Source organism: Callorhinchus milii, unplaced genomic scaffold (assembly GCF_018977255.1).
Source record: "Callorhinchus milii isolate IMCB2004 unplaced genomic scaffold, IMCB_Cmil_1.0 Scaffold1, whole genome shotgun sequence".
NCBI lineage: Eukaryota > Metazoa > Chordata > Chondrichthyes > Chimaeriformes > Callorhinchidae > Callorhinchus > Callorhinchus milii.
The window spans coordinates 84,036,641-84,180,819 of NW_024704742.1; the positions used below are offsets into that span (position 1 = coordinate 84,036,641).

The 144,179-nt window shown below is 42.7% G+C and overlaps 2 protein-coding genes across 6 annotated transcripts in view; one reads left to right on the plus strand and one right to left on the minus strand.

Annotated features, from left to right (window-relative positions):
- Positions 1–14,822: 14,822 nt before the first annotated feature.
- Positions 14,823–95,159, plus strand: lpar1 (lysophosphatidic acid receptor 1). Of its 5 annotated transcripts, XM_042332602.1 has the most exons (4): positions 14,823–14,944; positions 15,553–15,678; positions 48,523–49,270; positions 93,416–95,159. In XM_042332602.1, exons 3-4 carry the CDS (start codon positions 48,532–48,534, stop codon positions 93,712–93,714), a joined length of 1,038 nt encoding a protein of 345 aa, XP_042188536.1. In that variant the 5' UTR covers positions 14,823–14,944; positions 15,553–15,678; positions 48,523–48,531; the 3' UTR covers positions 93,715–95,159. The 5 variants fall into 5 exon arrangements, with proteins under 5 accessions (XP_042188536.1, XP_042188532.1, XP_007904722.1 ...); XM_042332598.1 differs by lacking the exon at positions 15,553–15,678; XM_007906531.1 differs by lacking the exons at positions 14,823–14,944; positions 15,553–15,678 and adding an exon at positions 29,218–29,283.
- A 27,357-nt stretch (positions 95,160–122,516) lies between these two features.
- The window catches only part of LOC121851997 (muscle, skeletal receptor tyrosine protein kinase-like), a 26,234-nt gene continuing 4,571 nt past the window's right edge, over positions 122,517–144,179 (minus strand). The window contains exons 5-6 of the mRNA XM_042346129.1: positions 132,372–132,520; positions 122,517–124,216 (exon numbers count right to left, since the gene is read on the minus strand). Coding sequence (XP_042202063.1) covers positions 123,534–124,216; positions 132,372–132,520 — 832 coding nt within the window. The 3' untranslated portion in view covers positions 122,517–123,533. The remainder of the gene's footprint in view (positions 124,217–132,371; positions 132,521–144,179) is intronic.

Here is a 144,179-nt window from a genome sequence, read left to right on the forward strand (position 1 = left end):
GACACCACACAGAATACAAGACAAAAGAGAAAACAGATATCAACTTTGTGCTGGGATTAGGCATTCCTGGTACTGTGGTTTTGTTCAGCCTTACTGACATCATATAAAAATTGTCCAATATATAATTTGAAATGAATGGGTGGGTTTTGACTGTACGTCAAATAGGAACAAATTATTTATTGAGCATTGGCTCCCTTCCCATACATAAAATAAGTCTTGTCGCGATTTGTTTTGACTTTGACAATCTGAAGGTTACTTCTGCAACCTCTGGAATGGAGTACACAAAGGGTTTCAATACAGTACCAAATCCATGAGGACTGCAACATTTTAACAGAAACAACATGTTTCTGAGTTGGAAAAATGGAAAGAGAGCAAGTAAAATCAACAATAAAAGTCTATTTCCCACTGTTTCTCCCCAGTTCCACAGTAGCTCCTTCATATTTCCAGAATCAACAACCACTAAAATAACATCACAGTCCGATTAATATTTCAAAGCACAATTAATAGCTTCAATTGCTTTATTATTTATCAAAATATCTCGGAAATCTCATTGTCTTTGAAATTATATCTCTGTATACAGAAAAACACACAGGACATTTATCAATGGGGAATTCTACTGAAGAGGTAAATATTAACATCAAGAGTAAGCGTTTCAAACAAAAGTAGATCATTGGTCTATCTTCTTTGCCTAGCGAATCTGCCAAAAGCTTCTGCTACTTGAAACAAAAGACCGTTTACTTAATAGTTATTTCAAGATTTCTGTCATCAGAGAATGTCTTGAATGTAATCTCCGCTGAAATTAGGAAAACTTTTCAGCTCATGTCAGTCAGTCACGGGTCTGCCAGTCTATGGTGCGACATCCTTCTGCATTTTGGATATCATTTGGGACCTGTCAGCAATTGTAGAGCACATTACAGTACAAACTGAGAGGCAATACCCAAAAAATTAAAATTGCTCATGTTTTCCAATTGAAGGATATGATGACCTGATCCAATGCTTCAAGAGTCATACACTGACAGAACCACTGCTGGATTCAGTGGAAAGTCTCTTTGAGTCTGAAACCTGAAATGGCAGATCGGTGTGAGCTATGGGCAGAAAGATTTTTCCTAATAGAAAAAACCTGAATGTTTTTTTCTGCTCAATAAATTGGGAGAGAGAATCGGGGAATGTATTTTTTAAGTATATCCTCCAAACTGTAGATTTCCCTTTAAACTTTCCGGTTGGGTAGTGCACTTTACTTCAATTTATCTGTTATTCACCAAATCAAAAAGCATCAGCAGAACAGATATAGAGAGAATGGTTGGATACCAGTGTCCGCTTGAGAAAAGGCTTGGAGGATATAGGGGTAGTTGTAGTCTGAGATAAATAACGATGATGCTTATATTTGAAATAGTACTTAAAAAGTTAAAATGCCTTAAAGCAGTCACAGGAATTCCTGTCAAGTGTAATGTGTGTATTAGGCAAACACATCACCAATTTGTGCACAGCAAGATCTCACAAACAGCCATGTAAATGACCAATTAATCTGGGTGATTGCTGGCCATGACAACACCAACATCCACTTACATATCACCTTTCACATAGAATAACATCTTGAAGCACTCCACAGAGATGGAATGTAAACTAAAGCAAGGTGAGAAATGGGGGTGGGGGGAAGGGTGGTAGGAAGATGACCGAAGGTGCAGTTAAAGGGATAGGTTTTGAAAGCAGAGAGGAGGGTGTGAGGCAGAAGAATTTGGGGAGTGAGTTCCAAAGAAGAGCCATAGTGATTGAAAGCTTGTCCACATGTTGGGGTGGGGGAGGCCTTAGTTAGTGTAATCGGTGGGTGGGGGAGAAGTCTGAGTTAGTGGAATGGAGGGAGTGTGTATGCTGGAGATCACAGAAGTAGGATGGGGCAAAGGTATGAAGGTACTTTGAAAGTTGGAGCAAGGATCTTGAAATAATCCGCTGTGGAATAGGAAGCCATTTGGGGATGGAAGTGATAGGATTGTAGAAACTACTGTGGAAAACATATGGGCTGCAGAATTCTGGATAAAATGGAGTTTACGGAGAGTTGAACTAGGAAAGGCTGGTGAGGATAGTATTGAGAAATCAAGTCTGAATGTGATTGAGGGTTTTGACTGTCTTCAGATGAGTTTGAGTTGGAGGAAAGTGATATTACAGAAGTGGAGCAGAGCAGACATGATGCAGAATCATACGAAAAGTTTAAAGAAGAGCTGAGAGTCAGACAATCCACCAAGATTGCTCACTGGTTGTGTGAGCTGGAGTGTTCAGGAGAGATGTTGCTAATGTCAGAGTCAGGCCAGGAGGAGCTTGTGAAAGGCAGGCAGAACAGCAGCAGAACATCCCTTCTCTTTTTAAATTATGGTGTGGGATATGTGTGCCTAATAACCTGGGCCTAATACTTTCTGGAATTAGGTAAGCAGGTTGTGTACCTCGAGGGAGAGAGTGCACATTCCATTCCAACAATCTATCTCTGGGATTTCCATGTGTAGGTGGGATGCATGGAATTCTCAATTTGCTTTGGATACTCTTAAGCATGGTGATGGGTTTCCACATGTGTCAGACACCCGGCTTACCACCCAAAAAAATGTGGGATATCTAACACCCACCTTAAAAGGTAGACAGAGTCTTTGTTTAAAGTGTTGGATTGCAATTTAATGTAATCATAATTCTTCCATTTTGCAATATTGTATTTGTAGATTATGCAGTAGTTCACTATTTGTAATAATGATGATAATAACCCTTACATTGGATCCTGACTGTTTTGTGGGCGAATATGGCAGCCAATTGCGCAAATCAATGTCCCACAAACAGCCATGACCATATTATTTGGGGTATTTGAAACAAAGCAGAAGTCACTGGGAACACTCAGCAGGTCAGGAAACATCTATGGAGAAGGGAAAGTGAGTCAATCTTTCGGGTCGTGGACTTCTACTTTTGTTTCAGATTTCCAGCATCTGCAGTATTTTGCGTTTTGTCCATAGACTATGTTGCTTTAAGACGAGGACAGTCTAGTGTGTTGAGAAAATGCTGCTGCTATTATCTTGCTGATCAGTATGGTAATATGATCTTGAAAGACAGTGTGTGGTCAAGAACTTTGAGTCAATACTGTCAAGATTAGTGTTAATCACTGAGGGGCCTTCTTTAGCAAGACATTGTAATGAGCCCAATAAAATGAATGCTGTTTGGTTTCTGGTTAAACTAAGCAAATTTTTGATAAAGTCACTGAGAGACAGAGTCATACTCTTATTTATTTTCAACTGTGTTAGGAGATTACTAAACGCAAATTGTGTTTTCATCAAACAAAAAGGCTCTGGAGTGTGAACACACCTCAGGGAGCTCATTATTGTAACAAAGGAATACTAATGGTTCTAAAAAGAGACAGCCTGAGGTTACACCACTTCCAAATGGGATAACTGGGATTAAAATCAGATAACTGTTTCCAAATGCAGTACTTTCCTGTCTGTTGTCTGGAACTTCAATGTAACCAAAGTATGACCTGATCAGATAAACCAAACTCTTTACATTCACAGATGCTTAGAATTTCATATCAACAACCATACTATGCTTAAAGCAGGGGCCTGCCTATATTAGGAATTTCAGCAATTATTAACTCCTACTTATCATCCGCTTAAAATCCATGTGTGGCTGAGGCTACTTTAAGCAGTTTGAATGCCTGTACACACATTCCAATTTACGCTTTATTTAGTTTACAGTTTTGCCTCTGATGCTACTGGTTGTGATGTAAAGGAATTGAGATTGCAAAAGGAGCGCTTTCTCACTGTGTACTACAGTGGTGTCAGCTGAGATACCAAAGACTTTATCTAGTACACATGAGGCAGACTTTATCAAGTACACATGAGGCAGACTTTATCTAGTACACATGAGGCAAAAGCTTCAATGTCAGTACACACATTCCAATTTACACTTTATTTATGCTTTATTTAGTGTACAGTTTTGCCTCTGATGCTACTGGTTGTGATGTAAAGTAATTGAGATTAAAAATGGAGCACTTTCTCACAACAGTGGTGTCAGTGGAGATACTAACAAACTTTATCTAGTACACATGAGGCAGAAGGGAATAGAAAGTTTTGGAAGGGAGTAATAAATGGATGGACACTCATATGGAGTATAAACACCAGCACAAACTTGTTGGGTTAAATGCCCTGTTTCCGTGCTGTACAATCTATGTATCTAGCTTGCATGCGCTTGAATCTGGTGAAATATATTTGATGCCATCTCACATAGTGCATGTATACTAGACAAACATCATCTTTTGTTGGTGTCAAGTGTCATCACCAATTGTTGGATTTAACATGTAACGTCAAAATGAATGTAATGCTCAACTGAGGTTATGTTTTATAAGGAAGAGAAGGCTTCTCTTCTCAATTACCAACCAGCTCCTCTGTCCACCCTCTCATGCCTCTCCCATCCTCTCCTCCAACACCAACTAAGAAAAGATGTTGGATTTCCTTGAGACCAAAATCGAGGGGATCCAATCAGCTGCCTCCGTCCTCCCAACCGGCACGCCCTCTCTATATCTCCCTCACATTCCGGCCTCGACTCATCCCTCCCTCCACACATTTGAACCTATCTCTCCTCCTCTCTCACCACGACTATAACCCTCATGAAACCCACTACCTTCTCCCACGACCCCATCCCTACCCCTCTCCTCACCTCCCTGCTCCCCCTTCTCTCCCCTTTACTCTCAGACCTCGTCAACCTCTCCCTGTCAATTGGCACCGTTCCCACCCCCCTAAAAATAGCTGTCATCACCCCTATCCTAAAACAAACCTTCCCTGGACCCATTCCTGCTCACTAAATGCCACCCCATCCCCAATCTCCCTTTCCTTTCCAAGGTTCTTGAAAGAGTTATAGCTTCCCAGCTTCACTCCTTCCTATCCTGCCACTCCCTTTATGAACTCCTCCAATCGGGTTTCTGTACAGCCCCAGGCAAGGTGACAAATGACATTCTGTCCATCTGCGACCAGGTCTCCTCGTCCTCCTCGACCTCTCTGCTGCCTTCGACATTGTGGACCACTCTATTCTCCTCTTCAAGGTTCTATCCTTGAATGATTCCGATCCTATCTGTCACACCGGCTCCACTTTGTATCCACAAACTGCTTCTCCTCCAGCCCGCCACTACCTCACCCCTTAGTGCTGTCAAAATCATTATAAATGCCTTCATTACATCCAGGCTCAACTATGCCAATGCCCTGCTTGTCGGCCTTCCCAACTCTTCCCTCCACAAGCTGCAGGTCATCCAGAACTCTGCAGCTTGTATCCTCTCATGCACCAGGCTCCGTGACCCCATCACCCCCACCCTTGCCCGGCTCCACTGGCTCTCCATCTCTCAGAGGATCGAGTTCAGAATCCTCACCCTCACCTTCAAGGCCCTCCACAGCCTTGATCCCTCCTATCTCTCCGACCTGCTAACCCCCTATTAAACTGTCCGCTCCCTCCTCTCAGCAGGCTCTGGCTTGCTCCATGTACTCCGCCCAGCCCACCTCATCATGCCGGTGGTCGGGCCTTCAGCTTCTCTGCCCCCACCCTCTAGGACTCCATCCCACGTTCCTTCACCTCGCTCCCTCCCTTGCCTCCTTCAAGGCATGTCACAAGACCCTCTTCTTCAACTGTGCCTTCGGTCACCCTCGAACCCCCATTCTCCCCGTCATCCACTCTCCCTGATCCCAACCCCCCATTCCCAGCTTGTGTCCTAATCCCTGACTGTTCAGGACCTTGGGACGTGTTCCTGACGTGAAGGGCTTTACGAATGTAATTTTGTATTTTAGATGTTGTTACTTGTTACGATAGTGCTAAAACGATAACCATAAAACCTTACATTGAAGCTATTATTTTCCTCTGTTGCATTTGTTGTGAGAATAGGCAGCTCACCCCTGTTTGCTATGATACTACTGCTATACCTCTAACTGGCCAAACCAAATATGGAAATCAGTAAGTTTCTGTCCATTATAAAAAATAACATACTCGGAAGTATCTTTCAAGACAGCAACACATTGGCCTACAAATATGCAGTCACTGCACTTGACCCCAATTATTTGACAAGTGCTTTGAAATGTTTTTACCTTATCGGAGTCATATCAAAGACTATTAAATTTCATCTTGGTGTTGAGATAAACAACAAGACCTTTACTCTAACAAAAGTCGCTGGGAACACTCAGCAGGTCAGGCAGCTTCTATGGGGAAAGGAAAGTGAGTCAACGTTTAGGGTCCATGACCCTTCATCGGGACTCTTCATGGACCCAAAATGTTGACTCACTTTCCTTTCTCCATAGATGCTGCCTGAGCTGCGGAGTGTTCCCAGTGACTTCTGTTTTTGTTTCAGATTTCTCGCATATGCAGTGTTTTGAAGACCTTTACTCTTGCAGTTTTTATGCCACCTCAACTCCAGAATGTGGTACTGTTTTATCTCACAACCCATTGCAGATTGTATATTTTTGGACTCAGAATTTCCAGGTAAGAGCGATTTCTCATAGACCTATAGGGGTAAATTAATTGTCTTGCACAAATGTTATCATGCATCAAGGATAGGATGTAACTCTATTGTTAAATAAAACCTCTGTATAAAATGAAACAATATAGAGTATAAACACATTGTATCATGATTTTCAAGGTTGTAATTCAATCTTGAAGTTCAAATTACTGCTAAAACTGCTTGATTTCTCACACATCATTCCATTTGATTGGATTATTGCTTTGTAATCACCCGCCTCCATTTGTTTCCACTCTTCTTTGTTCCTCCTCTAATTTTCATTATTTACCTTCTCTTTCAAACTGGAGTAAAGTTCCACAGTAGCCGTAGTCTTCAACACTTTCCCAATGGTCTTTTGTTATGTGGCAATCAGGAATGTGAGTGTCAATTGGTTACTTCTCTGTAGGGCTGGAGCCCATCCTCAACCAAAATCCACAGAAGATCATTTTCCAGCAGAAATCACCATAAAGAAACTTGCAGTGGGAATCTTGACTGATTTGTTTCCTCCCTCACCTGGAGACACCTAATGCACTTGTAGGTACCACTGCCAAGGCTAATATTGGCCAATTTAGCATAGACCATGGATTGAACATTTGTATCCATGGGTCACACGAAGAATGAAATACTGTAAGTGAATAATAAATTACACCACGAGAGGGTACACAGGCACTACTGTTCACAGGTTCCTCCTTTAAAAATGATGATAACAACAACAACAAGATTACATTTGTATTACATTTCACGTCGGGAGGATGTCCCAAGGTGCTGGATAGAGTATAGCATTTTAGACCTGAGCTGGGGTTGTGGGGGGAAGGGAGGAGAGGGGAAGAGGGGTGGCTGATGGCATGGTCGAAGAGGAGGGTCTTGAGGCGGGACTTGAAGATGGCTAAGGAGGGGGTGAGGCGGAGTGACTGGGAGATGGAATTCCAGAGATTGGGGGCAGAATAGCTGAAGGCTCTCCGGCCAATGGTGGGGCGAGTGGGTCGGGGGACGTGGAGCAGGCCAGAGCCGGCTGAGCGGAGGGAACGGGTGGGTTGGTAGGTGGTTAGGAGGTCGCAGAGGTAGGGTGGGGCGAAATCATAGAGGGCTTTGTATGTGAGGATCAGGATCTTGAACTGGATCTTCTGAAGGATAGGGAGTCAATGGAGTCGGGCGAGAGTGGGGCAGATGGGGTCACGAAGTTTGGTGCAGGAGGATAGGACGAGAGGATAAACAGCAGTATTAAGAAAACCATCTTCATTAAATTGTTTCCCCTGCGCTTTTCTCAATTAATGCTGAGGATTGGAATCAAGTTCAGCTCTGCCCTTATTCCCTCCAATGGATCAGATGCAATTCACACTGTCAATAACTCTTCCCAACTGATTTAATTTACTCAGTGAAGTGAATAACCATGTTGGAAAGGCTTTTTTTAAAAAAATATTTAGAAACTGTGCCCAAAGGCAACTGAGGAAAATGCAAATATATAATTTTAATATTATAGCCTGTATTATTCAACTCTTAGCAGCATAATTGCATAGACAAAATTCCCATGGTTCCAAAATGATGGGTCAAAGTGGATTGTAGAACAATTGAGTTATTTGGATTAAACTTCTAGTACAGAACAAATTAAAACTTGATTTTTACCATTTTCCCCAGTGAGGTTTCACTTTTCGCCAGGCAGTATTAAGCAATGGGTGCTACTTTTCCATATTTAATATAAGATATACACTATTTTTCATAGGCTCAAATCCAACTGCTCTGTTTTTCAGTAAAGGATAAACAATACAATACCTACGCTTTATAAACTATAGTATTCTTTTGCTAAATTTCTCTGTCATCTGCATTTCTCTCAAGGGCATTAACCAACTCTTGCTAGCGCAACTGGCACCAGTAGGTTTGCAGAATTGCACAAGCACCCATTCTTCAGACACAACCTCAAACAATAAGTGTAGCCCAATGGGTTTAGCTGTAGAAATAAATCTGTTCCAGATTTTATGTGACATACAAACATGTGTACTTTCCAGCAGGGGTTCAATGAATACTGAATGGGAAGCCTTGACTTAGTTTTCTTCTCCCTAGGATAGGGATGCTGAGATCAGTTGTACTAGCCTCACTGTTACTCTAGCTGGGATCTGCTAACTCAGCAAAGACCAAGAACCAAACCTACAATTTTCTGGTCCACAAGACGTAATGCAACACACAACAGCGCCTTTAGCCACTAGGCCATTGGAATAGGAGCCCAGATTTGGTCAATTCAACACAGATTATTTTTGGTTAGCCGGGTGTCTGACACATGCGGAAACCCATCACCATGCTTAAGAGTATCCTAACCTAACTGATATTTCCATGCATTCCACCTATACATGGAAATTCCAGACGTAGATTGTTGGAATGGAATACGCACTCTCTCTCTCTGGAGGGACACTTCCTACTTACCCAATTTCAGAAAGTATTCATTATGTGGATTCTCTCGTGTTAAAAATCTCCATTGTAATTTTGTCCCCAAATGTGAACTACACTTTTCAAATACAAGACCAAATTCCACCACTCTGATACTGAAAAAGCCTCTGCCTGTTTCAATGCATTTTACATCTACCAATGTATCCCCCTCACATTGTTTACCAGGTGTACAAGATACAATTTTATGTGTGCTTGCTTGCACTGGAAGATACACAGTGCTACTTGAATATCAATTCAACCAAATATTATCTCATAATAATAATCTTTGCATTTGATATGTCTTTGCCTCATTTCATTGAGAAGTCTCAAAGTGCTTCATAGGATATACTGTAAAGGGATTTTGGACTGTAATTTTTGTAGCTGAAGCACGACAGCCATGAGATGAGTGACCAATTTTAATTGGGGCATAGTTGGCCGTAACAACGGGAGAAACTCCCTTCTCTTTTCAAATAGTGCCATGAAATCTTTAAAGTCCTCCAGAACAGGCAGGCGAGACCTTGGTTTAACATCTCGTCTGAAGAACAACACCTTCAACACTGCAACGCACACCCAGTATTGCATTGAAGTGACAGCTTGGACTATATGATTCCAAGTCCTGACATGGGGCTTGAACCTCCTGACTCAGAGGCAAGAGTTCTACCACTGAGCCAGGTTGACACAAGTATTATCATACTAGAGATACAATAACAACTTGCATTAAATAGCAACCATCAAGTGGGGTAGCATCTCAGAGCACTGAACAATGGCAAAGTTTGACACCAAATTAGGGAGAAAGGTGAGGTGACCATAGGTCAAACAGAAAAGCCTTTAAGTGCTATTTGAAAATCGGCAAAGAAGGGGCAAGATGGAGATAAGTAAAAAGTTTAGCAACAGAACTATAATAGTTATTCGTCCATGGCAATAACAGCACACATTTACATTTTTGGGTAATATTCCTCTCCACCTCCTTCATAAGGCATTTTTAATCCATTTCCTTTCTATTGGGATACAGTTTGTATTAGTGCCAGTTCCCCTCTGTTTCTTTGTGCAAGTGGTTGTTCATCATACATGAGGCATAACAATATGTATCAGCAAGTGATTTGCAGTCAAGCCCAATCCTTTCCTTATCCAACATTCATGCATATGCACCTCCAGCAGAGATCGCTGGAGAGTGATCAGGTTTTCCATTCCCTACTCAATATCCTCCTGGTTTTGGGATCTCCTTGGGGGCTCAGCTGACTCCAAAGTGATGTATTTTTCAATAGAATGTCAACTCTCTATGTTGGTCTTAATAATCTGGTTCTTGAGTCAAGTGAATCTGTGATACTCCAAGGCACTGCTGATAACAGAACAGCCAGCCTGACTCATCTGTAGGACTTGGAAGAGCAGACCAGTCACTGGGGGCAGGAGTTCTTCCCACCCAGCTCCAATTAACCCTGAAGGCCTAAGCCCTAACAGGAAGGGTGATCTTAGCTAGACAAGCAGTGGGAAGCTTCTCAGACAATGCTGACAGTACGGTTTTAGCTGTACCAGCAATACCCCAAATCACACTATAGTGGCCTCAAGCCTTGTCTCTTCCCATCCTCAGTGGTTAGAGCACTCGCCTCACAAGCGAGAGACGTGGGTTCGATTCCCGGCAGGGCGAAACCTAGGACAAGTTTCCTTACTCCACATGCCTGATAATAATCCTTCAAAAAAAAAGAATAATAAATTGGTCATTTCAATCCAAAACTGCTGTGCGCAATTAGCTGTCTCGTTTCACCCACAAATATATAGTCAATTCACTTTACAGTCTATTCTGTGAAGCGCCTTGAGACGTCTAGAAGATGTGAAAAAGTGCTATATTAAATACAAGGATTATTATTATTGTTATTATTATCCTCCACCTAATACTTTCTGGAATGATTTAAGCAGATGCATCTCTCCGGGGAGATTGTGCACATTCCATTCTAGACAGAGGCAATCCCATGCTGTTAGGAAATTTAGGTGGCATGTATATCTGATTTCTCCATGCGTCAGACACCCAGCTGACATTAAAAAAATCCTGTCAATCCAGCTGCCCCTTCTTGTTCCCCCAGTTAGCTAATGTCATGAATCTCTCCTTTTCCCCTGCTATGGCATTCCCTATTTTCCAAACTGTCTCTCAAGAAACCCACATTGGATTCTTCCAAACTCTCCATTATCACCTCAACTTTAGTAGTCCTGTAACTCATTGGTTAGAGCACTCGCCTTGCAAGCGAGAGACCTGGGTTCGATTCCCAGCGGGGCAAAACCTTGGGCTCGTTTCCTTACTCCACTCCTTACCTGATAATAATCCCACAAGAGCAATAAAATTGCTCACTTCAATCCACAACTGTTTCTGGGAAACTGCTGTACGCAATTGACTGCCACGTTTCGCCCAAAATATACAGTCAATTCACTTTACAGTATATTTTGTGAAACACTTTGAGACGTCTAGAAGACATGAAAAGTGCTATATCAAATGCAAGGATTATTATCATTATTATCTACCCATCCAACCTGCCCTCACTCTCCAAAGTGCTAGAATGCTTTGTTATCTCCTATATTCATTCTTCCCTTTCCGACCACTATTTGTATGAGCCCCTCACATCTGACATCTGCTTTGACCACAATTCTGGTGAAAGTCATGAATGACATCCTCTCTGAGCTGCTTGTACCCCCTTGATCTCTCAACCACTGCATCTTTCACTGACTTCTTCTTGGTACATATGCACAGCTCTATACTTTGCTGATTTCTCTTTTCTGTCCCAGATTCTTCACTTCATTTCTTCTAAGGATTTCTTCGCCTGCGGCTCTACCCTCATCCCTTTTCCTGTTCCTCTTCTACATTCTCCTAATTTCTGCACAAGTTCAAGATCATCCTGAACTCTACAGCTTACATTTTCTTCCATACTAGGATTTGCAAGCTCATCGGCCCCATCCTTGTCTGGCTCCATTAGCTTCCCATCCCTGAGTCGATCAACTTTAAGGTCTTCATCCTTAATTTCAAATGCGTTCACACCCCCTTGCCCCACTCTATGATCTCTTGTGCGCGTACTTTCAAGGCTTCTCCACCAATCCACCAGTACCAGCCTGATTAATTTGAGGGTGAGGTTTCATCCATTTTGCCCACAACCTCTGGAACTCTCTTCCCAAATACCTCCACCTTGCCCCCACCCATTTTTGCTATCTAAAAAAAACTCTTTAATTGCCCCTTTGGCCATGCCCCCACCATCTCTTTAAAGAACTCTCAGATGTTCTTCCTACATGAAGAGCGCTATATAACAACAAAATTACGATTATAAAGTGACTTTCACATTGGGAGGATGTCCCAAGGCACTGGACAGACAGAGTTATAGACCCGAGCTGGGGTCGGGGAAGGTGGAGGGCAGGGAAGAAGCAGGGAGATCAACAACAAGGTTGAAGAAGACGGTCTTGAGATCAACTTGAAGGAGGCAAGGGAGGGGATGAGGCAAAGGGACTGTGGAATGGAGTTCCAGAGGGTGGGGGCAGAGTGGCAGAAGGCCCGCCCACCAATAGTGGGGCAAGCAAGGCGGGGGACATGAAGCAGGCCGGAGCCCGCTGAGTGGAGGGAGTGAGCAGGATGATAGGGGTTAGGAGGTCGCAGAGGTAGGGGAGGAGCAAGGCCATGGAGGGCTTTGAAGGTGAGGACCAGGATCTTGAATTGTATCCTCTGTGTGATGGGAAGCCAGTGGAGTCGGGCAAGGATGGGGGCGATAGGGTCACAGAGCCAAGTGTGGGAAAGGACACGGGCTGCAGAGTTCTGGATGATCTGCAGCCTATGGAAGGAGGAGTTGGGGAGGCCAACAGCAATGAGTTTGCATAGTCGAACCTCGATGTAATGAAAGCATGTATGAGGGTTTCGGTGGTCTGCAGTGTGAGACAGTGGCGGAGCCGGGCGATGCTGTGGAGGTGGGGGAAGGCAGAGCGGGTCATGGCACAGATGTGGGGTAGAAAGATATAAGTATAAATTGTTGTTGTTGAAAGAGGATGACCTAAATTACAGGGCCACCCTCATATTAAACTTGTCTTTCTCTTTCAAAAGCTGATCGACATGCTGTGCATTTCCATCAGTTTCTTGAATGCAATAACAAATTACCTTTATACAGCATCTATCACATCAGGAGGACATCTCAAGTCACTTCACACAGCTGAGTGGGAGCCCGAGGCTTTGGGGGGGTGGGGTTGGTGGGGGGGCAGGTGAAGAAGAGGAAATGGAAGGTGACCAAAATATCTACCATCTGAAGATATACTTTATTTTCTATGATGTACTGCTGGAGGGGGGTGCGGGAGAGCGAGGAAAGGAAGAAACTGCAAACTGTTCGAAATCTATTTTCCTTTACTTATTCATCAGGAAACGAATACAAACTGTCCATTTGTCCTGGCACTCTGACCTACTCATACACCACTCCACGTTTGGTTAGCCATCTCAGGCCTTCTGTAGAGCCCTCAACCTCTCCGCTCCACCATCGGCAGATGTGCTTTCAGCCACTACACCCTGAACCTCTGGAACTTTCTGTCGCAATCCCTCCACCTTGCCCCCTCTTTGCCCATCTTCGGATTGCACCTAAAGACTTTCCTGTTTGATGTGCTTACAGTCACCTGGCCTTTCTCCCCAGTCTGAATTCAAACAATGCCGTTGTTCAGCGCTCCGAGACGCTAGCCTGTATAAAGGACGCAATACGAAATGCAAGTTATTTGCTTTTGAGTGGTGAACTGAATGGTGGAACTTGCAGGGGTAGAATCGAAATAACACGCGTTTCGCTTAGCTTTGTTAGTCGAACAGTTACAATTCCATCTGGTAGTCATATGTGTCGAGGTGGAATGCTTGTTGTACAACCCCAGAATTACCCACATCTACTTCTTCTCAAGCAGTTTTCATGAATACATTTTGTTTAATTCTTTAGAAAAAAAATTCCCCGATGACTTTTGCTGTTGTCGTTGTTACAAAGTGACAAACAAGTTAACAATTCACCTGGCTTTATTCCCTCCAGGCGCATTTAGCCTGAGAATTGTAAAACTACATGTATAAAAACACATGTCACCCCGCCCGCACACACACACGCACACACATTCTCCCTCTCCCCCCCCCTCTCCCCTCCTCTTCACTCCCCCTCTCACCCCCATCTCTCCCCTCTCACCCCCTCCACCCCCCTCTCCCCCTCCCCCTCTCACCCCTCCCCCTCTCCTCTCCCCCCTCACCCCCTCTCACCCCCTCTCCCCCTCTCACCCCCTCTCACCCCCATCTCCCCCTCTCCCCCTCTCACCCCCCTCTCACCCCCCCCCCTCTCCCCCCCCTCTCCCCCTCTCACCCCATCTCTCCCTCTCACCCCCTCTCCCCCTCTCCCTCCCCCCTCTCACCCCCATCTCCCCCTCACCCCCATCTCTCCCTCTCACCCCCATCTCCCCCTCTCACCCCCATCTCTCCCTCTCCCCCCCCTCCCCCTCTCACCCCCTCTCCCCCTCTCCCCTCTCACCCCATCTCCCCCTCTCACCCCATCTCTCCCTCTCACCCCTCTCCCCCTCTCACCCCCATCTTCTCCCTCTCACCCCATCTCTCCCTCTCACCCCCATCTCTCCCTCTCACCCCCATCTCTCCCCCTCTCCCTCTCACCCCCTCTCCCCTCTCACCCCCATCTCTCCCTCTCACCCCCTCTCCCCCTCTCACCCCCATCTCTCCCTCTCACCCCCTCTCCCCCTCTCACCCCATCTCCCCCTCTCACCCCCTCTCCCCCTCTCACCCCCTCTCACCCCATCTCTCCCTCTCACCCCCTCTCCCCCTCTCACCCCATCTCCTCCTCTCACCCCCCTCTCCCCCTCTCACCCCCCTCTCCCCCTCTCCCCCTCTCACCCCCCTCTCCCCTCTCACCCCCTCTCCCCCTCTCACCCCCCTCTCCCTGCCCCTCGCTGTGCCCTGGTCTGGCTGCCAGTGAGTTGGAAGTCAGAGCGGCTGTGGACTGGACTGGACGGGACGGCACTGGACTGGAGGGACGGCAGCAGTGTGAGCAGGTACCTGAGCGGGCAGGCACGGCACTTTGACAGCTTCTCTCAGGCACTGACACCTCGGCTGGGCAGGGCAGGGCAGGGCAGGGCTGGGCAGGGCAGGGCTGGGCAGGGCTGGGCAGGGCTGGGCAAGGCTGGGCAAGGCTGGGCTGGGCAGGGCAGGGCTGGGCTGGGCAGGGCAGGGCAGGGCTGGGCAAGGCTGGGCTGGGCAGGGCTGGGCTGGGCAGGGCAGGGCTGGGCTGGGCAAGGCTGGGCAGGGCAGGGCTGGGCAGGGCAGGGCTGGGCAGGGCAGGGCTGGGCAGGGCAGGGCAAGGCTGGGCAGGGCAGGGCAAGGCTGGGCAGGGCAGGGCTGGGCTGGGCAGGGCAAGGCTGGGCTGGGCAGGGCAGGGCAGGGCAGGGCTGGGCTGGGCAGGGCAGGCTGGGCTGGGCAGGGCAGGGTGGGTGGGGTGGGGTGGGGGTCGCTCACCCTCTCATGTCATTCTGCCTTTAAAGAGCCCTCCGGCTCACAGATTGACTTCGGGAGCAGTGACTCCTCTTTTCCGTGTGGCTCAGCTCTGTGTCTGATTTTGCTCAGTATGTCTTGCAACTTATTTCGTGTATGTTATCACTTTTAGATACGGTATATTCCAAAAAAAATGCAGCTCAAGGAAGTGTTGGTCGAGCTGTGACCTGGTTTGATCGATTTCACTGCTGTGTTAAGAGTTTCAAGTTAAGAGTTAAGTTAAGAGTTAAGAGTGAAGGTAAGAGTTAAGACTTAAGTTAAAAGTTAAGAGTTAAGAGTTGAGTTCAGAGTTAAAAGTTAAGACTTAAGTTAAAAGTTAAGAGTTAAGAGTTGAGTTCAGAGTTAAGAGTTAAGAGTTAAGACTTAAGTTAAAAGTTAAGAGTTAAGAGTTGAGTTAAGAGTTAAGAGTTAAGTTAAGAGTTAAGACTTAAGTTAAAAGTTAAGAGTTAAGAGTTAAGAGTTGAGTTAAGCTAAAAGTTAAGAGTTCCGAGGAACTTTGAGGTGTTTTTTTTGGGGGTGGGAGATATTCCTGGTGCTTGAGTGTGGGAGAAAGCTTTGCTCCCCCCGGGTTTGTGTGTGTGTGTGTGTGTGTAAAACTCCCTGTCTCTGTAAACCTGGAATAGTTTCAACTGTGATGGAAGTGAGGGTCTGTCTGACTGACACAGAGAGTATGGCCACTGGGGGTTAAGTGTGAAAAGTCTGTGCTTGCGGCTGGAGTTGGGATGAGTGGGGATGGTCCATGGCTGTTAGAGAGAGACACACACAGAGAGAGAGAGAGGGGGGGGACCAGTGGGCAGCACTGCCTCCCAGTCTCTCCACAGCCTCTCTTCCTCACAGCCATGGTGGGGGCTCTCGCTGTTGCCTTCGACAGAGAAGCCGCAGACTTTTGGACTAAACCTATAATGGCAAGAGATGGAGGGCTGGGGTGGGTTGGGGTGGGCTGGGGAGGGGTGGGGAGGGTTGGGTTGGGCTGGGGTGGGGTGGGGTGGGCTGGGGAGGGGTGGGTTGGGCTGGGGTGGGGTGGGGAGGGTTGGGGAGGGTTGGGGTGGGGTGGGGTGGGGGAGTGGGAGACAGTCAGCCACAGTTTGTACGTATGCTTGTGAGAGACTGGTACTGGAGCCACAACGCATTCCCTCTCTTGGGATGTGCATTTCAGACCAACATACGTTTCAAATTTATTTAACAAACCCTGTTTTTTTTTTCTCTCTCTCTTTCTTTCTGTCTTTCTCTCTCTCTCTCTTGCTCCAGAAGCCATACTAAGCTTCGAAATACTTCCCTCACCTGTGAAGGAAGCCATGGCGTTACAAAGAGAAGACAGACAGACAGACAGACAGACGTCTGTCTGGTCATTTGAGTGTCTCTTCTCAGATTTGGGTCTGTGACTGGTCGGGTGTTTCCCAGGTTTACATTTTGGGGGGAAAAACCTGGATCGCTTTCAGTTCAGTTTGGGAGATGACTTCCACACAAAAAAAAACCACAGGGCACTTACACCAGGCACTGCCTGGAGGGAATCGTCACGATTCCAGCAGCAACTATCCAGTTGATCTGAACGCCCTCCACCTCTCCTGATCCCAACTCCCTGCTTGTGTCCAAATCCCTGCATGTCCAACTCCTTGGGACATCCCTCCCAACGTGAAAGGCGCTCTGCAAATGTAACACGTTGCTGTTGATCTGTTGGCTTGGGCTGTAATACGTGGTTATGGAGTTTATGGAGCCAATGACTCAATCCTTGGAGTGTGTGTGGAGCTTCATTCAGTTGCACTGCTGCAGCCCAGGAGCGAATACTGCTCCTTCTCTGTGTTCCGCCACCCCAGGGACTAAACACTTTGATTCCCCAAGTGGTTGATATTTTCTTAATAAATATGTAACCGTTTTAGAAAGATGCCAAAAAGCGGCATCTCGCTCCACGGGTGAGCTTGATGGTTGGCCGCAGCATGGATTGCATTATGCTTCCCAAAGACTTCTTTTTTTTTGGAAAAAAAGTACTGAATGGAAGTAATTGCACTCAGCTTAATTTAATTCTTAAAGGGCTATTACCACCTAGAGGTAATGTTTGGTTCTTTGTCTTATCTACTGTAGTTTTTGATATGGTCTATACAAATGAAGTGATAATGAATTTTGACATGATGTAGGTTGGTACACTTCATGTTTATTTACAAACCAAAACTTTGCCAAATATCTTGAAATACCTTGATGATTTTGTTTCTGAGTGTACGGTTTGCTAGAAGCTTTATTGTCTTCAGGAAAAAAATTGAAAGCTCAAGGTAGTAACCGGGAGGAAAACAAATCACAGTTTGCATTATTATTTGCTTTTTTTTCACTTTCTTACAATAGAAATTAGAAATGTAAGGCTGGCTGGCGAGCCAAGATGGCAGCTTACCATAATGATCTCATTCTGTCTTGTGTCCTGAGTGTATCCACAGAGGGATGAAGTCATGACAAATGTTCTATAATATGAATGATAACCAGTTTTACTTGAGCTTTTTTTTTAAAAAAAATGAATTCAGCGACCACAACATTTTGAGTAGTGTTTGTTGTAATTTGAGGAGTGTATCTTTCATTCTTGGCAATGGTCATTGGGCAAACTACCAATATGAAGCACTGGTTTGTTTCATTAGAATGCTCCAGCTAGAATTGCCCTACCTATCGGGGCTTTGGTTCAGATGAAAGGGGACATGCCTATACCTCCATGTCCCTGTGAGGCAGGTCCACAAGTATTTGGATTATTGCAGGCCTGTTTGGTTTTGGCAAGTATATTTTTTCAAAGCATTTCTCTTCTCCTCTCTACTATTACCTCTTCCCCCTCCCTCAGGGTATTTGTTTTTTAGATCTTGTTAGTTTTAAGGATCAATTGATACAGGGGCACTTGAACCTTAATTGTTTAATAAAGAAACAACAACTTGGATTTATATAGTGCCCTTCATGTGGGGTAGCATCTTGGAGTGTTTTATCCTCTCCCTTGGAAACTTATCATTGGTTGTACAAATTGGAACAATGTGTCTTACAAAAACATAGTGGTATAAATTTGCCTTTAGACACAAACACATTAGTAATTATGTATTGTTTAACCCACCACTTCATTGCGCTTGGGCTGGCAAGAGATTGGTTTGCACTTATAATAATAATATAATAATTCTTGCATTTGATGTAGCGCTTTTCATGTCTTCTAGACGTCGCAAAGCGCTTCACAGAATATACTGTAAAGTGAATTGACTGTAGATTTGTGGCAGCCAATTGCACACAGCAGCATCCCACAAACAGTCGTGGATTGAGTGACCAAATTCTTACTGTTTTTTTTGAAGGATTATTATCCCCCGAAAAGCGATCCGCCAATCGACTAACAACCGGGTTCCTACTTGCTGCTAGGTAAACAGATGTGTGTGGAGTAAGGAAACTTGCCCAACATTTCGCCCTACCGGGAATCAAACCCAGGTCTTTCACTTGCAAGGGTTTCTGATATCATCTGGGCTGCCAGGGCAGATTGCAGAATGCAAGGCAAAATCATTTTTAAGTAATATTCTCAAATCAATGGTTTCTATTTACTGGGAATTTTATTGTTTCTATCTTTCCCAAGATCATTTGGAACAATAAAAGCCTTTAATTCCACAAAACCACTTCCCCTCAATCTGAATGTATTGTGAGGCAAACAAAAATACGGCATTTGAAATGCATTAGACATCACATATTCAGAAGGGGAGTTTTTCTTCAGTGTCCTAGCTAATAACCCTCTAAATAAAATGAATCATTCATCTCAGGTCTATTTGTTGGACATTGCTGTGTTCAACAAACAGACGTGTGCCCGTGAGACAATGCCCCGCATGAAGTGAGCGATTTTAATGCAAGTTGTTTTTGTTGCTATGTACAAATTAGCTGTTGTTTGCCTTCAAATCAAAAGTTACAACACTTTAGGGTAAATCCAGTGCAGTGCTTTGAGAGATGTTTCAATGGCATGATAAGATGCTGTATCAAATGCAAGGATTATTTTATTATTTGTTTAAAAATTATATAAAGTTTCCATAAAATAGACACTAGGTAGTGTAAAATGTGAAGTTAGTAATCAAATGATGCAGCATGAAATGCCTTTATTGTTATTGGTTCATGATTTATGACATTGTAACTTTGGACCTGTTGGTGAGATAAATGGTATAGTGTTTGTGGAGAGAGAATGGACAGGTTTGAATATGGAGTTTGTCTGATTTGATTTTGGGATTTGGGTAGTCTATGCAGAATTTTCCCCTATAAATGGAATAAGTCGAAGTCCTTATTATTGTTATTCACTTATTGTTTATTTATTATTATTTATTAATAAAAATAATAATCCTTGCATTTGATATAGTGAATTAAGACATGAAAGGCGCTTTACAAATGTAATTTTGTATTGTATTAGTCCTTCATTGAAACATGTCAAATCGGGAATTATAGACTGTGTATTGTAGGCTGACTGGCAATCAATTTGCACACAGCGATGTTCCACAAACAACCATGAAGTGAAGAACCAATTTTATCTGTGGATTGTTGTCCATGGGGAGAAACCTCCTTCTCCTTTTGAACAGTGCCATGAGATCTTTAACTTCCATCTGAACAGGCAGACAGTATTTTGGTTTATCTGAAATACGTCATCTTTAGCAGTGCAGTGCTCTCCCAGCACATCGCAGACAATGAGCTCAAAGTCCTCAACTTTGTCATTGTACCTTTGACTCAGAGGTGAGAGTTCTACTGATTCAGTAATGCCTATGGTTTATTATTGGTTGAGGAGGGAGTGGCCTTGTGACGTAAAAGACTTGTGTTCTAGTTTGCCTTATCAGCTGTAACAACTGTTGTTTGATACCTGTTGTTTGTGTTATTGCTTCTTGTTTGTGTATCTCAGTTGAGCGTGACTGCTCATGATCAAGCCTGAATATGTGATTGAGTCATCTCGAAAACTGCACTTTTGATTGCTTGATGATGTATCCAGGCTGGTTGAACTCTGGGGAGAATAAATGATCTAGTAGAATTAAAATTGGACCACAAGGGCGGTTCTTAGTACTCTTGACCGTAAGCTGCGGGAACCAGAATTTATAGATTTTTTTTACAAAATTTCCATGATATAATTTCCAAATTGTTATAGGAAAGTTTATTTTGTATTGGGGTATGAGCTTGTAACTCTCTAGTGCCAGTGACCTTGGCATCCAATGTATGAATGTGGCCTGTAGCTTGTGTTTGGTGGATTCAGTTCTGATGTCAATGGATAATGGCTGTAATTCAGAAGGGTGGGGGAAATGATAGCCAATTGAAAATTAACACCAAAAGTTTTTATTTTCTTCCTGACTGAATCATTTTAATTCTGGCTTTTGGTATCTGGCAGTTGTAATTTTGCTCTAAAAGTGGTACTTTATAACAAGGTTCTAGGAAATGGGTTAAATTTTGTATTAACTAAAATTACAGGATTGTCCTGAAATACCATCATGGTGTTGATGATTCTTATGATAGTGATGATATGTTGACAACAATAACTTTTATTTATAAAGCATCCCTCATGCGTAGAGTCTCGGAACACTGAACTATGATAGTTTGACACCGAGCCAAGGAGAAAAGGGGAGGTGACCATAAGCATGGTCGAAGAGGAAAGTTTTCAGGTATGATCTGAATATGGGAAAAGAAGGGGCAAAACAACAGATTCAGTTTCAAAGTAACTTGTAAAATAAAGAATGGATGTTTTAATTTCTTCCCCATTTAACAGTTAAAATTGTATAATTTTGTATTTGTTGTAACTCAAGTGTTCAGGATTGTTTTCACTTAACATGGTGTTGTCCAAAATTAAACTTAAACTTGACATAGGCTTGCCTTTAAGGATAAGTGTACCTGTTTTTGAGATTGTGGTGAAAACCAATTCAAACAATTTCTGTCTCTGGTTGTGAAGATGAGACACTAGGTTTTATATTTCTGCCTTGTGCTACAAATCTAAATGCAAGTCATATTATATTGTGCAATTCAAATAGGAACAGAAATAACCTGTTTAAATACAGATCTGTTTTTTTCAGTGTAACGGCAAAATAACTGTGCAGCCATTTTCTTACATGTATGCAGCGAAGATAATACAAAAATAACTTGCTAATATTAGCACATGTTGCACTTTAATGGGTTGGGGGAAAGCATCTGTGATTAATGCAATTAACTGAGTAAAAAATGCATGTGTACGTGTAAACAGGCTGCGATCTTCCCTTCCCTCTTGTCAATACTCGATAAGATTCACAAGTAAATAATGGCCACTTGGATAAGGTACAGAGGCTGCATTGATGCTTTGATAGACGGAAAAAGGGATCAAAGGCCCAGTGAAGAGTGTGAGGAGAATTATGTACAAATACGTTTTATTTGTATTGTAAAACTATCTTGATTATCCTCTGTGTGTGTGTGTGGGGGGGGAGGGGAGTGTGGGGGTGGGGGGCAGGAGAGAAGTGAGCAGGGTCTCCTTGGAGTTGAACTGGCTGCAAGGTGGCGTATCTGTCAACGGAATGTCGGAATCGATTCAGCCCTCTGTGGCGGTCTCGGTAGTCTGGTTCCTGAGACAGGTGGGTCTACAGTATTCCAGGGCACTGCTAATGACAGCACAGCCAGTCTGGCTCATTGGCAGGACCTGGAAAGGCAGGCAGTCACTGGGGGCAGGGAATCATCCACTCAGCTACTGTTAACCCTGCAAACCAAAGCCCTAACTAGTAGGGTGGTCCTAGCTGGACAAGTAGCGGGAAAGCTTGCTGGACAGCGATATCAATGGCAAGCTATGCAGTTTCAGCTGGTTATACTCCAGCAGTACCAACACACACTCCGGGGTCCCCAAGCCTTGGCTCTTGCCAACCTGTGCCTAATACTTTCCGGAATTATGTAAGCAGAATGGGTTCCTGCAGAGAGAGAGTAGAGTGCACATTCCATTTCAACAATCTCTCTCTGGGATTTCCACATGTAAGTAGGATGCATGGAAGTCTCAGTTTGGGTTGGATACTCTTAGGCATGGTGATGGGTTTCCACATGTGTCAGACACCCAGCTAATCCACCCCCCTCCCCCAAAATAATTGTATTGTAAAATATTTTGATTGCATCTGAGATAATCTCAGTAAATCAATCACACCAAAAGCCCCCTAATCAAAATCCAGCCTTGTTGAGACTCTCTAAAGTGCATACTTTTTTGCTCCTGGAAATCATGGCCATCAAATAGCTACACTTTACAGTAAAAATCCTCGGAAGTACTTTGAGGTGTTGACAAAATAAAGTGCTAAGACAAATGTTGGGATTAATGTCTTAGTTTACAGTGAGTTAATGTAAATCGTAAATGGAATTCAGGCACAATAAATGCAGTGTCAACCTGGAAGGATGTAACGCTAACTGTAGTTTGAAGTGTTAAATGAGATTAAAGGTGGAGATTTCACTCAATCTCTAGTGGCAGGCCGTTGTAAGCACTTTTGTTTCGTGGGAACAATGGCCTTTTGATGAACATGATCCCATTTTGCAAAACAGTGTGACAACAAATGTCAGTGTGTATAATGACCTATATAGGCCCCACTAATTATTGAGTCAACAAAGTTAATTGTATAGTTTCCCTATTTATAGTTGAAATGGTAGTCTGGTGATGTTTCCTGATACTCATTCTCTCAGCCCCCTCCCCTTAGAGGGTATTTCTCACCTTTATTAATTTTGTGCACATGTTCTCCACCCTTTGAAAATTTACTTCATGATTTTGCAGCTGTCTGACAAGAAATCAGGATCACTAGGTAAGAAGAAAAAGGAAGGGAATTTTTTTTGGTGTATTGGCCAGTAATCCCCCCAGATAAAAAAATTACTCAATGGATGTTTGGGGGACATTGCTGTGTGCAGATTGTCTGCCTCTTTTGCCCACATAACACACAGTCACCTCACTTTACAGTAAATGCCATGAAGTGCTTAGGGACATACCCTGATGTGAAAGGTGCTATAGCAAATGTAAAAATTGTGAACTAAGATACAGACAATAATGGGGCTGTAGGCTGACTACTAGTATTGCCAGTTAAACATGCATTCTGTATTTGCAACACTGAACAAAGTGCCGTGACACTGGTTTGCAAAGACATTCTTATAAACCGTCAGAAAATGTAACACGTGATATTTAATGCTGAGAATAACTGGTACAATTTTTTATTTTTTTTAATGGATAACAGTACAGACTGCATGATGGTTTGGTACACCAGTCTGAAATAGAACATTTTTGGGGGGTCAACTGGGTATCTGTCTGATGTATGGTGAAACCCATTATCATCCTTCAGAGTATCCAAACCAAACTGAGTTCCATATATGCCACCTAAGTGTTTGGAATGAAATCTGCACTTCTCTTCCTGGAGGTAAGCTTCATGCTTACCTAATTCGAGAGAGTCGAAGTGCCGGTTGGCAAGAGCCATGGCTTGGGTGCCCCAGAGTGAGTTGGAGTACTGTTCGAGTTCAACCAGCTAATACAGCATAGCTTGCTATTGAAAGCATGTCTGGCAAGCTTCTCACTAATTGTCCAGCTAGGACCACTCTATCCGTTGGGGTTTTGGCTTGTAGAGTTAACAGGAGCTGAGTGAGAAAGAGTCCCTGCCCACAATTACCAGTCTGCTGCTCCAAGTCCAACTAATGACCCGCCTGGCTCAGGAACTGAACTATTGAAACCGCAGCAGAGGGGTAACTCGATTCTAACTTTCTGTTGCGAAGCATGTCACCCTGAACCAGCTTAGCTCCAAGGAGGCCCTGCTTACCTCCCCCCATCCATCCCTGGAGGATAAGGTAGAACATAACCGTAAATGTTTGCCTTTTATATAGTGCCTACAATCCTGAACCTCCCCTTAAAGTGCTTCACACATAATTGCTGTTTAAGGTATTGCCAGTATATTTATAAGCAAATGCAACAGACAATTTGCGCACAGCAATGTGTTGCAAACAGTCAAGTGAATTAGGATTCAGAGTTTTATTCTTTCTTCTCTTGTCAGTCGACGAGGCTGATTTTGAGTGAAAACTAAGCTCTCTTCCACAGGAAATGGGGGGGGGGAGAGGGAGAGGAGAAAGTCAGGGCAATAAATACAGATGTCCTTGTGGGTGGTTGCTGAGCAGCCGGGCATGAGGACCTCTGCCTGCCCTTTATATCGAAGAACAAGGCATAGCATGCGGTGACCCAAAGGAAGAAAGAGGCTGCAAATGTGAAGATGTTAAATATTTTCTGTCTACAATACTACTGCTTGGCCGAAAAAATTCAGAAAATTTCAACAATTGCATTGATCCCGGGCAGGGTAGATCCCGCGGGAACAGTTACTGTGAGTTTTCCGCCCTGCTCTTTCCTCGTTTCAAACCTTCAGTGTGCCACAGCCGTCTGTCCAGATGCTACTCATTTAAAAGTTTTAACAGCACTGTGTGTGCTGGGAATTTTTCTGTTCTATAAATTTGAAATAAATGGAGGTTTACACTGTGCAACAATAGTAACAATAATAATCCTTGCATTTAATATAGCACCTTATTACGTCGTCGAGACATCTCAATGTGCTTCACAGGATTTTTACTCCAAAATGTGGTGTAGACGAACACGTGATGATGAATATTCATTTCAGTTGATGGAGGAGTAAGTGAACGGGGAAGAAACTAGTCTGTGAAGGTGACACTGAATCATGTGGATCTGTTTTATGGATCAAATAAAAGTTTTACGTTTGTACCTCAGAGGCCTGCAATGCAGATTGTTGCATTTTCTTTCCAGCGTCCCCTTATTTTACAAATCTTTTATCTAGTTAGTCTTGCAGGGCACAGAGGTCACCAGGACCAGCAGTTGGGATGCTACAATTGGTGGGAAAAGGTTAGATTCCCACTCCTGATCACTATCTGGTGACTTGCTGTCAGAAAATGTTTGTGCATGTTGTTGAGTGAGGACAGGACTGAACGCGGCTGTGATACATTTCTGTGTTTCCTCTCTCCCCCGCCCCCCCGCCCCACCCCATCATCAAATAGCTTGGCAATACTGACTGTTCAGGCTTATGTATGAAGAATGGCTACTGATTAAGGATTGTATTGTGCTGGGGGGAGGGGAAAGAAAGAGGAAAGGAACACTGTCCTTAAAGTGATTCATTCAGACTGAAGGATTTTGATGTAGATGAATGAGTGGAATGGATTTTAAAACTTTTGTAGGAAATTACATTGCAATTAGTAAGTTGGTTCGGTTTCAGTTGACATATGGCTGTTTGCTGGACATTGCTGTGCCCACATTGGCTGCCCCGTTAGCCTAAAAAAACCAGTCACTCTAATTTTAGTGTCAAGCGCTTTGAGAATCCTGATGTGAAAGACGCTGTGTTGAATGTAGGGTTTATTTGGGGCTCGCCATTAAAAGAAAGATGGCATAGAGATGTAAATGGTGTAATACAACAACAAAATTATATATATATAACGCCTTTCACGTCGGGAGGACGTCCCATGGTGCTGGACTGATAGAGTTATGGACCCGAGCTGAGGGTCGGGTGGGGGAGAGGGGGGGACGATATCCAGTATAAAACCATTTACAATTTATTTAAAGAATTAAATTGGGGCTTCTTCTGCTGAGCAGAGGAGATTGAGAGGGAAATTATAGAAATGATAGAATGTTTAAGATACTGAAGAGTCATGAGACGGTAAATGGAGGGGGATTATTTCACCTCTCCTCCAACTGCGAGGTGATGTTGGACTTCCTCGAAACCAAAGTCGAGGGGATCTAGTCAGCTGCTGCTGCCCTTCCGTCTACTACCCCCTCCCCATCTCCCTCTCACACAGTGACCCCTACCCATCCCTCCCTCCACACCTTCGATCCTGTCTCCCCCACCTCTCTCACTATAACCCACATGAAACTGACCACCTGCTCCCTCGACCCTATCCCTACCCCTCTCCTTACCTTCCAGCTCTATCTCCTTGTCCCTCTACTCACAGACATCATAAACCTCTTCCTTTCCACTGGCATCGTTCGCACCCCTTTAAAAACAGCCGCCATCTCTCCTATCCTTAAAAAGCCCTCCCTGGACTCATCCCTGCTCTCAAATTACTGCTCCATCTCCAACATCCCTTTCCTTTCCAAGGTCCTGGAACGAGTTGTTGCTTCCCAGCTTCGCTCCTTCCTCTCGGGCCACTCCCTTCACAAACCCCTCCAATTGGGTTTCCGTGCCGCCCACAGCACAGAAGCAGCTTTGGTCAAAGTAACAAATGACATTCTGTCCATCTGTGACCAGGGCTTCCTCTGCCTCCTCGTCCTCCTTGACCTCACTGATGCCTTCGATAGCGTTGACGACTTGACCACTCTATTCTCATCCACCATCTTCCCTCTCACCTCAACCTTCATGTTTCTGTCATTGAATGGCTCAGATCATACCTCTCACACCATCTCTACTTCATCGCCACAAACCGTTTCTCCTCTAGCCCCTGCACCATCTCGTGTGGCATTCCTCAGGCCTGTGTCCATGGTCCCCCATCTTCAATATTTATATGCCCCCTCTTGGTGACATCATCCGCAGACATGGGGTCAACTTCCACATGTGTGCGGAGGCTCTCCTGATTGGCTCCCATCAGTGCATCCACACCTCAAGCGCTGACAGCATCACCATCCAAGGATGCACACTCCACCTCGTTGAGACACTCAGGAACCTTGGTGTCTTCTTTGACCCTCAACTATCCTTTCTACCCCACATCCGTGCCATGATCCACACTGCCTTCCCCACATCCGCAACATTGCCTAGCTCCGCCACTGTCTCACACCGCAGGCTGCCGAAATTCATAACATTCAGGCTTGACTATGCAAATTCCCTGCTTTCGGCCTCCCCAAAGCTTCCCTCCATAGGCTGCAGATCATCCAGAATTCTGCAGCCTGTGTCTCCCGAACCAGGCTCAGTGACCCTATCACCCCCATTCTTGCCCGACTCCACTGGCTTCCCATCACACAGAGGATACAGTTCAAGATCCTAGTCCGCAGCTTCAAAGCCCTCCATGGCCTTGCTCCCCCCTACCTCTGTGACCTCCTAACCCCCTACCAACCTGTCTGCTCCCTCCGCTTAGCGGGCTCTGGCCTGCTTCACATTCCCCACCTTCAGCCACTCTGCCCCCACCCTCTGGAACTCCATCCCGCAGTGGCTCTGCCTCCCCCCTCCCTTATCTCCTTCAAGACCCATCTCAAGACCCTCCTCTTCGACCGTACCTTTGGTCACCCTCCTTCCCCACCTGCCCTCCACCCTCCCTGATCTCGACCCTCAGCTCGGGTCTGAAACACTGATTGTCCAGCCCCTTGGGATATCCTCCTGATGTGAAAGGTGCTATGCAAATATAATTTTCTTATTGTTATTGTTAGTTGAGGAACTTGTGACAAGACAGACATAGTTTTATGATTATCAGCAAAATATTCGAGGGAGAGTTTAAAAGGAATTTCTTTGCTTGAACGGTTGTCAGTGTGTCAGGCTGAATCAGTAATATTGAAAAAGGAATTACTGTATATGCACATTCAAGCAGTAAAAATATTAAGAGATATGGAAAAGAGTGGAATGTAATAAAGGGTGAAAAAAAGTAGATTTGTTCTGCTCTTGCCACAACTCTGGTGAGATCCCTTAATTGAGCATAAGATAATCAGCTGATAGTAGCTTGAATCATCAAGAATCTAATAGAGTATTGCGCTTTAAGACATACATTAGTGCTTTCAGCCCATGTTCAAAGATGCCACACCATCTATCTGAGGCAGCTATCAGCATTGAATACATATCAGAATTGTCAAAGGTGAGATTGGACTCGACACTTGCCCAAAGCCAGCCTGTAATTCTAATATCAATTTGCCATTTCACGTCCTCCCAAAATCAGTGTAAGGTAGATTGAGTTCTGGGTTGGTTTCCATACCAAGTCCATTTTGGGAACAGCAGAATGTAAAATGCTAGTCTTTGGTTTAGGATCTGTCAAGTCCTCAATTATAATGTGGTACAGTAGTTTTCCATTTCTGCAAGTTTGTGAATTGACCTTAAAGTCAATTAAAGGAACATTTAGAATTTTGTCGATTCAAGTTGTACAGGTCTATTTACTGAGAATGAAGATGTTTAAGAAAGTTTTGACTTTGAAAAGAGTTACCATGTGAATTGAAGGTAGAAAAAGTTGCTGGAATAAACCTCTGGGAATGTTGTACAATATTTGGATTGTGAAAATAACTTCTCAATCCAAGGAATAAATTGATGTGTACCAAGCTAATACCAGTGGTTCATTTTGAATGGAGCATGGCTTTTCATTAGTACATGTACATCTTTTCATAATTTGGGGTAATCCCAGTAATTGTGGGATCATGCCAGTCACTATTGTATGTAGAAGTGGGTAGTGCAGTTTTCATTCCCTGAATTATTTTTGTAATATTCTTAGATTAGCTCAATTGGTAAAGCACTGAGCAGTGTTAAAGTGGATCACACAAACAAAGAGGGTCCCAAGTTCAAGTGGGCCAGTAGTTATAATAATAATAATCTTTGCATTTGGTATCCCCTTATCACATCTTCAAGATATCTCAAAGCACTTCACAGAATGTACGGTAAAGCAAATTTATTTTGTGGGTGAAACGTGGCAGTCAATTGCACATAGCAGTATCCCACAAACAGTCATGGATTGAGTGACCAATTTTATTATTTTTTTTTGAAGGAATTATTACCACCGGAAAAGTGATCCGCCAATCTATTAACAACCAGGTTCCTGCTTACTGCTTGATAAACAGAAGGTTGTGGAATAAGGAAACTTGCCCTGCCGGGAATTAAACCCAAGTGCCTCACTTGGGAGGTGAGTGCTCTAACCACTGAGCTTCTGGACTCCACGCTACAGGACTCCTCCTACTTTCTAGTTCACTGAAAAAGTATGTTTCATTTTTAAAAAATTGGTTCCTGAAACAATAATGCAATTTAAATGCCAGTTTTTCTACTTTTTTGCTCTTTCTCGTCTCTGTGTCCTGAAGGCACTTGGATTCCTTTCATCTTTCTGAAGCGTGCAACTCCATGGATGCACGACTCCCACTGAAACTTTGCTCTCTTAAGTGACAATATGTGAAACCTGACTGAGAGTGTTAGGTTTTTCAATCCCTGTCCTACTCTTGCCCAGTGCATGCCCTACATTCACAATTTTGCAAAATTGTCCCTCAATGGGGATCAGGAAGGGAAACTGGCTTGTTTTCTTCCCTCTAGCCTAGGATTGTTGAGACCAATTGCATTCCTTGACTGATAAGAATGCTGTTTACTATGTTGTCTTTTACCGACTGCAACTTCAAGGATGTTTGTTGTACAGTGTACGTCAGTGTACACAATAATTCAGTGTACTGGAGTTTACATTCAGAGGTGCGTGAGGAAGAATTTTTCTTGAAGCCAATCTTTTGCAGGAGAAACTGTTTGCCATTTTCATCTGCAACTGCAAGTAGCTCTTTCTATTTGGCTCTTTGGCTCGTATCCGTATGTCTGAAAGGTAGTGTGAGCTGTGTGCCACTGTTGTCCATTCTGTCTGCTGGCATACATCTTTCACCGACTGAGATTTCCAGGATGGAACTTGGCACATTCCCTCTGTATTTCTTCACATCCTGACCTCTGTTCATTTATTAGGGTGTAGATTGGCGGAGTGTGGTGGTAACAGTTTCTGAAGTAACCTTGTGAAACTGTTTCTCACAGCAGATGTTCTAGAAGTAACTGTTTTTGCAACTTGTTACACCGAAGGCCTGATTTCTTCATGAACTAAAGACACTAAAAGTTACATTTTGAACAGCAGGTTGTTTTGAGATTGTATGCATTTATACAAAAAGTCGTGATACCATTACAGTGTCTAATAAGTCTTAAAATAAATTAGGATTTTTTTTGGATAATAGGGAAACGGCAAAATAAGACTCTTTTAGTCAATCTGCATCAAAAAGCTGGGCAACGGATTTTCACCTAATGATCGCTGGTGAGTCATATTCACCTTCAATAACGCAGCTATACTTGATGTTTGCTTTGCACCAGTTTGTTTCGCACCAATCTTTTGGCTTCAGTTGATATTTTGAATGTAAGGATTATTGTTAAGGACATCTTCAAATTTTTTCAACCCTTAACTCAATTTAAAACCTGAGCCCAGTGAGGTTTTCGGCAGTTGTAGCATTTAAATAATGTTTGCTGAGAGCTACATAAGACCTCAAAAGATAAGAATCCTTACACTTGATATAACGCCTTTCACATTGTGAGGACATCTCAAAGTGCTTCTCAGGATGTACTATAAAGTGTAGTGACTGTGTGTTTTATACGCAAGCATGGCAGCCAATATGCGTACAATAATGTTCCACAAAAAGGTATGAATTGCCAAATTGAGAATGACAGGGACAAGACAATAATAATCCTTGCATTTGATAGGGTGCCTTGTCACATTGTTGAGCCATCTCAAATTACTTCATAGGAAATTGTGTAGTGACTGTGTGTTTTATGGGCAAAATGTGCTGTGTAACAAGATTATTTTTTTCCTTTTATAATATATTATATTCAAGTTTCACAGCTACTATTTAGATTTAACGGTACTCCTTTGTGCCAAATGGTAAAGTGTTTGTTTTTTAAGTGGTCACATTAAGGACCCTGGAGAGACTTGTATTTTGTCACTCTGCTGGTTGAACTGATGGGTTAGAATGACAACCTTTTACATGCGCAAAATGCTGTTTCATTTGGTGAGTGTGATTAACATCACCTTTCTCTGAATATTCACTCGCATCCTTTTGGTTTATTAGAGAGAGGTTGCCAAAGGCGACTCTTTCCATTTCCTTGAAGTAGAAACGAGACTTATGCTCTAAACACTCTGAGACACTACCCTGCGTGGAGGGCGCAATATAAGTGCAAGTTGTTGTTGTTGTGTTGTGTAAGGAACCATTATCGTTAGTGGTAGATCCTGTTCGATTGTTGTGATGTTAAGTGGTTGCATCTAATAATAATTCTTGCATTTGATATAGCGCTTTTCACATCTTCTAGACATCTTAAAGCGCTTCACAGACTATACTGTAAAGTGAATTGACTGTATATTTATGGGCGAACGCGGCAGCCAATTGCGCACAGCAGTGTCCCACGAACAGTCATGGATTGAAATGGCCAATTTTTTTTTTTTTTTTTGAGGGATTATTATCAGGCGTGTGGAGTAAGGAAACTTGCCCAAGGATTCACCCTGCCGGGAATTGAAGCCAGGTCTCTCACTTGCAAAGCGAGTGGTCTAACCACTGAGCTACAGGACTCCGCAGAAGTAATCTATTCTGCATCTCATGAGCAACATTTTTTGTTTAATCCTGAAGTAGGTGGTAAGTAGTTAATCTCGGATTGTGAGTTTACCTGTGGAGACCTAGTAGGTCTGAAATCTTGCAAGCACTGACTTCTGAATATTTTTGGGGGTCAGCTAGGTGTCTGACACTTGCAGAAACCCATCACCGTGCCTAAGAGTATCCAAACCAAGCTGAGATTTCCATGCATCCCACCTACACATGGAGATCCCAGAGAGAGATTGTTGGAATAGAATGCGCACTCCCTCCCTGGAGGATGCATCCTACTTTCCTAATTCTGGAAAGTATTAGGCGCAGGTTGGCAAGGGCCAAGGCCGCGGGTGTGCGTTGGGGTACTGCTGGAATCTAACCAGCTAACCTTCTGACTAATTGAGTTCCTTAGTGAAATAAGCAGGGGAAGATCTAGCTGGAAATCCACATTGAGTGCGTCATGTAAAGATGCCGAAATTCAGAACAGATGTGAAGCATGGGTGAAATTAAGATTGTTTTAACCTGATATGATCAAGGGAATTCCTTCTGGGGTGCAGAACGAGAATGTGCCGCTAAACCTACTTAGTACTGGCCCACAGACAGGAACGTTTAAGCAACAGATCAGTGGTGGTTAGACTGAGGCTGGTCTGTGGAACCAGTAACATGTGTTCATGCTCACTTTATTGTACTTCCACAGGCAGTGTGTGCAAAGCTCTCCTCAACCCCCATGAGAAGGAAATATAAATCCGTTCCTAACTGCTTGAAGAGTTGCATGACTTCAGCAGTATAAAAAGCACATGATTTTTTGGCGGTACATTCCACCTGATGATCACTTGCAGCTGTGTCCATGTTCAAACTCACACTGATGCAGCGTGAGTGTCGTTTTCCTTCCTGCTGCCTGCGACATTTACCTGGTAAAGAGACGATGCCTTCCTTGCTTTATTCCACACATTGATTCTTCTAAGTGCTGTGCTGGTGTTATTAACGATGGGTCGAGCTGGTGTTTGCTGCTGCCTTTGATCTGCATTAAGTTTCAGCCCTTTAGCCAGACCCCACAGAGAAGCAAATGGAGACAGGTCTCCTCTATTGCTGATTCCAGACTCTGTAGCACTGGAGCTTTTCTTTGCTCCCAAGGGTCAGATTGTGACAAAAGCCTCATTACTTTGTCTCCAAACTACAGTTGCTACACTACACAGGAAATCCCGTGAAGCACTTCGAGAGATTCCAAAGACGTGATAAGGTGCTATAACAAATGCAACGATTATTATTAGCTCTACTCCCAGCAGCATACAACTAAGGGAAGTTGCGTATCACTGTTGTGGGTTTTGTAGGTGAATGTAGCTGACTATAAAATATATAATAATATTCCTTGCATTTGATATAGCACCTTATCATCTCTTTGAGACATCTCAAAATGCTTCACAGAATATACTGTACTGAATTGATTGCATATTTTGTGGGCAAAATGCAGCAGCCAATTGCGCACAGCAGTGTCCCACAAACAGTCATGGATTGAGTGACCAATTTATTATCATTTTTTTNGAAGGAATTATTACCCCCAGAAAAGCGATCCCCAATCGACTGACAAGCGGGTTCCTACTTACTGCTAGGTAAACAGAGGCATGTGGAGTAAGGAAACTTGCCCATAAATTCGCCCTGGGCAGGAATTGAGCCCAGGTCTCTCGCTTGCAAGGTGAGTGCTCTAACCACTGAGTGACAGGACTCCACAAAATGAAGCGCTTTGGGATGTGCTCCTGATCTGAAAGGCACTATACCAAATGTAAGGATGTTTATTATATCAAATTTGTCTCAAGTTAATGTAGATTCGTGTTCGCTCAGATCATTGCCTTGCAAGAGTAGCAGAGGGTCAGCTTTTGGATGCAAGCAAACTTAATGCTCTGTCTCTCAATTTCACTCCCATCTATCGGACTAAGGGCAAATTGGCCAGGTCATTGTAGACTCCTATGTATTCTTCACCTTGACGAGCAACATTTACAAAACTAATTGTTAAAAAGCCCCACTCTGTGAAAAAGATGTGATCTTAGCTTGGTATTTACTATTTCGTGCCCCCCCCTTCCCCCCACAATGTTTGATAGTGTGAACTCCATAACCTGCTGAAGCATTGCACTATAGCAGATGCTTTTTTTCCACTGGAGTCTAGTGACCTTTGTCTGTCTTCTGGCCCTCAGCCTTATTTATGAGTCTTGCTGTGTTTTCAGACCAGCGCCTAATGGTGCAGCATTGCTGTCGGTCAGTAGCATGCCTGACCTTGGAACTATTAGTACAGAAAAAGAGAGTGGGAGGGAAAGGGGGAGGAGAAGAAGTAAAACTGCACTTGGCAGCTGCAGTAATAGTTTTTGAGATAAAAATATGCTTAGGAATTGATGAAATAGCTGGAATATTTCAGCTGCTACACAAGGTCAGCTGTTAGCATCCAGAACCAATGCCTTTTATGCTGCATCAGATGTCTTACACCCTTTTGGTTTTAAAGTAAAACAAAACCCTGCCATCAGGTTGAATAATGAGGAATAATGGGGCAATTAAGGATTTTCTTATATAAAATGCAATATAGTTAAAATGTTAATGTAGTAAACTGGAGGGTAATAAACTGTGACAACCCTCCCCTCGCAAACGAAAGATAACACCATAGAAGGGATGGGTAGCGCTTGATTTATCAGCAGCATTGGTTGGTATGTGGTTGAGAAAAATAGTGTATTAGTGTGTTATAGTGGGATGAAGAGGATGGGATGGGGGAAGAAAGATGACCGAAAATACAGTCAAAGAGGTAAGTCTTGAAGTGGGCTTTGAAAATGGGGAGAGAGGGGCGAGTCGGAGGGACTCTGCGATAGTACTATAGAGTGGGGCAAGAATGTCCGGGGACATGAAACAACATGCCAAATGATGCTGTCTTGAGTCTCTCGGCCAACTTACAATCCACTTCATGCCAAACTGTTAAGATTCTGTCTGCTTACAGATTCTCTCATCGGCATTGTGTTAAATAGTTAATAATAACAACAACTTGCACTTATATAGCGCCCTCCACACCAGCGGTGTCTCAGAGCGCTTAACAGTGGTGGAGCCCAAGGCCGAGCCTGGGGGAGGGGAAGGTGATGGTAGGATCGGTCAAAAATGAAGGTCTTCAGATGCGACCTGAAGATGGGGAAGGAGGGGGCGAGGTGATGAGGTTGAGGGAGGGAGTTCCTAAGTTTCGGGGTAGTGGCTGAAGGCACAGCCGCCAATGGTGGAGCGGAGGATTCGGGGTACACGGAGGAGGCCGGACCCAGTAGAGTGGAGGCAGTGGGTACTGCTGTGGGGAGAGAGGAGGTTAGAGAGTTAGAGGCGTATCAAGGAATGGAGGGATTTAAACACTAGAGTGAGGATCTGGAAGTCGATCTGCTCTGTGACAGCGAGCCAGTGGAGTTTGGCAAGGACTGGAGTAATCGGTAATTTAATATATAATTTATAAAGGTTTGCACTGCTGTGTATTTTGTTTAACATTGACTCTCCCATCAGCCTGTGTCACACAAGGTTGATGATCTGCGTAATTGGAAATGACATGCTGCGTTTGGTGGCCCAAAATAAATATCCTCTGTAGGTGCTCGTATGTTACAGACCACAATCAGGGCATGTGGTTGGCAGCCTTGCTGGATTTGATCTCCGGAGGCTGAAACAAGTTGCATTTGAAGGGAGCTTGTCCCAGTGTCCTGGCCAACAACCCCCCTCCCTACCCCGGTAGAATTGGTCATTCACTTCATTGCTGTTGGTTGGATGTTTCTGTACACAAGTTGGCTGCTGTGTTTGCTTACAAAATACATGGGCACTGCATTTTACAGTAAATCCCTTGAAGCGCTTTAAGAGATCCTTCTGGCATAAACGATGCTGTACCAAATGCAAGTAGGATTAGTAGTATTGTTCAAGCCAATATTCTTTTTTTTCTATAGAAAAAAATATTTGGCAGACTGCTAACCAGTTAGCATGAAACACACCTCATATAAAGGCAGTAGCTGTTGCTCCTGCATTGACTGGTGCAGCTTCTACCGCATGCCGTACTGTGCTAGACTATCTCACAGTTATGGTTCAGGCTGAGGCATGGAGAGTACCTGTGAGTTTGTGCCCTTGCAATGATTGCAATCGTGGGGGTGGCGAAGAGATGAACTATAGATATCACTGTACACAGCCATTGTTCTTTGTTATGCGCACATAGCTTTTTAAAAGGATAAGACTGTTGCATCACTCTTATGCAATACAACATCTGCGATCCTGTAAGCACAATACTTATAATATCTCAGCCCTCAGTCATACTGGAAGTGAATTTTCCAGATGGAATGAGGCAGATGAATGCAGGAAAAGAGGGTGGAGATTGATTGTTTGTGCAGAACATTGTACTGTGGCACTGTGAGGCAATAGCAACGCTTGTTTTCCTGCCGATAACATCAAAATGTCTCCAAGCGCTTCACAGGCAATTACTGATAAGCGTAATGATTTGTGTGTAGGTAGATGAGAGTAGCGGCCAATTATAGTGTTTCACTGCTAGCATCAAACAGTGCAGCTGCTTTTCAATAAAATATCTGTACAATACAGACCATGCTATCTGAGAGACGTCTGAGAACTGTAGATAGTGGTGCTATCTGGGTGCCATCAAAACTGTTACCTGAATGTCTCATTTGTACGTTTGTCATATTTTTGCACTGATGGCGAGTCTCTGGAGGCCTTCCTGTCTGCTGAGTCGACCAATAACGTACAACGAACAATCTCGCTGGTTCTGGCAAGACCCAACTCAGATCAGCTATTCACGTTGGAGTGATATTATTTCTTCATTCGAAGAAAAGCCATCTCTCTTGAGGTGACCAGTTGATCGCAGGCTTCCCCAATTCATTAACAAGTCTCAAGGCCTTTGGAAAAACATTCCAAAAGAAGGTTAAAAAGTCCCAGAGTTCTAAAATGTGGCACACTTATGGTCTGTATTCCTGGTCTATGGACTGCTAGAAGAGGAAGAGGTTTCAATAATCTTGTGGAGGAGAAGCAAATGCATCGTGGAATTGCTCTTTCTCCATGCCGTTTTGCTAAACCACGGGTTTCACTGTTGTTAAACATAAGAGCCCCAAAATTTCACTGAATCAGAACCTGTGAGACCATTTGTCTTTAAACTTAAGATTGTGTAGAATTGTAAGACAATTCTGAAACTTAGTCCTAATTTGGATCCTGTTTTCCCACCGTGGTTAATTTTCCACAATCCTGCACCACCTTTTTCAGCGAAAATGGTCATCCAGGTTAAGATGAGATGGAATTTCAGGCCGAAGATTAAACCAGATGTGTTGAGATATTTTCCCCAAATGGCTTAACAATCCAAAAGGCCAAGCAGGACAAACAGGAGGAGGTCAAAGGTAATTTGCTGGGTTGGTCTGTCTGTTATTTTTCTTTTCAGTGGTTTCGGTTTACCATATAATTTTTTTAAAAAAGTGCTGCAGGATAGGAGGAGTGGTGAGAACAAAGAAAGCTCAGCTCTTGAGAGGGCGAAGTGGCATCTGGAAGGAGTTTCTCAGTCACTCAGTGAGCTGGGGAACCCACCTTGTAAAGCAGGGCTGACGTTATGCATCCATGGTGGTCTCTGGAATGCGACGGATATTATCATGCTGCATGGCATGTGAAAATATCCAAAGTACAAAGGAGTTTTTCAGAGTGAAAGGAAACTTTAGGAGGATAGGATCTGTTGAAGATGACATCTGTTTAGTCGAAGAGCTCATGTGACTACTCTTTAGTCCCAGCTTGTAAGTTTCTGCTACAAGGTCCAGAACTAAGTATTGTGGCTCTTTCTGCTTGCTGAAAGGTTGTGCCTTCTGTTTTGGTAATTTAATATGTTGTAGATTGTTTGAAACAACTAATTGAATTGAAATGGTGTATTTCGGTGTGTTAGCAACAAGGGGTAAATGTCAGATTTTTCTGATTTTTTTTTCTTTTCTTTCATGTATATAATCCATATAATTAGCCCGAAGGTGAGTAAATCTCAGCATTCAATGATGTTTTCTCACCTGTTGTCACCTTCTCTCTCTCTCTCTCTCTTTCTTCTGCTCCAAACCATTGGTAGTTTCTTAAGGGGGTGGGGGGAATTTACATTGTTTCAGAGTTTTTTTTTCGGTTGGGGGAAGACAGTTCACTAACACACATGCTACACAGAAACCCATCACTATATTTAAAAGTATCCAAGCCAAATTACTGAGTTCCACATATCCATGGAAATTTACGCAGCATTGTGTCGCGATATATGAATGATAATAATAATAATCCTTGCATTTGATATAGTACCTTATCACATCTTCGAGACATCTCAAAGCGCTTCACAGAATATACTGTAAAGTGAATTGACTGTATTTTGTGGGCGAAGTACATCACCAGCTCTGCTCCAAGAAGACCCTACTTATCTTTATCTCCCCCTCTCCCTCCAAAGGATAGTCACAACTTGGTCATTTGACATCTGACAATTGCAAGTTTGAGCCCTCTCTTGGTAGATAGTGGTACCGTAACTGATTGGGAGCTTTGATGTAACCTCATTAATTACCAAGGATGTAAGTAACCTTAATCAATAGGCTTGTTTCTAAATGTTAATTCTAGTTGGCCAATTATTCCTTACCTTACAGTTTTTTTAAAACCTGGCTTAAAAACAATACAAGCCTCTTGGTAAGCAGCACAGCTCAGCCTGAAATGCATGAGAGCACCACACTCCTGCCCACAGCTCAGACACACCCCTACCCCTTGAGGGATGGCTCTATCAGTTGGAGGTACAGATCTTCAACAGCAGCTCTGTGTTCGCCCACATTTGCTACGCATTACAGTAAATCCTGTGAAGCACTTTTAAACATCCTCCTGACGTGAAAGCCTTTTTACCAGATGTATGTTTTTTTAAAAAAATTCAGTGATTCACCAAAGTTTCTTTCAATGTTTAAGATGATCCATTCCTCTTGCATACTGTTGGCCGTTCCAGTGTAATGTTAAACTCATCAGTTACGCATCCCCAACTGTGCTATGTTGGAGATCTGTAGGTATTCATCCATAACTGTTTGTAAATGCACTCAAATCGCAGCTCCAGAATTCTTTTATGTTTTCATGTCAATTTTGCCAAATTGTCTTGTTAACAGTCTTCAATGTTTTTCTTTTGTGGTTTATTTTCCTCCTTCCTCTATTAATTTCAGTGAATTTCCTTAGGCAGTTTTGCATAAGCACCATGAGAACATTTTTATTTTGACTGGCTTTTTTTAAAAAGAAAAATTAAGAAAAATTCTCTCCAGAAGCCTCATCTAATCCAAAACTGTTCTGCTGAAGTTCTCTCAAGTACAGACTTGCCCTCATCTCTTTCAGTTCTAGGTTTGAAATGTGTCGTGATCTTACCCTTAAGACCGTTGTCCTCAAATTTATGATTATTCAGAATTTTGGAAAGGCCCAAATTTGGAAGCTGATCATTTTAAGAATAAATTTCACAAATACAATAAACTCCTAATAACTGGGCCCTGGCTTGGCTTGTCACGACAACTCAAGTCATCATGCTGTCAATATTCCCAACTGCATTTATTTATGTACTTATACATATGCCTAACTCACCACTTTGGTTAACTCGTCAGTAAGCCTTTTTCCCATGGAGTGACGAGTTATCAGGCGCTTATTATGTTCTAAAATTCTGCACAAAATTTTCAAATTGACCCTGTGAAATTTTGGTCCCCTGCTCAATCTCCCCTTTTTTTATCCCACCATTGATGGCTGAATCTTCGGTGGTGGAGGGGGATGGTCATCACCAGTCTAGCAGCAGGTTAATACAGACTGGTAGGGTAAACATTGAAATCTAAGTCTTGAGCCTCAATTGGTCTCAATTCCCCAGAGGTTAGAGAGAGGCATGTTAGTTTTGCTGCTCATGATCACTCTCTGGAGATCCTTGCTGCAAGAAAAGAAATGTTTGAGGAATGTTTGAGGCTCTTGTACTCCGCAGTTCGGTTATACACTACATAGTCACTATACTTTATAGCGAAACCTGTGAAGTACTATGTGACATCCTCCTGAGTGAAAGGCAACAAAACAATCCTTGTATTTGCATCACACTTAAGAAAACACACCTCTTTTCGACCATGCCTTCAATCACCTTTTCTCCCCTCTGCCCCTGGGAGGCCAATCTCCCAGTCAGCTGTGTGACATGCTTCGAGATGTCCTTCAGACACAAAAAGCACTATAGAGGAAGGAATGTAAATTATTGTTGTCTTAATTAGTTTGGAAATACTTTTGTACTTTGCTTGTCATTGTTAAAGCTCTCTCTAATGCTAACAACAAATTGTATTCATGTAACCCAACAATATGCCTTAAATCCCATCTCAGAAAAGCATTACCTGGTACGGCAGTGTGACATTTCATTGCCAGCACAGGATGTCTTTATGTCCTCTTTGAGCAGGGTTTCCAAGGTAATATAATTTAGTGTTTTGAGTTCAGGCCAATTTTATGCTGTAGATGCTTTGCCTACCAAGCAATAGATTAAGACTGACATAGAGAGACGTTCGTCCCATCCATGCACCCTGATCCATCCATTAACCAGTTTGCCAACCGGCGCCTAATATTTTCCAGAATTAGGTAAGCAGGATGCACCCCTCCAGAGAGAGAGTGCCTATTCCATTCCAACAATCTATCTCTGGGATTTCCATGTGTAGGTGAGATGCTTGGTTACTCTTAAGCATAGTGATGGTTTCCACATGTGTCAGACACCCAGCTGATCAAAAAAACAAAGCAAACTTATAAACTTGTTAGGTTAGTATCATGCTTTCCAGGCATCTTTATAGTGCTGGCCTTGCTTCCAATTAACCCTTTCATGGCTGCAGACAAGTATGATGTGATGAATCGATAATATGGGTTTCCACAGGAACAATATGGGCATGTACAATTTGGCTTGAGAATTCAGATTACAAGTGCCTCAAAAGTATTCTATTTAACAAAAGTTACTCCTGATTTTCTAAGGAAATGTGTATTAATTTATAATGCACAAACAATGTTGTTTATTCTTTCATCATCCTCCTCCAATAGACAACAGTGATGAGTAAGGGGCGCAGGCAATACAGTAAAGTATATTGAGTGGATTCGGACTGAAGTGAGAGAGCAATGGGTATTTGACTTTTATTTGTTTCTTGCTCTACCTCAACCATTGGGGTTTCCTTGTTGTTGGCTTTATACAAGTGTGTAACTAGCAGTTGTGCGGTTGAAGGACTGGCTGTCATCTTGTGTCATATTGGTCCATTTGAATCTGTGGAGTTGCTGTTATCAAAATGCTTTCTGGAATTGCGCAATGCTGCTGGTGACGGCATTGACTATAAGTGTTTTGGAAGGTAGTGGAGATAAGTCTAACTTTGACACTAGCTCCACACTAAAGGAACGTAGGTTATTAGGAACAGAAAGCCATTTGACCTATTGAACCCACTCCACCACAGACCATTCCTTTGAATCCACCTATGACAAACATTCCCAATTCCAACCTCTCTACTTTCTCGCTATATCCATTCATCATTTTACACCCCAAGTAGGTATCCATCTCTTGTAGATCGTAAAGCTTTTAGAGTATTTATATTAATTATGATCCTTGCAGGGCGAAACCTTGGGCAAGTTTCCTTACTCCACACAGAGCCTAATAATAATCCCTCCAAAACCAAAAAACAATAATAAATTGGTCATTTTCAATCCATATGACTGTTTGTGGGACATTGCTGTGCGCAATTGGCTGCCGCGTTCGCCCACAAATATACAGTCAATTCACTTTACAGTGTGTTCTGTGAAGCGCTTTGGGACGTCCTCCCAACGTAAAAAGCGCTATATCAAATGCAAGGATTATTATTATTATTCTGTGAAGCGCTTTGAGATGTCGAGAAGACATGAAAAGCACTATATCAAATGCAAGGATTATTATTATTATGCATTGTGCATAGCATAGCACTGCTTAGCAGGATTTTACTGCAAAGTTTCATGACTTATAGATAAATGCAGCAACTAATTTGCACACAGCAATGCAATAATAATAATCCTTGTATTTGATATAGCACCTTATTACGTCTTCGAGACATCTCAAAGCGCTTCACAGAATACACTGGAAAGTGAATTTACTGTGTGTGAAACACGGCAGCCAATTGCACACAGCAGTGTCCCACAAACAGCTGGGAATGTGAATGACCAATTCCATCTGATGGACTGTTTTTCCGCCTGTCGCAGTATTGGCTTCCGTATTCACTGAATTAATGATGTCACCAATGCAGTATTAGTTTACTGGGTGGAGTATTCAGTACTGTAGTTTCATAATCCCGGTCAGAGTTTATTGGAAATAGGAGAAAAGATTTGGGTCTTTTTTCCTTTCAACCACAAAATAATGCAGATGTGTATTCTGTTTTTTTTTAAAAAAAACGTAGGTACTATTATTTTGTGTTGCTCGACTTCATATGCTTCAAATGGTTGTAGCGTATGATCCAATGCAATGTAATGGAAGATGAATAATCTTCTAGTGAAACTGGCCAAAGCCATTAATTACATGCACATCAAAGGCACCACAGACTTCCTCAAGCATTTGCTGTAGTTGTGGCTGAATGGGGCATTGATAGTCAACTCTCTGAGCACTGAATGTTCTTTGCAGCCTTCCAAATGTGCCCCTTTTACATCCTCTAGCACTGGCTGGCAACATTTCATTCTGTAAATTTCCAACTAAGTGCTGTTAAGGGGAAGACACTCCAATATCGCAATGCTGATTCATAGATGGCTTGAAATAAAAATAATATATAATAAACATAATTTATACACGGTGGAAAAAAAGAACTTGACAGAATTTATTTAAACTATTGGTGCAAAAAAAATTAATGCTTTCTTTCTTTAACTTAGGTGGCCCAAATGGGTGGGAGAGGATATTGGTCCTGACTGAGAGTCTCCACCTCCACCTCCTGGAGGGAGGTGTGTGTGGGGGAAGAGGGAGGGAGCTGTGTGTAGCGGAAGGGGGAGGGAGGTGTGTGTGGGGGAGGGAGGTGTGTGTGGGGGAGGGAGGTGTGTGTGGGGGGGAGGGGTGTGTGTGGGGGGGAGGGGTGTGTGTGGGGGGAGGGGTGTGTGTGGGGGGGAGGTGTGTGTGTGGGGGGAGGGGTGTGTGTGTGGGGAAGGGAGGTGTGTGTAGCGGAGGGGAAAGGGAGGTGTGTGGGGAGGAGGGGTGTGTGTGGGTGTGTGTGTGTGGGGGGGGGGAGGGGGGAGGGAGGTTTGTGGGGGGGAGGGAGGTGTGTGTTGTGGATTCCAGGGAAAAATTGCAGCTGAACTTTTCCATTGGCCCAGCCCATCACCACGCTTAACCAAACTGAGAGTTCCATGCTTCCCACCTATACATGTAATGCACACTTTCTCCCTAGAGGGATGCATCCTGCTTACCTAATTCCAGAAGTATTAGGTGCGGGTTGGCAAGAGCCAAGACTTGGGAACCGCAGAGTGTGTGTTGGTTACTGCTGCAGTCTAACCAGCTAAAACCGCATAGCTTGCTATCAATGTCACAGTCCGGCAAGCTTTCCCGCTACTTGTGCAGCTCGCACCACCCTACCCTTTAGGGCTTTGTATTGCAGGGTTAACAGGAGATGAGTGGGATGACTCCGTGGCCTCAGTGACTGGTCTGCCCTTCCAGGTCCTGCCAATGAGTCAGGCTGGTGGTGCTGTCATCAGTAGTGCCCTGGAATATTGCAGAGCACTCTGATCAAATGCCCTGTTTATGCACAAGAAGAATGTACGTGTGAGTTAGGGATGGGAGGAATGCACACTGTCTGCTCAGCTGCGCCCCCAGCCAGGATTGGCATTTTCGGCAGAGGAAGGATGTTTGTCTGAAAGAACATTTAGAATGAAACACATGGTTTAAAATCCCATAACATTGTAAAATTGGGACAAATTGTACTCTTATTTACAAAAAAAAATCTAATCCAGATTCTGGCAGAAATCCATCCATCTGATGGGCATCAATGTATTTTTATCATTGAATTAGATGAATGCAGCTCCAATAAATTTTTCCCATTTCACAGAAGCTGTCATGGTCTTAACAGTGGGTTCCTGATTCCTGGATTTATTTTTAGTCGGGCAAGCATCATAAATCTAGAGATACCATCAGTTACCGAGTTGAAACTGATCGTCCAACAAGAGCCCTTCATTCTTAAGAGTAGAAACTACATTGTCAAGCCACTATACTGTAATATTTGGAGAGCCTTATTAACGGCAACAGTGTAACTGCTGTAGTGCTGTGGGTGGGTTAAAGGAATGCATATCCTGCTATTTTGATATAATAATAATAATCCTTGCATTTGATATTGCGCCTTATGTCGTCAAGACATCTCAAAAGGCTTCATAGAGTTTTTACTGTTTTTACGTTTTTACTGTTTTTACTGTTAAGTGAATTGGCTTTACATATTTGCGAGTGAAATGTAAAATATACAGTATTTATATAAATGATATATTGTTGCCATGAAGAATCTACACAGTTGGTGGAACCATAATTCTTTCTCCCGTTGTTGCGAAGTAGATCTGGCCTTGCGCTTTGCTGCGGTTATAATAATGACAAAACTGCTGTTTCTTGTTAGCTCCAGCGAGGAGCTTTCTTTCAAAGGGAAAATTTCAATATACTCCACTGGTCTAGTTTGCGATATTCCCAAAAGGGGAAGTGCTAAATTAGTCTCCACAGTCAGCCTGAAAATTTCAGATAGGGTCTGGTTTCCAGAAGCTAAAAGTGCAGAACAAAGACGGGAGCAATACCAATGGCCATGGGGAGGTGGCATTTTGCTCTCCAGACACAATTGAGTTTCAGAGGTTCCAATCAATGCTTCCCAGGCTTTCTCTGAATATCGGAATGTGGTAGAAGGCAGAAATTAATTCCTTCTACGTCCTCTGGAAATATTGCAAATCATTCTGCATTGTATTTGGATGGCCAGCTATTTTATAGTGAAAGCTGAAGGGCTGAAAGATGTGGGCAATTCATATGAAATGGTTTCTACTTGGAGAATCATTAGGAAACTTCATGTGTGCATGAGCAGTGGTGGTCCAACGTTTGTGTGGAGTAGATGTAATTGGGCCACACACACATTGTCTTTTATCTGCAAGCCTGAGTCTGCATGGTTAGATAGGTAAGTCCCAGATGGTCTTAATACACTTCATAAAATGAATTGAATTCTGGAGCAACTTCAGCCAGTGTACTGGAGCTCACACAGCACTCCTGTCACCTCTTCTGTGTGACTTAGTGATGGCAATAATAATAATCCTTGCATTTCATATTGAGCTTTTCACGTCTTCTAGATGTCTCAAAGCGCTTCACAGATTATGCTGTAAAGTGAATTGACTGTATATTTGTGGGTGAGCCAATTATGCACAGCAGTGTCCCACAAACAGTTGTGGATTGAAAATGACCAATTTATTATTGTTTTGCTTTTTTGGAGGCATTATTATTCGGCGTGTGGAGTAAGGAAACTGGCCCAAGGTTTCACCCTGCCAGAATATACTGTAAAGTGAATTGACTGTATATTTGTGGACGAAACGCGGCAGCCAATTGCGCACAGCAGTGTCCCAGTCGTGGATTGAAGTGACCAATTTATTATTGGGTTTTTTCTTAAGAGATTATTATCAGGCGTGTGGAGTAAAGAAACTTGCCGAAGTTTTCGCCCTGCCAGCAATCGAACCCAGGTCTCTCACTTTCGAGGCAAGTGCTCTAACCACTGAGCTACAGGACTCCAATGTTGCCGATTTGGAGTGATGATTGACATTCTGAACTGTAGTCTCCAAGCTGACTTTATGTTGCTAACTGACATCAATCTCAACACAGTAATCACTGTTCTGTATACATTGTACACTGGTCACACTACACTTTTGTTGGTGTTGAACTTCAATATTTTGGAAATTTTTTAAGTGTACAGTATGCAATTCCTGGTGGCTCATTTTCAGGTTGCAATATTTTCATAAACCTTCAGGAATCTTACTGGTTTAACATTTTCAGCACTGGCTGCGTTATACGAGGATTTAAGGAATAGGTTTGTCCTGAACTCAAAGAGTAAGATTCCAATTTATCATCAGTTCTCTGAATGCAAGGGGTGCAGTACCATAGTTTAATAGTTCCTGTGCTGCATTCTGACCTCCGCAAAAATTTGTGAAGGTGATTTGCTTGGAATCTGAGCATGAATCATGTGAATTAGAATGGAACTAATAATTTACTGCCTCGACATTCACTCCTTTTCACTCTGAAGAGGCTAGAACTTCCACAGAAAGAAAAACCTTGACGGTTAGCCATTATTGTAGAGTACAGTTGTATATTTAACTGGTGGTCACTTGCAGAGGAGCATTGATGGAGCCTCTCTGTCTGAGAGTGGGTTGCTTTCTTAGGTTACTGGTCAGGAATTCATCCATGCTGCACAGAGTGCTCAATAATCTATAGAAAGGATTGCAAAATCAATTGGGCTTCTCTCCCCCTCCATCCAATAGTGTCCTGGAGACCACCACCTTGAGAAGGTGATTTGCACTAGAGAAATATAAACGGGACAATAAATGCTAAGGGGGCAATTGTACGAGTTCTTTAGTTTACACTCTGCTTGTAAAGGTTTTATTGAATGTCATTCGTTTACCACTGAAATTTCCATTGTTAATATGTTTCTAGTACTCACATGTGTGATGTACCTGTGTCAGAGTTGTTGGGTTAATGACACTGTAAAATACTGCTGTTTGCTGAATAAACAAGGCCCTAGACTAACATTGACAGAAACCACGAGATCTGCTCTTGTTTTTATTAAGCAAACACCATGGCTATTGCTGCACGATTTGGGGATTGATTTTGAATTAGAAATTGGCAATGACTAAAGGTAATAATAACCACCTGGTGTAGCACTAAGACATAGAAGCCAATAGACTGTAGGCTCAATCCAAGGGTTTGTTGAGTTAGTTGATCCTCAGTTAGGGCAGCAGGTGGGACTAAAATTGGCTTTAGTGCTTCTGGGCTAGGAAGGAGAAAATCAGGCAGGGTTGCTGTTTTGGATTGCTTTCCATGTATCTTTGCTGAAGGCCAACTGTGAATGTGATGGCAAGATAATAATAATAATCCTTGCATTTGATATAGTGCCTTATCACATCGTTGAGAGGTCTCAAAGTGCTTAACAGGATGTACTGTAAAGTGGATTGACTGTTTTTTATGGGCAAAACAAGGCAGTCAGGTGTGGACAGCAATATCCCACAAACAGCCATGGAGTGAGTGACCAATGTACCAAAAGATAGGACCGGACTCTGCTATGATGCCTCCTACAGTCCCACAGCCAATATGAACGATCTTTAATTGCTCAGAAAGCATGGTGATTTGTACTAGAAACTAGAGCTGGCACACAAAACTACCCATCGAAAGTCAGCGGCTTCCAGAGAAGAAGAAGAAAAATAATTGGTTAATGTGTGGATATTTTTTCTTTGGAGAATTCATACATTGTTATGTAATAGTTTGTGTACCAAGCTAATGCTGTGTGTGTGTGTGTATATACACCATAGTATTGCTGTGTGTGCGTGTGCGTATACACCATGGGAATACATTTCCCTCTACCAAAGCATGCTTGCATTTTAGGAAATCTAGAATGAAATGGTTTGTTCTCACGAGGTGGCACAGTGGGTTGAATGAGATTACGTAACCAGTACAGATGCCCATTATTGTGTTCAATAACAATGAAGGAAGTGTTTCTAGGGTAGCGGGCCATTAGTTTCCCACAGTTTACATATACTTCAGAACTCTCCATTCTGCCACAAGCGTTTAAGGGAATACAATGTCTTGAGTGGTAACAGGTAAAGGAATCCGTGTACGGCGCTTCATTGTTGTGGTTTTCGGTGTACTTTGCTCTGTAGACCATTGCATAATGCTGAAATCCAGCTGAAGAAGCCTTTGTATTTATTACATAAAGTTGGAGACGTTAGCCAAGTGCTTGGCAACTTGTGTAGTATTGTTCCAGGCATCATCTTGTTGATAAATGACGTTCTGGGTTCATTTATTAAGTGTTATCCTTAAGGGACACTGTTTTTTTTTTGCAAAATTACTTAGGAATTATTATTTTCAGGTTTGTAAAGGATGCAATTATATACTCGATCTTATGTTTTTAAGTCTTATTAAAAACGGGAAACATTCTGTGGTGCTGTGGTTCAGCCTGTGTAATGATGGTTTAGAGTCTGTGTAAATGGCTTTGAGTCTGTTTTCTGTGCAGGTTATTCAAGGATGTGAAGCTGCTCTGACTCCTCAAAAGTACGACCAAGGTCCTTTCTAAATATACCACAAGAAGATACGGAAGTTTAATGCCTTTGTTGTTGTATCTTGGAAATTTGTTCCTTTTTTATCTTGTAAAAAAAACCTTGCATATAAAATTTTTCCTTTTAATATATGAGAGTTTAGAGACAGTCTGTGTCTTTTTTTCAAGAAAAAACTTGGTTTGACTCCAAAAGTTTGAAAACTGAAAGCTGTGTGTGTGTGTGTGTGTGTGTTGGGGGGGGAGGGGAGAGATGGGATTCTGAAACCCACACTGTATTTGTTTAGAAAATGGCAACGTTCCAGTTTTTAACCTTTAGCAACTATCCCTCCTCCACTCCAGCTTTCTGGAACTCTGTCAAAACCACTCCACCTGCTGCTTCTCTCCCTGGTCTCACAACCCTTTTAATAATGATATGCTCGACAATGTGTTTGGTCAACACCCTTAATTTCCCCTTGCCCCGTGAAGTGATTTGAGTCCTTCTTCCTGCGAGAGAGAAGCTGTGCACGGCAATTGCGCGTGCTGTTCCTTTTGAGTCAAAAGGGTCACCGATCCATTGCATTGATCTTTATTTTCTTTCCGTCACTGTTAGGCTTAGAAAATGGACGAGCAGCAGTGCTACTTCAACGAGAGCATCGCCTTTTTTTACAACCGCAGTGGAAAGCCCCTGGCGAAGGAATGGAATCCAATCAGCAAGCTTGTCATGGGACTAGGCATCACTGTTTGCATCTTCATCATGCTCGCCAACCTGCTAGTGATGATCGCCATCTATGTCAACAGGCGCTTCCACTTCCCTATTTATTACCTGATGGCAAACCTAGCGGCCGCTGACTTCTTTGCGGGCTTGGCATATTTTTACCTGATGTTTAACACGGGGCCCAACACACGCAGGCTGACGGTCAGCACGTGGCTGCTCCGCCAGGGTCTGATAGACACCAGCCTCACTGCCTCAGTGGCCAACCTGCTGGCTATCGCCATTGAGCGGCACATAACCGTCTTCCGAATGCAGTTGCACACGAGGATGAGCAACCGGCGAGTTGTGGTGGTCATCGTGGTGATATGGACCGTGGCCATTGTCATGGGGGCCATCCCCAGTGTGGGCTGGAACTGTATCTGCTACATCAACAGCTGCTCCACCATGGCTCCTCTCTACAGCAGCTCCTATTTGATATTTTGGGCCATTTTCAACCTGGTCACCTTCTTGGTCATGGTGATCCTGTACGCGCACATCTTCGTCTACGTACGCCAGAGGACTATGCGGATGTCTCGCCACAGTTCAGGACCTCGCAGGAACAGGGACACGATGATGAGCTTACTGAAGACCGTTGCCATAGTCCTTGGTAAGTAAAGCAGTTGCTGTGTATTATCGTATAGTGTGTGTATGTGTGATACTATTTTCTTTCTGAGATACATGTCTGTTTATCTAAGCTTTCAGGACAAAGTTTCATGCATGACTGGTTAAAGTTGCCAATTGTTCCTGGCAACTCTCCCCATTAAATGTGTGAGAAAAGGTTTGCCCTTTTTAAACAAAACATTAAAGTGTTTGCCTATTTGAGGCTCAGCTTAGCCTTTGCTTTCATTTCAACCCTATCTTTTTCGTCTGGCCATCTTTTTGGGGTTTTGTAACAACCGTAAAAGCTGTAAATAGCTGTAGCTTATTTGCTAAGTTGTACACGACTATCACTGTGATGTCTGCTGTCCTTCAACTTGTTCAATGCAAACATTTTAATGCAATCTCTCAACAAATACATCAGAAATTCCTAGGACTGCACACAGTGTCTCCCTAAACATTGTTTGCAGAATAAAGTGCTATCAGCCATCTGCTTAAGTTAATAGTGAAAGCCAACTCTGTATTTGTCAGATGAGTCATTTAGGGGAAGATTTTACTAATGCCACTTTCAAGCCCAGTCCCTTGTAATAATAAATTGACAAGGGGTTGTGAGACAACTGTGAGCCTACTCTGTAGGTATTCTGCATTCCAGCCAAGAATGGCTTTTTTATTTTGTTCTAGGATAGAAGATACAACTTATTTTTTTTTAAATCAAGTTGAAATATCTCCAGCGTTTCACATTGTCAAGTGTGGTGACTACTTTTGTAGGCAAGCATGGCAGCTATTTGCACTAGCAGGTGCTCATTAGGAGCTATGCAGTGAAATGACCATTTTTTCTGTTGGGCTAATAGTGTCATGGGAGATTTTTAGTGTTTGCCTGAACAGCTAAATGAGGCATTTCTGTCAATGCATTGCTCCCCAGTATTGCCCTGGAGCATCAGCATCGTTAGAAGCGTACAATTTAACAAAATCGGAGGTCATTCATCCCAATGTGACCCTGCTAATGCTGTGAAAATTATTCATTTTGTTCCATTCATTCCCCTGTTTTTTATCCCCTGTTTATACATTTCCTTTTCAAATATTTGTCTTAATTTCTTTTGAAAGCTATTATGTGAGCATGACTCTACAACCTTCTGGCTGAGAAGCACAGAGTACTTACCACAAACTGAGCCAAACTGACGTGCGATGCAGATAAACCAAACCGTCATTTTTAACCTTGTCAAAAAAAAAAGAACCACTGGACACAGACTCATCACAGGAGGGAAGAAGCCATCAATTATTTTCCGCTGAGTGTGTGGAGTATGTTTAATAGACGACCCAGGAGGCTGGCCTCTGTCAGCAAATTCAGGAGGGAATTAGATGCCGATTTGGCAAAATAATTAATTTGAGAGAAAGAGTTTGGTATAGATTTTTTTTTTTAAAAAGTTACTTTAGAACTGGCCAGATGGACTGAAATAGTCTTTTCTGTGGTGAATGTTCAGGATTGTTTTTTTTAAATAGAAGTTGGAGCAGCTCACTAATTTGAACAGCATGCTGCAGGTCACCTCCACGTGTTCACTTTTGGGAGAAAAGGGAAAGTATATAATTTATGAGACTTTTTCTCTCAAGCCCTGGATGCCCTCCATTTTATGTTGTGCAAAATGAAGTGTTTTTGAGCCACAGATACAGCTTGTAGCTGTCATTTTCTAAACTTACTTCATGAATTAAAGTGGGTGGTGTTTTGTGGAAGTGGTGTCATAAAGGGGAGGCCAGGCACAGATTGTTTTATATTAAAATACATTTTCAATAAATAAATATCAGCCAGCAGACATGAGTCATGCTCCAGTGAATTAATGTCTTCAGGAGGGGAGGAGAGAAAATTGGACTGTGTGGGGCGGGCGGGTGGGTGGGTGTTGGTGTGTGAAAGGAAAAGTCTCATTTTGATCGTCCTCCTAGAAGAAAATTCACACAAGCAAGACTTTTCAAACCAAATGGTGAAATCTTGGGAATGTTGCTTTTCCTTATGATTCAGAATATTGGATTTTTTTTTACTGCTCCTGCTGCCTTTTACTTTTGGAATTGATAACTATTGATCAGTCCTGTGAGGGTACAGAACACAATATTTCTTCTAAAGTGTGCGAAATTTGCAAAGAACGAAAGTTTTTTTGTTACCTCTCCTCCGAGTCCAATTTTCTCCCCTCCCTAATTCTCCTCCTGAAAACATAATTTATACTGGTTCATGACTACCATGTCCTCTGGCTGCTATCCAGCAGCTCCTGGCTCAAGTGACCAATCTTCGCATGTGAGTGCTGACTACATGTTTAGCCATGGTGTGGGCTGGGTTGTGACAGTGTAATAACAGCCAGGGATGATCCTGTTCTCACTCAACACTGGCACTTTCTAGCAGGAATCAATGGAATAATAATAATAATAATCCTTGCATTTGATAAAGCGCCTTATCACGTCTTCAAGATGTCTCAATGTACTTTGCAGAAAATACTGTAAAGTGAATTGACTGTATATTTTGTGGGCAAAACGTAGCACCCAATTACACATAGCAGTGTCCCACAAACAGTCATGGATTGAGTGAACAATTTATTATTATTATATTTTGAAGGAATTATTACCCCAGGAAAAGTGATTCAACAATCAACTAACAACTGGGTTCCTATGTACTGCTAGGTAAACAAAGGTGTGTGGAGTAAGGAAAATTGCCCATCATTTTGTCCTGTCGGGAATTGAACCCAGGTCTCTCTTGTGAGGTGAGTGCTCTAACCACTGAGCTACAGGACTCCACAAGTAGGCGAGAATGAGAGCCCAGTGACTTTTGTCTATCTCTTTATACCCCTCCACCCAGCCTAGGGATGCTAACATTATTGTAGGACCCCTCCTACTGCCCGTTGCTGAGATTGACTAATTCAGAGCAGACTAAAAATCAAACGTGGTGGGCACTTTTTAAGTGAGAGCGGCTTAGTTTCACACAAGCCAGTGGTTTTAACGGTCCATCGGTAGATCTGGCTGGACCTTATCAAATCTTATCGCTCCGCCCTGGCCTCCACTAAATCGTTGTTCTACTCCAAGACAATCTTGGAGGCCAAGGACAACCCCAGGCTCCTTTTCTCCATCACTAACCGGCTCTTCCGCCTCCCTCTCACGCCTCGCCCATCCTCACCTCAAATGCCAACTGCGAGACGATGCTGGACTTACTCAAATCCAAAATCGAGGAGATTCGCTCAGCTGCCTCAGCCCTACCGTCTACTACACTCTTCCCATCTCCCCCTCTCAACAACAACAACAACAACAACATTCCATTTATTGAGCGCCTTTCACGTCGGGAGGACGTCCCAAGACGCTGTACAGTTGGGTCAGGACCCGAGCAGGGGGGAAATGGTCAGGGTGAGGGAAGGGAAGGGAGGGAGCGAGGAGGGGGTAGAGAGTCGAGAGGGGAGCTGAAGGCACGGTCAAAGAGAAAGGTCTTGAGACCGGCCTTGAAGGAGGAAAGGGAGAAGGCGGCGAAGGCACTGGGGGGATAGAGTTCCAGAGCCTAGGGGCTGAGAGGCTGAAGGTCCGGCCACCGATAGTAGGGCGGTTGGGGCTGGGGATGTGGAGCAGACCGGAGCCAGAGGAACGGAGGGTACGGGCGGGTAGGTAGGGGGATAGTAGGTCGGAGAGGTAGGAGGGAGCAAGGCCGTGAATGGCCTTGTAGGTGAGGGTGAGGATCTTGAATTCGAAACCTACCCATCCCTCCCTCCACATCTTTGAACCTGTCTCCCACTCCTTTCTCACCACCACTATAACCCACATGCAACCGATCTCCTGCTCCCTTGACCCCATCCCTACCCCTCTCCTTACCTCCCAGCTCCACCTCCTTGCCCCTCTACTCACAGACATCATAAACCTCTCCCTGTCCACTGGTAGTGTTCCACCCACATTAAAAACCGCCGTCATCATTCCTATCCTTTAAAAAAAAACTCCCTGGACCCATCTCTACTCTCAAACTACCACCCTATCTCCAACCTCCCTTTCCTCTCCAAGGTACTGGAACAAGTTGTTGCTTTCTAGCTTCTTTCCTTTCTCTTCTGTCACTCCCTGCATGAGCCCCTCCAATTGGGCTTCCGTGCTGCCCACAGCACAGAAACAGCCCTGGTTAACATGACAAATGACATTCTGTCCATCTAAGACCAGGGCTCCCTCTGCTTCTTCATCCTCCTTGACCTCTCTGCTGCCTTCGACACCTTCGACCACTCTATCCTCATCCACCGACTCTCCTCTCTCCTCAACCTTCATGGCTGTGTCCTTTACTGGTTCAGATCATACCTCTCACACTGCCTCCACTTCATCTCCACAAACGGTTTCTCCTCTACCGCCCGCACAGTCTCGTGCGGAGTTCCTCAGAGCTCAGGCCTTGGTCCCCTCCTCTTCAATATCTATACGCTCCCTCTTGGTGACATCATCCACAGATATGGGGTCAACTCCCACATGTATTTGGATGACACCCAAATGTACCTCTCTGTCTCCAGCCTTGACTCCACGACCACTGCTGTCCTGACGGAATGTCTGTCAGACATCAAGTCCTGGATGAGAGCCAACTTTCTTCAGTTGAATGTGAACAAGACCGAGGCTCTCCTGTTTGGCTCCCGTCAACGCCTCCACACCTCAGGCACTGACAGCATCACCATCCATGGTTGCACACTCCACCTTACTAAGCCAGTCCGCAACCTTGGGGTCTTGTTTGACCCTCAACTATTCTTTCTACCCCACATCTGCGCCATGACCCACTCTGCAACCTCTTAACCCATTACTATCCTGCTCGCTCCCTCTGCTCAGCGGGCTCTGGCCTGCTTCACATCCCCCGTTTCACTTGACGCACTATTGGTGGGTGGGTCTTCTGCCACTCTGCCCCCACCCTCTGGATCTCCATCCCGCAGTCCCTCCACCTCATCCCCTCCCTTGCCTCCTTCAAGTTTCATCTCAAGACCCTCCTCTTCGACCATGCTTTCGATCACCCTGCCTCCTCACCTGCCCTCCACCCTCCCCGATCCTGACCCCCAGCTCGAGTCCGAAACTCTTGTCTGTCCAGCACCTTGAGACATCCTCCCGACGTGAAAGGTGCTATACAAATGTAATTTTGTTGTTGTTGTTGTTATGCAAAAATTAACAGAAAAGTTTCTTTCTGGAATAATTGGAATAATTTCAAACAGTGTGAATATTTGTGTAAATAATCCGCACTGACTCCTTACTGAGATGAAACTGGGTGAAAACGAAGAACATGTAAAGTGGATGTGAAATGAATGCTGTTGTGTGGTATTGGTGCGGTCGTGAGCATCTGTTGTTGTTTCACAGTAGTGTAAGCATGAAGATGTGCCAATATGCTGAGATTACCGGGGCCAAAAAAGTTAGAGTAGGAGAAAGATGAGGAATTGATGGAAATGAGACAAAACTGGAAGGGGAAGTGGGTAGAGGTAGGAAATGAGAAAGAAAACCCATGGTAAATAGTGACCATGGAATCTAAAAACGCCCATTGAATTCCAGAAATGTGAAAAGGGAAGGAGAAAGATGGTAAAGAACCGAGAGAGAGTCTAGAATGAGAGAAATCAAAAGTCAGCCAAAGGTGGTAAAGAGTAAAACTTCAGTGTTATAATAGAAATGAAGAGGTGATGGATAAAGAAAGCCTAGGCATTGAGGGAGAATTAAAGGGCTTTTAAGTGATTTTGAATGGGTGGAAGCAACAAAGTTTAATTTTTTCACGAACGAAAGGAAATGCTCAGAAATAGTTCTTGGTATGGATTGGTACTATTAAATCATGTTCACAGTGGCTGGAGTTTCAGAGCAAATAACAGAATGAGTACAGCCTTCAGATGCTGCTAAGTAATCATCTGGTCTCCGTCCAAAAGCGATTAAAGAAGCTGCTGTTTCTTTCACTGTTGTGTTATCAACTTGGTAGATGCCTCGTACTGTCGGCCCCTGTCACGCCTTGTTGTTCCGAGCCTTCACAATAGCTGTGTGCTGCTGGAGGCTCTAAGAGCAAAGACTTTCAATGGAAGAATTATCGTTTGGTGCAGGACAGTGACACATCGGGATATCTGCTTGTACTCTGGAATTGGCACGGATTAATTACTTAGCATTCAGGGAGGCAGGCAGCAGCTGTCAAACTCCTCACGCTGAGATAATAATAATCCCTCAAGAAAAAAAACAATAATGAATTGGTCACTTCAATCCACGGTTGTTTGTGGGACACTGCTGTGTGCAATTTGGCTGCCACGTTTCGCCCACAAATATACAATTAATTCACTATACAGTATATTCTGTGAAGCTCTTTGAGACGTCTAGAAGACGTGAAAAGTGCTATATCAAATGCAAGGATTATTATTATTTCTGAAGTACAGAGTTCGATTTGTTGTCTCCACTGGAGATTTTGTTTTCTTACAGCAAGGACTTATTCTTAGTTAACATTTTCATTCCAATTTGTTGCCTATTGGTGTTGCTAAATTGCTGGAGTTTTAAACAATTTAAATTAGTTACTCATCTTTTTGTAACCAAGGTGCTAACCGAACTGAATTCAGACTGTTACATTTTTAGAAATGTCCAGTATCAAGTTTCAAAGTAGTTTTGTATCTATTTCTATGTGATATTATGAATTAAAATTTTTATAATTTCTTCATCATCGCTTCAATTGGAGATGAGACCGTTTAATCCCATGCAATGAAAGATTGCATGATGCTATTTGCCAAATTGTATTTATTATTTTATTTGTAGGACTAATTATCCTTACATTTGATTTAATGCCTATAACGTTGAATATATCAGTGTTTCACAAAGTTTCTGTGCAGACCGTCACATCTGAACAGCAGATCAACAGCATCTGAAGGAGAAAGACATTTTGATGGAATAGATTGATGAAGGACCCTGCTCCATATTTCTGCTTCTGATATTAAAACTGTAGATTAAAAAATGGTCATTCACCTTGTGGCAGTTTGTGGGACATTGCTGCGCGCAATTTGGCTATCACATTTGCCTACAAAATACAGACACTACGGTAATATCCACTGAAGATCTTTGAGACATCTCAATGACGTGATAAGGTGCTATATCAAATGCAAGGATTATTATTTTCACTCGGTGAATCAGTACTGTGAAATTGTAAAATTAAGATAATACTTAAAAGATTACAAGGGGGGGGGGGGGTAGAAAACAATTCTTTACAAATAAGATGGTTACAATGTGGAATTCACTGCCACAACCTGTAGTTGAAACGAAGACAACATTTTTTTAAAAAAGGGGAATAGGGTAGATGCTTGAATATCAAAATAATAATCTTGCTTTTGGTATACCACGTTATCACATCTTCTGAACATCTCAAAGTACTGTAGAGGATTTACTCTTAAGAGTGTAGTATTTGTAGACAAACGTAGCAGTGTCCCACAAACAATCATGAAGTGAGTGACCAAGTTTATCTGGAGGATTATTGATCAGGACACCAGGAGAAATTCCTTTCTCTTTTCAAGTAGTGCCATGGGTTCTTTAACAGATGGTTTAATGGGTCACCTGAAGTATCAACCTACACAATAAAAATTCAAAGTCCCAACGTGGTACTTGAATCTATTCTGTTTCACAAACTGTTGCTATTGTGCGCTGAATACAAGTACTTGGTGGGGATGGGGAGAGAGAGAGAGAGAGAGAGAGAGATGGAGAGAATGAATCAATTTTCAGTACTGGCTTTCTCATTTTTCTTTAATGACGAGCACTAAAATTGACAAGGCTGTTTATTTAGGGAGATAGAAGCATGTGGCTTAATAGTAGGTTGTCGATACTTGCAAACTGTTGACAGCTTTGGCCAAAACGAGCTGGTAAAACACTTGTGATAAGTTGGTTAGGTAGTGCTGGAATCTGTTGGCATCAATCACTTGTAATTCATGGATGTGGACGGTTGGCATGTGGCCGACTATAATTTGGCATGTTACAGTAAGCGCAGTGTTGCACTTTCGTCCCAGCCTGGGTTTTGAACAGCGTGACGCTGTTGCAAAACTTCTTTAAATGCGTCTTTTGACTTTTGTTGTTAATGCTCTGCCAGGTATCGCTGGCTTGATCCACAGTAAAGCCACTTGTTCATTGATTTGGTTTATAGGCAAAAAAACAGCCGTGAATTCATGAATTGGTGGTGTGTATGGAGCTGAGCATGAATGATCTTGGACCTGTTGCATGTCTGTTCAAGCCCAAGCTGATTTCTGGTGATCCAAGGTTTACATTATATTTTGAATGCTGCAGTGCAGATTGATATCGTTTTAAACAACAATGCTGGGATGCTCAAGCACAAATTCACACTTCATAGTAGTTTTCCTGGTACAGTATAAAAATACAATGTTAAAAATAAATGCAGAATCCACATTAGCTTCCAGAAGAAAATTCAATACCTAAAAAAGAGTAAGGTACAGCAGTATGGGGAAAGTAGCACTGAAAGGATTGTTCTTAATAATTTGATATAGCGCCTTATCATGTCTTTAAGACATCTCAAAGCGCTTTACGGAATATATAGTAAAGTGAATTAACTGTATATTTTGTGGGCAAAACGTGGCAACCAATTGCACACAGCAGTGTCCCACAAACAGTCGTGGATTGAGTGATCAATTTTTAAAGGAATTATTACCCTCAGAAAAGCGATCCGCCAATCGACAAACAACCGGGTTCCTACATACTGCTAGGTAAACAGAGGCCTGTGAAGTAAGGAAACTTGCCCAACCTTTTGCCCTACCGGGAATTGAACCCAGGTCTCTTGCTTGCGAGGTGAGTGCTCTAACCACTAAACTACAGGACTCCAAATACCCATTCAAGATGGGCCAAATGGCCACCTTCTCTGCTGTATTTGTCTATGGTTTATAACACTGAGGTAAACTGCTCTCATTCCTCTAAACTTGTCTGTCTTTCCTGTTGTAGTACAATCTGTTCCTTGGTCTTCAGGCAAGGAGAATTCATTGTCTCTAAAAAGGCCACAATTCTTTAATCTTGGTTCATTTCCCTTCTTACTCCTCCATAATTGAGAGGTAACCAAACATCGAGAGGAATCTTTTAAGTGAGTACTTTTATGAAAGTTCTTTTATAGTGCCATGTCAATATTGTGACCTTGCTATCCTTTTCATTATATCCAGTGTTCGTCCTACAAACAATGAATCAGACCATCTGGATTCTGGACATATCCTTCCTATTTATATATCAGCTTGTACAGTCAGTAAATATGATATTGATAACACTGTGGATAGAAACTTTCTGGGCACCATTATATTGTAAATGTAATTTCCAGTTTAAACATTATTTGGCAGGAGGTGAGAAATGTAATCATGCTGACAATTTTGGTGAGAAACATTATTGGCACACACAATGCGATCTTCAAACTTCAGAACATGACCCGAACTGGGATTGGATCTGTGTCGTATTTAGTAATAGTTGGGAAGTGTTTGGGTGGATACAAAAACCCAAGGAGCTGAGTGCTGAGTTACAACTATTGGTGTTATTCTTTCCCATTTCCCTTGTATTGCACCGAGGTAGATCTGTCCACCAATTTCAGGCACACAATATCTTTGGTTTGTGTTTTACACCTCGTATGTGGCAAAACAGCTGGTTGCCATTTTATTCCTTGTACCTTTTTTTGTTCAAAGTAGGCAATGTACACAGAAACTATTGAAAGACATTTCAGGAAATTATACTCTAGCAAACTGGTAGAGGTCATGGAAAGGTTCAAGGATTGCAAGCAAAGGTCAAAGGAATGAAGAGCATAGCAACTTGCCCTGTACAGACCTGGACAACAACAAAATTACATTTATAGCGCGCCCTTCATGTCAGGAGGACGTCTCAGAGTGCTGGACCACCTAGACACCCTTTAGATATGGAGAGGACTTTACTGCTTGACTTCAAAGTAACAAACTGGTGGATGGGGCAAAGGAAAGCAAGCAGTCCTGCAGCTGCCTCTGGGCTCATTTTGAATGATCTGTCTGTAGGGACAGAGCCTGGAGTACAGTGCACTACTGAGAGACAAAGTAAGTTGTCAAGAAGAATGTCAGTGACATCATGCTTTATGAGACTGTAGATTATACAGCAGGTGGAAGGGATGACAGAGGGGGCTAAGGAGATTGAGCCTTGAGGGCCTGGGAAAGTGTGTTTAGATAAGTTCAGTACTTGGGTCCAGTGAGAGTTCATTGTAAAAACATGCAGATTCAGGGAGGAAGGGGAGGACTAGTGAGCAAAGGACTGCCTGGAAGAAGATGGGTCACAGCAATGTCTAGAAAGGAGAATTTGGGCATTGCATGTGAAAGAGTAATTTAAAAGATAACAATTCTAGAAAATGTGTAAAGCTCATGTAATGACTGAGCCTCTTCCAATACAGACTTTCCATTATGAAATGTCAGTCTAATAAATACAGGAGCCTCTGCCTCTGCCCTTAGATGAGCTTCATCTGAAAAAAGTGTGGTTGTATTGCTGCTATAACTAAAATGGTAGATTCCCCTCTCATCTGTCTTCAGATCACACCTTCTTCACCCATGCCTATTCTCCCCTCCCCTTTCTCCCTGGCTCAGCATCAAGCTCTGCTAATGTAATGTGCTCTGAGCAGCTACCCTGCATGAAGTGTTCTATATAAATGCAAGTTGTTGTTATTGTATTGTAAATCTGTGGATTGCAATGAACTGCATTTCCATGTAATACAATAACAAAAATTACATTTGTCTAATGCCTTTCACTTTGGAAGGATGTCCCAAGGCGCTGAATAGAGTGGGCATGAGGGTCAGTATAAGAATAAACCTAGTAGTAGCACCAGGTTTTCATTATGTTTCACATCAGCACCAAGTCATAAACACTCATTAGTATGACTTCAAACTGTGGCTCATTCATATCAGCTCTTGTCTAAACCTGGCTTGTGAGAATGACCTCTCAAGGCAGGTAATGAGTTTATTAGGGAAGTTATGCTACCTTCTAAATAGAGAAAAAATTGGGCCAATACAAAACTTGCTGGCACTAGGTTTCAGACACCCATTCAAAGCAAAGCAAGGTTTGTTTTCATACTTGGAGTGAGCCAATAGCCATTTTTGTAGAAGTGGGGGCCAAGTGGCTAAAGGCCCGCAAGCCAATGGTGGGGCAAGCGAGGCGGGGAACGTGAAGCAGGCTGGGGCCTGCTGAACGGAGGGAGTGCACAGGTTAGTAGAGGTTAGGAGGTCATAAAGGTAAGGGGGAGCAAGACCATGGAGGGCTTTGAAAGTCCGAATCAAGATCTTGAACTATATCCTCTGTATGATGGGAAGCCAGTGGAGTCGGGCGAGGAAGGGGATGATTGGGTCACAGAGCCTGGGGTGGGAGAGGACATGGGTTGCAGAGTTCTGGATGATCTGCAGCCTATGGAGGGAGGAGTTGGGGAGGCCGACAAGTAGGGAGTTTGTGTAGTTGAGCCTGGATGTTGTGAATGCATGTATGAGGGTTTTGGCGGCCTGCAGTGTGAGACAGTGGCAGAGCCAGACGATGATGTGGAGGTGGGGGAAGGCAGAGCAGGTCATGGCATGGAAGTGGGGTAGAATGGATAGTTGAGGGCCAAACAAGATGCCAAGGTTCCGGACTGGCTCGGTGAGGTAGAATGTGCATCCTTGGATGCTGATGCTGTCAGTGCCTGAGGTGTGGAGCCAATCAGGAGGGCCTCGGTCTTGTTTACTGTATGCAAAATCCAAAGTTTTTTTAACATGATTTCCCTTCCTCTCCCTAACCTCAAGCCAAGGAGATGTAAGTAATTGCAGACTAGAATCCTGGCTAATCTTCCCCTCTCCTAATCTGAGGTCTATTGTAATGCTCCAAATGAGACACTGATTGAGATTAGCCTCGTCTGATGGTCTGTATTTGCCAGATGTATTTGTCTGTATTTGAGCTGATAGCCTATTTTGCATTGTCATTTAAATCAGGAAGTTGCTGGTTTCCATGTACTGGAATTTATAGTTTATGCTGGATATTTTGTTCATGTTTTTAGATGTGGTGGTATTTCTGTCTTCAGTCGAAAGGTGTGTGAAATGAAGACTCTGCAATTCTGCTGAGTGTGAGCAGTCAGTAATTCCCAACCTCTCTTTGTTTTTGGTCAGCCGGGTGTCTGACACATGCAGAAACCCATCACCCTGCTTAAGAGAATCCAAACCTAACTGAGAGTTCCATGCATCCCACCTACACGTGGAAATCAATTTCAAGAGATGTTTGTTGAGATGGAATACATACTTTCTCCCTGGAGGGACACATCCTGCTTAACTAATTCCAGAAATTATTATATGCTGGTTAGCAAGAGCCAAGGCTTGGGGACCCCAGAGTGTGGGTTGGGGTACAACTGGATACCTGGACCCCAACCGGATAGCTTGCATTGGAGGCACTGCCTAGCAAGCTTTCCCACTGCTAGTCCAACTACCAGATGCATTACCACAGCTTGGAAACATATCCCTTACCAACTCCTTTCAAAATTGTCTTTTAAAGTATAAATTTGGAATTTGCTGATTACAGTAAACTCTTGAGTAATGCAGTATGACCTCTGTGTTCATGACCCAAATGTGCAGCGCCTTGGGACGTCCTCCTGATGTGAAAGGCGCTTTATAAATGGAATCTTGTTGTTGTTGTTGTTGTGTTGGAGGATTCATGTGTATTTACTGATAAATTGTTTGCAGTTGATCACAAATAACATTTGTGTCCTGTTTGCTTATAATACTCCTTACCATTGATATTGTGTCTTATTCAAATTGAAATGTCTCAAAATGCCTCAGTTTTTTTCAATTGTGAAGTACTCGCAAAAAAGCTAGACAGGAGATGAGAAGACATTTTTTTGGCCAGCGAATTGTTACGATCTGTAATGCACTGCCTGAAAGGGTGGTGGAAGCAGATTCGCTAGTAGGTAGAACCAACTCATCCCTGCATAAGCTTCAGATCATCCAGAACTCTGCAGCTCGTGTCCTCTCCCTCACCAGGCTCCGTGACCACAATCACTCCCATCCTCACCCGGCTCCACTGGCTCCCCATCCCTCAGAGGATAGAATTCAAACTCCTCGTCCTCACTTTCAAAGCCCTCCATGGCCTTGCGCCCTCCTACATCTCTGACCTGCTGACCCCCTATCAACCTGCCCGCCCCCTCTGCTCTGCAGGCTCCGGCCTGCTCCAGGTTTCCCACCCGTCCTTCCCAACCATTGGCAGCCGGGCTTTCAGCCTCTCTGCCCCCACCCTATAGAATTCCATCCCACAATCCCTTTGCCTTGCTCCATCCCTTGCCTCCTTCAAGGCACGACTCAAGATCCTCCTTTTTGACCTTGCATTCAGCCACCCTCCTACCTCTCTGCTCTCCCTCACTCCATCCCTGCCCCCCCACAGTCGGGTCCTGATCCCCGACTGTTCAGCACCTTGGGACATCCTCCCAACATGAAAGACACTTTACAGATGTCATTTTGTTGTTGTTGTAGATTTCAAAAGGGAATTGGATATAGACTTGAAAAGGAAATGTGTTGCAGGGCTATGGTGTAAGAGTAGGAGAGTGGGACTAGTTGGTAGCTCTTTGAAAGAGCGGCACAGACACGATGCGCCAAATGGCCTCCTTCTCTGCTGTAAGATTATATGATTCTAAGTATAGTGATTGTATATTTGTAGCTGGACACGGCAACCAATTTATGCACAGCAATCTCCCACAAACAGCCATGAAGTGAACGATCATATTATTTTGAGGCACTGGAGTCCTGTAGCTCAGTGGTTAGAGCACTCGCCTCGCAAGCGAGAGACCTGGGTTCGATTCCTGGTAGGGCGAAACCTTGGGTAAGTTTCCATACTCTACACGCCTGATAATAATCCCTCAAGAAAAAAAATCCACGACTGTGTGTGAGACACTGCTGTGCGCAATTGGCCGCTACATTTATACAGTCAATTCACAAATATACAGTCAATTCACTTTACGGTATATTCTGTGAAGCGCTTTGAGACGTCTGGAAGATGTGAAAAGCGCTATATCAAATGCAAGGATTATTATTATATTATTGTTGGCCAGGACATCAGGACAAACTTACTTCTTTCTTCAGAGAGTAATGGGATCTTTAACATCCACCTGAACAAGCACAAGGTACCTTGGTTCAACAAATCTCTGACAATGCAGTGCTTCCCACTCCCCCATTCCCCCGACCCCTTAAAGCACTACATTGGAATATCAGCCTAGACTGAATCTAAATCCCACAATCTTCCGACTTGGAGACAAGAGTGCTCCCAAATTAGCCTGGCAGATACCTTGTTTGTTTGTTTGTTTGTGGTGCGTGCATTTTTCTTAGTACACAGTTTGTGTTCCTTTCCAGGTTTGTATAGCTGAGGTCTTCATAATCTGTCATTTGTTAGGCTATTTCGTCTGGAATGAAGCATTTCCTTTAAAGAGGATGTTTACGTATTTTGTCATGCTATTTGTTTAATTTACTGAACAAACTAATGCTTCAAAAAAATTCAAATGACAAGTATTGGTTTCTTGCCCCACCAAGCGTTGAGCAACTTTCAAAAACCTTTTGGAGGTACGTGTGTTACCCCTGTGTGCAGACAACAACCATTAAAGGACGAATTCAATGCAGTCTGCAAAAATATGTTTTTAGAATTTTTTCCTTTGCACAATTTTTTTGGGTCAGCCGGGTGTCTGACACATGCGAAAACCCATCATGATGCTAAGAGTATCTAAACCAAATTCCATATGAATTCCATGCATCTCACCTACATATGGAAATTCCAGAGATAAATTGTTGGAATGGAATGCGCACTCTCTCCCTGGAGAGACGCTTCCTGCTTACCTAATTCTGGAAAGTATTAGCACAGGTTGGCAAGGGGTCCCCAGAGTGTGTGTTGGGTACTGCTGAAGACTAACCAGCTAAAACTGCAAAGCTTGCCATTGATATTGCTGTCCGGCAATCTTTCCCACTGTTTGTTCTGCTAGGACCACCCTACCTGTTGGGGCTTTGGTTTGCAGGGTTAACAGTATCTCAGTGGGATGATTCCCTGCCCCCAGTGATTGGTCTGCCCTTACAGGTCCTACCGGTCAGCCAGGTTGGCTGTGCTGTCATCAGCAGTGCCCTGAAATACTACGATGCCCAAAACCATTGATGACTTTTGTATAGAATTTGTTTATTTATTGGAAAAATGTTTTTTTTACATCTATTTCTTTCTATCTTCCTGTCCTGGAGGCATTGAGGTGTCTTGGGGTGCCGTTCCATAGCCAAAGGCAGATGTCTAATATCTGTTGCAGATGTCTATTCTTCACATGTGTGTCTGGACAATGAGCAATAGACTATTTGATCATAAGTTTGGTTTGGATGAAGAAGACTCTTCGGCTCTCCAGAATACTCTCCTACTGCCCTCCCATCACAACATCTTTTTAAATGAATCCTTTGTCCTGTTCCAGTCATTCCCCTCTGAGTAAAGAGAAATCTAGTTTTGCATTGAAATAGCCCTTTGCAACTCTAAATCTTTGTTCTCTTTTCCTAATAATCTTGCTCAACCAGGGATGGACATCATTTGGTGGAGAAGAGGAACAAAACCATAGCCTATGTTACTTGCTTTTCTTCCTTTTTGTAATGGCCAATTTAGTTTCACACACTATTTTTACTCTTCTGAGATGATTGTGTGCTTTTTCTAGTCAGCATGAGCTTGCATTTCTTCACCAAGCCATTGGGGAAGAGGAAGTCAATAATTTAAAAATCTCCACTTCCTCCACCATGCCTTTGTACTTCCCTTAATGTACTCTGAAGAACTTGATGTAGAACTTACATAGGTGTCCTTTTCTACTTCTATAATATTTGAACTTTGATGCACTCCAAATCCATCACAAAATGAATTGCTTTGTAGTAGATTGATATTGTTCTTGACAAATATAGCAGATGATCTCTGCCAGCAATGTCCCAGAAGCGATAATATGACAAATTAAGATGTTGAATCTGTTTTTGGTAAATTTGTTTGAGGGCAGAATATTGGCAAGAACTCCTTGCTCTTTTGTTTAAAAATAAAGTAGTGGCACGAGATCTGAACAAGCAGAACAGGCGGACGGGAACCAGGATTAATGTTCTAATCAAAGAGTAAGCTTCCTACAATTTCTAGGCTTATGTCCATAGCAACATAGAATTGTACAGCACAGAAGGAGGCCATTCGACCCATTATGTCTGTGCCGGCTCTTTGAAAAGAGCTATCCAATTCAATCCCACTCCCGCGCTCTCTCCCCATAGCCCTGCAAACTTGTCCTCCCCAAATAATTATCTACTTCTCTCTTAAAAGTTATTATCGAATCGGCTTCCACCACCCTTTCAGGCAATGCATTCCAGATCCAAACAACTCGCTGAATGAAAACATTTCTCCTCACCTCCCCTCTGTTTCTTTTAACAACTATTTTAAATTGATGTCCTCAGGTTACTGACCTACCCACCAGTGGAAATAGTTTCTCCTTGTTCACCCTATTGAATCCCTACAACATTTGGAAAACTTCTATTAAGTCTCCTCTTAACCTTCTCTGCTCCAAGGAGAATAATCCTAGCTTCTGTAGCCTCTCCTGATAACTGAAGTCTCTCATTTCTTGTCCCATCCTAGTAAATCCCCTTTGCACCCTCTCCAATGCCTTGACATCCTTCCTAAAGTGTGGAGCCCGGAACTGAACACAGTCTCTAGCTGAGGCCTAACCAGTGTTTTATAATGGTTTATCATAACTTCTTGACTTTATTCTGTATTCTATGCTCCTATTTGTAAAGCCTAGTATCCTGTATGCATGTGGAGATGCATGAGATCTATCTGTTGTGATGTGACTGCCATCATGTTTATTTGGTGGAGCTGATGACATTTTCATTGTGGGTGTGAGTGTATGGGGTGTGAGGGGGTTGGGGGTTTGGGTGAGATTCAATAGTGGGTCCCGGATGCAGAACCCAGAGGTCAAGTTTTCTTTCATCTTTGATATTATTTTAAAGCTTCGGATTGGTTGGCTTCTGTATGCTATCTTAAAACATTAAAGAACAGAAGAAAGGTACAGTATTTTCCATTTAACAGCAAAGAAGATTGTTCTCTTCAGAAACTCTTCAGAAAAAGTAAGTTTTATCATGTCCAGAGTTTAGCCAGCGTGCTCAGAAATCCTCTAGTCCAGCTAGTGAAACACTTAAGACTATAATACATCTTGTTTTACTGCCTACCCTTATCTGTTAAGAATCTCTGAAATCACATTAAATTACCTTCATTGTATCTACTGACCCATTTTGTGTAGATCATTGACAAGAAGATTGATGAATTATTCCATTCCTTCCGATTAAAATTGCTAAATCAAGTGCTGTTACTACGGATATGAGAAATTTTACAATGTTTATTTTACAGAAGTAATTTATGCCAACATCAAGCTTTACCGGAACACGTTCTGGCACAGGTTTTGAAAGCACATAAAGCATTTTTTAAAATTAAAAGAAATTTTAGTTCTTCTAATCTGACATTTAACCCTTAGCTTGCTACATACCAACGATACTGTATTCAACTGGATTTTCTGCAGACAAAAGTAGGTTATCATTTATTGCAGACTTTCACTTCACTTGCACGTGTGATGTCTTCCAACAGCTTTTATAAAATCTTTGCACACTCCTGCTCTTCAAACTCCACTTCAAAAGTGATAAATCAACTTTAGAAATAAGAAGGACCTTGCAACTTGTGTCCCACATTACTGCACTCTGTGCTCCATTTTTGCCAAAAGCCACTACATTTAAACCCCAAATAAGCCTAATTATGATTTTTATTAAATTATTTCAGTGTACCCTAAATCCCAGAAGAATATTCCAATTATGAATATTCCAACTTATGCTGGTAAAGTTTTACAGTTTATTTTACACAACTACCAGTCCACAAAGGTTATGTTTTCACATGTGGTATTTAACTCATATGGATCTCCTGTTGCGAAAGGCACTTTGTAAATGTAAAATTCTATTGTATTGTAACCTATCTTGAAATTCATTGTGCAATCGTTTTTTAACTTATTAAATATAATTTTGTATTTTATTTGCTGTTTGTTCAAATGACACTTAACATCAAAGGATTCTATTGAAACTGCAGAGTTCATGAAATGCCTCAATATATATACAACTTTATATATTAATTCAGAACAAAGTGTAAAACTGACTTCAGCGGCTATTAAAGAGCAAAGTCCCGAGCATCTAAGTGTGAATTTTTTTTTAAAAAGCTCCACATGATTTCACTGAGCTTTTAGGATAAGGATGCAAGGATTGTTAAATAAAATGTGTTCCATTCTTTTTGGGTTCATCCCAAATACAACATTTTAAGTAATCCATTCTGTGAATCTTTCACTTCTTCCTCCACTGAAGGAGAAGGCAATAAGTGTTGCTTCCATTGCCATTTCAACACTTGATTCTTGTTCTTGTATCCTATCCAATCATTACTAAAATAAATCAAGATTGTGCACGATAGTGTACTAGTGCTCTCATCCACTTTGTCGTCAGCATGAGAGACATGAAACAGTCTGTTGGCCCGGTCAGCCTGATTCATTGGCAGGACTTGAGTATACTGGTAACTGGGGACATTTAATTAATTACTAATAATTAACCCTGAAAGCCAAAAGTCCTAATGGATAGGATGTCCCAGCTGAACTTGTCAGATAGTGTTTCAGTGGCAAGCAATGTGATTTTTAGCTGTTTAACTCCATCAGTAACCCCCAAAACACTTTGGGGTCCCCAGTCTTGGCTCTTTCAGAACTCTGCAGCTCGTGTACTGTCCCGCACCAGGCTTCGCGACCACATCACTCCCACCCTCGCTCGCCTCCACTGGCTCCCTATCCCCCAGAGGATCGAATTCAAGATCCTCATCCTCACCTACAAGGCCATTCATGGCCTCACTCCCTCCTACCGCTCTGACCTACTATCCCCCTACTTACCTGCCCGTACCCTCCGTTCCTCTGGCTCCAGTCTGCTCCACATCCCCCGCCCTAACCGCCCTACCATCGGTGGCCGGGCCTTCAGCCTCTCAGCCCCTGGGCTCTGGAACTCCATCCCCCAGGACCTTCGCCGCCTCCTCCCTTTCCTCCTTCAAGGCCGGTCTCAAGACCTTTCTCTTCAACCGTGCCTTCAGCTCCCCTCTCAACTCTCTACCTCCTCCTCGCTCCCTCCCTTCCCTCCCCTCACCCTGACCATTTCCCCCCTGCTCGGGTCCCGACCCAACTGTCCAGCGCCTTGGGACGTCCTCCCGACATGAAAGGCACTCTATAAATGAAATCTTGTTGTTGCCAACCTGCATCTAATACTTTCTGGAATTAAGTAAGCAGGGGTCAATCCCATCAGGCTGATTGTGTGTATTCCATTCCAGATACAGGGACGTTGTGATGTGTAGGTGGCTTACACATATGGAACCTAGTCTGGTTTGGATATTGTAAAGCATGAAGATGGTTTCATGTACACTGGCTGACGAAACCTGGCTGACTAAACAAATGCATGTTTAACTTTGGAAAAAATTATGCTTGCAGAAGTAAACAATTCCTGCACTTTGTCAAGGTGTAATGATTTGGGAAAGTGCCAAGGGAAGTGAGATCCTTTCTTTTCCTTCCTCTACAAGAGCAGAAGATTCATGCCTGAATTACCAGAGTTCCCTTTTTTATGCTTTCTAGTGCTTAGCTTAATAATAAATTGTTCGAAACCTAAAAACAGATCTAGTGATCTTGCATGTCATTTGTTTCTTGAATCCAGGTGAACCTTGAGTGAGGATAGATGAGGCAACATAATATTGCACCAAATACTGCTTACTTAGGTAAGCAGCATGTGTTCCTTCAAGGAGAAAGGATTCATTCCATCCCAGATACAGGGAATTTCCATTGTGTAGGTTGAATGTATATGTGGAGCTCTGGCTTGAATGCTCTTAAGCATGGTGATGGATTTCCACATGTGTCAGGCACTCGGCTAACCAAAAGAAGAACGCCCAAAGTATGCTCTAGTAGCAGTGAAAACCTTTGAAACATTGCCATAGTATTGTGTGTTTTGAAAAGGGTGAACGCCCATCTATTTGGAAGTAACAACAAAAACAGAACCTAGTGGTTTGGCCTTAGCAGATGAGTGATGTGGTTCCAATTTTTGAGATGTGTGATGGATCCAGACCTGGAAATTACAGCCGAATGTTGTAGCTTGACTGTGATAGAAACAAATTAATCAAATCAGTAGCATTGAATTTCAATCTTGTTATTTTATTAGAAAACTCTTGTTTGTGCATAAATTCACTACAAATAGATAACCCTTCAACTACATCTTCATATGTCAAGGCTCGATTTATTCCATCACTCTGCTTGCCAGACTCACAGGCTCTTAACCTCCGCAAGCTGCAGAACGTCCGGAGCTGTGAAGCCTGTATTCAGAAGAATTGAGTGTAGATCATGGAATCATAGATATTTACAGCGCAGAAGGAAGTCCATTCGCCCATTAAATCTGCCTAAGCTCTCAGGGCAAAGTGCTTATTTATTCAAATCTGCCATATCCCCACACCCACAATTACCTCTGCCTCTGTCACCTTATTGCACATCCCAACAGCATCAATTGCCAGGTTTCTCCAGTCCTGAACTAGAACTGAATACCTGTGGAGTCCTGTAGCTCAGTGGTTGGAGCACTCGCCTTGCAAGCGAGACACCTGGGTTCAATTCCAGGCAGAGCGAAACCTTGGGCAAATTTCCTTAGTCCACATGCCTAATAATAATCCCTCCAAAAAACAAAACAACTAATTGGTCATGTTCAATCCACGGCTGTTTGTGGGACACTGCTGTGTGCAAATGGCTGCCGCATTTCGCCCACGAATATACTGTCAATTCATTTTACAGTCTATTCTGTGAAGCGCTTTGAGACGTCGAGAAGACGTAAAAAGCGCTAAAATCAAATGCAAGTATTATTATTATATAGTAACTTCTCCAGCTCCCGGCCATGCTTATCATGGGAATGCCCATGAATTAGCCGACCACTCCACAAACACTGCCGTGCCTTCTACTATCTAACTTTACTTGTCCCTAGTTCACTTCCCGTTAGGAAATAACTCATTGTATTTCTCAATGTAAATTAGTAACCTCTTTTATAAGAGAAACACTAAAATTCATATTTAAACACTTATTTTAAAAGACTTCCTTTGCCCTAAATTATTACAGTGCCGTTTGGAGTCGTGCATCAACTGTCCGAATATGGGGACTAAGACTAAGACACAGCAAAGCAAGGTGATAGGAGAAATAGACTAGAGCAAAAGAATGTACAGGTAAAAGACTAAAGCGGGAGGAAAAAGAAAGAAAGGAAGGATAGTGGCATGGGAAGCAAAGGAAATAAAAACTCAGGGCAGGAAGAAAATTAATGCTAAATTAAAATAAACCATTAAATCTAATTCACATGATTGCTAAATGCTTTTTCGTATTATATTGAGTGGTGTAGAAATCAGCATTTGTGCTATCTTGGCTTTCCTTGCGGCCAGCACAAAACACATCTATTTAAGTCTTTGTAGTTCAACAAGTGGATACTGTTTTCTGCTTGTTTTGTTCTGTTTATATCAATGCTGTTTATATCTTACTCTCTCCATGTGGTGCTTCGAGACATCTTCCCGAAGTGAAAGGTGCTATACAAATGTCTGTACAAATATTGAAGCGGTCGTTGCCCATTCGCTGCCTCTCTGTGATACAGCTTTTCCACATTGCTCTCAACTTGTATCTCTCTGGTTTCTTGTTTCCTGTATATTTATTTTAGTCTTCATTTCTATTGAGAGTTACTGCATTTCTTTTAAGCCTTCTCAAATGACCTTAGTTTGACTTGCGTGTATATGTTTTCAGCAACAAGACTTATAAATGACACTCTAAAGTGTTTCTCTACGGATCACGAAAGATCTGTAGAAAGGAAAGTGGACATGTTTCTTAAAAGACTTAACAGACGTTTTCAAAATTATGAGGGGATTTGATAGGGAGAACAAGGAGAAACTATTTCCACTGGCGGGTGGGTCGGTAACCCGAGAACACCGATTTAAAATAGTTGTTAAAAGAAACAGAGGTGAGGAGAAATTTTTTTCACACAGCGAGTTGTTTGGATCTGGAATGCATTGCCTGAAAGGGTGGTGGAAGCTGATTCGATAACAACTTTCAAGAGAGAAGTAGTTAATTATTTGGGGAAGACACATTTGCAGGGCTATGGGAAGAGCGCAGGGAGTGGATTGAATTGGAAAGCTCTTTTCAAAGAGCCGGCACAGACACAATGGGCCGAATGGCCTCCTTCTGTGCTGCATAATTCTATGATTCTATGATGTTTGGCCTGAGAGTAAAACTGATCTCATTAACTAGGTCTCTTTTTAAATGCATTTTTAAAAAACAGCTCATTTATTTAAAACCTTCTCAAATATGTAATATCATGGAATTAGCCTGCTTCAAGCACTTATTGATACCAAGGAGAGCTTTTTTTAATAAAGTAAAATCGATGATATTTTTGAAAATAGTCACATTTTGACTTCATGTCTGCGTTGCCTTTGTTTGTTCACTCCTTCCCTTCTACTGCCCACTACACCTGGGTAGTTTTGGGATCTGAACAGACAAATCTCTCTTTTAATTGCAGTTGGAGTTTGTCGAACTCTTGTGCATTGCACTTCTTTGCTTGGCAATCAAAGTTTGGGCAATCACCAGTGAAGACTGCAGGAAATGCAGGTGAAAGCATTGGAAATCAGCCCTACTGATCACTGCCAGCAACTTATTTTCAACAAAGTCTTTAATTCACTTAGTGATGGACCATCGCAGCACTATTTTGCCAGGTTGCAGAGAAAACCATGTCTTGACCCTGAGTAAAGCACAGTCCAAAGGCTTGCAGACAAGTGGGCTTTATATGAGGATGGCCCATTCCACCTCACAATTTACACTGTGCAACAGCAAAAGAACATGACCAGGTTCTTAGTTCTCGGACATTTTGTTGAAGGGGTTGATAGCGTCTGTGCCAGACCTCTATGTTTATGTCGGGAGCTCAGGAGCTGCTTCAGCCATACCTCAGGATTCTGTGTCCTTCCAAAGAAAAGTCTGCGCAGAACCCTAGTGGTACAACTTCTCTTGTCTGTGAAATTCTTTCCCAGTTATTGCTATTGCCTAGAAATCTCTCTGCTGATGAGAAAAAACAAATTAAGAACAGTCACTTGCTGATTAGGGGTGACACTAGTAATAATAAAACTAATCTTTACATTTGCTATAAGCTCCTTTCACATCAGGTGAATGACTCAAAGCTACTTACTGTAAGGTGTGGTGGTTGTGTATCTTGTAGGTGAATGAGGCAGCCAATTTGCTCACGCTAATGTCCCACAAATAATTTTATTGCGGGGGGGGGGCGGTTGTCGGCTAGGACACTGGGAGAAACTCCCTTCTCTTTTCGAATAGTGCCATGAAATCTTTCTTGTTCTTCTGAATAATTGGTTTAACATTTCAAGCAAAGGATGGCATCTATGACAATGCAGTGCTCTCTCAGCACTGTAATCGAGACCACGAGTTTGAAATGCTGACATAGAGCTTGAAGCCTCAATCTTCTGATTCAGAGGTGAGAATGCTATAGATTGAGTCAGTGGGCATAAGGCTATGAGTTGGCTGTACTTGTCCGATGGTATTCTACTACCACTTCCTCAATCTTCCTGTATGCTCAGGAAAAACTCAGCGTATGACTTTATTACGTTTGTTACTGTGCACTTTTGTTCTGCCACCTAATATCCATCTGTTTCCTATTTAGATTACAGCAGTGGCTTCAATTACACTATCATTAATGACCTTTTGTTACCTTCAGCAAATGGGGATTGAGATAAAATAGCATCTACTAGCATATTATACATTAGCAAAATAATCCTATCAGGTTATTGTAAAATAGAAATGATTATTTCATATCCTGGATTGTTTTTGTTGCATGTGCGGGAAAAAAAGAATTTGTCCTTCTGAGGAATGTGGTTACAGTGCAAATATATTTTTATTATTAGCTTTGCAAAACTGAAGTCAGTGAGTCAGAAGTTATGGTGAAGGTTGCATTGATTTAACCACAAACTGGTGTTGCACAATCAGTCTGCTCTAGTAATGAGACTATGTGGCAGTGAAATCTACTTTAGACAATAAGTACAGAGTGTGCTTCTCGTGAGGTGAAAGAACTAGCTTTCTAAAAAAAACTCCCCAGAGTTTCAGAAAGTACTAAAGCTCTTTGCATCAGATGTCTCCTGCTTGTTTGTTTTGTGAGTTCCCTATTTGTTTACTCAGGAACAGGCAGACTCTCCAGTGTAGTAGCTCAAATGTTCTACTTGACTGGGTATATTTGGAATATAAAGTAAATTAATGGGGATATAAAGTAAATGGGATGCACTAGTGTGGTCTGGACTGTAGGATTGAACAATGGGCCTGAAAGGAGCCTTTTGCTTGTTCTATACGGTCAATCTTGTTAAAGCAACCACCTCTATTCAGCAAACATCTGTTGTCAACAATCACCCTGGAACAGTCCTAACCAATTTTCTTAATAAACCACCTCCATTCAGCAACCACTTGTCTATTAACACAACTGGTGGCCACTCTTTTTTAGCCATGTCAGTGTACAGACACCCTTTTCAATAGCCAGTTCTAAGTGAATTTAATTTACCAGTAATGTATTACCAATTTCCACGTGTAGACTTACGCTTGACTCCTAGTGTATTTACCGATGCCCACAGCTTCCTGCCTTACCGGTCAGGTGGCGTTGGGAAATGCACTAGGAATTTATTGGGAATCTACACACAGTTCTGCAATTTGTGGAGAGAAAAGTGGAAAGTCTGACAAACGGAGCATTGGTGTAGTCTAGCTTGGATGTAACAAATGCATTGATAAGGATCTTGGGGGCTTGGGGGGAGAGGTAGTGATGGAGGAAAGGGAATGCTGAATGGGTCAGAGGATGGATGTCAGGTTTAAAGGATGGTTGGCTCATGTCATTAGGAAAGGTGCAGAGTAGAAGCTTTTGCAGCAAGAAGCAAGGGGAAACTTGGAATATGAAGTATAGAGGGTGAAATTTTGCAGATGTGGCTATTACTTCAAGTCTCTGCTGGACCTGGAAGAAGAATGCCTACCTATCTTTTGTAAAATTATGTATGTTATAGGATGGGGGAGGGGGGGAACCATGTTTACCCTGAAAATCAGTCCCTGGCTCTACAAAGTTCTGAAGTGTTTTCTAAATCAGGATGTACTTATATCACACCTTTGAATGTATAGCAGAGTGACATCTACTGGTAACTGTCTGCACATAGAAAGTATTCCATGTACATATTTCTTGTTGGGTACAGTTTCTATTGAGGTAGAAAATGCAAAAAGGATTGTGTTTTCAAAAAGTTCAAAAGTTGACAAAGACACAGTATTAATTTGTTTCCCATCAACCAAGGTTTTAACTTGTGGATCCAGCTAACATCTGCTTTGTCCATCCTATCTTGTCTCAGCAGAATGATCACCTACTGAAGAACATTGATTACAGATCCAAACCATTGCCAAATGTCCTAACATAAGTCAGTAGTTGGACCTGTTCCAATATTTTATTATCAATAATAATAATAATCCTTGCATTTGAGATATTAATGTAACAAATTACCCAATGCCTTTATCTGAGTGGGGATTTTTTATTAACATGTGAAGATATTTCCAGTTTGAGAATATATTTCTTTGGAATCTATTTAGTTCCCACTTTACAGCATTTCTAAGAACAATGTGTTAAGTTCTTATAGGGAGTGGGTGCAATAGGAAGTATATACAAAAGGACCAGGTTTGCACAGTCTAGATTGGGGAACGACAGCAGCACACACATCACAGAAAACAAATTGCCATGTGAAACACCCAGCAGGGGCTTGCATATCCAGTTTTGTACAAGTGAACTTTTGCTTTACAATCTCCATGGAATGTGTTTTTCTTTATACAACTGTGTATGTTCTGAAGAGACCTTTTGTCAGCTTGTATTGTTTTGTTTGGATGCAGAACAGAAGTGCTGTCGCAATGCCTCAAAGCACTGGTGTGTTGCATTGCAATGTTGGGTTTCTTTCAAATCAATAGCCCCGAAATGTTTTGAGTTGAAGGGAGAAGATGTATGCGCAAAAGCACTCTAAGGGCACGCTAGAATAGTTTGGACCACAATTGAAGAAAAAGTTGCACTCCAACTATGTGAGCCATTGCACTCCAACTATGTGAGGGTTTTGCCTCCTATACAGAAGATTTATTTATGTTCCTGAAGTGATAAATGGACAGTTTGTTTGCTTCATGCCCTTTTATTGTTATTTTAAGGAAAAACAAACATTACAGAAATTGACAAGAGAAAGTCGCTCATCACAGTCACTGGAAATCTAAAGCATTTTTAGAGTTGTTGAGATGTCCAGCTTATGCTGTGACAAATTGAAGAACCATTCTCATCATGCCTATTTATAGAAGAAACCAAGCTTCTGGTGAAAGCATAATTTATCCTGTTTGCAGGGAAAATCCAAAGAAAATATTTTCTCTCTTCATTTAAGAGGCTCTCTCACTACCTTGTTATCCTTATGCACCAAAGGGCCAACTGGTCGAATGGCCTTCTTCTGTTCTGCAAACTCTACCAACACATCGTTGCCCAAACCAAACTCCGCATTCCCATTAGTGATCCCTCGCCAGGCTTCACTGTCTCCCGGTGTACCAATCATGGTCTTCACCCTCATCTGTAAATCCCTTTAAGCCATAACACCCTCATTACCTTTCTTGAGGCTTGGCTAACTGGTTGGCTGGGTGTCCTCTAGCCCCCTCCATGATACAATCAGTGGTCCAACCGTCAGATATTAAACACATAACATATGGAACTTCCTTGGTCTTGCCCTCGCTCACCTTAAAATCCACCTCTTCAAGTACGACTGTCAAACCCTCCTCTCCATTGCTCACTGTCATTGTAAAGAACTCTGAAAGGTTATCTTGCATGAAGGGCTTTACAAAAATACAAATTATTGTTTTTTTTGGTGATCCAGGTGTTTGACATACGCGTAAACCCATCACCATGATTAAGAGTATCCAAACCAAACTGAGAATTCCATGCATCCCAACTACACATGGAAACCCAGAGAGAGATTGTTGGAATGGAATATGCACTCTTTCCCTGGAGGGACCCATCCTGCTTACCTAATTTCAGAAAGTATAAGGCGCAGGTTGAGAAGAGCCAAGGCTTAGGGAACCCAGAGTATGTGTTGGGTACTGCTGGAGTCTAACCAACTAAAACAGCACAGCTTGCCATTGATATCACCGCTTATCAGCTAGGACCACCCGAGCCATTTGGGGGTTGGTTGCATGGTTGACAGAAGCTGAGTGGGACAATTTCCTGCCACGGGAATCATCAAGTTCTTGTAAACATCTAGAATCTGGTGAGAAAGGCTGTCAATGATACCTGATGAAATCAGCTCAGGGTATTGCAGCTATGGGGTAGAAAAACATACACGGATAAATTTATTGCTGGTAAAATAGTAATCCTGCTATTGGAAAACAGCAGACATGAATGGTCTTGTGCTGTTGAGTGTTGTAATATGCTATTAGATGTGTATCAATTATCTTACCTTGCTGGCCATTTGATCTGTGTTTTCAGTTAAATTTATTTTTTGTTGGAAATGAATTGAAAATAATTGTTAGTAGAGCACATTTGCGTTCTCCAGTGGATTTAGGCTGGCACTCCAATGCAGTTTAGGAGAGCACTGTGCTGTCCTTCGGTTTAGACAATAAAGTGCTTCAGTCAACACTATTTGACTGCTTGGTACAATACAATTTACACTTTTATACCACCCCCCCACCCACCCCTCAGCTCTCACACCCAGCCTGAACTGTCAAGCACTTTGGGACATCCTACATCAGCTGAGGGAACACTTCTGGTATGGATGAAGGAGGTTACAGAGGTAGGGTGGGGTGAGACTATGGAGGGATTTAGATGTGAAATGTTCAAAAAGAAATTACTGCTTGTATGACATGGTGTGACAATAGTTGGATATGCAGTGCTTTAGCATTTTAACATAAGTCAGGACATCCTGTGCAAGTACAGTAAAACTTGCATAAGTTTTTATAAATTGTGTGATCGCCTAACTTGTACATTCACCCTAGCCCATTAAGTTTCCTGTTAAAACCACTTAGGTTTCTTTGCACTAGTTGTATTTATCACCTCCTAACTCATAACGACACTCCTGCATCCTGCATTATCCCCCACACTTACCAGCTACATTGAATTGCAGGAGCCGTAGACTTGATTTGTCGACGCATGCGCAGAAACACTTCATTTCCCTCAATTCCAATGCTTGCGGCAAGTGCGCATGGGACGACATATTGGATTTTATACAAATTATACAGTTTGCCTGCACCTTGGACTTTGCGTAAGTCATATTAAATGTTATGGTCCCGACTGATAAGACATAGGTGAGTTTTACTGTAGTGTGTTAATTTTATACTGGTATCCCTGCAGGAAATATCTCCAAAGTGGCAAACTTGTTATAATTTTCATTGCATGTGACATGAGCTCAGACAGCCTAGATGGACGTGAATCACAAAAATAGCTTCATGATTGGTTGAGGGAGGGAAAAAAATATATAATTAAACAGATAAACTTTTAACCTTTTTTTAGGATGGAATGGGGAGACGATCAAAGCATTAGTTTGGGTTGCACAAAAACATTTTTTTAAATACGTCTTCCCAACACACAAATGGGTGTAACTCAACCAAGGAAATGAAGAGGCACAAATCAGATAGGGCGTGAAACTGCTACATATGCACAGCAGCTTTTCTATGCACAGATGTCTAGTTAGAACATCTTCGACTGAGTTCATTTTGGAGCCTTTCTGGGATGCTAGGATCAGATGTCGTGTGAGTGATTTCACTCCAAGAGTGGTTTACCAGTACTCTGGCACATCAAACTAACTTTGTAGTAAAAACAGATTATTTTCTAGATAATAATAATTATTTTCTAGATAATAATAATATTATTATCAAAGACTAGATAGTGTTAATGTTCAGAGGGATTTGGGTGTCCTTGTACACCAGTCACAAAAAGTTAGTTTGCAGGTACAGCAAGCAACTAGGAAGGCTAATGGCATGTTGGCGTTTATTGCAAAAGGGTTAGAATACAAGAGTAGGGAAGTCTTGTTACAACTGTATAGGGCCTTGGTGAGACCACACCTAGAATATTGTGTGCAGTTTTGGTCTTCTTATTCAAGAAAGGACTTACTCGCCTTAGAGGGGGTGCAGCGTAAGTTCACTCGGTTAGTTCCTGGGATGAGGGGGTTGACCTATGAGGATAGGTTGAGCAAACTAGGCGAATATAGAAGAATTAGGGGTGATCTTATGGAAACATATAAGATTCTTATGGGGCTTGACAGAGTAGATAGTGTGAGTCTGTTTCCCCTGGTAGGAGAATCTAGAACTAGGGGTCACAGTCTTAAGATTAAGGGTCAGCCTTTTCGAACAGAGTTGAGGAACCACTTATTCACTCAGAGGGTAGTGAATTTATGGAATTCTCTACCACAGAAGGCTGTAGATACTCAGTCCTTGAACATATTCAAGGCTGAGATATGGGGATAAGGCGGGCAGATGGAGTTAGGTTAGAAGATCAACCATGATCTTATTGAATGGCGGAGCAGGCTTGAGGGGCTGAATGCCTACTCCTGCTCCTAATTCCTATGTTCCCATGTTCCTTTGTCACATTTCTTCATGCTGTGTCTTCTTGGGACATGATTGATCCCACTATTAAGATCAAATCCGTATGAATGGAATTCTGGTGAATCATTAACTGTATTTGAAATGTAACATGTGGCCGTTTCCTCTGCACAAGGCACGGTTCAAATTGATCCATGTTGTTTAGTCAGGTTTTGAATTGCAATTCAAAACTTAAACTGAGATGGTGGAGATTCTTTCAGTGTCATGGCCCACTATCCTCAGATAGGTCATTCAGTTCATGGCTGTTTGTGGGCCATTACTGTCTGAGAAATTGACTGCTGCGTTTGCCTACGAATACAGTCACTACAGTTTACAATAAAACCTGTGAAGTGCTTTTAGACATTCCCCTGATGTGAAACTAATATTAAATGCAAGGTGTATTTAAGATTATTTAACTAAGATTATTTATAGCTACATTCTTGAGTAGAACATAGAAATTTACAGCACAGAAAGAAGCCATTCGGACCATCGTGCCTTTTTGGGGGTTTTCGGTCCCATTTACCTGCCCTTTCCCCATACCCTACAGCTAACTCTTTAGAGTAGTTCATCAATGCTCATTTCCAGCTTTGCACATCAATAATGGTGTCTTTGCTCAGACCTTAAATGTGTACCGCACCAGGAAAAGATCACACTAAGTTCTGTGACCCTCTGTGGCGATCTCAATTGTCCAGTTACTGAGCTGCATGGATCTGCAGTACTCCAGGTTCTGCTGATGACAAACCAGCCAAGCTGGCTCATCGGTAGGACTTGGAGAGACAAACCGGTCACCGAGGGCAAGAATTCTTCCCACTCCATAGAACAATAGACATTTACAGCACAGAAGAAGGTCATTTGGCCTGTCGTGTCTATGCTGGGTATTTTAAAGAGCAATCCTTTCAATCCCACTTGCCTGCCTTTTTCCCTTACCCTGGTCGTTTAGCCCTTTTTAGATATCCATCGAGTTCTCCTTTTGAATGCTTATATGGATTCTGCCTCATCCACTGTTCCTGGCAGGACATTCCATATCCTAACTGCTCTGTGTGTGAAAGAATTTCTCCGAACTTCCCCATTTACTCATTTGCTATCTTAAATTAAGGCGCTGGAGATAATGACTCAGCTCCTATTAAGATACGTAGTCCTTCCTGGGCAAGCAGCGGGAAGCTTGCCAGGCAGTGCTTTCAAAGGCAAGCTTAGAGGTTTTAGCTGGTTAAATTCCAGCAGTACCCTAACAGATACTTGGGAGACCCTAAGCCTTGGCTTTTTCCAACATGCATCTAATACTCTCTGGAATTAGATAAGCAAACCAGTACGTGGCATTCATACATACATACATACATACACACACACACACACACACACACACACACACACACACACATACATACATGTGAGGAACTCTGTCTGGTTTGGATTCTCTTAAGTATGGTGATGAATTTTCATGTGTGTCAGACACCAGGCTGACCAAAAAAAGGGCTCTCTTTCTAGCAATTCTGGGCATGGGGCCATTCTGCAGGCGGATGGGTGGGTGTATATGTAGTAAAACACTACATATCTGACTCTCTGCAACAGGCTCCAATACAGAAATCAAGTTGGGCTGCGATACAGAGAACTATTATTAGTTGCACACAAGAGTAAGGTGTTTAAGTACTGATTTTAATGGTGTGGAACTGACTACATAAGATAATAATAATCCTTGAATTTGATATGGCGCTTTTCACATCGGGAGGACGTCCCAAAGCGCTTCACGGAACACACTGTAAAGTGAATTGACTGTATATTTGTGGGCGAACGCGGCAGCCAATTGCGCACAGCAATGTCCCACAAACAGTCATGGATTGAAAAGCAAGTAAGGTTTGGAAAGTGTCAGCCATGTTTTTTAGCCACTATATCTTTTTACAGATTTAGGAAGGTTACCTCAGAAGCTTCAAATGTGGAGCGGAGAAACCATGAAAGGCAACAAGGAAATTCCCAAGTTTGTGCTAATCTGAGTTTCTGACCTCCCCCAGTGTGGCAGGAGGCATGTTACAATTGACCAGAGAGCAGGAAATCATTCTGGTACCCACTCCTGATCTCTATTTGGTAGTCCTTGTGAGAATATTGGCTCGGATCAATCAAACTGAATTGTATCCTAGTATTAGGAAAAAGTAGGAAATATGTGCTTTCAGCATTGTTTCAGAAGGAGTATAAAAGATTGAAACATATCTTTCCAAAGATGACTGCTGCTTAAAAACGGTGACAAATGAGAGCAAAGTGGTGTGCTTTGTTCAGATCACTTTCGATGCTATGGTTTAATCACATGCAGTTTAAAACAAATCTAAATGATGCATCATTTTGATGCACGTTGCCTCCATTTTCTATCTTCTCCAGTGTTAAACCTTCAAACTACTTTTGAACAAGACAATATGATGAGGAAACGAATGGGAAGCCAGCGAAATGATGTGTTTTAAGTGCATGCAGATTTATTGCAGAAAGCCCAGGCTGTCATGCAAGACGTTTATGCGCGCCTTGCAGAAACTTTAGCCCTTTGTTCATGCATTTATTTGTGGCTGACTTGCACACCAAGTTGTGGTGAACAATACGCCTTTGTTACTCTCTACTCCAGCAGCAGTTGGAATTAATAAAACCTATAATTTAGGGCACTCTTCTATTTCAACCTTTTACCTACAGAGAGCTCGACTGAGGGTATTGTAACTCGTATTTCTTATAATTTTATGTATATTGCATTTTTGGATGGTGAACTTCTCATTTTTCTTTAAGTTGCTGTCAATGTGGCTTCTGAATTTGATTAACTTGTAGCCCTTTAGCCGCACATTTAATGTCAGCTGAATTTTGGGTTTGATCCCAGGTGCTTTGGATGAAAGTGAACTGCTTTTCAAGAACAATGAAACGTGCACTGTGCACCATCCAGTCTTTAAAAAAATTGTACTCTCATTTTGCTTTCATTTTGAAATGACTGAATACTGTATGTGTGGTTTTGTTTTCCTCTCCCCTGTTTTTTCGTCTCTCCCCACTTCATTGTTTGTAAGCATTTGACTTCTTTTTCCTTTTGCTGAGTTACACTTCCATGAGCACTCTCCTGTACTTTGCCTGAATGCCCAGCATTCATTCTTTGAACTTTCGCAGTGAGTGTTAACAAGGTGACCTTGACTGTTGGCAGGTTATTCGACCACGAGGAGCACTCGAGCTAAAACCGATCCTGGCCTCGTCCAACACCTACACACTCACCTTCCAGCGGGGTAGCTCCCTGGCTGGCTAACTGAATGCTTTTACCCTCCGTAGCCCTGGGGCTCTGAGGCTGATTGCATTAGCTGCTTCCTTAACTGGCTCAGATAGCTAGATCCGCACAAATTCAAACCTGCAATGATTGTGTATGCTCCTGCCACTGCTCCTCGCATCCTTCAAGGCCGGTCTCAAGACCTTTCTCTTTGACCGTGCCTTTGGTCTGCCTCCCACCTCTCTGCCTTCCCTCATCCCTACACCATCCCTCCCCTAGCTCGGGCCCCGACAGCTGACTGTTCAGCGCTTTGGGACGTCATCCCGACGTGAAAGGCGCTCTATAAATGTAATTTTGTTGTTGTTGTTGTTTCAAACAATGCTGGGGAGACTTGGGAATTGTAGCTAGATATTGCTGCCTCCCAGTAGTCTGACAATCCCCCCCCATCACCATTTTTCCAACCACTCTTTGCTTCTCACACAGTAATTGGATCAGGCTACTGTCATGCAGGTCAAAGTAACTTATTGAGAAACTGGATTAGAGATTCACTGCGCTAATGTTTTCTTATGCTTGACGCCCAACTCTCAAAGTACCCTTAAGGAAGCATAAGGTTATGCTTTTGAAAAAAAANTTAAAAGCAAATATTTAAAAAGTTGAAAGTGAAGGAAAGACATGATAGGGGCTCACACAACCTCCTTGACTGGAAATTCATTGCTCTAACTCTTGCACTCTGTTACTGTATTGGTGGAAATGCATGCCTAAGCCACATGTATGCGGATGACACCCAACTCTACCTTTCCTCCTCTACTCTCAACTCCACAACCACCGATGTCCTGACAGCTGCCTGTCCGACATCGAGTCCTGGACGAGAGACAACTTTCTTCAGCTCAACGTGCGAAAAACCGAGGCCCTCCTGATTGGCTCACGTCAGCGCCTCCGCACCTCAGGCGCTGACACCATCAGCATCCAAGGCTGCACTCTCCACCTCTCAAAGCCAGTCAGGAACCTCGGCGTTTTGTTCGACCCTGAGTTGTCCTTTCTCCCTCACATCCGCATCACAACTGGCACTGCCTTCCATCACCTCCGGAACATCGCCAGACTACGGCACTACCTCACCCCTCACGCTGCTGAAACCCTGGTTCACGCCTTTGTCACCTCAAGGCTGGACTATGGGAACTCTCTCCTCGCCGGCCTTCCCGGCACCTCCCTCCACAAGCTGCAGGTCATTCAGAACTCTGCAGCTCGTGTACTGTCCCGCACCAGGCTTCGGACCACATCACTCCCACCCTCGCTCGCCTCCACTGGCTCCCCATCCCCCAGAGGATTGATTTCAAGATCCTCATCCTCACCTACAAGGCCATTCACGGCCTTGCTCCCTCCTACCTCTCCAACCTACTATCCCCCTACCTACCTGCCCGTACCCTCCGTTCCTCTGGCTCCGGTCTGCTCCACGTCCCCCGCCCCAATCGCCCTACCATCGGTGGTCGGGCCTTCAGCCTCTCAGCCCCCAGGCTCTGGAACTCCATCCCCCAGTGCCTTCGCCGCTTCCTCCCTTTCCTCCTTCAAGGCCGGTCTCAAAACCTTTCTCTTTGACCGTGCCTTCAGCTCCCCTCTCGACTCTCTTCCCCCTCCTCGCTCCCTCCCTTCCCTCCCCTCACCCTGACCATTTCCCCCCTGCTCGGGTCATGACCCAACTGTGCAGCGCCTTGGGACGTCCTCCTGACGTGAAAGGCGCTTTATAAATGGAATCTTGTTGTTGTTGTTGTTGTAAGGAATACCAGAGCAGAGAAACATGTACAGTAGTTAGATTCTGAGGTCTACTCAATCATGGAGCTGAATGGGAAAAGCTCTGGTGTCTTCTCTCTGGGGTAATGCTGAATTCTTGATCCAGTGTGTGTTTGGATGCTTGTACAGCAGTTTGAATTTAGACAGCCATGCTTCATCTGATTCTTGACTGATTATTATAAAGCAGTTCTGAACACTGGAGTGAATTAATTCTTAGTACATAAACCTGTTCACCTGTTCTGTGCTCCTATTTTTCTCTCTCCCCCCACCTCCATTAAGTGCATTATCCCACTGGCCAGTGTATTTGGTCACCAGAGTATACTGTAGGCAGTGCAAATGATGGTAATTCATTCTGGTTAATCATTTGGATAGTAAAGACCTCTACTAAATTTGGATTTTCTTAAATTAATGAAATTGAAAAGTCTTTGAAATATTTGGCTGCAGAACACCCTGAAGGGTTGAGAGTGAGCTACTCTGGGATTGATACCAAAAATGGATTAGGACAACAACAACTTGCATTTATATAGTCTCTAACGCAGGGCAGTGTCCCAGAGCGGTTGACAGTGGTGGAGCTGGAGGGAGGGGGGGTGACCATAGGTACAGTCGAAGAGGAAGGTCTTCAGCCAAGACCTGAAGATAGGGAAGGAAGGGGCAAGGCGATCGGATAGAGGAAGAGTGTTCCAGAGTTTCAGGGCTGAAAGCGCAGCCACCAATGGTGGAATGAAGAGAATGAGGTACATGCAGAAGGCTGGAGCCAGTCAAGTGGAGACAGCAGGTTGTGAGTTGGGGGGTAAGCAGGTCGGAGAGGTAGGGCGGTGTCAGGGCATGAAGGGATTTGAAAACTAGTGTGAGGATCTTGAACTCGATCTATTCGGCGATAGGAAATCAGGGGAGCCTGGTTAGAACTGGTGTAATGGGGGTACGGAGTTTAATACGGGTGAGTATTATAGGAAGGTGCAGATAACTCATAACAGATCCCAACACTCTGTAACTCTTTAGTTCACTCCCAAGGCCAAGGAAGGTCAGGCATACGGCCATTAGTAGTACATTTTGTTCCACTTTACTAGCAATTTAGTGGAGATTAAAGGGAAGAGCAAATCCAATGAGCTGCTTCATAATCCTGAACACGCTAAACGTTTTCACGTATGGTCTGTTTTCAAAAAATAGTGATTTTTTTTTCTTAAGGAAATCGTGAGATTTACAATTGATGATCCGTTCAGTATGTTGTGTTCAGAGAAGGATAAAAAGGATTGTTTTGGATCAATTCCCTAATAAATATGCTCGTGTGAGGCTCCATTTTATTTCTCAGTGGAACCAGTCCCCTGGCCCACTCCTGATTAGAATATAGGACAGCAACTTGTTCATTTATAAAGTGTTTGTGTAGGGTAATGTTTTGGGACACTTTATAAGAACAGGATAGGACCCTGAGGGGGAGGTTGTCATAGGCACATTCATAGAATTCGAATTTGAGATGGGACATAAAGACACAAAGAGAGGTTGGGGTGGGGTGGGGGCAGAGTCATAGAGGAAGGCAGTTGCAGAGGTTAAGGATGAAGGAACTGAAGACTTGACCACTGATGGTGATGTGGAGATGGCAGGGGCTTGCAGCAAACTGAGTTAGCCGAAAGAAAAATGAGTATAAATAAAGAAGCTTGTTGGCAAAGGAGTTTTACAAATATAGTTCGCCCTGCAATTTTCTTGAATTGATTCCTTGTGGGGGCTGAGGGAGGGAAGAAACTGAGTATTTGTCTGTTTGGCATTCCTTGTTTTGTTTTTTGGTCTCAAACTGATGGTTTAAGTTGATCTGAAAGCTGCTGCGGTTTGTGTCGAACTGACCCTCATGTGTAAAGGAATTGATGCTGAATCCTCTGTCCTCCTGAAATGTCACAGAAGCCAAACTTTATGTTGTTCCACAAGGGACGGGTTGGTTCCGCGCAGCATCTAATGAAGCATAAGATATGTTAATGAGGTTTCCCATTACAAGTGAAAGACGAGCACTGTGGTTTTCTGGAGTTGATGAACATTTTGCACCAGTATCCCCTGTACAACATTTTAATTCAGTTTAGGTTTCATTTCTATTATGATTTTTTAAAAAAACAAATTCCTCTAATGACTATCTTGTGGAAAAAATGAGCTGGTAAGCCCAGCATTGGGAGAGAGCTGGATTGACCATCACTGTCAAAATGATGCAGAGTTAATAAACTGTCTGTACTGATAATGATGTGTTTCCTGGCAGAGCCAGTAAACTACAGGTTACAGTTGCATAATCATGTAAAACGTGGATTGTTATAGCTGTGACAAGAAAGGGAATAGAACATTGATGGATCTTTCTGCATGCACTGGATAAGATTTACTGGCCTCTGACTGCTGTATTTAAATACTGATGAGATGAGCAGTGTCTACTCCTGACTCTTTAAGTCATTATAAACAAATACTTGTTTGTAGGCAGTCTGTTCTTCTACTTTAACACAACGCTTATGCAAAGTGACCTCATGGAGGTAAAATATAACAATAATCATTTCATTTGATACAGAGCCTTTCATGTCAGGAGGATGTCTCAAAGCACTTCACGGAATATTTTTGTGTAGTGACGGTGTATTTTGTAAGTGATCTAAAGTATTGCAATTGTGCTATGGAGAGGTCAGTGTGGTTCCTGAGGTTTGAATCAGTCTTTCAGCTTGATGGATGGGAAAAATGTGTCACGTTCCGACCTTTATAAGAACTTAGTCATGTAATCTAGTTCTGGTCACAGTACACGCACAATCTCCAGCCTACACAATGCATTCTGTACAGTCAGCAGTAACCACACCAAAGAATTGCATACATACTGTACTGAAAGCAACTACGATGCACTTTTAATGTATTTGTACTGCATTGTACTGCCAAGTTTTCAAAAATCTTTTCAGAAGGATCTACATTGCATATAAATGGAAGGAATTTGGAATAAGAGAGCTCAGTGCTGTTATTCAGCAATGAAACTGCTGAATGTTGCTGTGCAATGTGGGACAAAGGCACAAAGCCTTAATGAGAACATCACCTCCATAATGAGAGCCCCTTTTCAGAGATGTTGGTTTCCCCCCGAAGCACCACCACCCAATTGAAACTGATGGTGAAACAAAATCCCAAACTCTCCCTAAGGACGACACCTCAATAATAAAAGTAAAATAGGCAAGTTATTTATATAATATAATATATAATAATAATCCTTGCATTTGATATAGCGCTTTTCACGTCTTCTAGACGTCTCAAAGCGCTTCACAGAATATGCTGTAAAGTGATTTGACTGTATATTTGTGGGCGAAATTTATTTATTGACTTCCTTTAACAGTGAGTTTCCCCATTGTACACAAAGAAAAATAGTGAGGCCAAGAGTGAAATCCTAGCTTTTTATTCAGATTGTGGTGCAATTGCTTGTTTCTAAGGTAGATCATTCACCAATCTCTTCAACTAGGTTTCATCATTTAATGGAAATTCTCCCCCTTAAAAGTGAGAGCAATGTATAACTTATCTCCTGATCTAGGCATGCAGATACTGTAGAATAGTATCACAGACAATAGACAGACCTGACTTCTGCAGTGAAGGATAATGGTCAGCTAACCAGACCTGCTGTACGTCCCCCAAGCCCTACGTACCACCTTGTCGTTGTGTCTTCGATCATTATGCCCACTCACTCTCTCTGTCTTCTAATCCTTCTTAAAATATACCTCTTCGACTGTGCCTAGGGTCATCTTCTTCATTCCCCACACCCCCCCCCTCCCCATTCTCAGAGCTCGATGTCCAACTCTGCCACTGTAAAGCACTCAGAGATGCTATCTACGTGAAGGACACTATATATATATGCAAGTTGTCGTAATAGAACGGCATACCAAATAAATCTCATGATTGAATCTGTCAGTTTTCCGAAATTAAATAACTAAGCTGTCACAATCCTGCAATAATTTGAGATAAAATCATGAAATGCAATTTCTCAAAATTAAAAAGTGCCTCGGTGTGTGATACCCTCACACCGAGGCTAAATGATGCAGCATTCATTCTCTGCTTTTCGTAAGGTATCAGCCTGGCTGATGTGGCAGCACTCTCAGCTCTGAGTCGGAAGCTTGTGGGTTCAAGCCCCACATCAGGGTTTTTCACTCACAGTTCGGGCTGAGACACCAACCCAAGGCTGTGGGAGCACTGCATTGTCGAAGATTCTGTCCTTTGGTTAAGATGTTAAACCAAGCCTGTTCTGCCTGTTCAGTTGGATGATAAAGATTTTGTGGCACTATTCTGAAAAGAAAAAGGAGTTTCTCACGGTGTCCTTGCCAGCAGATAAATTTGGTCTTTTGTTGCTTTGGATAGGACATTGCTTTGTGCAAATTGCTTTCTCCTTTCACCTACAAAATACACAGCCACTACACTGAAAGTAAAGATCCTGTGAATGGCTTTGAGACATTTCAATGTCATGATTAGATGCTACATAAAATGCAGGAGACAGAGGGCTGGCTCAATTCTGATATTCCATTGCCAAACATGTCACCTTCCAGCCAGTTCAGCTCCAAAGAGACCCCACTTACTCACTTACCCCCATGGAGGATAGTCAAGGAAGAACTGCAGCACACACTGTAAAATACACAGTGCTTCTTGAGTTGGCTTCTTTTTAAGCCTGTTCAGTACACTCTCTTCTGTGAAGCAATTTTACATGGCCTTTGGAGCACTTCAAATACTTGAATGTGCTTTATCTACACTGTTTATTTAAATATGTAGCTGGTTTCCTGCAGCTAACAATGACTTTCCAAAGCTAGCCACTGGAAACTGTTGCGGTATGTTGGGAAGCTGAATCCAATTCAATAGTACATTGAAACTTACTAAATTTATGGCTTTTTGTAACAATTGTTTAAATTTGGACTAGAGACCTCTAATGGGACAATCTTCTTCCACTTTATATATTTAATATGCATTTGCTGCCTTTAACAGCAGTGCCAATATTACAACAAACACTGCTCTGGTCACTTGAAAGCCATCTTTGCTGAGATACTAAAGACCCTTTTGGCCAAGAAGTGGAACTGTAGTATAGCTCTCAAATGTGGGGTTCCGAATGGTCAGGATTTTCATAGGAAAAACAAACTAAAAAAAAATCTGAATAATAGCTGTTGGTTTCTTATAAAATCTACTCAAAATATGTAAAAGTCGAGTTTAGAATAAAAGGTCTAAAATGCTATGACCTATAAATGATTAGATTTAATAGTCATAAAAGTTGACTCAGTGTTGATTGTGCTAAGTTTGGAAGCAACGAGATTGTTTAAGTCCATTTCATTTTTGGCTAGAAAGTGATCCTAATGCTCAGCATTAATAAATCAATCCTTTGGGGCCCATTCTCACCAGTTATCAGTCATATTATATCTGACTGGAACTGGGAATTTCTGTTCCTCTTCATTCTTAATCTCCCTTTTGCCTTTGACAGTTTACTACTCGGTTTGTTCCAATGGCACAACACAACATTCTCACAGTTTCATTCCTACATGTCCCTCTAGTGGCTTCCTATTCCATTCCACCGTTGCCTTGTGTACCCAAGTTTCTTGCTTGTGGGAAGTAGTTCAGTGCAAATTGTCTTCTGCGTTCACTCACAAACTACATGATCACTGCACTTTACAGTATTCCTTGTGCTATGTTTTGGGACTTTATCCTGAAGTGAAAGATACTATACAAAATGTAAGGATTGTTTATTATTTTACCCCCAGAGCTGTGACTTGGTCCTCTCCTGTTCAGCAACTTACCCTTATCTATATACTGGCTCTTGGTGACTTCAGTGATGCAGTTATCTCTACGTACCTCTGCCACTGTCTTGTATTCCTGGACCTTTACTGTTCAACTTGATTGCATGTCTAACATCAAGTCCTGTATGAAACATAACTTTCTGCTGTTGAACATCAACAATACTGAATCTTGTTTGATTGTTGCCAGCAACTTCATGTACCATCATGTCAATGGTCTAATTGACAGGAAACTGTGAGGATACATGTTTTCACTATTGTTTAAATAGGTTTTGGTGCAAGGATTTGACTCATTTAGATGGAACTTAAACAAATTCTTCAATGGGAATATTTTTCCAATCTAATTGATGTGAGTTTTCCAGGCTTCAGCGGTTTTTAATCCTTTACCAACCATGGTAAAAGGAAATGGTTGTACATGACAAGTTAACCTTTGACTTAATTTATTTACTGAATTCAGTTTTGTTACTGGTCAATCCATTTCATAAGCATTTTGTTTCTGGCCTGTTCATTCAAAGTTCTGATATTGACTACCTGGGATAACATGTAGCTCAACTAATTTGACACGAGATGTAGGACCAAATAAGTCCTCGGTTTGAATCCATATCAATCACATGCGCAAGTTCTCTCTTCTTCCTGCTGAATATGCACCACCACCACAACAACAACAACAAAATTTCATTTGTAAAGCGCCTTTCACGTCAGGAGGATGCTACAAGGTCTGCTGGACAGACAGAATTACGGACCCGGGGTGGGGGAGGGGGGAGGGTAAGGGGGGAAGCACAGCTGAAGAGGAGGGTCTTGAGGTGGGCCTTGAAGGTGGCGAGGGAGGGGGAGAGCTGGAGGGACTGCGGGATGGAGTTCCAGAGGGCGGGTGCAGAATGGCCAACAGCCCACCCGCCAATAGTGGGGCGAGCAAGGCGGGCGATGTGAAGCAGGTCGGAGCCCGCTGAGTGGAGGGAGTGAACAGGATGGCAGGGGTTAGTAGGTCGGAGAAGTAGGAGGAAGCAAAACTGTGGAGAGCTTTGAAGGTGAGGACCAGGATCTTGAACTGTATCCTCTACGTGATGGGAAGCCAGTGGAGACGGGCGAGGATTCGGGTGATAGGGTCACGGAGCCTGGTGCGGGAGAGGACATGGGCTGCAGAGTTCTGGATGATCTGCAGCCTATGGAGGGAGGAGTTGAGGAGGCCGACAAGCAGAGAGTTTGCATAGTCAAGCCTTGATGTAAAGAAAGCATGTATAAGGGTTTCGGCGGCCTGCAGTGTGAGACAGTGGCAGAGCCGGGCGATGTTGCGGAGGTTGGGGAAGGCAGAACGGGTCATGGCACAGATGTGGGGTAGAAAGGATAGTTGCGGGTCAAGCAAGACCCCCAAGGTTCCGGACTGGCTTAGTAAGGTGGAGTGTGCAACCGTGGATGGTGATGCTATCAGCGCCTGAGGTGAGAAGATGCTGACGGGAGCCAATCAGGAGAGCCTCGGTCTTGTTGACGTTCAACTGAAGAAAGTTAGCTCTCATCCAGGACTTGATGTCTGACAGACATTCTGTCAGGACAGCAGTGATCCTGGAGTCAAGGCTGGAAGCAAGAGATAGAGTTGGGTGTCATCCGCATAAATGTGTAAGTGACCCCATGTCTGTGGATGATGTCACCAAGAGGGAGCATATAGATGTTGAAGAGGAGGGGACCAAGGACAGAGCCCTGAGGAACACTTACCTGGTCCAGGGGCTAGAGGAGAAACCGTTTAAGGAGATGAAGTGCAGGCAATGTGAGAGGTACGATCTGAACCAGTCAAGGACAACGCCGTGGAGGTGAGAGAAGAGGGTGGATGAGGATAGAGTGGTCAATGGTGTTGATAGCAGCAGAGAGGTCAAGGAAGACGAGGTGGCAGAAGGAGCCCTGGTCGCAGGTGGACAGAATGTCATTTGTCACTTTGATTTCTGCGCTGTGGGAGGCATGGAAGCCCAATTGGAGGGGTTCGAGAAGGGAGTGGGAAGCAACAACTCATTCCAGGACCTTGGAGAGGAAGGGGAGGTTGGAGATGGGACGGTGGTTAGGGAGCCGGATGGAAGATTCACAGGCTGGAGCTGAGGGAGGCTGTAGGACGGTCGAGCAGGGATAGGAGTCAGGGAGGGCGGTGGCAGAGGAGGACTGAGCGGGAGTAAGTGAGGGGAGAGGGGTGGGGACATTATGGGGAAGCAGTTCGGGTTGGTGGCAGCAGCCAAAACACGCACCCCAAGACTAAAAGCAAACGGTGGGGGTGGGGAGGGGAGAGGGGCAGTCAGCGAGACATGGTTAGCCCACTGGTGAGAGTCATCATGAGCAGTGGGGACAATGTTATAGTCAGGACAGTAACTGATGTCATCATTGCCAGCAAGCTTTGGGGGCTGGGGCTGTAGTATTACCTTCAGTCCTTGTCCGGTGGAGAATCCAATATGTACACTAATTATGACGGCCCCTCCCATTGTGAATATAAAACAGTACAAATCGTTTGTGTGTGGGCCGGGGGGCATGTCTGATATCACTGCAACATCCTCCTCCATCACCTCTCCTCTCACCTCAACCTTCATGATCCTGTCCTTGACAGGTACAGGTCCTACCTTTTAGACCATCTCCACTTTGTCTCCACAATCGGCTTCTCCTCCAGCCCCTACACAGACTCGTGCTACGTTCCTCAGGACTCTGACCTTAGTCCCCTCCTCTTCAACCTGTACATGCTCCCTCTTAGTGATATCATTCGCAGACATGGGGTCAACTTCCACACGTATGTGGATGACACCCAACTCTATCTCTCTGCCTCCACTGGCAATCGGGCCTTCACTTTCTCTGCCCCCACCCTTTGGAACTTCATTCCACAGTCACTTCACCTCACACCCACCCCACACCCCTTATATCCTTCAAGGCACTTCTCAACACCCTATTTGACCATGTCTTCAGTCACCCTCCTACCCCTACCCTCTCAGCACTCCACCCACCTTGATCTCAACCCCCAGCTCAGGTTCAAATCTCTGACTGTCCAGCGCCCTGTAACGTCCTCCCGAAGTGAAAAGCGCTTTACAAATGTAATTTATTGTTGAAGTCGATATATGCATCATCTGTGTTGTTAGGTGGGATTTTATTGTGATTTTAGGTTTGCAATTAAGTTGTTACTTTTTATTTATCTGAGGAGAATCCCCCACAAAACACAGTCACACCCTTATAGTATATCCTGTGAGTCTGTTTAAGATGTCTCAAAGACGTGATATGACGGTATATAATAATAATAATCCTTGCATTCGATGTAGCACTTTTCACGTCTTCGAGACCTTTCAAAGTGCTTCACAGAATATACTGTAAAGTGAATTAACCGTATATTTGTGGGCAAAACGCAGCAGCCAATTGCACACACCAGTGTCCCACAAACAGTTGTGGATTGAAAATGACCAATTTATTATTGTTTTGTTTTGGAGGGATTATTATTAGGCGTGTGGAGTAAGGAAACTTGTCCAAGGTTTTGCTCTGCCGGGAATTGAACCCAGGTGTCTCGCTGAGCTACAGGACTCCACGATATCCATATCAAATGTAAGGATTATTATTGTTATTTTATTTGTGCGTTTTGATACATAATAATCCTTACATTGACTGTTGAGAAATTTGAAGTTTCTTGTGCAATTTTTGTAGGCCAATAAAGTGAATAAGAATGTATTTTTGAAAAAAAATAAATCTGATTGAGCTGTTTCAGTGTTTTGGATAAATTCCTAAGTGTGTGTGTTTTTTTTTCAGGTGCATTCATCGTGTGCTGGACTCCAGGCTTGGTTTTGCTGTTACTGGATGTCTTTTGCTCTAACTGCAACGTCCTGGCTTTTGAGAAGTTCTTCCTCCTGTTGGCCGAGTTCAATTCCGCAATGAATCCCATCATCTACTCCTACCGTGACAAGGAGATGAGTGCCACTTTCAAACAGATCATGTGTTGTCAGCGGAACGAGAATAGCAATGGGGCAGCAGAGGGCTCTGACCGCTCTGCTTCCTCGGTCAATCACACCATCCTTGCTGGGATACACAATGACCATTCAATGGTATAACTAGAACAGGAGTAGCAGCTGTCCAGCTGTCCAGACCAAGACTCAAGGGGACAGCCAGATGTGAATCAGCTGTGGAGTAGTGCATGGAACACTGAACATTAAGTAAATGTGAAGAGCTATTCACATTCTAAGACTGAGCTAAGACATCCTTGAAAAATACTTCCGTCTTAACAGGACCAAGTGTAACACTTTCTGTTACAATACCAGTCGATGTCTTAGGTTCTTAATGTTGTTATTACCTGCTAAACCGCATATAGCTGTAGAAATTATGCCTTTAAAAAGAATAATAAACACATTTATCCACACCATCAGCATGCTTGTGATGGACTTTTACCTAGCAGACAGATTCAACCTTTTAAAGCATATAAGTTGTGAAGTTTTCCTATGAAGTTTGAAGCTCTAAAGGAATTGCTAACTTATTTTGGGATATACCTGGACAATATATAGATCCATATAAGTCACTTGCAGAATTGGGACAGTTTGTTTAATGAAACAAGATGCACCTAATTGGATCCCAATTCATTTAACTTAATTCCAGTTTGGGATTCACCGTTTGGGGACCTTCACTATACTTGACGGAGAAGATGTTGTGAATCACTGTCTGGTAATGGTACTTGTGCATTTTGTGAGGTAGTCTCTATCAATAAAAGCCATTCTAAATGCATGCCCATTGTTGCAAACAAGGTTAACAGCAATATTATAATGTTTAAATTGCTGCTAATTTCACACTGCATTATCACATTGCTGTTTTGCCGCTTTCAAACACAAGTTCATAATGTTGAAACATAGTTTTAATATAATTAGGTGAGCCAACAAATCCGCTTTATTTAATGAGCTCTAACCTTCTGTAACCACATTACATGATGTGGCAATATTATCTGATTTGTGATATCGGAGTATGAATGTCACATTTGAACTTCAAGCTTAGAAACTTTGCTTCGAAAATCTAGGCAAACTAGTTGGCTTATGTGCTTTTCAAAAAAAGTTAGTTTTTAAAAGGCTTGTTTTTTTGTTAATCGAACAGTCTTGCATGCACAGTGTATATTATGTGTTCCTTATGGCCAAAGTACTGTATGTATGTACTAGCTGTTGCATTTAGCGAGCCCTTCAGAGTCTGTACTTACTAATAGTAAGGCAATGCCAATGATTATTTGGGTGATATTGTGATTTATAGACTGTTGTGTTGGATGTTGATCCACTGTATGTAGGAGATCATGCTCTGAAGCTCTTTAACGAATTGTAAAAATTCCTAGTAGCCAAATGGAGTCTCCTTAAATAATGAGTGGCATATATTAAAGGTGTGACCTGGGAAACAGTAATGACCCAAATGCAACCCTGTACTTTTGAATCAACCCACTGCTTATGTGGGAAGAAAATGTCTCTCAACAGTTGATGAATTTTCTTTTCATTCAGATTGTGGAATGATTGGTTTAAAAAAAATTCAAATTCTGTGCTGATTTTATATATATATATATATATATATGAAAATCGACTCTGAAGGGTTTAGTTCAGTGGTCCAGAGAGGGAATTTTTAAACTTTCGTTGAAGGGATTGTAAGTCAAGAGGAAGTTTGTTTCCAAAGTACCTGAATTGTTGATGCTATAAGCAGATTTTTGAAATGTTAGATTTTGATAAATTCATACTGTATATGTGCATTATTGGACCATTACTCTAGTTTATAAAGTGTAGTGGCAACAATAAAGTAATGTGTATTAGCAATAGTTAATGCACCGGGAATGGAAGTGTTGGATATACAATTCTCTTCCAAAGTTTTTAATACTTAACTATTGTGTATATTTCATGGATTAGGTACAATTTGTAGATTTTTTTAAATTGGCATTCTTTTTAAAATGCGTCGACCCTATGTTTATTGTTCAAAGCAGCATCTCGTAATTTGTCAGATTCAACAATGTTTTATTTCCAGGTAAGACTTATTACTAGCCAGGTAAATGTTCTGCCACGAAGTGCACATGCAGTTCATGGAGTGACCTGTGCACCAGTAGGGCAAATTTTCACTATAAGCAGTGATCACTGTTCACCACTGCAGGATATAATTACAATGTTAATGCATCTACTTTGTAGCAGCACACAGCTCCATTGTACAGCTTGTGTAACTAGTAGTTTTTGTTTGTATTAGCAAATGCTACTGTGACAGATATTTCAACCCCAATTTTATACAAGTCCATATTGTGGTCAATACTTAACCTTTAACTCAACCTGAATCGCTTTTTCATTCTTGCGTCTAAATAAGCTAAATCAAAAGCCTCATTTTACACATCGCCCAGTAACATCCACTTGTGGGTAAGTGAATAATAGCAGGCGGGTTAAACTGGTCCCAACTAGAAGTGAATGTTGGACAGAGGAGAGAAAAGGGGTTACAAGTGTGAGGATTCTTCAGTTTCAATAAAACTTCCTATGATAGTGCCAACTGGGCTTGGGATGTGGGGGTGGGGAAGAGGGGAAGAAATTGGAGAGAAGATGGAGCATCCACTTAATCCTTTGAACCATTGCAAAATAAGATTTTTTTTCCATTCATGACAGCCTTCCACTGTTAAGTCATTCCATAATGTAACTTCTGTAGCTGTATTCGCAAAAAAATCTTTTTATGACTAATAGCAACCTGTAAATTAAGTTAGTTAAACAAAGTATGATATTAATGATACCCAAGAGTTTCAGCTTCTCATAACACTAATGATGTTTTCACAGATGTATTCACAGATAATTGAGTGAAAATGTAAGAAAATCAGTCTTAAAAAATATTCTAAACATATGGATCAGCTCTACATAAATTGATATCATTTTTAACTTCCCATTGTTGTTTTCTTCTGTGTTTTTTTATATAAAAAAATAAAAGTCCTTGTTTTGGATACAAAATGTTTAGAAATAATTTATTTGCATTGCACAGTGACCTGCAGCATCTTAGCCTGCGTTTGTCAAGTCATCACTGCACAACATCGCTAATTGGTGCTATGAGGTTCTGTAAAAAATTTTAGTAGAACACTGAAGAGTTAAGTGTTTTTCCCAACAGCAAGGCACCAGGACCTCATCCCCTTTTCTCACTAATTCTTTATGAATCCCAGTCTGCCTTGATCCAACATCTGAAGAGACGAGACTGAAGGAAGGGACTTCTGATACTCTTTCAGCAGATATGAATGAGCTAGCATTAACGCTGTTTTCAAACCTCTTCATAGTTATGCACAACAGGTATCCTAGAAACTGCAAGGTATCTCAAGCAATTATTAAAGGAGATCCTGGTCTCTAGTGGGGGAGAGGGTTCTTTGTGGGTTCTACAAAGAAACTGCACCATGCACAGGTCTGGTGTTTCTTTGCTGATAACTATTTGGTCAATTTTATGAAGTTGAACCCACAAAGCAGAGCTCACATAAATGCCAATAATAACAAGACCAGACAGTCAAAAATGAGTTCTCCACAAATAAGGATCAGACCATCCTTTCATTGATGGAAAGTGGGGAGGGCGGGGTTTAAGAGAAACAGAGCAGACATAGTTGTCATGTGGGGGCGAGACATAATCAGTCAGAATAAAGAAACCTTACAGACCAATCCCTACTTCACATTATGCAATAAACCTGGCTGGTTTAGCATGTTTGTTATGGAGACCGCTAAAGAGGTATTGCAAACAGGAATGAGATGTTGGTTAACAAGAACTGGATTTTATGGCTCAGAAGAAGAATCCAGACTTTGGAAGCACCAACAATAGATTCAACAGTCATCCTGCTTATCATCAACCAGACTCTTTACAGCCTGTGGCATTATGAATTATACCTTACTGCAGCATGCACTAAGTGTCAGCCAACATTGAGACTTTTAACATATAGTCTTGGTTGTTGCTCCAGTGCAGCGCTGAGGCATTGGCAAAGGTGTCGTTCTTGAGATGAGATATTAACCAGAGACCTTGTCTGCCTATTCAAGTGGACAAAATTCCTGTGGCACTGTTCAAAAAGAGAAAGGAGTTTCTTCCAATGCCCTAGCCAATATCTTCCCCCCACCCACCACTACACACACAAAAAAATGGTGACTCACTTCACGGCTTGTGGGATGTTGCTGGGTGCAAATTGGGTGCTGCGTTCATCTACAAAACACGTAGTTTATAGTACATTCTGTGAAGCGTCTCAAGATGTCACCCCCACCATGAAAGGCTCTTTATCAAATGTAAGGATTATTACTTTCCTGCTGACTGCAGGGATCTCCAGACGAGCCCATTCCCAAGGATGATTTCTGCAGAAATCCTTCTCTAACACTAGAGGGTGATGTAGATGCAGGGACGCAGCCAAAAGAGCATCCTGTTCCCCAGAGCCAACCAGTGGTAAAACGTTACCATCTCCCTTCTGGCCGACCTTGACCGCAGTGGGGTTGTGATCAGGATGAGAATATTGCTCGCACTCTTCACAGTCCTACTTAGGCCTGACTCTTACCCCCTCCCCAAGTCTATTTAGTTATGAATGGTCTCACCTGCACCCAAGTAAAGGAACAATTGCTCAAACAATACAATACACGAGCATGCCAATGTCAACATACAAACTCCATATTGATAAAATCTACCAAATCCCTTTGCCTGAATTGTTCTGAAAACCTTGCTCTGTTGAAGGAGTTTTTTCCCTCCTCAGATCCTGATCTAGACCCACAGAAATGATTGTCAAGTTTGGAGTGCATCTTTCTTGGTCACCCGGCGAGACTTTGTGCCCTCATACCTGTATGTGGATCCAAGACCTTCTAAATAGTCTACTTTCCTATTGCGGACCTTTCTAGAGAAACAAGCAGCTGGACGCTTACCAGGTATATGGTGGTTTTAACTGGTTAAACACCAACAGTACCTCAACACACACCCTGGTGTCCCCAGGAGTGCATTCCATCCCAGACACAATTTCCATGTGTAGGTTGATTGTATACATGAAACTATCAGTCTGCTTTGGATACTCTTTAGCATGATGATGGGCTTCAGCATGTGTCAGGAAATAGTTTTGTTTGGGTGGCAGGGAGTGATCTTGGTGCTGTGAGAATCTGAGAATATTAACTATTATATACTGTGTTATATTACATACTGCGAGGGAGACTGAGACACTGCATGGTCTGAAAATAATACTGCATGTGTCAACACAGAGTCTCGGGCCTCACCTGCTGCTGTGAATGCCAGCTGCAAAGGTGATAGGTGAAAAAGTGAAGGTGAAAGAGGAGAGTGCGAGAGAGAGGAATGTGAACATGACATGAAAGAGGTGACAAAAAAGGAGACTAACGGGAGAAAGTGCCTTTCTAGTTGCCTTTCCATTATTGCCTGCTGAAGGATTTCAGCAAACTGATGAGGTTTGTATTAATCTGCATGCGGTTGGGAGTGCAGCTGGATGCTAATTGGGCTTAGATTCCCCTGTGTTATAGAGGGGAAAGTGAGCTAGTGTTCCTCTTGAGTTATCCAGAGAGCGCTGCTGGAGGTTGTATGTGTGTGGCCTTCAGACTATAGACTTGCCTGTGTTTCCGCAATGCCAAATATTCTGTCAATATTCTCATTCAAGACTTACACGTGAAAAAAGGTTACTTGGGCAAGTACCAAAGGGCACTGGTGGAGTTATTTTAAGCGCTTTGTGATGGCCTCTCGATGTGAAAGGTGCCATATATATGTAATTTGTATTCCATTGTGTTTCACAGGAGTGGCACCTTTGGGAGAGAAAAATGTGTGGGGATAAAATTGATGAGAAAATTTGTTACCTAAGGTATTGGTTTAAGGTATACAATCATTGCATCACATTAGCTGAACGTGCATTCTGAAATTGGCTAAATTGCCATCGACATGTATAGTCCTTATTAGACTGAACCACAGAATTTGTAATTAAATTAACAATGAATTATCTCTTTTCCCCTAGTAACTAGCATTATTCATCTGGAAATATATGTATGATATATACATGACCTCAGTTTCTGTGGAAACACTTAACCCTCCGCAGCCATTCAATGGAATTGCCAATCACACAAACTATTGTGAAATAAAAAACAACTAGACAAATGCAAATTCAGAGTCGTATAACCATCCTTCTATATTTCCAGGTAAAAGAACATTGTACTATAGCCCGGAAAATGAGAATCTATGAGAACTCATTTAATAAAACAGTCTGATGCTGTAATGAGTAAATAATAGAGGTGCTATTCTAAAAGGAAGGAATCAAGGAAGAGATGATGCAACTTTGTCAACTAAACCTCTTAGGAACTGTACCACCAAGGCAACTGTCAACATTTTAGTAGTGAACATAATAAAATTTCAACACGTACTGTCTTTACCAGCATTTGGAAAAAGTTTTATTGATTTTTTTTGTGAATTAATCACACCTGGTTCTTCTCTTTTCCCAAACCAAAATGGATTTGTCAAATGGTTCATGAAATCTGTGGCACCTTCTGAAATGGGCGAATGATTGTAAGAATGCTGTGTATGTCTGGAGCATTTGGCAGGCTCCCTCTGTATCACAGTTCTCATCTACGTGCATCAGTAAAAGCTATTCCTGCTAAGAGCTAACAGGTTCAGTGTCTGTTACATAATCCTACCCATGGCTGATGCAAATCTCCACTCCAGTTTCTATGGGAAAGGAAAACTCAGTGCATGTGCCAGGCTGATAATTTAATATTTCCTTGATTCATGAATTGATTTCATGGAGCTTTCATAAGTCCTGAGAGGTTCAGTTTAGGCTATGAAGCACTTTTTCCAATGCACAGAAGATATAACAACAACAACATCTATATAGCGCCTTTCACACAGGGTAGCTTTCACAAAAGACACTTCGGCCCCTTCAACTTACGTGTTATATGTATTAAACTGACACTTCTATGTAATTCAGGTGCTACCTCCTGCTAGCAGAAACAGCCTTTTATAGCCTTGGGAGGTCTTGCAAATTGTGAGGAGAAGGGAAGGGAAGATTGAAAGAGTGGATTAAATGCATGAGGGACACCAGTCTGAGTAACAAAACAGTGGCACCTGACACTTTGTGTGTTTGTGACTTGTTTTGAAAAAAATTTAATTTGCTCCACAATTTTTCACAAAGGTAAAGGGTAATATATCAATACAACTCAATAAATATGACACCAATACACACAGTATACTGAGGAGCAGGAGGACTTCTAAAGTTCTCTCATTTTCTTCTCCAATGATATAATCGTAAATCCAAACTTTTCAGTGATTCCACAGTGAAATAAATAATAATCCTTGCATTTGATATAGCACCTTTCATGTCAGGAGGCTATCTCGAAGCACTTCACATTACTGCAAAATGCAGCAATTGCGTATTTTGTAGGCAAACATGGCAGCCAATTTGTGCACAGCATTGTCCCACAAATAGTCATGAAAATGAATTGAGGATTGTTGACCAGGACACCAGGAGAAACTCCATTCTCTTTCCAAATAGTGCCTTGGGTTCTTTAACGTCTATCTGAATAAGCAGACATTTAATGTCTTATTGAAGGACAAGTTTACTCCATTGACTGCAAGCTCAAAGCACAAAATTACACATCATTCGTTCATAAGTGGTACTCACTAAATTGATAGAATACTTAAGGCCTGACATCTGACTACTGTGGTTATAGATGTGTCTTTTTGGTATAGTAAGGGGTGTGCCTATATGTTGGGTTCATTTGCAATGTCAAGTCAGAACAGAGAGATCACAACCTATACCTAAGCCATGCTACACTTAACCTTGGAGCAACAGCCAGAAATACATGCCCTTTGCTGAACCAACCTGTGCTGATGGACGCAATAAGCTCACTTCCCCCAAAAATTCAGTAGACTGGTTCTCATCTAATTCACATGTTGTCTTAACAACCCTGGAGCAAAATTCAGGTGATGTTGTCAGATTAACCATGCTTGTTAACCCAACCTGTAAATTAGACCCCAAATTATCTTCCAATAAAATGCATTTAAGTGCGAATCAGAATCACTATATTGTTTTTTTATCAGCCAGGTGTCTGACACATGTAGAAACCCATCACCGTAGTTAAGGGTATTCAAACCAAACTGAGAGTCACACATATGTATGCCACCTACACATGGAAACTTCCCTTCTCTGTGTCTGGAATGGAACACACCCTCTTTACCTAATTCTAGAGAGTATTAAACACAGTTTGGTGAGATCCAGGGCTTGGGGACCCCAGACTGTATGTTGCAGAACTGCTGGAGTTTAAGCTAAAAAAACATACAGTTTGCCAATTAAAGGACTGTCTGGACATCTTCCTGATGCTTGTCCAATTTAGAACCACCCAACCCATTACAGCTGTGATTTGCAGGGTTAACAGCAACTGATTGGGAATAATAATCCTTCCATTTGATATAGCGCTTTATCATGGCTTCAAGGCATCTCAAAGTACTTTACAGAATATACTGTGAAGTGAATTGACTGTATATTTTGTGGGCAAACATATACAATCTGCCCCTGGGTCGTGCTGATGAGCCAGGCTGGCTGTCCTGTCTTGAGCACTGCCTGGAGTACCCTACTGTACATATCCCTGCCTCAGGGCTGGACTACCAAAACCACCAGACAATTGACTCAATTCCAACCTTTTGTTGCCAAACACATTGCCTTGGAGTAAACTTAGCGCTTAAGTGGACCCATGCTTACCTCCTCTTAAAGGAGGATAGTTCACTATGTATTGATACTGTTTTATGTCTCTGTATTGCATTGACATGTCAGGGAATGCCCTTATAGAGTTTGGAAATAGAAGTTGGAAATATGAGTTAAATGGAAAAGTTCTAGAGGGAACAGATGAATAAAAGGCCCAAGAGTGCCAGTAAATAAATCATAAAAGAAATTAGTTTACAGCTGCAAAGTGATTTGCAAGGCAAATGAGATCCTCGGAATTCATAGCTAAAGGCAAGGGGTTTGAAAGCATGGAAGTACTGTTGCGGCTGTATAAGGCACTTGTGAGACCACACCTAGAGTTTTGTGGTCAATTTAGGATACTTCAATACAGAAAAATTACATTGGTTTTAGTGACAGAGTAGGATAGAGGTGGGAAGCTTAAGTGTAGTGGAACCCATACAGGTCTATTATCATTTCAATCATCTTTGGCTCAGTTTTTAAACTTTGATCAGTTAATAATAATAATAATCCTTGCATTTGATATAACACTTTTCACGTCTTCTAGACGTCTCAAAGCGCTTCACAGAATAGACTGTAAAGTGAATTGACTCTATATTTTGTGGGTGAAATGCGACAGGCAAATGCGCACAGCAGTGTCCCACAAACAGTCATGGATTGAAGTGACCAATTTATTATTTGTTTAAGGAATTATTACCCCTGGAAAAGTGATCCGCTAATCAACTACCCAACGGGTTCCCACGTACTGTTAGGTAAAAAGAGGTAAGTAAGGAAACTTGCTCAACATTTCAACCTGCCAGGAATCAAACCCAGGTCTTTCGCTTGCAAGGTGAATGTTCTAACCACTGAGCTACAGGACTCCAGAATGACCTTACAATTAGGGCAAAATTGGTTAGGAAGGAGGCAAATACTAATACGAATTTGGAATGTATTGCCTCAGGAAACCACAGATAGGAAATCAATTCAGGGATTCAAGAATGAGTCCTGTACAACAACAACAACAAGATTCCATTTATAGAGCGCCTTTCACATCGGGAGGACGTCCCAAGGAGCTGTACAGTTGGGTCGGGACCCGAGCAGGGGGGAAATGCTCAGGGTGAGGGGAGGGAAGGGAGGGAGCGAGGAGGGGGTAGAGAGTCGAGAGGGGAGCTGAAGGCACGGTCAAAGAGAAAGGTCTTGAGACCGGCCTTGAAGGAGGAAAGAGAGGAGGCGGCGAAGGCATTGGGGAATAGAGTTCCAGAGCCTTGGGGCTGAGAGGCTGAAGGCCCGGCCACCGATGGTAGGGTGGTTGGGGCGGGGGATGTGGAGCAGACCGGAGCCAGAGGAACGGAGGGTACGGGCAGGTAGGTAGGGGGATAGTAGGTCGGAGAGGTAGGAGGGAGCAAGGCCGTGAATGGCCTTGTAGGTGAGGATGAGGATCTTGAATTCGATCCTCTGGGGGATGGGGAGCCAGTGGAGGCGAGCGAGGGTGGGAGTGATGTGGTCCCGAAGCCTGGTGCGGGACAGTACACGAGCTGCAGAGTTCTGAATGACCTGCAGCTTGTGGAGGGAGGTGGCGGGAAGGCCGGCGAGGAGAGAGTTCCCATAGTCCAGCCTTGAGGTGATAAAGACGTGACCAGGTTTCAGCAGCGTGAGGGGTGAGGTAGTGCCGTAGTCTGGCGATATTCCGGAGGTGATGGAAGGCGGTGCCAGTTGTGGTGCGGATATGAGGGAGAAAGGACAGCTCAGGGTCGAACAGAACGCCGAGGTTCCTGAGTGGCTTTGAGAGGTGGAGAGTGCAGCCTTGGATGCTGATGCTGTCGGCGCCTGAAGTGTGGAAGCGCTGACGCGAACCAATCAGGAGGGCCTCAGTTTTACGCACGTTGAGCTGAAGAAAGTTGTCTCTCGTCCAGGACTCGATGTCGGACAGGCAGCTGTCAGGACATCGGTGGTCGTGGAGTTGAGGGTAGAGGAGGAAAGGTAGAGTTGGGTGTCATCCGCATACATGTGGAAGTTAACCCCATGTCTGCGGATGATGTCACCAAGGGGGAGCGTATAGAGGGTGAAGAGGAGGGGACCGAGGACAGAGCCCTGAGGGACACCACACGAGACAGTGCGGGGGTGGAGGAAAAACCATTTGTGGAGACAAAGTGAAGACAGTGGGAGAGGTACGACCTAAACCACTCAAGGACAGGGCCTTGAAGGTTTAGGTGGGAGGACAAGCGGTGGAGGAGGATAGCGTGGTCGACCGTATCGAATGCTGCCGATAGGTCGAGGAGGACGAGGAGGCAGAGGGAGCCCTGGTCACAGATGGTCAGGATGTCATTGGTGACCTTGACCAGGGCAGTTTCTGTGCTATGGGCAGCACGGAAACCCGACTGAAGGGGTTCGAAAAATGGGGTGGAGAGGAAAGAGCGCAGCTGGGAGGCGACAACTCTTTCCAGGACCTTGGACAGGAAGGGGAGGTTGGAGATGGGCCGGTAGCTTGATAGCTGCGATGCATCAAGGGAGGGTTTTTTCAAGGTGGGAATGATGTAGGGTATTGGTTAGAGCTCTCGCCTCGCAAGCGAAAGGACCCGGGTTCGATTCCCGGGCGGGGTGAAACCTTAGGCAAGTTTCCTTATTCCACACACCTCTGTTTACCAAGCAGTAAGTAAGAACCCAGTTATTAGTCGGTAGGTGGATTGCTTTCCAGGGATAATAATCCCTTTATAAATAAATGAAAATAATAATTTGGTCACTCAATCCATGACTGTTTGTGGGACACAACTGTGTTTCAAACGCTGCCGCGTTTCATCCACAAATTATTCAGTCAATTCACTTTACACTATATTTTGTTTCTACAACATGATAAGACACTATACCAATGCAAGGATTATTGTTATTATTTGTTATTATTAACGATACTTTAGAAATATGGCCTAGTGGCAGGGAAGTGGGGTCAGCGGAAACAATAGTACGTAATGCTTTACGGTGCAGTGGATTCCATGAGCCAATGGCATGTTTCTGTTCCTACCTTATTATGTTCCTATGACCCTACATCTGCATTGGAAATGTAAAAAGGTATCAGTAACAAAGAAAGACTGTAAAGTACATAACAAGCTGAAATACTTTTACAATACATAACAGCAGGGAGTAATATCTTTGTTGAATGTGCCACTAATGAAAAAATCTTTAAGGTTGACTGAATCCTGCCAGAATCCTTTGAGTGTAGTACAGCTCGTAACTCACTCGTTTATTTTACCAATGTTGTTTACTTCTTGTTATTGTTGTTAACTTAATGAAATAGACTTGCTAATATTTATTTATATTTTTGCAAACAATTCTTAAAATGGTACCACTAAATAACCTGTGAAAAGCATGAATGTTCACTGTAGCAGTAAATGAGATCAATAACAGCTGAAACTTTGGAAAATTTTGTCTTTTAACCAAAAACGCATGAAGTGTAAATGAGCCAACATTGGACATTTAATAGGATTTTCTTCCTTGGAGCAAAATTTGTCACCTTACGTTTAATGAGAGGAAAGGCAAAAGTATGGAAACAGGTCGTTAGAAACAGAGTGTTGCATACAGTAGGGCATCTGCTGGAAATATCACATAAAATGCAGCTATTTCTTCAGGTTTGTTCGGTGATGGGTAATGATCAGTCTCTCTCGGATCAGCTGATTTGTCTTTGCTTTTACTGTCCAGTGCTGTGGGATTTATTTTATCACACTATGTCCACACTGAGTATCGATTGCTTTCTGGAGCATTTTCAGAATTGGAGCTGTGTTCCTGGGTTTCTGCCTTGCACACTGATATGCAATCTATTGATGGAGAAGATGGAGCCAGCTCTCAAAGGAGCACTGCTGAATGACAGGATGCAGAACAACAGCAGCTGTTACCAACATTCCTCTCTGATTTTCTGCATGAATATGGATTTATCAGTTGAATCTAAAACTAGTCTTGAGAGTGCTTCTTTTCACTATGCCATTGCTCTATGTACTGCTACAAATTTAGGTGTGGTTAAATCTGATGCCAAACTGACTCAGAGGCAAGAGTGAGGTCAGTTGAGACCTTGCCAACCTGAATAATACAACCTTAGTCCCAGTTTTCAGCTGCACAAGTTATGAGACTAGGAGTGCACATAAAACATGAATGACATAAACCAGCAGGTGACAACTCTAAGGTCAAAGATAATGATTCTTTCAGAGCCAGGAATGCAAAGCAAGTTGAGCAACGCTCTGAGCCAGTGCAAAGCAATTTGCATTTGAGTGATAAGAGTAATTGCTGGTCAGGGCAATAATTGAAAACATTGGTCGAATCATAGCCACCTGAAGATTAAAATCAAAGCTTCAATATCAAATCAGCAGAATGTTGGAAACCCAATGAGAGAGCCCCACTCTGGCCCCTGATGCTCAGAAGAAGCCTTGGTTCCAACCTATGGAATAAACAGCACTGGAGAAACAATATTACTGGAGCGTACCTAATAAACAAGTTTTAATGACTCAAATAATTTGAAACACAAGTGCTTTAGATCAAATCTGATTCATGGACTCAAATGGGATAGAGCAACTGACAGAGGCATAATCAAACCCGCTGCTCTCAAATCTCTTGCAGTTTTTCATTATTTACATAAACAGAGAAATATATGAAGCACATGTTATTTTCGCAGGACCAAAACACAACCCAACACACACTCTGAGGTCCCCAAGCCGTGGCTCTTGCCAACCTGCGCCTATTACTTTCCGTTATTGGGTAAACAGGATGCATCTCTCCAGGGAGAGAGTGCGCATTCCATTCCAACAATCTATCTCTGGAATTTCCATGTGTAGGTGGGATACATGGAAATCAGAGCTTGGTTTGGATACTCTTAAGCATAGTGATGGGTTTACGTATGAGTCAGACAAATGGCTGACCAAATAAAAAATTAACAGAGAAAATAAGAGAATATTGTAATCAAAGCAGCCCTCAACAGGTGCAAAACATTTTATCACAAGAGATATTGCATCATATCGATCTGAATATGCCTTTGAAGTTCAGAAGATGAAAAGTATACAATATAATCTCTCCTGCAATAAAGTATATTGCCACACTCATAGCAGTGAGAGGTTACTTTGCCAACTGATGAGCAAGTTTATTTTTGTTTGAGCCGATCTGGGACGAAAATATTTGTAGGGAACAGAAGTTGTCGGAAAGACCGGAAACTAACTGCTCTGACACTGTTCTGTCACTTAGTTGACAATCAACAACAACTTGCATTCACATAGCGCCCTCCACACTAGGCGGTGTCCCAGAGCACTTAACAATGGTGGAGCCCGATGCCGAGCCAGGGGGAGGTGACCATGGATAGGTCGAAGAGGAAGGTCCTCAGGCGCAACCTGAAAATTTGGAAAGGGAGGACAAGGCAAAGGGATTGAGGGAGGGAGTTCCATAGCTTCGGGGCATAGTGGCTGAAGGCGCGGCCGCTGATGGTGGAGGATTCATAGGAACAAGGAGCAGGTCGGAGCCAATAGATCGGTGGCAATGGGTACTGCTGTGGGGAGAAATGAGATTGGAGAGATAGGGGGGGTGCCAAAGCGTGGAGGAATTTAAACACTAGAGTGAGGTTCTTGAATTTGATCTGTTCTGTGACAGGGAGCCAGTGGAGTTTGACAAGGACTGGAGTAATCAGGGTGTGGAGTTTGGTACGGGTGAGAATGTGGGCGGCGGAGTTTTGGATGAGTTGAATTTTGTGAATAGTGAAAGAGGGGAGATTGGCAAGGAGGACATTAAAGTAGTCCAGCTGAGAGGTGATGAAGATGTGGACAAGCGTTTTGGCAGCTTGTGAAATGAGGTATTGTCGGAGATGGGCAACGTGGCGGAGGTGGAGGAAAGTGGTCCCGATCAGGGACAGGGTGTGGGCGAGGTAGGATAATTGGGGATTGAATCTGATGCCTAAATTGCGCACAGGTTCAGAGAGTTTTAAGGACAGATTGGGTAGGTTGAGGAGGTCTAAACTGCAGGAATAAGACATCGACGGGAGCCAAAGTCTATGGATTCCGTCTTGTTGATGTTTTAACTGCAAGAAGTTTGCACTCAACCAGGCCTTGATGTCAGTCAGACAAGCTGACAGAACACAATTGGAGGAGGAGAAGTACAGTTGAGTATCACCCGTATACATGTGGAAGTTAACCCAGAGTCTGTGGATGACATCTCTGAGAGGGAGCATATAGATAAGAAAGAGAAGGGGGTCAAGGATAGAGCCTTGGGGTACCCCACGGGTGACTGGGTGGAAGAGAGAAGAAAAAACATTTGCGGATATGTCGTGTTGGCGGTTTGTAAAATAGGACTCAAACCAAGAGAATGAGGTCTCACTGAGGTGGATAATGGAGGACAGACGGTGGAGGAGGATAGCGTGATCGACTGTGTCGAATGCAGCAGAGAGGTCCAGATAGAGCGGACATCGTTTGTGATTTTCACGAGCGCTATCTCTGTACCGTGAGCAGAGCGGAAACTGGGGGAGCTGGATGATCAGCAGCTGGTGGGGAGGGGATTGAGATAGCCGGCGGTGGGTTCATCAGGGTGATGGAGGATGAGAGGGAGGAAGGAGAGATGGGAAGGAGGAAGGATAGGAGCAAAGGAATAATAATAATAATAATAATAATAATAATCCTTGCATTTGATATAGCGCTTTTCACGTCGGGAGGACGTCCCAAAGCGCTTCACAGAACACACTGTAAAGTGAATTGACTGTACATTTGTGGGCGAATGCGGCAGCCAATTGCGCACAGCAATGTCCCACAAACAGTCGTAGATTGAAAATGACCAATTTATTATTGTTTTTGGTTTTGAAGGGATTATTATTAGGCGTGTGGAGTAAGGAAAATTGCCCAAGGTTTCGCGCTGCCTGGAATTGAACTCAGGTCTCTCACTTGCAAAGTGAGTGCTCTAACCACTGAGCTACAGGACTCCTGTAAGATGGGGGCCGTGGTAGGAGCTGGGGTGGGGGGTAGGGGGTGATGAATGAGACAGAAATGAGGGGTTGGTAGGGGACAAGGGACAGGAGGATGAGGCTGCCGGGCTGATGTTTTCTATTTTATGGGTAAGGAAGTCCATGATCTCTTCACACTTGGCGACTGATGTAATGATTGAGAGTGCTTGAGGAGGCTCACAGAGGAGGGGGTGGGTGGTGGAGAATAGGATTTGGGAGTTATTTTTGGCCTCCAGAATGATCTTTGAATGATACAGTTTTTGGTTGTGAGAGGGAGCAGTGGCAGGTACGAAGGTGCTCGAGCCAAAGCTGGTGGTGAACCGTGAGGCTGGTTTTCTGCCACCTGTGCTCGAGCAACCGGGTTTGTGATTTTAGGGAGCGGAGATGGCTGTTGTACCAGCGGGAGTGGGTGGGTTTGGAGACAGCCCTGGATTTCAGGGGGACAAGAGAGTTGAAAGTGGAGGAGAGGGGATCATGGAGCAGCTTGACAGCTGCATCAGGGTAACTGCGGGTGGAAGAGGGAGAGGAGGTCTGAGGCATTTGTGAGGGATTCAGGGGGAAGCCTTTTCCATGGGCGAAAAAGGATGGTGGAGGGCTTGATGCAGAGGAAAGGGATGCGAGAGGAGAGGGAGATGAGTAAATGGTCTGAGATGGCCTTGTCTATGATGGACAGACCACAGATATTTAAGCCGTGGATGAAAACAAGGTCTAGGTGGTCGTTACGGTTGTGGGTCGGGGAGTTTATATGGAGGTTGAGATTTAGATGGAGAGGAATGCAGTGAAGTCAGCGTAAGTGGGGCACGAGGAGTTGAGATGAAGGTTGAAGTCGCCCATGATGACCAGGCATTCAGTGCAGAGGGATGGGGATGAGAGGAGATGTCCGTGAGGAAGGAGCCAAGAGGTTTGGGGGAGTGGTACATAAGGAGGATTCTTAAGGAGAGTGAGGAGGGATGGTGGAGGGTGAGGTGCTTGAAAGAGAGGAAACAGCCAGAGGAATAGAGGTATAGGTTAAGAAAGGTTTGGGATACGAGAGCCACCCCACCATCGTGATGGTTGGGGGGTGTGGTGGAATGTATAGCCGGGGGAATTGGGAGGCTTCGGCGAATGGGATGGGGTTGCCTGGGGACAGCTAGATTACTGTGAGCCCTAGGCTGTCAATATGCTCATCCAGCATCAGGTCGTGGATGGCCAGGGTTTTGTTTGAGAGGGAGCGGACGTTTTGGAGGGTGATGCGGGTGGGAGTGCTGATGGGATTGGATGCTGGAGGGAAGGGTTTGGGGGGTTTCAGATTGTGGAGGGAGAATGACTGTGGGGTTTGAGGAGGGAGGAGAGTTGTGAAGGGTGCAGATGTGGATGAGGGAAGGTTGTGGGTCCTGTGCGGTTTAAAAAACGGCGTGTGGAAATGACGTCATGCAGGGGTTGGTTTAAGTGGGAGGTTTGAAATGGCCGTCTCTGTGCCCAGCCCGACCGCAAAAGACAACTTCCCGCTCGGTTTCCCGAGGCCCCGCTGCTCGCTGATTCACGACTGTGGCAATCAGCCTGAGGCAGTACTGGGAGAACATTTACAGCTTTGAGTTTCCATAGTTAAATAACTGTCAAAGTGAATGTAGGTCTAGGTGTATTTCTCAAGCGAAAAGTCCAGAATTTGTTTTAATGACCTTTCTTCTAATGATGTTTTTATTGTGCTTCTATGAAATTTTGCACAGTAAAACTTGCTTATACCAGACACACGATCAATAGAGAGGTTTGATGAAGAAGGCTCTTTGATCCATTTGACCCTGTTAATCCTGCAAGCCAAGCACTAATGGGTAGGGTGGTCTTAGCTGGACAAGCAGCGGGAAAGCTTGCCAGTCAGTGCCATCAGTGGCAAGTTATGCGGTTTTAGCTGGTTAGACTCCAGCAGTACCCCAACACACACTCTGGGGTCCCCAAGCCTTGGCTCTTGCCAACCTGCATCTAATACTTTCCAGAATTATGTAAGCAGGATGGGTCCCTCCAGGGAGAGAGTGCATATTCCATTCCAACAATCTCTCTCTGGGATTTCCATGTGTAGGTGGGATGCATGGAAATCTCAGCTTGGTTTGGATATTCTTAAACATAGTGATGGGTTTCCACATGTGTTAGGCTGAGCCCCCAAAAATCTATTTAATATTCTCCTTCGAGAACACCCGCCCTAACATCCTTCCATTCTTTCACAACATCAAGCTGTTCCTTAAATGAGAGAATGTCCCGGCCTTAACCGCCCTTACCAGACTTTAAAGAAAAGGAAGCTTCTCTCGGGATAATGGCAAGCAATCCCCCAAAGGAAAAAAGGTAATTAACTTCGTGAATGTTTGTGGGACATTGCTTTGTGCAGGGTTTTGAGAATTTTCAATACAATAAGGGGTTATAAGAATGCAAGTCCTTTCCTTTTGAGATGTTAAACTGAGGTGCCTCTACCTGTTCAGGTGGATGTTAAAGATCCCATGGCATTAATTGAAAAGAGAAGGAAGTTTCTCCAGGTGTCCTGGCCAACAAATCCTTCAAATAAAATTGGTCATTCACTTCAGGGCTGTTTGTGGGACACTACTGTATTGTTGTGTTTCACCCACAAAACACAGTCAAACGACTTAATAATATATCCTCTGAAGCACTTTGAAACGTCTCAACGACGTGATAAGGCTCTTTATCAAATGCAATGATTAGTATTTTATTATTATTATTATAGCCAGTCAGAGGTTAGTCATATAATTTAATGAACAAACTTAAGAAAATTGATAAATTGGTTTTCTGTTTATATTGGAGCAGGCAGGCAGCTATTGAACTGATAGTAATAGAGTCCAGCCAGGTTGTTGAAACAAGCATCTTTAATCTCGTAAAGACAAACAATGTGCCTACATAAAAAGATGGACAGAAATAGTTTTGAAAAGCAAATGTTTATTTAAGTATTTTAATTCAACTTATTTTACTAGGTGGAATTGATATTACAATAATAGACCTGCATTTCATATTAGTGTAATGTGTCACTGTAATATAGAAGTGTATAAAACAGGAAAACAACAACACGAATAACAACAACAAATTACATTCGTATGGTGCCTTTCATGTCGGGAGGACGTCCCAAGGCACTGAGGCAAACAAATGGGCTAAATGGATCCTTTCTTCAAAGAGTCAGCACAATGGGCTGAAAGGTCTATTTCCCCTGGTATAAACAAGTAAATTCCTGTAATTCTAACATTTATTTGTTTCAATGTCATAATCCCACAAGTGGCCAGCCCACAGAGGGGTTATTTACTGAGAGCGACTATCAGTCTGAGGGTTTTGAAACAAAATAAAAAACAGACATCTTTTTAAAATTAACCTCTTTCAAATATCCAGCATTTTTCTGCTTTTGATTTCAGATTCCCAGCTTGCATGTTTTTTTTCTTTTGATCTCAAACAATGGGTGAACATGAGGCTCAAAGCATTGTACTAATGTCTGCACGAAATTTCCCTTTATCCCATGTGTGGTGCTCGTGAGCGGTTTAGTTACTCCCTCATGGAACAATTTGTGTGTTCAACATACAGACCATGACTGGTAAAAAACGTTCTGCCTTTGAAAGCAATAAAATGACCATTCACTATATAAAGATCCTACAAACAACAACAACAACATTACATTTATAGAGCCCCTTTCACGTCGGGAGGACGTCCCAAAGCGCTGAACAGTCAGATGTCAGGGCCCGAGCATGGGGGAGGGGTGGTGTAGGGGTGAGGGAAGGCAGCGAGGTGGGAGAGAGACCAAAGGCACGGTCGAAGAGAAGGGTCTTGGGACCGGCCTTGAAGGAGGCAAGGGAGGAAGCGAGGCGAAGGCACCGTGGGATGAGTTCCAGAGTGTGGGGGCAGAGAGGCTGAAAGCCCGGCCACCGATGGTAGGGCGGGACGTACTGTGTCAGCTTTTTCAGCCCTCTGGTACCTTATCCAAGGGCCAAGGAGGATGATGACTTTACTTCCAATACCATAGGGGTATGCCGTCGATATGTTCTTTTTAACTGCTTTATCTTTAGTCAGTAGAAGTATTCAGCCAGATTCATCTTTTTTTCTTGTTTTCAGTTATGAGAATCCTTAAAACAACAAGTCTAAAATAAAACAGCCACAAGCCTCTGACTGATGTGTCAGATTAACCCCTATCCTCTTCCCTCCCTCACCATGCAAAAACAACAAATGCAGCCTGATGGATGGGCTTTGGCAGTCGTGCAAGAAGACAATGAAGTAGCAGATGTTTCAGTTTGCTGTCTCCAGAGGACTCTCCTGGCAGCCTGTTTCCCTACAAGTAGGAGAATCCCATGAAGGAGGAGACAGTGAAAATCATGGGATTAATGCAGGTGTCCTCAGTTCATCGTGATCTTCCCAGTTAAGGATTTTAGATTGTGTTGGTTATTGGGATTTGTCCCCTTAGGAACACAGGAACAGGAGTAGGCCATTCAGCCCCTCAAGTCTGTACCACCATTCTATTAGATCATGGCTGATCTGTACCTCAACTCTAATTACTTGCCTTTGCCCCATGTCCCTTGATACCCTTACCTAACAAAAATAAAAATGTTGAACTGCCACTAACCCAACGTTAAGTAAACAAATGCGCTTTGTCTCAGGATAAATGAATAAAGCTTTTTCTGTTGCACAAACAGCAATGAAGACAAGATTGGTTTGGATGCAGAAGATCCTTCGGCTTATTTGGTCGCATCGTACCTGAATACCCCACTAATGTCTTTCCATCATAGCATCAAACTATTTTTAAACGAATCTAATCTGGCTTTACCAAGTTTGCTTTGGTCACCAAGTCTTCATGATATGATTCCCGTATTCTTGATTATTAGTTATTTCAATGGCAATAGTGGGTAGTGGGAAATAGCCCTCTCAACATTAACACCCAGTTAGTGGTGTTATTTGGATATTCTGAGGGTTTGAGGATTGAGGCATGTCAGCGTGGCTCAATTGGTAATACTGTGGCCTCTGAGTCAGAAGGTTGTAGGTTCAGGCCCCATGTCAGGACTTTCAACTCACACGGGCTAGACTGACACTTCTATGCAGTGCTGAGGGTGTGTTACATTGTTGGAGGTACTGTCCTTCGGATGAGACATTAAATTGATTATCATTTGCCTGTTCAAATAGTTATTAAAAATCCTATGACATAGTCTGGTGTCCTGAACAACTCCACCCTCACCCCCTACCCTCCAGATATAATTGGTCATTCACTTCATGGCCGTTTGAGGAATATTGCATTATTGCGGTGAGCAAAAATGGCTACAATGTTCGCCCACAAAAATACAATCACACCACTTTAGATTAAAATCCAGTGAAGCGTTTTGAGACGTCTTCCCAACTTGAAAGGTACAAGATCAAATGAAAGGATTATTATAGAATATTTTCAATATCTGTTTAGCTCTGCACTGAATAATTACTGCAAGTAATCCTCTTATTCCCTGATCTTTTGAGGCATTTGCTCACCAGTTGATGACTGGACTAGATTATTATGGACTAGATGTTATTTCCGCCAGCAGGCTTGAGTCAATATGTGCAGCGACATTCTGTTGGGTCACCAATAAGTCTGGTTTACGCACATCGAAATTAGATCCCTCTATCACACAACAATTATTATAAGCGTCAAAATCCAGCTACTTTGCACATCAATAAGTGTATCGGATAGCTGCAGGATTCCAGAGAAGCCACAAGAGATAAAAAGAAACGCAGTGTATGAAAACTCCAGAATCTGTAATTTGTCAGCCCAGGGGAATCATGACACCAGGGCGTGTTTCTTTACCCAGAGCATAGTTAATGACTGGAACAGGTTGCCAGGAATGGTTGGTGAATCCAGGCGCTTGACTCATTTGAAAACAGTCCGATGCTGTGATTTTTTTAGGATCAGCAGGGTGTCCGACACATGCGTAAACACATCACAATACTTAAAAGTATCCAAACCAGACTGAGAGTTCCACATATGTACGCCACCCACACATGGAAACATTCCTGTGTCTGGAATGGAATGCACACTCAACAACAACAAAAACAACAACTTGCATTTATATAGCACCCCTCATACAGGGTAGCGTCCCAGAGCGCTTGACAGTGGCGGAGCATGTTGCTGAGCCGTGGGGAGGTAGGCACAGTCGAAGAGAATAGTGGATTTGAAGATTGGGCCAGAGGGGCAAGTGGAGGGATAGCAGAAGAGTGTTCCAGAGTTTCAGGATGTAGTGGATGAATGTGTAGCCACTGATGGGACAAGCAGGAGTATGGAGCCAGTCGAGCAAAGACAGTAGGTATTGGGTTGGGGAATAAACAGGTCAGAGAGGTAGGGAGATGCCAGGGCATGAAGGGATTTGAAGACGAGTGTGAGGATCTTGAAATTGAACGTTTGGGAATAGGAACAACAACAACAAGATTCCATTTATAAAGCGCCTTTCACGTCAGGAGGACGTCCCAAGGCGCTGCACAGTTGGAAGCCTGTGGAGCCTGGCTAGAACTGGTGTGAAGGGGTACAAAGTTAGTGTGGGTGAATATGCGGGTGACAGAGTTATGGATTAACTGGATTTTGTGGATAGTGGAGCTGGGGAGACCGATGAGGAGGACATTTGAGTAGTCGAGGCGGGAGGTGACGAATCATGGACTCCTTCCGTGGAGGGACACATCTTGCTTATTTCATTCCAGAGAGTATTAGCAAGAGCCAACCTTTGGGGACGCCAGAATGTCGTTGGGTGCTGTGATGATAGGGTTGACATTCTGGAGGGAGAGATCAAATGGGTCCATAACCTGACAGGAAGAGGGAAAGAGGATTTTGCTCCTTCACTACAGTGACAGAAAGAAGATACTGAGGGAACTCTCATTCAACAAGAAATATCCCTTTCTTGCAGTGAGATATTAGCCCATTTGGGCATACTTTCCACAATTTCTCTCACTTATGCAATGGGTTGACTGTATTTTAATTTCGAAATAAAATCAATATGCTAAGAAATAAAGCCCAATTCAGTCAATATCGTATCATTTCTCCAAATTATTATTTTCTAATAATGATTCATGCTGATTTTCCGCTTTCTCGCTCGCCCTAAGAACTAATGAATCAGTCAGATGCAAAGCCACAGATTGTTTTGGGGATTTGAAACCATGCCCATCTGGCTGGGAAATGGTCAGTGTGCCCTTCCTGCCTCTTTGAAGTAATATTGAAGAAATATCAGGTCAAGGTGGCCTACTGGGTCCTGTCTATTGAAACATTTTCTGCTGATCTCAGATTTATAGGGTATAGTGTATAACCAGCTGTTCTTTTTATGGGTGCAGGTCTGTTCATTGCTGCCAGTAAATCACATTGAAAACAGTGCATTCACCTCATTGTTGTAAGGGACCCCGAAGAGGTAATATGGTCCACTGTGATAGTCGTCTGCAAGTTTCTTACGCTCACATACACACAAACTCCTTCATGCCCTAGTACCTGCCTATTTCTTTGACTTTCTTGTACCCCACTCCTCTGCCATCGCCTCCACTTCAATCAGCTAAAACAGACTTACTGTGCACGCTCTGATCCCTCTGCACCTCACCCCGTTTATCATTAAATCCCACTGTAAAACCCACCTCTTCGACTGCACGTATGATCACCACCCCCTCCCCATTCTCCCTTGCTTGTGGTCCACCACTGCCACAGTGAAACCCTCCGAGATATTATCCTACACAATGGGCGCTATATAAATGCAAATTGTTGTCGTCGTACGCCTCTGCCATTCATTAGATTTTCAGCTGCAAAGGGATTTTACTGAAAAGATTCTTCACCAGCATGTGGAGGATGTGAATTACAACAATTTAATGGAAAACTAATAAATAGCGTTCAGTCATCATCTGGTGCAAGAAGAGTACCCCGGAGCACTGTTTGAATGAAAAAGCACCATTAATTTATTCCTGGGTCAGTGACAAGCCATACAGCCATAAAAAGCAAACTCACTTCAAAGCACTGGGAAGGTTGCATTTTGCTTTGGATTTTATGGACCAGACTTCGCTGGTCCCTGGTGGAACTTTTATCAAAATAAATTATTTCAGTTGGTTTCCACAAGAGTTACCAAAGTATGACAACTACAGAATAGTTATTCAATCCACTTTTTGTTCTTCCTCTAAAGGCATAGTTGGCTCTTCTTTTCTTTTCATTCGGATGAGATGTTAAACAGGTCCTGTCTGTTTGTTCAGGTGGGTGTTAAAGATCCCATGGTACTATTCGAAAAGATAAGGAAGTTTCTCCTGGTATCTTGGCTATCAATCCCCCAAATAAAATTGATCATTCACTTAATTTCTGTTTGTGGGACATTGTTGTGCACAAATTGGTTGCTGTGTTTGTCTCTAAATACTCGGTCACTTACATTCACAGTAAAATCTTGTAAAACAATTTGAGATGTCTCAACAACATGGTGAGGTTCTTTAGACAATGGACAGGGGATCAGGGACATCTCAGCCCAGCTTATCCTCACCAGGCATTCACACAATGCACTTTATTGCTCTTGATAGAGATCAAGAGCAGGAACATTGGTAGATTTAGGTCTAAGACATACAGTGATCAGTAAATACTGTGGTAACAGATGTTGGAGATTTTAGCTGTTAAGAGTGCAGCATGCAGAGCTTTACACCACTATTTGAGTACCTCCTTTGGGTGGGGCTCCTTGGACTTAGTGAAGTCAAACCAGAAGGAAATGTGGCTTTTAGATGCTGCAATTTATATGCCCAAATGATGGGCTACAGCTTTAAATTTAGCAGGACAATTGCAGTCTGCCCTTGCTATCTTTTGCACTGCTCCTCACCATATAAATAACTGAAGAACAAATGCACAATCCAAACAGCCAGAAGCTACAAGGCTTACCATCTTGGTGCAGGCTCTGAAACTGAACCACACTGTGCAAAAATAGATGGCCAGCAGATTCTAAGCATCAGCTTTAAACGGTTTGATTGCTTCCCCTGCACGTTTCTGCTCATAGGACAACAGAGAGAATGACCATGAATAGGGAGATTGACCATGAGCAGAGAGAATCTCTATGAAAAAGACTCTCATTTCTCACCTGGTCAGAGGCACAGTGTAAGTTAGGCGAGGTCTTATTGAATAGGATCTTATGGGGCCTGTATCTAAATCGCTCATCGGATCCATCACAACTCAGGTTGATTTATGACTGAGCTGTGATGTTCTTACTCTCGTGAATAGCCCTTATACTGCAAGCAAAGAATAGTTTTGATTTATTATACAGCTGATACGAAAAGGACCAAAATACTTTTAGTTCTCATCCATCTTGTATTTTTAGTCAGTACGGTACATGGACACTGAGGTTTACAGCATGCCAGCCTCTGTTTCCTGGAACAGCTGAATAGAATACTTGGCTCCACAGTCAATCCCAAGGTGGAAAATAAACACCCAGGATGCTCCCGGACTCACCTTCACATCCAGCACGATTTCACTGGATTCCACATGGGGAAATACTTGAGTCTGTGATTTGCTTCCCAAAAATCATGGGTATCTGGTTACTTACCTCTTACCTTCCCTTCTTCCCTCTTATACATAGTGGGGTCGAAAAACGCAATATGTTATTTGAACACGTGGAATAGGCCCACAACTTCTTGGGTGAGCACTGGAGGTTGACCAAGACACTAACAACTTCCTCCTAAATGTATTTGAAGAAAACCTAAACAAGGCAAGCTCAAAACATTTACCTTTGTGTATCTTTACAGCGAGGAATATCGCCGATGTTTGAATTCCATTAAATAGTCAGGAAGAAAGGAGTGAAATAAGAAATCTTGATGTTCATTCATGAAGACTATCAACATGTGAAGTCCCACAGGCAAGGGAGATTTCATGGTCTGATCGTTGGTAAATTTATTGACCACTGGAGAGCCAGACACACTTGCCCACCAAAGTCAGTGAACCAACACTCACTCCAGTAAAACCTAACAATAAATGATGGTTGAGAAGAAGTCTTAATAGTGTAGCACTTGGGACAGCATAATGATGTAGTGGATAGAACTACAGTTTACAGAGCAGGGGCATGATGGTTCAAACCCTGAGCTAAAGTTTGTTAGTTTCTGCCGAGGAGAGGTTAAATTGACCCCAGCCTTCCTTGGGATAGGTTGGTTAAAATCAGTTTGGTTTTGCCCACAAAATATACACTCAGTTCACTTTACAGTACATTCTGTGAAGCGCTTTGAGACATCTCGAAGATGTGATAAGATACTATATCAAATGCAATGATTATTATCATTATTTATTCACCTGGTCCCTCCACAGCACCCTCTACTGGTTGTGCACAGAAGTTGCAGCCAGGTGGGAAAAGGTCAAGCTCAGTTGTGATGCCCTCTTTTGTTGAGTTGCCTTCGACACTCACTGCTAAGGCTCACATATTAATAATGGTCACTTGGGCAGGGGACCAGAGGGCAACCAACAACTATGCAACTGTAGCCCAGAAAGAGGAGGCCAGATCAAGAGCAGAGGCATTTTCAATGGGGAGAAAATTAATTGGAAACACTAAATTAATAAAATATATATAATATCCTTGCTTTTTTTTATAGCTCCTTATCATGTCTCAAAACGCTTCACAGAATATACTGTCAAGTGAATTGACTGTATTTTGTGGGCAAAAAAAAACAGCAGTGGAATTTGATTACGATGTTCAGTGGTAGAATAAGATGTACGGTATTTAGGGATAGGCGAGGCCAATTCCATCTGCACAAAATGGAATTTTGTATACCACAAACATCCATGGAGTGAATGATCAATTTTATCAGGGGGATTGTTGGCCAGGACACCGAAAGACACCGCTCTTTTCTCTAAATTTATTGGCGACATCTGCATCAGTGCTCTTCGCTGCAATTTTTCAAGTATAAAATTGCCAGTGATGGATGCAGTCCTGGTTTCACAAAGTTTCTTTTTCACAAACACTGCTACTTGAAAGTTGTTTATCTGATTTATCAAACAAATCTGTTCAAATCCCTTCACTCTCTTCATCTCTCGACCTCTCCGACCTCCTCACTCCCCAGTCCACCACCCGGTGCCTCTACTCAACTGGCACTGGCCTCCTGCTTGTTCCTCACATCCTCCGCCCCACCATCGAAGGTTGCGCTTTCAGCCACTACGCCCCGGAACTCTGGAACACTCTCCCTCAATCCTTCCATCTTGTCCTCTCTCTGCCCTCTTTCAAATCCGTCTGAAAAGTTTCCTGTTCGGCCGTGCTTACAGTCACCTCCCCCGTCCCCTGGCTCAGCGTCAGGCTCAGCCACTGTTAAGCGCTCTGAGAAGCTGCCTTGTGTGGAGGGCACTATATAAGTGCAACTTGTTGTTGATCTTGTTGTAAATCTGGTACTTAGAAGAAAAAAACTAATGTGTATGGATGCTGAGGATTGACCTCACCCCCTCCTTCCTTGTGACCCTGGATTATATATCATTTGAAAGGCTTCCAAGTTTAAAAAAAACCCTCTGATAATCATTGACCATGACAGGCTAGTGGATGTATAATAATCATAATAAAAATAATAATTGTTACCCTTCACATTCCGAAGATGTTTCATACAATACAAAGGGAAGTGTGTATTTTGCTGGCGAACGCAACAGGAGTCCTGTAACTTAGTGGTTAGAGCACCTGCCTCGCAAGCAAGAAGACCCGGGTTCGATTCCTAGGCCGAGCAAAACCTAAGGTAAGTTTCCTTACTCCACACAGATGCCTCTGTTTACCTAGCAGTAAGTAGGTACCGGTTGTTAGGCAATTGGTGGATTACTTGGACATTGCTTTATGACTCTGGTGGGAAGGTTGCAGCACCTAAAAGATTGCTCTTCAGGTGTTCATGAAAACAAATGAATGTTATCTTCGAAACACTGCTGCCGATTTCCTGGTCATTTCTGTGTGACTAATGGTGACACTGAAATGATTGTCATAAGACAAGCATTATTTCCTTTTATGAAATGTTTGTGGTAATTTTTTGCAGCACGAATAAATTTGTGTAAGATCTACTCTTTGGTAATAATATTTGGGTAATCTTTCCCCTTCATCCTCTGTTGGCTCTTGGGTACCAAGCCAGGATTGTTAAGTGCCGTGGAACATCCTCATGACGTGAAAGGCTCTATATAAATGTAAATTTGTATTGTATATATACATGAGGAGTACAATGGTAGTAATGAGTTATTTACTCTACATTTTTATTCAGCCAACAAGGTATTCTTATCATTATAAAAAATATTCATGTTCAATGCACTTCTAATAAGGTGGAAGAGATTTTATTATATATTACATGATATTTATGCATGCAAATTCTATACATCTAATAATGGAAAAATTCTGTACTTTTTACTAATGACATTTGGTGTAATGCTATACCTTCAATGGAGGATCATGTGCTGTGGTCCAATGTGTAATGAAATATTTTGGACCTCATGACCTGTGTGTAACTTTTTCAAACCACCTTATACTATTCAGCGTTATTGCACAGGAGACTGACAAGCTGGTATGTTCTTGTGATTAAATACACAGGGTAAAGGAGACAACAGAGCAAGTAATTTACTAGTTACTGGCTTGAACCACTGTGCTCCAGCCTTCGGTAGTTTCTCCCTATTGCCTGGTTGCTAGGTGACAGAGCTTGTTAATCTCACTAACTAAGCAGTCAGAGGGCCCCTTACATGCCAAACCATGATTGACTGTACCGCTTCCCATTTACCGGAAGAGATACACTTCCCCCAGTATAATTGAGTGCAAATGAACATTAAACTTTTCCAATATTTGGCTCACGGAATTTCAACCCTAAGATGCCTAACAACTAATTAGTTGCCAATTTAATTAATGGGGCGTTGTTCAATGTTCAGTCGCTGACAAGTCCTGGGTTTAGACTTTTCCAAGAGAAAACCTAGCTGACTAGAGCCACATTATCTCTTGAGAACATTGCAACCTGTATCCAGCTGTGCTGATTTACAATTGCCAGTATGTCTTTGGCATTTTGGTGTGAAAAAGTACTTTCATGTTAATTGTACTGCACAACTATAACATAAAGAATGCTGCAATCAATGCAAACCTTTCAACAGGCTGAAGAATAACAGACTTTCTCTGTCTCACTGGAAGTATAAGACAGTCTTTGTATTGACAACACTTTATTGTTCAAAAGACCACTCACCAGCTATTTCCAAAAGTAGTTTCTAAAAGAACTTTTTCCCGTTTGACTCGAGCACAGTGGAGTTTTTATAGAAGGTGAAGATTAAAGCATGTGTTCTATGTATGTACATTATGTTGGATCCGGTCTCCAATACCACTCTTTGTAAAGGAGCCCAGTCTTCTGGTGGTGTGCGAATGGCTTGCGTGACATATGACTCAGTCTGAATGGAATCTGAAAATCATTAGCAGATCTTAGGGCCTGCTTCTACTGCTGTTGACCACTCAAAAGAACGCAAAGTAAAATTCCAGCATTGCTTCAGACTCAAATTCTGCCTCTCCTAAAGTATTTCCATTCAATCACAATCCATTTAAATTATTTGGCAAAAAAATACCCACACGATTAACTTCAGCAGCCTTCTGAAAGAGGGAATCAATAATGTGATGATGACAGTCTGTGGGATTTTACTGATTTATGGAAATCAAACCATTGTTTTCTGTGAACTTGCTATACATACAGTGGAGATTTGTTAATCTGACTTTAGGGAATCTATTCTGTCGGCAATACTTGTGCAATATTTTTTGCAATATCTCTGTTTAATTTATATCCAGCAGTTTCAATCCAGCAAAGTAAAACATCTGACAAAGTCCATATCATTGAGTCTCCACTATTGCATTTGGATAGGTCCTGCCCATCTGTTCTCTGTCCAAACGGCTCACTGTTTTCTACAGACCTCTAGCTGAAAGACACCTCTACAGTCGTTAAGATATTTCACTCTTATTTCTCAATGTTGATGAAGCATGTTTTTTTAAAAAAACAGGTAAGTGATAAAAAATATTATTTTAGTAATAATACATCACTATATACACATTTAAAAAATAAATGTCTACCATATTCCCTAACCAGGGTTATAAACAATGGATATGGTTTTCCTTCAGAACAATGTCTCATCTTGTATGAGTATCCTAGGTCAGCCTTGGTTGAAATATAGACCTTAAAGTGGATATAACTATTGGTTTCCATCATTCTGAACTGCTTGTCCTCAGAGTCTCAGCCTCCCTGGGCCATGTCAAGTGTGTCGAAGGCTGCCGGTCCAACATTTCAGACCTGTACACGGCAGTGCCCCAGCCACCATTATCATGATTGCAGGGGGACAGGCAGGCAGATGTCTCATCATGTGGAGTTATGACAGCGCAGGAGATGCATCACACTTGATACGTAGCTGTGATACGCTCGTGGATGCGCTCCAAAATGCGATGGATGCTTGCAAAGCTTGGCCGGTCAGATGGCATCTTACTCCAGCAAAGACGCATCAGGTTGTAAAGCTCCAGTGGACAGACTTCAGGGCACGTGAGAATGTTTCCATCTCGGACGTAGTAAATTACCTCTTCATGAGCCATTCCATAGTAAGGCTGCATGCCGTAGGAGAAGATCTCCCACAGGATCACCCCATAAGCCCACACGTCTGATTCCGTAGTATAACGATTGAAGAAAATAGACTCTGGTGGCATCCATCGAATTGGAATAGCATCATTCTCGTTTGCTTTATAATAGTCTGCAGAGTAGATATTCCTTGAAAGTCCAAAGTCAGCGATTTTAACCACCAGATTCTCCCCGACCAAACAGTTCCTTGTAGCCAGGTCACGATGAACAAACTTCCGTTCAGACAGATAGGCCATGCCAGCTGCAATCTGCTTGGCAACATTAAGCTGGTCAGTGCAACTTAGGGGTAACAAGTCAGTGTCTGACCCAGTGCTCCGTCCTGCAAGACTAATCTGGCTCAAAGTGCGGATGTTCATAGAGGATCGTCTGCGTAAATACTCGTTCAGGTCTCCAAAAGCCATGTACTCAAACAGCAAGCACATGGGTTTCCCAACAGCACACACTCCTGTAGGGAAAGGGAAACAGACATCAAGATTGCAACATGATATACACTCTGCTGTGTAAATTAAAAGACAACTGACTTTTTCCATTTTCTTCTGAAATATTTGATTAACAAGGAATGTACATCTGGAGGGAGAATGTTCTTCTTCAGTCAGCGCCTCCACACCTCAGGAACTGACAGCATCACCATCCAAGGATGCACACTCCACCTCACTAAGCCTGTCTGGAACCTTGGGGTCTTGTTTGAACCTCGACTATCCTTTCTACCCCACATCCATGCCATAGCCAGCTCTGCCTTCCCCCATGTCCGCTACAACTTCCTCCCCTGACTCCACTGGCTTCCCATCACCCAGAGGATACAGATCAAGATCCTGGTCCTCACCTTCAAAGCCTTCCATGGCCTCACTCCCCCCACCTCTGGAACCTCCTAACTCCCTACTATTCTGCCCGCTCCCTCTGCTCAGCGGGCTCCGGCCTGCTTTACGTCCGTCGCCTCACCCACCCCACCATTGGTGGGCGGGCCTTCAGCCACTCTGCCCCCACCCTCAGGAACTCCATCCCGCAGTCCCTCAGCCTCGGCCTCTCCCTTGCCTCCTTCAAGACCCATCTCAAGATCCTCCTCTTCGACCGTGCTTTTGATCACCCTGCTTCCCCCCCCTGCCCTCCACACTCCCCGATCCCGACCCCCAGCTCGGGTCCGAAACACTGACTGTCTAGCGCCTTGGGTCGTCCTCCCAATGTGAAAGGCGCTATACAAATATAATTTTGTTGGTGTTGTTCTTGATATAGAAAATTACGCAAAAACAACAAATTATATTTGTATAGTGTCTTTCACGTCAGGAGGACGTCTCAAGGCACTGGAGAGTCAGGGATTTGGAACTAAGCTGGGTGTTGGAATCAGGAGGGGTGGAGGGCAGGGAGGGTTGGGGTAGGAGGGTGATGAAGGCACGGTCGAAAAGGAGGGACTCGAGATGGGAATTAAAGGAGTCAAAGGAGGGAGCAAGGCAAAGGGATTGTTGGATGGAGTTCCATAGGGTGGGGCAGAAAGGCTGAAGGCCCAACCGCAGATGGTGGGGTGGGGGGGTGAAGGAGCGGACAGGTCCATTGCATACTCTGGGGTCCCCAAGCCTTGGCTCTTGCCAACCTGTGCCTAATACTCTCTGAAATTAGATAAGCAGGTTGCGACTCTAGAGAATGAGTGCACATTCCATTTCAGTCATGGGAATTTCCATGTATATTTGGCATGTATGGAACTCAGTCTAGTTTAGATAATCTTCAGCATGGTGTTGAGTTCCCGCATGTATCAGACACCCGGCTGACCAAACAAAAGTCTGTTTAAGTGAATCACTGTTGTTGTGTATATCATGTGTACCAGCAGCTTAGCTCCACATTCAGCAATGCGCAGCCCATTTTTCCTGTATAGAATCTATTTACCTGCCGATTTGACAACCTGTTATTTGCAAATTTGCAAATTATTTGCAATTTTGTTTTGCCATGTAACTAACAACTAATTGAAGCCAATTATCTTGCGCATTCTTTCTGTGGTTTTTAATAATACTGGAAGCAATTCAAACACTGGGATACTATATGCCCTTTGCCTTAAATCTGTCCACTAAGCTCACATAATTATATAATAAATACAGTCAATTCACTTTACAGTATATTCAGTGAAGCGCTTTGAGACATCTTGAAGATGTGATGTGGCGATATATCAAATGCAAGGACTATTATTATTATGTTTGTTTTGTTTCTCAGATCTTCTATGCATCTTTTATATCAAATGCAAGGATTATGCATGACATATCTAGTCTACAGATATCTCAAAATGTGGTTTAACTATTTTCCCCTTATTAGCTAAGCAGTCCTACTTTCTCCATCCCTTATATCTGCCCACCACGCGCAGTCTTATTAATGGTATTGGAGTCAAGTGTGAGGTATTATTAAAGAATGTAAATCATGCCAATTAAGATTCCTTCCAGTTACTCGAACTAGGTCACGAGAACTGGAGAAAATACTACTTGATGCAATCCACTTCCAGAGCAGAATTCCCAATGGGCAGAATCCCAATGGGAATTCTGACTAGATTTTTTATAAAAGAAGGACAGAGCCTCCAGCAATGCAGCACACCACCCAGCACTGCATTGGAGTGTCAACTTAGACTCTATGAGTTCCAAGTCCCAATAACCAAATGGAAGCATTATTGTTAACAACTATGAGAAAACAACATCGAAAGTAAGACTCCGAATTTGGGAATTTCCACAATTCTGTGTGGTCCTACATTTTAAGACAAAATAGTCATACAGCCTAAGACTAAGTGGAAGTTCAGGCCTCTCATATTGTCACCCCTTACATATCCCAACACAAAAAAAAATAGAATATAGTGAGAACACTAATTGAAAACATTTGAACCAAAGTCTTATAAAACAAATTGAATTACACCCTGTTGGCATTTACCACATTGTACTTTGATCTGTTGTGTACCGTTTATTCTAGGAAAGTTTCTATTTATAGGCAAGTGTTTTTCAGCTGTAAAGTATTAGAAAGTGACATAATGGGAGACATGCAATGAGGATAAATACAGATTAGCTCAGGGTATCTCAGAAACAAAATCAACTGATAAATCAAAATATGTTGCCCTAGTCAAGTTTTTTTTGTGGTGCAAAAAATGCCACAAATTCTATCAGCCTTTTTATTTTGGTCAGACGGGTGTCTAACACATGCAGAAACCCACCACCATGCTTAACAGTATCCAAACCAGAGCTCCATACATCAGATTTATATCAGAATTAACAGTATAAAACAGTAAAATGGGATACAAAAGTAGAGTACAGGGAAAGGGGGTGTGGAAATAGGTCAGGGCAGTGGGAGTGAATTACCCTTGTTCTGAAAGCCAACACAAACTTGATGGATGAAATGATCTTCTGCACTGTAAAATTTTATGAGTCTGTGAAAATTCCTTTGAAAATGCTAATTGAATCTTGAAACTGCAAATTCGAAGGAGTTTGATTTGGCTCTACATAAAAATTAGTGTGGACAGAGTTATATGCATTTTAATTCCTTTCTGATACCTGAGATTTAACCAGGTATCAATTACCTCTGTCTGACAGAATGTAAAACAATGTCATGCTCTACTTGGAATTTGTTTTTAAAAAAATTGAGAGTGTGTCTGGAGCTTCTCAATTTTCAACTGGAGGCTTGGATCAAGGTCAAAAAGATAAGTAAGGAAAACAAGATAAGGAGTGATTAGATGACCCAAACCTTGAATGTTTAAAGGCTATAGTCTGTGGGGAGAGGGAAAACTCAGGGAGGTAAGAAATTCTAGTCCCTGGTTTCTGGGAAAGAAAGAGATGGGTACTGGACAGGGCTATGGTGGGCTTTGGTTACAACACAGTGACCACACAGGCAGCAACAATTGTAGTAATGCATTTGGTGCTTAGAGGGCAAAGAAATTAAAGTTTCAGAGGAAAATTGCCACAGTAACATTGACAAAACAGACAAGAGGAATTAAAAAATAATAATAACCCTTACATTTGGTATAGCACCTTTCGCTTCAGGAGGACGTCCCAAAGCACTTCACAGGATAGATAGACTGTAAAGTGCAGTGACTATTTTTTGGGTGCATGTGTCAGCCAATTTACACACAGCAATGCCCGACTAACAGTCATCAGGTGAATGACAAATTTTGTGAATTGATGTGAAGGAGAGACAGAGGATAGAGGTGGAAGCTGAGGATAGGATTGCTTATCAGACAATGAGCCTTTACTTGATTTCCATCCAGGAGTGCAAGGGAGATGCTAGCAATTTCTCCTTAAATATAGAAAGTTGGGCTTTCTATTGAATTAACAGCCGGTGAGGGGAAAATAAGTGCATTGTACAAAGAGGAAACTGAACTTGCTTTGAAAGACTTTTGATAATGGAGGAGATATTAATATTTTATGATCAGAGGAGGCTGAGAATGTCAATAGAAGAATTAAAATTAGAATATTATAGGTTAAAAAAGTGCAATACCTGTAACAACTATATTTTAGAGGATTTGAAGTAAACCATATCATTGCCCTATTGAATGAAGGGCATGGAGGAGATCAAGGTTTAGTGATGTAGCCATTAAAAAGGGAAGGTTGTGTGCCCTAGATGTGTGCTGTATCAAGCAATATAGAGCTAAGAATGCATTCTGAATGGAGGACTGTCAGCTTGGATTGTAAGTTCCAAGGCCCTGAATATATATCCAAGTTAACAGTAAATTCATAGTGCACTGTTTCGATGGGACTTATCCCAATATGAAAGGCGTTTTTAGCTGGTTAGACTCCAGGGGTATTCCATTGCATATTCTGAGGTCCCCAAGGTTTGGCTCTTGCCAATCTGCGCCTATTATTCTCCAGAATTAGGTAAGCAGGATGTGTCCCTCCAGGGAGACTGTGCACATTCCATTACAACAACCTGTCTCTGGAATTACCATATGTAGAAATAATAATCCTTGCATTTCTATTATAATAATAATAATCCTTGCATTTGATATAGCGCTCTTCACGTCGGGAGGACGTCCCAAAGCGCTTCACATAACACACTGTAAAGTGAATTGACTGTATATTTTGTGGGCGAAATTCGGCAGCCAATTGCACACAGAAGTGTCCCAGAAACAGTGATAGATTGAGTGACCAAATGACTAGATGGGATGCATGGAATTCTCAGTTTGGTTTGGATACTCTTAAGCCTAGTGATGGGTTTCCGCATGTGTCAGACAACCGGAGTTTTTTTTTAAACACCCCAAAAATTGAGGGAAGTGCTTTTAAATGAAACAAAAAAGAAATACTGTTGCATTTAAGTATGGCTGATTGAGAATATAATCCAGCTGGACTACCTACAAAATACACAGTTACTATACACATTAAATCCTGACATAAAAGGTGTCATATCAAATGTAAGGACTATTGTTAGTACTTTAAAGATTATACTGCAACATGATGCCTCAAAGTGTGTTATAGTAATAACACATCCATCACCTAGCAGTTGCCAGTAGACATTTCGTCCCTGGAAATGTCACGGCTATTCTGCAACACAAAACTGTCCTTACTTTTAAAAGATCTATTCTGGGCGTGGTTGAGATGGAGGTTTAAAAATTATGTTTATCTTTGGGGATTTACAATAATCTGACCCAGGATAACATGGCATGACAATACTCTGCCAAATCGGAAGCTTTCATTCCATCCCCGATCATGTAATTTTTTTAGTCCTGTAGCTTAGTTGTTGGAGCACTTGCAAGCAAGAGGACCCGGGTTCGATTCCCAGGCAGGGCGAAACCTTAGACAAGTTTCCGTACTCCACACGCCTGTTTACCTAGCAGTAAGTAGGAACTCAGTTGTTAGTTGATTGGCGGATCACATTTCTGGGGGTAATAATCTCTTCAAAAAAAATTAATTATAACTCAATGTTTGTGGGATATTGCTCTGCCCACTTGTCTGCCAGAGGGACATTTCCAGGAGGGAAAAAACCGCACTGCTCCTGGACAAAGGAAGTGAGAAAGAAGAGAGTGACAGAGTCATTTTTATCACAAAAAATGCCCCATGTATGATATGTGCTTTACTTATTTAGTTCATTATATTAAATAAATATTTGAAAAAAAATTGCAAAACACTTTTTCATCAAGGCAGTGACCTAGTCACAAATATACAGTCAATTCACTTTACAGTCTATTCTGTGAAGCGCTTTGGGACGTCCTCCCGACGTGAAAAGCGCTATATCAAATGCAAGCATTATTATTATTATTATTAGTAGGATTTTTAATCATAAGGTGACATGAAGTTTGGATGAAGAAGGCAACCAGTCCATTGTATTCCCTCCCTCGCTCCCTGCCTCTCTTGCTCACTCCCAGTATATCACCAAGCCTATTTCTTCAATTGGCATAATGACCTTAACCCCCTTCCCAGTAACCAGTTCCAGTCATTGATTGCCCTCTGGTTAGGGTGTGTCCTGAAATTGTTCTTTGCAACTCTGACCCTGTGCCCAATTGTCTTGTTGCTCTGGTGCATTTGGAAGTATTGTTCTGGTTTTGCTATCTCAATCCCTTTTTAGCATCTTATATAACGCCATAAAGTCTCCTCTAAGACTTCTCTTTTCAAGGTTGAAGAGTCTGAACTTATCAAATCATTTTTCATAGTTCACAGTTAACATGGTGATGGGGCGGTGGGGGGAGGTGGGCAGTTTTGTTGCTCTTCTCTGTTCATCCTGTAAAGCTCAGGTTTGGTCTCTTGTGTGACACAGTTTTTACTAGAACATCCCGATATAGTATAACTAATGCACCATCCAGCGCAAATAGCTCAAGCACATTTTAGGTGCTGTGCCAGGGTGCAATGATCAAAGATCTCACTGCTAAAGCACATAGCAATTCTTTCAATTTCTAATATTACCTTTGGTATTTGTAGAAACCTGCCTGGCCTTGCAATTCTCCATGCAGTGAATTTCCTGTGTTAGATGTGCCATTGGGGAAACACCAGGGTGAGGAAAGCAGGGGTTTACTTACAGGGAGCAACAAACAAATCAGGTCAGGTCATAATCAGGTCAGGTCATTTGGAGATGCTCTGTGCATCTTCGAGAAGCAATTTAAATTTCCCACTTTATGGCTCCCTGTTTTCCCATTTGGCGATCCTTCAGAGCATTCACTTAAACCCCCGATGACTTAGGGTTAGGGTTAACTGTGCAAGATTTAAGATTTAAGGTGTGCAGAACATGAAGCATGAAACATTGAGTAACTAAAACCACCCTAAAGGATGGTACTAGTTACAATAATAAACATGAAAGCACCAGGCTCCAAATGACTTGTTTGTGAGGACAAATAATAAAATGTAGTAAACACACTGACAATGAGTTGGTCATTGTAGGACCTCACACTTGAATAAGACCAAATTCTAAAAGTCAGGCGATCAAGAATTAATGTTGCAAAGAAACGGAGTTAGAAAACTACTTATCGATACACAATAACACCTAGTGCAGCTTTCTATCTCTCACATCACAATCTAGCTTATCTCTCCAAAACTCAATTCAACAAAATTCCTTTTTTTATTACAGATAGGAAAGAGCAAAAAAAAACACTGAACCATTGGGTTTGGAGAATTCCCCCACTCCACCTGCCACACAATAAACACTTACACATCTCTCTCGGTTCTGGACCCTCGCTCCCCTCCAAGTGGAGGTGAAAATTATTAATGATAATAATGATAATTATAATCCTTGCATTTGATCTAGTACTTTTCATGTCAGTAGGATGTCTCAAAGGGCTTCACGGGAGCTACAGTAAAGTGTAGTGACTGTGTATTTTATAGACAAACGCAGCAGCCCGTTTGCGTACAGCAATGTCTGAGAGAAACATCCCCAAAGCATGTTCAATTTGTGGAAAAAACATGTGCCTGGAAAATTCCTCCCTGATTCCTGGCTCTGAAGGAATGAGTACCGACCACAAGAGCAAAGGTCAATATCCTCTTTTCCGTACCTCACTGGTTTTGATATCATATGGCAATATGGCTCCCAATCTGGTAATCGTGATCCTCTCTTTCCTAGGAAATCTCAATAGATTTCTCTTGAAATTAAATTTAAGTGATAGTGACGAGTGTTTGGTAGGCAAGGCATGTATTTCTGTCCACCTGAAGACCCACATTACGATAGTCTACAGTAATGATGCATTGTAGGCAGAATGTTATTTTGCATTCTTTCATTTAGCGGTGAACAGGGCACATCAAGAGCAAGGGCTGAGCCCACTCTGATTGCAAGAGGCATTACTTTTGCTGATACCTTTTCTGGGTATTATTAGCAAAGAGCAACAGGAAGAATTTCTGTTTAAATGAGAGCAGTTCAAACCCTGACTCCAGCCCCTGCATGCTCCCTGAATCAGCAGAGTAGACAGAAAAACAGATGCTACTTCACATAAACACTGGGAACCGCAGCGGCTTTCAAAATATCTGGTGTAAATACACTGAATGACTTGAGGAATGTATAGTGCAACACATAGATTCACACTGGCATAGATTCCAAATCTCTGAGGTTCATTAGTTTTTGGGCAATTATTAGAGATAAACTGTGAGTTTCTTTTGATAATGCTGTACCGTATATCTCTGTTTTTTAGTCACTCACGTCATCCCCAAGGCTTGTGTTAAGAAAGCAGTAATTACCTAGCAATTTGACAATGTTTGGGTGGTCAAACTCTGCCATTAGGGCTGCTTCTCTCTGGAAGTCTGCCTGCATGTCTGGCGAGGCTTCCTCTTTCAGCATCTTGACTGCCACCATGGTGTAGGGTTCATAATGCAGAAGCTGAGGAGCCCTGAAAGGAAACCAGAAACATTATTGCAATGGGGGAAATTCTTCTGCACATTCCTCCAATGGCACTTCAGAAAACCAGGGTGATTAGAGTCAAATCACAATAATGGGGTAAGGTCTGTGGCATTTGATGGCTTTAGCTAAGGAATTTTAACCATAAGCTTTACCCCATCTATTCCTGACATATGCACTTCTCTTACTGTATATTTCATTGGGAGGTGAATTATTTTTTTGATTTCCTACCACCTTATCTTGCCAATAAATATAAAATGCTGCTATTATAAACAAACCCACTGGATGTTTATACAGCAAAGGTCATGCAAAGCTTCTTTTCAGTGGGGAACAACCTCCTTCATTGAAGATAGTTAAAATTTATAGCCCTGTTTGACAGGTTGTGGAGAGAAACCTCCCTAGCTCCTGACTGGAGAAATTCCACCTGGTTCTGAGCTTTTTCCTTGCATTTTAAACCAAAACAAATTTTGGACATTTCCTAAATTTAATCTTAAGTTTGAGCATGGTTTCTGTAGGTTCCTCTTTTAAAGAACTATAGAAAATTGGCTTCAAAGTTAAGCCTTGACTTAAGATTTTTTTTACAATATTTGCATGCTCTAAACATGCTAAGAAAAAGTCTTAGGCTAGATTCAGGTGGAATTTCTTCACCCCTGGAATATACTTATCCAAACTTGTGATGATTGCATTTGGGGAATGCCTGCAACATTCAGGAGAACTGATCAGTATCTCAGGCTTCAAGATCATGACAAGACCACTACCAGAAGAGGAGTTAGACCCCTGTACTTAAGACGGGAGCACAAGAATTACTCTGGCTGCACTTCTGCATTCTGTATCAATCCAAAAAGTCTTCATTTAATTGGCAAGCTGCGGTTGACTTTAAGCATTCTTTCTTCAATTATGGCAAGTCAAAGATTGAGTCACCTCACCATGTTCAGTTAGCACAGGTTCTCTCCATCTTGTTAGCTGTTTCAAAGGGTTGGCACAGGCATAATGGGCCAAATGACCTCCTTCTGTGCAGTAGGATTTTATAGGATTCTATGAAACTTGATGCAACACATCTCTGGCATTGTTCTCAGCCTCTCAGCCCCCAGGCTCTGGAACTCCATCCCCAGTGCCTTCGCCTTGCTTCCTCCCTTTCCTCCTTCAAGGCCGGTCTCAAAACCTTTCTCTTTGACCGTGCCTTCAGCTCCCCTCTCGACTCTCTTCCCCCTCCTCGCTCCCTCCCTTCCCTCCCCTCACCCTGACCATTTCCCCCCTCCTCGCTCCCTCCCTTCCCTCCCCTCACCCTGACCATTTCCCCCCTGCTCGGGTCATGACCCAACTGTGCAGCGCCTTGGGACGTCCTCCTGACGTGAAAGGCGCTTTATAAATGGAATCTTGTTGTTGTTGTTGTTGTTGTTCAGCAGCATAATATTGAAGCATTTGGTCTGAACCCAAAAAGTGAACTGCAAGTCCTTGTTAATAATATTATGCCTATCTTGACTTAGCTTTGTATATACAAAGGGAGGTTCACGGATATAAACTCTAAGAAAAGCTTGCATTTCCTTTCTTATTCTGAAGATATGGAGAATGGAGGCATGTAGCTGTCTCCTGTACTTCTGGCCTTTTTTAATAGAGTTCGAATGTAGTATGATCTTCATTTGATAAGCTAGGCTGGTTAGAACACAAATCAAGTTATGAGAAGGCTCTTGGCTTCCCTTTGGCACCCCAGTTGCAATAATATCCTTACATTTGATATAGAGACTTATCATGTTGTCAAAATATCTCTAAACACTCCACTGGATTTTACTGTAAAGTGTAGTGACTTTATTTGTAGGCGAATACAGCAGCTAGTTTGTGCATGGCAATATCTCACAAACAGCCATGAAGTGAATGCCAAATTTTATCTGGAGGATTGTTGTCCAGTTTAGTCGGAGAAACTTTCTTCTTGTTTTAAATAATGTCATGGGATCTTAACTTGAACAGACAGACAAGACCTTGGTTTAATGTCTCATCTGAAGGATGCTACTTCTGACAATGTATTGCCCGCCCCAACATTGCCTTGACTATGAGTTCAATTGCTTTATCAAGATATATCAACCCCTTGGACTTCTGAACAAATTAATTTTATTTGCATTTCCAGGTTTTGCTGCAAAAAAAAAACATCTGTGACAATTGAAAAGTAATAATACATTAAAATAGATATTACCAATGGTCTATTATTGTTGTCCCATAAAAGACTGAGATCCATTTGGTCTTTGTAGCTTCCAGCTACAAGACTAATCCTCTTGTATTCCACTGTAAATTTAAATGAATTTCTTGAGGTAAATATTAGACATTAGCCAATTTCCTAAATTCCTTGTTGAGTGCACATTCATTGGGCACATTGGGCACAACTTCACCCTACACCAATTTCCCCTAACTCTATTCAGACTTTGTAAATGCTCCTTCATACTTCATGATTTGAAATTTGACAAGATATTCTTTCTTTTTACTTTTCTTTTCCAAAATTGTTTTTCTTTGTTTACAGATCAGTGTAGATGGTTTGGCTTGGCCTCTCTCTATGCCTCCATGTTGAGAGGCATCTAATGTCCTTAGTTTGTTAGTCTTTTTCTAAAACAGAAGCTTGCTCCATCAAGCTTGTTCCATATATTCCCCAAACCTTCCTCTTTAAGCAGAGTTTCTCCAAAAGTTCAGCCATACGAAAATACTAGCTCTGTATTCAGTCGCCTTCATTCTGCATAATATTGGCAGCCTGTCAGTTTCATGTCTAGACAACCTTAGCCAATAATTCAAGAGGTGGTGTTTTACTTTAGAGCTGACTGAGGTCACGTAGTTTGTGCTGTAATACTGGAGGCAAAGCCTTATGGTATGGAGGGCCAGAACTCTTCATAAAAACATGTTCTGGATTTTCTCAGTTTGGGAGCAAATACTTCACATTTCAGTCTGCACAAAGTGCTGTGTTTTACTCAGATATACATTCAGATATACTAATTCAAGATCCTCGTCCTCACTTTCAAGGCCATCCATGGACTTGCCCCTCCTACCTCTCTGACCTGCTGACTCCCTACGTTCAGCGGGCTCCGGTCTGCTCCACGTCTACCGCCCGACCCGCCCTACCATCGGTGGCCGGGCTTTCAGCCTCTTTGCCCCCACACTCTGGAACTCCATCCCACAGTCCCTTCGCCTCGCTTCCTCCCTTGCCTCTTTCAAGGCCCGCCTCAAGACCCTCCTCTTCGATCGTGCCTTCAGTTGCCCTCCCATCTCTCTGCTTTCCCTCAGCCCTACCCCACCCATTCCCCATGCTCGGGTCCTGACCCCTTACTGTCCAGCGCTTTGGGACATCCTCCCGACATGAAGGGCACTCTATAAATGTAATTTTATTGCTGTTGTACATTTAAAGAAGCTCCTGCTGCTCTTCAGTACTTTCTCCCAAACCTAAGGGCTCCTCTGATAGCATTGCAATGTTCTTTTTTATTTCTTAGATATTCATGTGAGTTTTAGGAGTGGGTATGATGGAAAGAATTGACTCCAATCCTGCTTTTCCGCAAAAAATATATTCTTTTTTGACTGATAATTTTGAGCTGCAAAGTATCATAACCCCATTCTTCGGAACTCCATCACACAGTCCCTCCGCCTCGTCCCCTCCCTTGCCTCTTTCAAGGCTTTTCTCAAGACCCTCCTCTTCGACTGCACTTTCTGTCACTCTCCTATCCCTATTCTCCTTGCCCTCCACCCCTCCTGATCTCATGCTCTAACTCAACTCCAAATCTCTGATGTCCAGGGACTTGGGAAATCTTCCCGACGTAAAAGGCACCATACACTTCATGTGTATTGTTGCTATTTTTGTTATGTTTAGCATCCAATTTTCATCTGCTACCAATACACTAATAGAGGTTGTTGGGGCAGCCAGGGGAACTCCCTTCTCCTTTTGAATAGAGTGACAAGAGATCTTTAATGTCCATCTGAACAGGCAGATGTGACTTCAGTTGAATGCCCCACTTCTGCCAATGCTCACCCAGCTAACACTCTGTGTGTGTGGGGCTGGGGAGAGTGCAGTCTTGTTGCATGCATCTACCCCTCTGCTAGCTATGTGATGGAGGGTCAACTTTAAGTGTGAGTTCAAGTCCCGACCATGAGGCTTGAACCCACAGCATTCTGAAGCAGAGGCAAGAGTGTAACCAACTGAGCCAAGCTGACGTTCATCATCTGCACAGATGAAGAGCATGCGTGACTCACAAATCCTCCATCCTGTGTGGATGGAAATAAGTATTACAGAGCCAGGAGGTCAGGAAAAAGCCCTGTCTCACAGCTGAAGATCCAGAACAACTGTTCAACTCTCTTCCATTTTTATCTAATCTGCTTCCTGTTGAGGTGTCAGTGAACAAATTGAAATTTCCTAAATCTTGGAGCCAAATCATTCTTTGAGCCAGAGTGACTTCCGGCTTACTTCGGCAATAACGAGCCAATGGATTGATGAATTCAGGATAAAGTTTAAATTTTATGTTCCTGCATTTTTATTGACCATAATTTATTGTGTACTAGCCCCGCTAAACTCCGCCAGTTCCCTGCTGCTGGACTGATGTGTGGATTAAGTAAGTAACCAGGTCACCCGAATGACTTAGACAGAAGATGGTGAGAATTAAACATCACCACAATGTTTGGAAGGCTAATTACTCTATAGGATTCCTAGCTATTTCTGTTGCATGATTTATAGATGGGGATATGTTAACCTTTCACCCAGTGGTAAATGCATGTGCTTCATTTGTAGAGTTGCATACTCTCACTGTAATTGAACCTTCTCAGTTCTCCATTGCGATCCCACCGTGACCTGGTGCTTTCCTGTTTCTGTTTTTGAATCCCATCTTTTATTTCTTTTTGTGAAGGAAGCATCCCAATTTTCTCACCCTCTCTATTCCCTCACCACTATTAACATCAGAACAAACTAACAGCTCATCATCAATCTCATTCTGCCAACACTAGATCTTGTTTTACCCATAAGAGGACTGTTCCATTCCACTTCTATGGACTCTGTTATACATCCTGCCACTTTTTTCTCTGATGTCGCTGACCCCTCTGATAAATGGTGTCAGAATTTCATTTATTTTGCTGATATTGTATTTTTAATCTCACTATCCCCAGATGCCAAACTATTCATTTTTTTCTCTATGTATAAGAGTGAAGCACTTTTAATTGTGTGAATCATTATCATTTTGAAGTGAAGAGCTTCTTGTTTGTTTCTTTTTAATTTAACATTCTTCATATTAAGTGTTAAGTAAGTTTATCTTCCCCATCAAACTTTTGACATCAATAATTCTGGCCTTGTGGGATTCCTCCTGCTTCAACCTATCATTAATAACAATTCTGATCTCAAACTATTGTACTCAAGGACTCTCGCTTTAATATTTCTGTCAACTTCTTCAAAGCAGTAATATTCCACCTGATTACGTAAAATGACTCTGAACTGTCTGGTTTTCCAAACCACCAACTATTTTTTTCAGCTTCTTCAAGGAAATATCTTTGTTTTATATCATATTTGATATTTTTACAAAGAAATGTTTTTTTTTGGTCAGCCAGATGTCTGACACATGGGGAAACTTATCACCATGCTTAAGAATATCCAAACCAGATTGAGAATTCTGAATGTGTTTGTTGCCTACACATGGAAATTTTCCCATGTTTGGAATGGAATATGGACTTTCTCCCTGGAGGATCGCACCCTGTTTACCTAATTCTGGAGAATATTGAGTCATGTGTATAAACGGTACCTACACAAAGGGCAATCATTGTTCATCTTAGGTCAACAACTACAACATGGACCAGGCATGGAAGCAAGGAACATTCAAGGATATCCAACTGTGTTTCACATTAGTCAATGGGTTTCAACTGAGCCATTAGGGGGGTGGGGGTAACTGTGTGTTGTGTTGTTCATTGTGATTATGCATATATATATACATATATATATCTGTATGACATTTCAACAGGCTTAGCAATTTTTTGTCTTGAAATAATAATAATAATCCTTGCATTTGATATAGCACTTTTCACGTCTTCAAGACATCTCAAAGCGCTTCACAGAATATACTGGAAAGTGAATTGACTGTATATTTTGTGGGCGAAACGCAGCAGCCAATTGTGCACAGCAGTCGTGGATTGAAGTGACCAATTTTATTATTGTTTTTTTTTCTTGAGGGATTATTATCAGGTGTGTGGAGTAAGGAAACTTGCCCAATGTGTTGCCCTGCCAGGAATCAAACCCAGGTCTCTCGCTTGCAAGGCGAGTGCTCTAATTCCTGAGCTACAAGACTCCTATTATTATAAATTAGTATAAACTAAGAATATACATAATGTAGCGCAAAGTCTGATTTGTTTCCTCAAGCATTTCTAATGTTAAAGGTTACTTTATCTGAACCAAATTACAACGCACTCGATGTGCATGTTAATTTATGTGCAGATCCATGAAGTAAATCTAATCTTATGTGATGTAAGTGCATTGTCACAATAACACAAGCCAAATGTTGACCTCAGCCAGGGCAGGATGTTGGCGATTGTGGCTGCTGAAATACCATTAATATTTTATCATTGACCTGCCGATCATTAGTTATGCCATTCTGAATCAGTCCTGGTGGTTTCAGAAAAGACTAATGTTTCTTGGAAGGTTTAAGTATCTTTTCCTTTTGGTTTATGTTTCCATATGGAACAAGTCAGGAAATGTGAACTTTGGAACTGGTGCAGAATGATACAAACCAGAAGGCAGAGAGCTAGAATCCCAGCAGAGGACATCGGGATTAGAAGTCTGAACCGCATCGTTATTGGGTTTTCTTCAAATTGTTTTAAGTCAGTACGAATATAAATCAACGTAAACTAAGAATACAGATGCATGGTATATGAAGACATGATTTTTTTCTTTATAAAATGAAAACCAGCAGATGGCTGAGGCTCTCTGTAATGTATAATTTTATGTCACCGGTGGGCAGTGATTACCAGAACTGTCAGACAGCTGTGGGCAGGCAATTCCGAGCCACTGTGTGGAGTTGGGTTAAGTATCCCAGCACAGCACCTCTATATTTGCCCTACACATTTAGAAGTTATTTGCACAATACCTTAGGTGTTAAATGTTTCTAACATCTCCAGGAAACATAAAACAAACACATTGTTATTTAGGGTTGACAGTTTTTCCCGAGCCAGTGATCACATGTAGTATTCCTCAGGTCCCTATCCTCAGTCCTCTTTACCTCATCTACATGCTCCTCTTGTTAACATCTGCAGATATGGGGGTTTACTTCCATATGTACACAGATGACATCTAACTCCATTCATCTGCCTCTACCCTCAACCTCAGGACAGCGCTGTTCTGACAGGCATCAAGACATCAAGTCCTGGATGAGTCTTAACTTTCTCAACTAAATGTCGACCAAAACCGAGACTATCCTGCTCGGCTTTCACCAGTCCTCACCCCGGCGCTAACCATATCAACTCCCCCCAGCTGTTCACACCAACTCATGGATCTTGGTGTTTTGTTTGACCATGAACTCTCCTTTAAGCCATTTGTTGGGTGCCTGACCAAATCCCAACCTCAGCCCCAAAGCAGCCCAAACCCAATGTGCTCCACAGCTTTACCCTCCACAGATCATCCAGAAGGCAGAGAGCCTCTGTAAATCACATTCCGCCTCTGTATATCTTTGAGGTGTTTTTCTATATGTAATGCACTATACAAGTACAAGTTGCTTTGTTTAAGAAAGGGGCAGAATAAGTGCAGAGCTGGGAAGGGAGAAGATGAGAGATGTGTTCATAGATTTATTTATGGGATTTGTATTTGTGATGATTAAAATATATTGAGAATCTTAAATGTTAATGGTTGCAATTTGAGAAGGAAATAACTGGAAACGGTGGGTAAAACTTGCTATTCACAATAATTAACATGTTAATTTATGCCAGTATTGTTTATTTAACACTGCACATTTAACTCTGTTTGAGTATTTTTACTTAAAAAACGGATTTCAAAGTTTATTATTATTCTCATTGACTTAAAATAGAGAGAATTCAGTACTTGATGTTTTATCCTTAAACGCTCGGAGACATTATACTACATGAAAGGCGCTCTGTAAATGCAAGTTGTTGTTGATGTTATTTCCTTATTGAAATTACCAGATTCTTTCACCTAAAGCTGAACAGGTGGCACTTTTTACAGAGTGAGCAGAACTGAACCATCACATGCCACAATGTGCTGTGGCAAAATGTGTTGAATTGTACCCAAGGACTCAAAAGAGAGCACTGGAGTGAAAAATAGCAGCTATTCAGAAAGCTTAATAGTCAACAGTTAAGGATTTCCTGTGCTTGAAATGGGATCCACAGCTTCTACAGGAGTAGATAAGGAACAGATCACAGTTTCTAATTTCTAGGGTAAGTTATAAATAAGTTAATTGGCAGAAATGTTCACCTCTGCTGACGGATATATCAGCAAGGATGGTTCTCACCGTAACAATATGTACTGTATACAACACTGCTGGGTATTCTGAGGGCTGAATGCTGTATCTGACACAGTACCTCATGGGCTTTGAACAGGTCCACTAGCATCAGTAACAAGAATAACAATGTTGTCCGCAGCGTCTTGGGATATCCTCCTGACATAAAAGGCGCAATACAAATGTAATTTGTTGTTGTCGTCTTCAGTCATTGTGCCCCCAACTTCTGGAACTTTGCCTTTAACCCTCCATCTCACCCCCTCTCTATCCATATAATATTAATCCTTTCATAATCCTTATGTTGTCGAGACATTTCAAAGCACTTCACATGACATACTGTAAAGTGGAGTGATTCTATCTTGTGGGCAAAATGCGGCAGCCAATTTGCGCACAGCAATGTCCCACAAACTACCATGGAGTGGGTGACCAATTTTATTTGAGAGAATTGTTGACCAGACAACGGGAGAAATTCCCTTCTCTTTAAGAAACGTGCCATGGGAGCTTTATTGTCCACCTGAACAGGCAGACAGGATCTTGGTTTACCGTCTTGTCTGAAGACGGATCCTCTAATCTATACTCTAATCCCACTTTAAAACCTACTGCTTTGACCATGTTATTGTTATCTTTCCCCTTCCCTTTCTTCCTAACCTGTCGTCCAACCCCTACGAAGCATTCCAAGACATTATCCTACGTGAAGGCACTATACAATGCAAGTTGTTGTTGATGTCTGCATTGTGAAACAAATCTTTTAATTCATTTCTGTAGGAATAAAATCAGTGCTGGTTACCACACAAATAGTTAGCAGTGATACTTGAAGCAGAGGAAGTTGATTTTCAGCTTTAATCCACTTATAGGGTTGATATCATTTAAAAATGTGGGAAATAGAAAGTTTTATTTGGAGTAGCAGTGGCACTAGAGCTAGACATGTGATAGTATAAGAGAGCACATTCGCACACAATCAGTAGAACGTGAACGTATGGAGGAGTTACAACACTCATTGGGCTGTTGATGGCTATTCCTTCTGCTTTGGAAACAGTGACACACTGTGATCACTATCTGCTGTATTGTTATAGGAGGGAGCCAGTTTCACCCTTTCTATAATGGAGCAGATGTTCTTCCATGATGTACTGAGTCCTGATCAGACAAGTAGACTCAGAAGGAGCTTTGGGAATTGTAGTCTGGAGTGAAAGTTGCGGTGAATCTTAACTCCTTCCTTATGTTAAGAAGCTCCACTAATTTTACTCCATTTTTATTGAGTAGTGAGGTAATAATAATAATCCTTGCATTTGATGTAGCGGTTTATTACATCTTCGAGACATCTCAAAGCGCTTCACAGAATATACTGTAAAGTGAATTGACTGTATGTTTTGTGGGCGAAACGCGGCAGCCAATTGTGCACAGCAGTGTCCCACAAACAGTTATGGATTGAAGTGACCAATTTATTATTATTTTTCTGAAGGAGTTATTACCCCTGGCAAAGCGATCCACCAATCGACTAACAACCAGGTTCCTACTTACTGCTAGGTAAACAGAGGTGTGTGGAGTAAGGAAACTTGCCCAACATTTCGCCCTCCGGAAATCAAACCCAGGTCACTCGCTTGCGAGGTGAGTGCTCTAACCACTGAGTTACAGGACTCCACAATCAAGTCATAATGTATTGACTTGATTCTAAGGGGTGGGTATTTTTCAATAAAATATGCCCCCCAATATTGGGAGGGCTGGGGGTTGCGAGCCTTAGAATCACGGGCGTTATGTAAATGGTAAGTAGTAATAAGTACTTATAATTATTACAACAACAACAACTTGGATTTATATAGCGCCCTGGTGTCTCAGAGTGCTTCACAGTAACGGATCCCGGGGCCGAGCCAGGGGGAGGGGGAGGAAGGTGACCAAAGGCGCGGTTGAAAAGAAAGGTCTACAGCCGAGACCTGAAAATAGGAAGAGAGAGGGTGAGGCGAAGGGAGTGAGGAAGGGGGTTCCAAAGCCTCGGGGCATAGAGGCTGAAAGCACGGCTGCCGAGGGTGGAGCGGAGGACTCTGGGGACAAGGAGGAAGCCAGACCCGGAGGAACGAAGGCACTTATAAGTAATTGGGAAGGGTTTGATGCTGGTAGTCGTCAGAGTTTGCCTGCTTAAGGACCCTGCGAATGCTTATGTTTGTGACAACGCCCTCCCAGTGTATGTACCTGCATTTTCTGGGTATCCTGTACTTTGTGTCACACCAACACTTCAACAGGTTTATGTAAACCAGGCTGACTGAGATCACACTCCTGATCTAGTGCGTCACGCACATCTTTCTGACCCAGAGGTGAGAGTGCTACCAAATGTATCAGACTGGTACCAGTATATCAAAAGACCATTCTGTTAGTACAGAACACAGGTATGGCTGTACATTACACTAACTTCCTTTGTCCACAGTGCTGGCTATTTTTCTCTCACAAGTTGAGATATGATCTATACACATTTCCTTTACTATTTTGTGGTGAGCAGAGTTTTAATGCCAGATCACCTCAGAATCCAAATGTGTGTTGCTACTCAACGATGACTTATATCCTGCTGTGAGGTGATACTGCTGCCAGATAGTGTACTGGGACCATTTACAGCTTTAACAAATAACCTAGTCAGATATTAAATGCGGTGATGTAATCAAGGGCTAGGATTTAAAGTTGCACGAAATTTAATTTGAACAGGAATGTTGTGTAGTGCATGAATTCCCTATACAGTTGTACTGGCTCTGGAAGTTTCTACAACAGGAAATGCCTGCTCACACTTCCATTGGCACATGTGAAGAGAAGGCCTATATGGCCTCGCTGCAGTCTTCAAGATGCAGAGCTGAACAGCTGGAATCTATATAACTCTCAAACATACATAACATTCTGTTCATTTCTAAATGCTTGTCTATGTAATATACTATCCAGCAGCCTCCGGTGTTTCAGTTCAATCAAGAAATGGACTTTCCAGGTGGGAGAGGGAGGGGTTAGATCAGGTCAACTCTACTCAAAGTTGATTCTGCAAGCTACACTTTGAAATGTTAATTCCGAATGACACATTTGGATTCTGACACCAGCTTCCTGTTATGCTGAATCTCCATTTGCAAACCCTGAGGCCAGTCTTAGCATAACTAGAGACCACTTGGGTGTCATCCCAATCTCAAACAATTTGAATGAGGTCAATTTGGAAAGCTTTAATTTTGTCCATAAACTCCTGCA

Coding starts and splice junctions, on each gene's coding strand:
- lpar1 (XM_042332602.1), top strand. CDS start 48,532: ATGGACGAGCAGCAGTGCTACTTCAACGAGAGCATCGCCTTTTTTTAC. Junction 49,271..93,415: donor GACCGTTGCCATAGTCCTTG/GTAAGTAAAGCA, acceptor TTTTTTTTTCAG/GTGCATTCATCGTGTGCTGG.